Source organism: Falco peregrinus, chromosome 5, assembly GCF_023634155.1.
Source record: "Falco peregrinus isolate bFalPer1 chromosome 5, bFalPer1.pri, whole genome shotgun sequence".
Lineage (NCBI taxonomy): Eukaryota > Metazoa > Chordata > Aves > Falconiformes > Falconidae > Falco > Falco peregrinus.
In genome coordinates this window covers 62,374,444-62,518,622 of record NC_073725.1, presented here as the reverse complement: position 1 = coordinate 62,518,622, position 144,179 = coordinate 62,374,444, and the positions used below count along the sequence as shown (strand labels likewise).

Genomic DNA, 144,179 nt, shown 5'->3' with positions numbered 1-144,179 from the left:
GGTGTGTGCCCTCAGTCTGGCAAACTTTGGTAAGTGAAAGCCATTCACTGAGCCGCTGTGACTCCTGGCTTGGACAGAGTGGGAACAAACCAGGCCCTGAATCTACAAAATCATTATTCCATTCTCTTTAACGCAGTGGAAGGTTTGCTAAATATTAGGATTTGGAGGGACCCCCGCTGAGCTACTCCAAAAGGAGTTGGTCTTCCAAAATACAGTGAATATCTGCCCTCTGAGAAACAGACTTTGTAAAGTCTCTCCTCTTCAGATCCATAAATGACCTGACAGGCCCAAACTTCTGAGCTACATTTTCTGCCTCCTTTTTTTCAAGACCAGTTACCAAACACTGAATTTCCCTTAAAAATACTACTTCTGTAGGTTGTAACGCCCCCTTTTTACCTTCCCATGATGGAATGCGTCCACACAGCTTTTAATTTCTTTTTTTTTCTTTCTTTTTTTTTTTTTTAAAGAAAAGCATATGTCAAGTAAAAGCAGCTGAAATTAGAATAAACCATGCCACAAAACTACCTCTCTCTCTTCACCTCCTGCTTTGTCATAGATTTCATTGCATGGGGTGTTTTCACATTTCATTGCTTGCTTTCTGTATCAGAAGGGAGATGGTTTTTCATAAATCAGTAATTCCAAACAAATGGTAAAATGCTTCTCATCCTGCTCTAGCAAATACTGGTTTCTTCCACAGTATGGAAAAAGGCTGGAAGGGAGGATGAGGTGGATCATAAGTCAAAGGCCTGCTGAACAGCCTGTGGGATCTCCTCTCTGAATTCATTAAGCCACACAAAACAATCCTTTCCTGAAAGCCATCAGGAGTAAAACTCCACCAGTTCCACTGTGGCCAGGCTTCCCCTTTCGATTTCCACAGATAACTCCATTCCTGTGGCTGGTGAGTTCTTCTGAGGAATAACAAATAATGGCTTCATCTGCACTAGTAAACGGAACAGACCTGAGCTCTGGCTCAGGCGTTTCTCTGGCTCTGAAGCCAGCTAAGCATCGTCTGACCACATTTAAGTCATTAAACTTCCATTGTCTGCAAAATGGGGTGTCTGCATCTGAATTGTCTATGGGGAAATGGTCCCTGGGCTGTGCTAAATTCTGAAGCGTGCCTGCTTGGGAGTGTGCTTGTTGGTCTGGGCCAAAACCATGCTGGGGACTGTTGCAGCAATTTATCTGAGGGATTGAATTCTGGGGCCTGGGAAGGCTCCCTGGTGATGGTTTTTAGATTTATTGTTGGCAATATGTATCCAAAATGTCCTTACGGCACACTAATGGGGGAAAAAACTTCTTCTACGCCCAGGTTACACCACTGTGGTTTGTTGTCTCATTGCACAGGTGATCTGTGGATGAACCAAATAGTGAAGCTGTTCTGAGAAAGCAGAAACAACCTGGCTGAGTCCTGTCAGCAGCTCAACGCATCTTCCATGGCCAATGCCAACTGCTCTGAGCAACGACAGCAAACTTCACATGTTAACTAACTGTCTCTGGAGGACAGTCTCTTGGACACGGGCTTCTGGGAGCCATGCAGCTCTCCCAGCTCTCTTCAATGTTGCCTTCTACCTTGGACTGCCTTTTGAGCTGGGGCAAAGTATTTGCAATGCACCTCTGAAGCAGGAAAATGGCTTCTTTTTAAAATAAAAAAATCTTTAATATTTTTATTAAAACTTATAATTTAAAAACTTTATTATTATCATTATTACCATTATTATTATTACTATTATTTTTATTTTTATTTTTATTATTATTATTTTTCCCAGAGGAATGTCTGTGTTTTAGTCAGTTCTGGGTGTCAGGGCCAAGGTTGGGCATTGTTATGTTGGGATCTGGGAGATGGGAAGACTGACTTTGTCTAGTAAAGCTGCCTGTCTAAAATAAGATGGTGCAAGGACAGAGGGAAGATTAAAGAAGAAAAGGGTTTTAATCCCCTCCCTACCCTGTGATTCACATCCACCCAGTGATTCCTTCATCTCTGATTTTTAACTGAAGGACTGATATCAGAGAAACACTTGCTTCTCATTGAATCTGGGTGGAAAACAAAAATAAGATCCCCAAGAACCTCCTCCAGCCCGAGCGCTGGCAGGGCGCCAGGGAATGTGGGGAGGACCAGGCTGTGGGGTTGGAGGAATGCAGGCCTTCCTATCTCTTTTCCCAAACATTCCCTTCTGCAGCAGACTAAATATTTTCACATGCTGCTGCTGGAACACCCAGGTTCATGGTCAAACAGAGACGCAGGGAGCAGAGATGGCTTCGCGCTCCTGGGGTGATGGTCCTCATTACAGCCTGGCCTGGGGCCAGTCGCCTGGCACGGGGTATCACATTGCAGTTTGCCTTCCTACATCCAGTGTTTTTCATCTCCTTTTTGTTTTATTTCCATTGCCCTCTTCTATTTTCACTTTGTATTGCTCTGTAGGAATGGACTTCACCCCACTGTTCAGCGGGTTTTGTTGTCCTCAGTGCATCTGCTAGGGAAGGAGCCGCTAGGAAAGTTGTGTGACCTTAGAAAAACCTGCGTCCCATGTACATCAGGCTCCTTTGTCCTTAACATGTGGCTGGCCATGATTATTGCAGCTTCAGGAGTTCAAGGTGGGTCACTGTCTGGGAATGGGTAAAATGAAGTTCCTATTGCAGTCCCCTGCCAAAGACCCCTTGACATGGTCCTGGGCAAGTCAATTAACTCTCACCCACCTTGTGAAATTGAGATGAAAGAGGTTTCCTTGCTTTATACAGGGTATTGTAGGGCATGTTTATTTACGATTCTGAAGTACTTCAGTGTTGAATAGAAAGAGGCAGTAAGAAGATGTAGATAAATTTCTTGGTAAGGAAGATGCTGGGGGAAGCCTGATTTCAGTTTCTCTTCAGGCATGTAAAATAATGAACAGGACTGACCTTTGGTGATGATCTTCCCCTCCTCGTGTGGAATTCAGCTGGTGCATTCATCCACATAAAGGTAGCTAGTTACATGTGAGCTGGGTATCTCTGACCTCGTTATAATTGAGGGACATCTAGTTAATAAGGTAAAGCTATAAATCTCTCCCTAAAGACCTGCATTTTGTCAGCTGAATTTGTTTCTAGATCCTGTTGAATAAAACGACTAGCTTTCCACCATCCATCTAAGATCCATAAGGAGTTTTGGTCGCTAGTGTGAGATTCAGTTGCCCAGACACAGATGCTTGGGACCATTTGCAATACGTTGGGCTGGTCTGTCTGGTCTCCCCCAGAGGGGAGGAGGTTTCCTATAGATCCTCTGTTGTATCTCCAAGCCCCATATAGATGATTTGGCTAATATAAGATATTTCAAATTACTTTAGGCACCAAGTATAGGAAACAGAGTCCCATTGCTAGGACATATGCAGACACTTTCCTGTGAACACACGTAGGTGGATGTGTCTGCACAGTAACTGCAAGGCAGTGTTAATAACAGAACAATAACTGTCTGGATCTTTTTGGACAATGTATGCTCAGTAAGAGCATGGACAAACTGTTAAACTTCATTATGTGCAATTCACCCCACACTCATTTTTCTTTCCACATTCACATTTTTTGCATTTTTCCCCCCTCCTATTTTCAATCTGTTTGCCATTTCCTCCATGTTCCCATTGTCAGAGTTGAGCTCTGGAAAAGGGGAACATTTCCCACTGGTTCTTCCTTACTTGCTCAGGACAGAAGCGTTCTGGCTTTGACTTCTCTTGGGAGGACATTTTATCTTAAGCAAATATTGAATTTCTGGGATTAATATACCGGCTGGTTAGGAAACAAAACAAGCCAGTTCCAAGAAGCATTTGCTTACTGATAGCAAGCAAGATAGACTGTGTTGATTGCGTGTTGATGACTTCTAGTTATAGAAGGCCAAATTATAAACATTGGTAATCTGCAAATTTGAAATAAGTACCTTAGCTGGTCCACTAAGCCAATACAAGTACAGTGATTTGTATTAGTAAATGTCCTAGGCTTAGTCTACGGGGCTATTTAGGATCTTACTCCAGGCTAACTGCATGGATTATTGAGCATGAGAATTAAAGTCAGATATAGGTACAGGTACAATTCCATGGCTCTGAATGTGCCATCAAGTTGAACTTAAATGAAATCCTAATGTAAAGGTAAAGTTACTAGACTAAGAATAGAAATTCTATTCATACAAGCTGAGGTTTTGTTCCTTGTTGCCACAGAGCTTTTTCTAGACTCTTACAAAAACTGTTTCATCTTTTTGAGATGGTCTGCCCCATCTATGAAAAGAAGTAAGAAACATCTTCCTACCTTATATATTCATGCCATGAATAGGTTTATTATGACAGTGAACGTTGTATTCTTATTGCTGGTTTTGACCACCTGAATTTTCCTGGCTTCTAGCAGGAGTTAAGCCTGTAAAATTCTCTGGATTTAACAGACAGCAGCCACAATTCCTCTCGAGTTGCCTAATTAAAGTCAATAGAGCTGGTAGAGTGTTTTCCTCTACAACCGTAATCTTTCTCACATTTTGTTCTGCTTTGGTTGTATTGGACACAAGTGGCCTGTGAAAGTCTGTTCTGGGTCACATGACAGGCGACAGGCTTTGGCTATGGCTGTGGCTAGGGAGTGAACATACCTCACAGCAAACTCCACAGAGGTCAAAACATGTTGCAAAGTCCTCTGCTCCCTTGCTTCAGTAAACCCTGCCTGTAACATTCAGGGAGCAGCTGGAGGGATCTCATCAAGCAGTTTTGAAGCACTGAAGTCCATCAAGGTAGGACAACATCCCATGATAATCTGATGTATGAGAGGAGTCATCATACTCCTCTGCACATCACGGCAGAGGTGGGAAGCACAGGTTCAGTTGAGTTGGGTCATAAAGAGGGACCATTCTGAGATTCTCATATGTATCATACAAGTTTTGATGATATTTCTGTACTGAACTGAAAAAAAGGTATCTTGCCACAGAAAATCCTAAGCACTCAGAGTCAGGGGTGATAGTAAGCTCTGTGCAGAACTAGACCATTTGCAAGGCTCAGAGAAGTTCAGGAATTTTGCTTTAACTTCCCCAATTATTTTTCAGCTTTTCACACAGCCTCTACAAAGTGACTGACCTCTTGTGAATTTTAACCAGGTAGTCACAAATAGAGTAACACAGAGGAAAATAATGACTGGACCCCTCTCTATTTTATTACTTCAATTAATTAAAGCAATATCTCTGCTTCTTTTTTTTTTTTTTAATGAGGAAGCATTTAAATATTTGGAGGAATAGGATGTGAAACTGGAAACTAAAGTATCAGCTGAATATGTGGAGCTTTGTTATAAGACTTGATAGTCAGTTTATCTTATCTCATGAATTTGTTTGTTAGGACCCTCTCAATTGTATTTAATTTGAGAGTAGAAATCAGCTTTTGGCACACTGCAGCATCTAGACCATGTGGCAGGCTTGATGTGTTCTGAAAATCATTGGCACAAGAAATTCCTCTAAAATCATAGAATCATTTAGGTTGGAAAAGATTTTTGAGATCATCAAGTCCAACCACTAACCCAGCACTGCCAAGTCCATCACTAAACCAAGTTCCTCAACTGATAAACAGAGTTTCCCAGGCAGTATAAAACCCTGTAGCCATACCATAATACTTCTTCATTACGCTAATTGTCACCTGTTAAGGTTTTACTTCAAAGTTTTGCAGTGCACTTTGGAGAACAGCTTCTTTTTGAACTAAAGGCCCTACATAACACAGCAAAGTTGTCATGCCGTCATGGAGCAATTGCTCTTACTGGCTGAACGGCTATAATTCCTTCCATGAGCTGTAAAGCTACACATATGGCTTTACTGCTTCAGAGTTATTTTAATAAGGATTCCCCTTAGGGCTGTCCAGACAGCAGATGGCATCGTACGTGAAAATTAAACTCCTGAACTGAGGCTCCAAACCTATTATGAGGCTTATAAAGTACACCTGGAGGCTTTAGGTGAAGTGGGAAAGCGAGGAGGTTCTCAGTGCAAGCAGAGATTGCTGAATGCACAGATAGAAAAGGTCCCTTTTTATTTTCCAGCACTAGCCCAATGACTGACTTGTCTTTGACTTCTTTTCATGAGTCCCAGGACAGAGCTAAACGCTCTCTCATTTCTTGAGCTGCCGGTGCTTTGTGCCATATAAATTTCAAGACAAACCACTCATTTTTTGTTGTTGCTGCTTCAGTTCTATTTCAGTTGCTGGAGGGCAGATGTGGAGCTGGTTAATAAACAAAAATCCTGTAGTGATATTGCAAGTTTGCCCTTCCACACAAAACCTAAAGAGTCTGGGAATAAGCAAATAAATACGGCTCTGCCTTTATGGCTGAAGCAGAAGAGGGCAGGTGGTAACCGAACCCATCGGCAGCAGAAAGTTTGCCGGTGCCCTGCAGCATTTTCTCATCCAGGATTGCTTTTCTACTAACCTCTGTGCCCTTCCACTTTGTTGCAGCTTTCTCAGTTACAGTTTTTGGGTTAAGTTAGTGGTTAAGTGCAAAGAATGGGAGGTGGACAGGAGCAGACATCAGATTATTTGCCCAGGCCTTCAAGACTCAAGGCAGTTTGCAGGGATGGTGACAGTAGGTTTATGGAAGGATCCACAATCGTTGGTCACATATGCAGGGATTAGCCATAATATAAACAAAGGAGATGCTCCAGAGTGCTGTGCATCGCAGTGAAACCCCTATGGAAACTGTGAAAAAGAAAAAAAAGAAAAGAAAGAAATAAAAAAATAGGGAAGAAAATGCTGAATCCACCTATTTCTTAGCCTACCTCCAGCCATCTCCCATGCAAACCAACAAAACATTCATATGATGATGGAGATGCAGAACTTAATTTTCCTACCATTGCTTTTACAGCCCACTCTGGTCCCAAATCCTGTTACAAATGGGGTTGGAACTAGGTGATGTTTAAGGTCCCTTCCAACCCAACCCATTCTATGATTTTATGATCCCTATCAAAATATCTCCTGGAAACATGTGAAATGAGAATTATTGTCTCAGAGACTGAATGTCAATTTTTGAAGTGCATTGGAGTACATTGGAAGAAACAATGTTATATAAAGAACAGGATGACCCCCATCCACAAAATTTTATACTGATCCTGAGCTGTCAAGACCTGTGCCCACCGTTGAACAGAAGATGTGCTTTTAAAATGTTCCTGCCTAGTCTTGCAGGCATGTAAACATTCCCACTTACCAACAAGTAACTCTCCAAGTATTGAGATAGCATCCCTGCCACAGGTTTGTGTATGCAATGTGCAGCACAGTGAGTCTTTGTGATGGATGTGTTTTTCATGGAAGGTATTTTTTTTCTTCCTGCAAGAGACATTATTTCCAAAGATAGCTTCAAGGTGAAGGATAGCCCGTTAGAAACAGCTAAATGAAACTATGTAAGGTTCTCTTCCTCTCACCTAGCTTTGGGTAGCTACAACATAGTCACCTCCTGCCGAGCCAGGCTCTCTGGGCTCCATTTATAGTCAACAAAGAGAAGTAGCCACTTTTAGATGTGATTCATCAGATCTGTTTTAGACTTCTAATTTAGGAGAGAATGAATCATAACCTCAACTCTATTGACCAGCTCCTCATTGAATCCAAAGGGAACAAAGCTCAGCTTTAGTGGCTAGGTCAGCTGCAAAAGTCTTTATATTCGGTTAAACCAGTCCCATTTCCAATGTAGCAGCTCGGTCAGAACAGTCCCACAGTGTAGATGCTTTTCCCAACATCCCAACAAAAATCTTCGGGACAGAGATTTATCCACTTTTTTGGTGTTTTTGGGAGTGTGTGTGTGTGTTTTTGTCCACAAATGATTTCCTCGCATGTGACTCCAGGTGGATGTCAGTCTAGGAGGGTGTTATAGATGCCTTTACTGTTTCCATAGATAAATTGGGAGCTGCAAGAGCCACCTGGTGCACAGTATGGATAATAGCTACAGTACATGTATCATTGTTGCAATCACCGTGACTCAGTTGGATGCATTTGAACAAACTGGAGCTCCATGTGCTTGGCACCAGCTATCCTTACATTATCCTCAGAAACTTATATAGCTGTCATGCCCGTGTCAAAGAAAACTTACTGTCAGTATCAATGAGGTCTTAGATGCTGACAGGTCGTCTTCTAGCCATAAATCCCACAGCTCAAGGACATACCTGTCTTTCAGGCTGGGCCTGATGGATCAGAAGAAGCGTTGGGACAGGGTAATTACAGCAACCAGTATGCAGGGGGATGTGAGGGCAGGAAGAGGAGAGCATTTCTTTTCATGGGTAATGGCTATTTTCAGTAACGCAGTGGTACGGACCTCAGAAAAGAGTTTTACAGAAAAAGGAAAACCACAAATCCATCCTTTCCTCACCATTCCTTCACTGCACAGAGAAATTTTTATTCCATCTTTTAATTACGTCCAGCACAACTCTCCCAAGTGTATGGCAGTGCATTTGGGGATTCTTCAGTGAATAAGCTGAAGTGGCACACAGAGAACAGATAAGGTAATGAAATCTGAGGGCATAAGATTGCAGTGCAGATATTTCAAAGGATGTGGTTTGCACAGAGGCATTCACTTTGTTTTGCTTGGCGACTTTTTGCATGTCTTCTCCATCCTTATTACAGCTTACTCTTTATCTTTCATCCTTTAAATATGCCCAGGTTTGATGAGGTAGAGGAGAGGGCATGACAAAACTGTGGATTCCTACTTAAGCACGATTCTGAACAGTAAGTCTCCCAGGTGAAATAACCATATTCTCCCTGTGTGTGTGTGTGTGTCTGTATGTATATTGATTGACTGATAAACTGACACTGATATGAGCAGGTTCATGCTCTAACTCCAAAGAGGCTGCGATGATCTTACATGGTCTGCATGTATCTGAAACTTTAACTGAGGCTAGTCAGTGTCTCCACTGATGTCAATCAAATAACATATTCATAAGGGTTATATTTGCTGATGGGCTTAGTGGGAGTGTGCAAATGAGGCCTTGAAATGCAACCGAAGAAAAATGTTTATTAAAAAAAAAAGGGTTTTTCTCCCTGTTCTTTCCTTCTCCAAGACAGACTGCAGGCTGGAGTTAAACTGGTGCCTGCACTGTGTTCCTGGGCCAGCTACGGGAGCTGCTGGTGGTTTGACATTCCCTCTCCTGGAGAAGATAGGCCATAAACAAAAGTGTGATGAAAGAAATCTTCCCCACTTCACATTTGCCTCACTCACATTTGGGGGTTAATGACTCTAGATAGGCTGAAACAGTTCCTGCAGTGAAAGTAAAGCCATGGTGGGTATCTTCTCCCCTTTACAAACTGGCCCACAAGGTCTTTGTATTGGAAATACTGTCATTTCCTCAGACTTAGATAGACAGTATATATATAACAATTTCCATCTTAGAAATATCATCTTTGTGTTCCTCCAGTGCCACAAACTTACCTTATCTGAAAGGATTGGCTGGACAGTTACAAGGTGATGGTGCAGGATGGAGACTGGATTTTCTCATAGACCCCTGGTACAAGGAGGAGGATATGTCCTGGGAATATGTGATATCTGAGAAGATCAGGGGGAAGGTCTGTGCTACAGTACTGCTGCTCTGTGATGCTCGGTTGCCAACCTTTGCCTTTCTTCCCCCTGTCTCTCTTTGGTTCTGAATGTTAATAGCAGGTCATCACGGAATTATATTTAAAATGTTTTAACAGGAAATAGTGAACATTACACAAACCACAAAATCTTATAGCTGGAAACGGGAAAAAGAGAATTGTCTGTCTAGAATGGAAATCAGGTAAAAGAAATCCTCTGAGAGGTCACTCGCATTTTCACTTAAAACAAACCTCCATTTCAGTTATAACCATCATCAACAGCATCTCAAATGCTGCAAGTACATTTTACCATGTTTTTTCTGCTCCTGTGTACTAGTGAAAATCTGCTGTCACTTTTGTGATGTTATAGGTCATCCAGCCTATAGAGAGCAGCCCTGTGGAGAAGGACTTGGGGGTACTGTTGGACAAGAAGCTGGACATGACCCGGGGAGACCTTATGGCAGCCTTTCAGTACTTAAAGAGGGTTTATAAGAAAGATGGGAACAGGCTTTTTAGTAGGGGTTGTTGTGATAGGACAAGGGGGAATGGTTTTAAATTAAAAGACAGTAGATTCAGACTAGATATAAGGAAGAAATTTTTTACAATGAGGGTGCTGAAACACTGGAAGAGGCTGCCCAGAGAGGTGGTGGATGCCCCAGCCCTGGCAGTGCCCAAGGCCAGGCTGGACGGGGCTGGGAGCCACCGGGGCTGGGGGAAGGGGGCCCTGCACGTGGCAGGGCTGGGACTGGGGGGTCTTTAAGGTCCCTTCCAACCAAAACTATTCTATGATTCCATGATTCTATGCATCGTGTGTAATGACATACTCACATTTGCTTTAAAGCCATGTGCCTTTACACCAGTTAAAGGAGAAGAACTGATATGAACCAATGCAAGATCATGAACCAATGCAAAATTGCGGACAAGCCTCACACCCTGGCACTCACGCTGCTGGCTTCTGCTTTACAGTCTCCCCTGAGTAAGGCCATGCTGTGTGCATTTGTAGACCCACACCATGGCCTTGGACAACCAAGTTAGTTGGGGAATTATGGTATGGGAGAAACCCAAGTGTTTGCCTGTAAGCTGGGAGCAAGTTGCATCACAGCTTCCCACACTCAAGGATGAATTACCAAAAGTTGCCTGCCTTCAGCTTGCTGTGCCCTTAGTGTACAAAGTCCTAAAGAAATCAGGCTGGAAGACACCCACACAGGTGATGGAGTCCCTACTTCTCATAACTGCTGAAATATTTTTATGTGTACTTTATTTCCTGACACTTTCAAATGTGCTCTTCATGGTCTACCAGCACCAGCCAACTGGCTAAGCCCTCAGCAGCTCAATACCTGGCTCTAACGCACTGTAATTTTTAATGAGGACAATTTTTAAAGGTACAAATCCCCACTAATTTAGAGTAAAACAAATATAAGCAAAACATCCGTGTCACTTAAAAAAATTATATAATTCCTTAATCTTTTCACCTCAGTTTCTCTTCTGTTAAATACGAATGATGACCTTTCCCTAGGTAACAAGGGAATTTCAAAAGGAAGCATACTGATGACTTAGGAGGTCCTGTGCTGATGAGAGTCAAGGAAGAACCTTAGAAGACAACGTGATTTCTACTTTTCTGCTGGGTTTTACTGTCATGTGCAAGCTGTACAATGCCAATTCACTGGAGATATTTTCTCGAGGGCAAATAATGCAAGCACAGTCTATTTTGACTTCCCACTGGCAGAATTCAGAACAGAGATTTTTCCTTGACACATTTGCAGGACTTGCCAGGAGAAATTCCAATCCCCGGCATACTTTATGCAGCTAAATAAATACCATAACATGAATAAACATCATTAGCAATTGCTGATTGAGTTCAAGCCCCTCCGGTTTTGTAGGGGAAATGTTTTATTATAAACTTCTGTGAAGTCTAACCTCAGACTTGGTGGCTGATTTGAAAAAAAAGAGAATATTTTTTGGCAATGAAAGGTGCTAGCAAATGAATACTTTTCCATCTTCTTTCCTATGTATAACAAGACTTTACCATTAAAACGTGGTTGCTGCTGGAGTGAGGGAACAGTAGCTACCAAGTAGCAGTTCTCTGCATTTTTACAGTGCCAACCACCTAACAGACCCAACGTGAACAGAGCACAGTTCTGTGCATCGTTCACCCTGCTGGAAAGGTTTTGCCATCGTAGTTGTGCTGTAAAAAAATTCCCTGTCCTGTATAAATTTGAGACAGAAGAAATGTCTCCAGTCCACATGAAATGAAGGTCTTCTAAAGTCTTCCTCTTAAAAAAATAAAGGGTAAGTAAGAGCTCAACATAGAGTAACCCAATAGTTAACAATAAGAAGTCGAACTATGAGACCTCAGGGCCTTCCTCTGTTTTTACTGTTTTGAAAACTGAAACGATGTCTTCCACATTTCAGATATGTGCTATAACCAGCACACTTCTAGCTGCTTTTTAATGTGTCTGTACCCTTTGTTTTTGATTATAAATTCCAGCCCAGAGCAGCGTGACCTTTCCCAAGAAAGGCTCTGGTGAAACTGCCACATTAGAATCGTAAAGAGCTGTTTGGGGTTGTGTTAAGTGGTGGGACATTGCCTTTCCAGAATTTATTAATCTGAATATTAAAACAGAAAGTGGCTCTTCCACTAGTGTAAACATTATGAAAATTGGAAATTGAATTTCCATCCTATGGGAAATTTGGATAATTTAATACTTATAGCCCTTTAAAACAGGAATGAAAAATCCAAAGGATCAAAGCTTTAATAGAACACAGTTCTAAAAATTCAGGCTGATGATTTTTAGGCCAGATGAGCAGGGACTTGTCATGTCCCCAAACTGCAGCAGTGCCTCATGGGAGCTGAGATTTCCTTTTCTCCATTGCAAGCAGCAACCTCTCTAATTTCCAAAATGCACCTTAGCTGTTGTTTGCCGTTTTATTTCACGTCAGCTTGAGCTATAGCAAAGATTTATTTCTGAGAAAATAATTCTGAACTAGAGCCTTTCCTCCTCCCTTTTTTTTTTTTGTGAAAAAAAAAAAAAAACAAACAAAAAACCAACAAAGCAAACCAAAACAAGAGGCAAACAAAATGTTACAACCAAATACATTTCTGTAGTCATGATTTCTTTGGGAACATTTAGCTTTCCTTATAAATCCCTTATATATTCATGTGGCCATGGACTCAGTTATCTACATATATAAGCACCAGTTTTCAACTGGTATATTTTGCTTGTCTCGGCCATTTCTTACTGTTTCCTTTGTCTTTTGTATTTAATTTTCTGTGGTGTAAGAGGCAACATCGTCTTGTCACATGAACAGATCCTGGTTTTACCCACACACACAACCTAACCACAGATAACTTATGCTATGGTATAAAAGCTGCTGAAGATCCATTCAAAGTCAGCCTTGGAGAAGAGGTGCAATCAAAATTCTTCATCAGCCATCTTGGTACTTAAGTTCACATTCTTATGTTCTGTATGGAAAAAAAGTAGTTATTTATAGGGAGGTGGAAGAAACTACCTCATTGTAAACTCCACTACTATCATCCATGAGGCTAGGCTGGAAAACTGCAGAATGAGGAGTGGTATTTAGAGGGTTCCTCTTTACTCTCCTGAACCTGTCTGCCCGGTGCCTGTTGCCAAAGCACCTTTGTCCCACAAATGCTCACACATGAGAAACACAGTGTCTGTTCCCACAATGCTCTTTGGATGCTGCAACCGTCACCACCTAGGTAAGAGCAGCCGAAAGTATAGAGTTCAGCACACTGACCTTTGGGTAGAAGACAAGAAGAAGCAAGGACCATCCTCATCTTTCAATTCCAGAAGTCCCTGCCACCTCCAGGACCACTGGCAGAAGACATACCTGCTGGACTGCAGCAGGCTTGCCCACCTGCAGTCCCACCGTTAGGGAGTGACTGCTCAAAGCCCTCAGAGAAAAATCTCTCTGTGTCACCTTCCACCTTGCTCTGTGACCATTATAAATTCTGTGTCCCTGCTCATTGCCCCTCCACTTTGGGAGGCTCAGTAATTCCCAACGTAAAGAGGCATTTCAAAACTAATAGTGCAACTGCTTTTCTTGACAGACCTTGCTGGCAGCAGTTGGTAAGCCTGCCAGTGCTGGACTAGCGACTGAACAAGAACAACACTCTTCCGTGTTCAGAAATGAATACGATGTGACATCCAGACTTGTTTTTCTTCTAGGGGTAGCATGACAAATTATTCTGATCTTGTTTATCTCAGCAGAGACTGCAAAGCCATCAAGATTATTCAGGTCACTCTGGATTTGCTGTGGGACAAAGAACGCAGGATGTGGCTAGATCCAGTGAACATATTTTTCAATCACATTTCCATAAAATATCCTCCCCGCCCCCCCCCAATGCACACAAAGAAAATAATCATAATATTGAAATAGAGCTGATTGTGAAACTTCCTTTTGTCCTGTGAGAACTTCAGATTTCAGAAGTTCTCCTATCAAAACTTGACAATTTTTGCAGCTTGGTAATCTGTGAAAAATTCAGGATGGGTCATTTGAGACATTTTTGTTCTTCTAGGTCCCTTAAAAAAATTACATGAGAGCAGAGTAATGAGAAAGTTAAAGGAAAAGTCATTTCAAAGCAAAATGAAAATATTTACTTCAAAGAAGCTGAAAGCTGTATGCAACTTCAAAAAACCTTTCCCCCCCTTTTTTTTTCTTTTTTAGTGACCATTTTTTTAACAACCTGAAGGAAATGGCTGCAGCTTGGTGAATCGGGGCTCTTTCTAGGAAAAAAAGTGTTAGCACAAAATTCTCAGCCAGTTCTAATCCACAAATTCCGTAGTTCCTCATTTCCTGAATAAGCAAATGTGAGGAGGAGGAAAGAGAGAGAAAAATACACCAAGGGTTGCCAATGAAATGAAAAATGCCAGTTTTAGGCTCTTTCTTTTTTTCTCCAGTGACCTAGTCTGCTCCTGAGAGTCTCTCACCCCACACTCAGCTCCTCTGCAAGGGAAGGGGATGGGGAGCTGCATGCCCTGACATGTGGGGCAGAAGTAGGTCTCCTTGGACATCTTTTCAAGAAGGACTGGTGGAACACATAATTAGGAACTTGCCCTGGTCTACAAGAATTTAACGGTGACTTCAACTTCACCTGGCATCCGGATTAATGATGAGAGCACGAAAGCAGCCATCCCGCTCAATAAATGGTCATGTTTCTGGGATAGCATTATTTATATTGGAAACTGGTTGCCTCCTCTTTCCCCTCTGTGTTTTTATGTTTGTCCTATTCCTAGACCGAACTATTCAAAATGCTGCCCCAAAATGGAGTAGAAGCTTGGTTATTTAACAGTTTTTGAGAAAAGGTGAGACGTGTTGAAAAATCCTGTTTCAGTAAATTTTCTCTAAAATGCAAGTAGCATGCCAGCTATTAATCAGGCCAGATTCCTTCATAAAACTGTTTGGTTTCCACTCCTCAGGATTCCATCATGTGCTCTGTTTCAGAACAGGGAATCCAGGATTTCCAAACCACTTATACGCACTGTGGTGGAGATGGTTGTCTGTGTCCTGGGAACTCAGTCACAGACAGCTTTGTTACTCCAGCCACTGATATTTCTGGACTCTTCTGCAAAATGGAGAGAATCTTCCACAGTTGATCAAAGGGGATTTTTAGGTGTCCGAACCATGTATTCAATGCAGGAGGAGCCTGCCCATCCCTATGGAGGTAGCTCAAGGTGCAACATAAGGAAACAGGAAGGAAATGACTCCATTGGGGGTGGGATGGAACCGGCCAACACACCCTCCAACAGAAAAAGGTTCAAATTTTCCAGGTTTCTTTTCCTGCACATGTCAATTCAGAGGGTATTTGAAAAACAGTGTTGTTTGTATTCATGTTTAGTTTAAACTGGGTTTTTACTGAATGCTGGAAATTTTCTATGCTAGACTAATGTCGTCATAGAGCACATCTTGCTCTTTTGCTCAAATATTTTATCCCATTGAGAAGATGGCAGAAATGATACCAGCAAAGAATAAACCCAGAGACTTCAGCAATTAGTTAACTAAATCCCATTCCCAGCAATTAATATGCCATAGAAATCATTCAGTAACAAATTTGGAAGAAGAAAATGCCTGCATGTTGAATAACATATCTTTTAAAAGTTCACGTCTAACACTAAAGTCCTTGTGTACAGTAAGACAATGACTGAATCTGTCCACATGATATTAATGGAAGGTGAAACCCACATAATTTCACTTGAGTGAAAGTTAGGGATGTGGGTTAATGCCAACAAGAAAAAACCTGCATCTCCAGAGCATGATTCAAACCCTGTTAGATAAAATATTTTCAGGGAGAGGAGGAACTGCTGAGATCTCAGCTGTGCCATTAAGGTCGCGCTCCTCACCTTGGCCCTTCCATCTGGACTGCAGAGACCTTGTCCTGCAGATGTGTATTAATCGGTCTTTTTCCCCCTGACTCGTGACCAAATCAAGGGAAAACACATAGGTTTGAAGGTTTTAATTTCACCTGAATTTTTAAAAAAATATTTTTATCAAATAGTCTTAAGAGTATTTGAATACAGACCCCATGTTTTTCAGTCTCTCTTGTGGATGGAGGGTGCCCACAGCGCTGTAAGTACATTTGATGCGACATAACATACGGAGGGTCTGAATGCAGAAATTGAGTAATTCAAGTTAGCAATTTACCCCAAGTGAGCTACTCTGTGATGCCTGACCTCTGCCACCAGGTAACTGCCAGATTCTTTAAGGCAATGGATCCCATGGTGAGGGAAAGGCTTTGCCTTTTCTGCAGGGCAGGAGCTTCACAAATCCCTTAGCTCATCCTGAGTCAGGACTTCAGCTTGGAAGGAGGCAAAACCTGAGGGCTGTTAGGGCGAGGGAAGCTGGAAACAGCCTTTTGCTGTCAGATTTCAGTCATTCGTGTTAACCCAAGGTTTCCCCAAAGGCTGCCCAACAAATTCCTTCTGTGCAGGAAGAGCTTGGGCTGCAAAGGCAAGTGCTAATCCAGAAGTTCAAAGCCTGTGTGAGGAAATATAATGCTACCTCCAGAGACTTTTCAGGGGAGGGTGGTTGACCACAAGAAAATAAAGGCTCTTGCAGCTGATCGTAAGCCTGTGTGAGAGGGCTTGTTGAGGAGGCACCTAGGAATGACTGACATTCCAGTTTATGAATCAGCAGGGAGGGAGCAGCCTGGGCCAGCTTTTGGGAGATGCCTGGGCCGTCTGCCGCCTCTCAGACCACGGGAATCCTGCAGGGATACGAAGGGGAGACAAAGGAGCCTGAGGACTGTGGGAATGGAAAGCGCTACAGATCATGATGGCTGGGTTGACACGAGTGCTGTGTAGGCGTGATGATGCCTGCTGTGAGCAGGGAGCCAAGCTCGCGTCCAGCAGTGCTATGGCATGTAAAGGTAAGGCACTTGCGTCTTCTCCCTCTTCTTGGTCCTTATGGACAGAAAGATCTTGTGGCATAAATTTTCCTGCTCTATCTCTGTACAAAGTCTATCTCAGTGACTCTGAATTTCCTCTGGATTTTCCCACATGAGTGGGGAGTCATGTGGCCCCAAAACTACAGCTCGTCCCATTAAGAGAACTTCAGGGTTCGTAGCTCCACAGCTTCAGAGGGATTTCCTCTAAGCACCACCACCCTTCCCAGCAGAGACTGAGCTCAGAACTGAGAATTCAAATGTTGCTCAAGTTCCTCAAAGCCAAAACACTGTAACTCACCTATACGTGTTCACTTGATTTGGGATCTTTCCTGAACTGAGATGTTTCTTGGGTATCTGGTACCATGTTAGAGTGCTGTTGTGTCTGAAAGCATTGAAAAATATAAAACATCCAAATGAAATCATAATAAAAAGTGTCAGGATGAGACTTTGAGAAATAACCTGCCTCATCATTTTTTCCTCCTTCCAGAGCAAGATCAACCCTACCTACTATGTGCTGGATGTGTGTTTTCTAACCTGCTAAAACCTTCTGTTCATAGAAGTTTCCCAAAAAACTTTGACATGTCTAGATTGGACAGATGAATCCAGCCCTTGGCTCTACGAGAAGTATGGCAATACTGTTTAGGAATGTTTTGACTTCACTTTTTTGTCCTGAAAAAGGTGGATGTGTTGAGGCGGAACATTTTCTTAGGAATGTAAAGGTCCTGGTGAAGCTTTCTTCATAGAAGGTTTTTCCAGCAGAATTTCTGAGCACAGTGGAAGTACAAGATTTCCCCCCATCACTGACATTTCCTGCCTGTCAGGGATCTCACTCACTTTCTGTGTCAGTCATCCCTACTCAGGCTCTTCATCTGCCTGATTCAGATGAATTACTTGAAGCTGAATCTCTCGGGACATGGGTGAATATTTGATCTGACAACCTGTTGCCCCCTTTTTGGTCAATTCTCCTGTGTTGTTTTGTACTGTTTCTTCTGGTTTAGCTTTCCTAAATAGAGTCTTGGTTTAAACAACTCGGTATGGACTGAACTTCAAAGGAATACCCTTCCTTTTCCTAAATAATGTATTTAGCTTTAAAACAACATGAGCAAGTCTGATAGCATGTAGCTTTTGGAACATGAGTCACAACACCTCCAAAACAATTTGTGATGTCCCCTTTGGGGTTACACAGGTTGGTCATTGGCTTGAAGTCTGGGCTGAAATGGTTTCAGCTCAATTGAAATCAACTTTCCAAATGTATTTACTCAGAGTGAGATCCGTGAAGTGCAAACACCCCAGGCCTAATGGTGCATGGGAAATAGAAAACACAACTCCTACTTGTTTGCTGTGATAAATGATCACCTCAGAATCCTAATGGCCATGGCAGTCTATCAATGTGTTCAGCTCCTACCCAGCACCAGGTGAATGGTGGTGGTGGGTGAGTGTGGAGCTCAAATTATATTGCTGATCTTGGCAGTGCCTGGATAATTTAACAAGCCTGATTAGATACTAAATAAATATTGGCTTTGCAATATGTTCACCAGTGTTTAACTTGGATAAAAGAGGCCGCAAATACTGTTGCACTGGGTGATCTGGCAACAGGCACAAACACTTTAAAAGATTCATTCAGACTGTGACAAAAGTGTTTAAGAAGGAAATTTTGGTGGAATCATGTTTTGCTCTAATGAAAACCCTCTGTTCTGCAGTAACTGAAGAAAATCAGCTAGCTCTTTGCCTCATAACTTCAATGTGCATATTACTGTAATTTGAAGGTACGTTGTTTTTTTGAAAAAATGAAGTCCCCCAACAGACCCTGGATGACCAGGTTAACAGCTATGGACAATTTCACGATGATGCAGAGAATGTAATGATCCCACTTATATTGCAGAGTGCGCTGGAGCAGGGAAGTGTAAAAAGTAAGTTATCATCAGAAATGAGACTTAGGCTTGTCAACTGCAGTCCTTTTGTACAAGTCCCAGCATCCTGCAGGTGAGCTCACTTATTTTCATGCCATATTCATTGGCTTTGGTAAAGTTTTCAAAGCTGAAGATGAGACTTGTCACATCTGGCTGCGTGCATACAGTCATTTCATATCATCTGAGGTGCCTGTAAGTTCTCTCAGATGCAGGAGTGGCAGATAGGATAGAAAATGTAAGGCAGAACTAACACTTCTCGGAGCAGCAAATAGAAGAAAGTCACTTTAAGGTATTAAAGATACCTTAATGCATTTAAAATGTCCCATCTATTTTGGCAACTGAATCCTCCTCTGTGTGTCTCCACTTGAGCTGGGTGATTATAACAGTCTACCAACATCTAGCCAATATTGCACCAAAACTTAAAAGCACTTTGTGAGAGCCACATTTAGGTAAACTCAGGACCAACTGGAGAAAGTCTGGGAAGGAATTACTGGAACAGTCAGAAGTTAAGAAAAAATTATGAGATCAGACCAAAGGAGACAGGTCTTTTCATCTAGAGAGTCTGAGGCAAAAGGTTTTTTGCACAGAAGAAAATAATTAGCTTTCCAGATCCATAGGTAGATCAGACGTGAAGTCCTGAATATCAAATTCAGCCATTGTAAGTGGGATTAGAAATAATAATAATAAATATTATTGTTATTGTTATCATTATTGTTACTGTTATTGTTATTTTGTTATTGTTACTGGTATTGTTATAGTTATCATTATTGTTATTGTTATTTTGTTATTGTAATAAAATGCCCACTACACCCACACCTCCACACCACAGTAAAGGTAAGGAAGGAGCTGACCTCCTGGGGAAAAGGAGGCAGTGTCTCTTTGGTACATGTAGAAGCTGCTGGGCAATCATGGAACGCATCATTGGAGACGTTTCTGCCTTTAGTCCTGTAAGGACTTCTCCAGCTCTGTCAATATCTGATTCTCTGTCTCCTGGAAGATGACACAGGACTGTTCTTCGCAAGTATAAATCAGCGTTGTTCAGTCATGTCAAGGTTGTGCTTATAGACTTCCACCATCATTTTGTTCTCAGGATTATCTGTACAATGACAGCCAAGCCAAGCCAGCTGGTGTGCATTTTTTAATATATATACATTCATATATATATGAATATATATATAATTTAATATATATATTTTAACTATACGTAGATGCTTTCATTTACAAGTTTTTATTTCCTTACTCAGCGAAGAGGTGTTGTCTTATCTTCCCATTTTCTCAAAGGCCCACAAAGAGTGAGCAAACCTGATCTTCCACTGGCATCAACCAGCGCGGCCATCCTGCCTAACAGAAAAGAGTTTGGACCTTTCTTAGAAGAAGCAGTTGCTCACCAAGACTTTAACATGATGAGGATTTTTATTTAAACCACCTTTTCCCTATTCTCCATTTTCAATTTGTTACAATGCTTTTTTGCAGCTTCTCTGAGCCATCCCCCCATGCCAGTATAAATCACGATGAATCTGAGTGGGCCTGCATCCAGTTAGACCAGCAAAACTTTTAGCACACTACCCTGCTCCATCAATTTTAATTCCAGCTATCCACTAGGGGAATGTCAATCAACAAACCTGTGCATCAAAGTACTTGTTGTTTCAAACCTCCCCCAAATTTATGGTCCCACAGGGCTGTGCAACGTAGCGCTTTAGCCCTGCTCCCAGCAGTGAGCAAACCAGACCCACAGCACCCTGGGTGCTTGTCAGCATTTAATCCTGCCAAACTAAAATCTCACTCTGGTTAATTAGGTGCTGCTCCAGGTGTTTGGTAACCATTTTCTTAAGCTAGCCCCTCCAAGATCAAGAAATGAAGGGGGAGGCTTCTCCCCTCCCTCATCTCATCTCCAAGCTCCTCTAGTTTATTAGTTCTGGTCCACAAGGAGCGGCCGAGTACGAGCTGAAGAGATGTGTATGCTTCCACTCCCCATGGCATCATAAATTATATGGGGTAAAGCATTACCTAATTCATTTAACTTGTCATGTTATTCTCCCCTCAGAGGAAAACTCAATGATTTTAAGAGCAAATGTTTGAGGCTGTGATGGTGGAGGTTTTGTGTTAAACTGGGAAAAAAACTGAGATTGAAGGGAGAGCTGGCCATCAGGTAGGTCTCAGAAACTTAAGGTTTGGGGGTCTCTGTCTTGCCCTGGAGAAGACCTACATGGATGTCATGGCTGACAGTGCCAGATTTATGCCAAATGGGGTCACATACAGTGTTGATGTTCATCCACTGGATACTTGTAAGAAATTGTATATACAACTCTGTGGCTGTGTCCACATTCTCACCCAAGCATTAGGAATTCTTTAGCATTTTTCCCTTTTAATCATTCAATAAAAGGTGTTATTTTGTCATATTCAGCTTTGTAAAAGTCAAAGTTGATAAAGCCAGTGAGCTAGCACCTTTCTTAGTTTAATTAATGTAGTTATGTTGACTTCCTATTTTTGCAAATGAGGGACTTTTCTTCTAGTCCTCGCTTCCTTTGTTGTCACTATATGCATATGTGTATTTCTGTAGTCAAATGTATGTATGCACATAGAGTGGTGTGAGTGGAAGCCTAGCTCAAGACTGAGCTAAGGTGCCCTTCAAATATTTTTGACTGAAGCAGAGACAACCTCAGATAAGATACCTTCCACTCTGTCTTGTGCAAATATGAGTGGTAGATTATAGAAAATTTGCTTCTGTAACCCAACAGCTATCATATGGTGCAAAGTCCCCATCCACAGTGGGTGCAGATGGCAGCTCCAAAAGCCGATACGTGAGTATGTGGTGAAGGGACTCACACCTTTATTTCTGCAGCCTGGCTCAGCATCACACTGGTAGTCCTCATGCTGCACTCTACCACAGGCACCAGTCAACCCTTGGCTAGATAGAAACTGTTGTTTACATCAAATACAATAGACTTGAACTTCTGCTGGAGTAATATGGTATAAATTAACTTCTGTGGAGTTATACCAAATGGTGCCAGCTTCTGAAATGTCTCCCTACCAGTCAAGACTGATGGGCTATTGGTTCACACTCAGAGGTATCATGGAGGCCTCCAGATGTAAGCGTTGCCTTCTTGACAAGGCATGTAGGAATGCTCAGAGTGGAAATTTGGCTTGTCAGCTTTGGAGACAGGGACTGAACTCTTCAGAGGATTTTACATTTCTCATTTTCCCATGTTTACAATTTTTTTCTTCTTTAAGAAGAAACAAAATATAAGTGGTGTCACGCTTGTGTCAAAAATGTAAGAAATGATGTTGGAAGATTGTGTGTGTAAAAGCAAGTATTGGTGTTGAAGATGATGCTATTAAAAGTGATGCTGCAGTAAAAGAAAGCAATCTGTAGCAAGCCTCTGTATCTTGGAGAACCATGAGTAACAAATGCATCTGCAGCTCATCATTCAGAAGCATGAAGCCTTTCTCTGCAATGACCTGCTTCGCAGCCCTTCAGCAGCTGTCACACATCTGACAGGCATTCTGTAAAACTCTCCAAACAGAAACTCAGACACAGACCCTAGATTTTCCAGCATCTAGCTGTGGGCAGACCCCTCTCCCTCCAGCGCCTCAGTTGCACACAACCTCACTTGTGCCTGACCCTCTTTCTGGGATGCCCAGGGGAAAAGCCGTGAAAAAGAAAGGCCCAAAGGGTGCAGTGTGTTTTTATTTGTGCGTAGTTCATGACGCTGTTCCCATGGGCTCTGCTACAGTATGCAATACGCCTTTCCCACTGACAGTGAAAATCCTGCAGAAATCTTAAAACCAGTTACAAGAGACCAGGCTTTCGGGGCACTCTCCTACACTTGATGGCAGCTCTGCACTGAGGTGGAAAGAACCATCCTACTTGAGATAACTCCCTGGGTGAGGTTGGAGTAACTCAGAGCCTGTATTTCCTCATCTGTCATGATGGAACTCCCCTCAATCCCCTATCTTGCATTCAACACTTGATTTTTATTGCAGGACTGGTTGTCATGGAAACAACCTAAAAAGAGGTAAGGTAATGTTGCAAGGCTAAATATAAGCAAAGCATTGAAAGAAGTTAGGCTGAGGGGTCCCCCGTGGCTGCCCTCGGAGCTCGTATAGCACTGCTGCTGAAACGGGACCCAGGCAGGGTGTTCAGCTGCAGGAGCCCACCCTGACGTGCTGTTATGGGGGCAAACAAGTAGAAAAGGGCTGACCTGGTTTTAGAGAACTTCCAGTCTGATAAGCACAAGCTGGGTGGCAAGGTCCCATGGAAAGGAAGAATTTGTTATTTTGTATTTGTTTGCTACAGGTGAAAGTAAAGGCCATGTTCACTGTTCAGTGGGACCATCGCTCAGGATGGGTCACAGCACTGCCTTGTCCCTTCCAGCACCCATCACATCCCTGCCCTTCCTAATGCTACGGAGTAAGTGAAAGACCTTTGCAACAGAAAATTGAAATATGATCAGAAAAACGAAAAATTAAAATAGGCACCTTGGGAAAAGAGTAGGAAGGAGAGTCGATGGGACTTTTGTCCCAGTGAATATGTGAAGAATTGTCCTGATGGTCCTGTGGGCTTTTCCTTTGCCCTCTGGGTGACCACTGTCAGCCAAACTGGATGCCGAGTGTCCTAAATAAAAATAAACATGAGGGATTAAGATGATAATGATGCAAAAAGTCTTTCCCTGGAAGGTTTTAAGCAGCAGATGAGGGTGAGACTTTAGCTCATGGCAAAGGGGTGTGACAGCGGTTAGGATGAAGGTGCTGATGCTCTCAGGCGCTCGGCAGAGGTGACCTGTTCTGATGCCCCAGGAGAGGGCGGCCATGTACACACAATCCGGCACAAGGCAGCCCTCACTTCTGCTCGGGCTGTTTACCATCTTGAAGAACTGCACAGTTTCCAAGACATTCAGTTGAAATCTCCTTTTGGCTCTGAAATGTCGCTGTTTGAGTGAGACCATAGCTGGTGCTGCTGGTGGCCACTTCAGAAGGTAAAGTTATAAGGTTTTTTTAGACCTTTAACAAATACGGACCAAGACTCACATCATGTCATGTCGGTTCTCCTGGTGAGCTCATCTTACATACTAGTGATGCTCAGTGTAGTATCTGCCTTGCCTAGCGGGGCTGATATTTAAACCTTGCCTTGGAGGGGGCCACAGACAGCACCACCAGCCACGTGCGCAGGAAGAAGCCTAAGTCCTGGAAAAAACAAGTATCTTGATGCAGGGCAGGTGCCACACTTGTGATTTCAAGATTCCCTAAGGTTATGTCTACACTGATGTGTAGCATAGGCCAGATGTGTCCAGCTGTTCCACTTTGTTCAAGAAGTTCTCTGGGCTCACTTGTGTAACACAAAGTATTAAGATCACAAGCCTGACTATTGGGGGATGAAGGTTAATTTGTTCTGTCTCTTCCCACGACAGAGGTGTTAGGTTGCCAGCAGCCACAAATCTGGGTGAAGGAAATACAGGACAGTTGGCAAAGGTTTTCTTTCCTCGGACGGTTGGCAAAGGTTTTCTTTCCTCGAGGGCTGTTCCTCAAGGAGAACAAGGTGGAACAGGGTTTATCTCTTTACCTGGTAACTCTGCAGAGCTACCAGGTTTGCAGGGTGTGTGTGCTTGTGTGTGCATGTGTGTGTCTGCAGTACAGACATTTGTCCCATGCTGTCCTAATTTCAACATTAGTTTCCAGGTGGATGGGTCTTTGCATCTCATAAGTCTTTCAGGTGAAGAAGACATCTTAAAAATTGGGCTCCAGAAATATGTTTTCTGAGAGACTTCATATATCTTGGTGCTAAGGTGATGGGTGTCCTTTGCATGTCCTGGGGATCTTCTCTAGCATCACAGCAAAAGACTCACCAGGCAGCACCTGGCTCAACAAATTAATCCCCTTCTCAAGTAGCAGAGCTGTTGCCCTGGAGCACATGTGCTAGGAAGAGAGTGAGTTTACATCCTCTGTTTTTCCAGCACTTCATGCTCCAGTCTGGACTCCCTGGGGTCAAACCTTCATCGGCATTGCAACACCTAGCAGTTAGGTATTGTTTCATGATGTAATCAAATCCCTGTTGGAACAGAAGCTTTAAACCCACATTTCAGGGAGTGTGGATCTTCACATGTCTGCTTCATTGTAGGAATTACATACTATGAGGCCATGGAGGTCACTGGTTGGCATCCTCCCTGGAGAGATGAATTCATGACGCTACCACTGTTTTTCTCTTGAGAGTGGGTGTTTACACCAGCCATACCTCCTAGCAGCCTGCTGGGTTTTGGTTTATGCACACTATTGTGTGGGAAGAAATGGACCATACGACAGAGAAAGGCATCCTTGACTGTTCTGAGCACCATAACTTTGTCAAGTTGCAACCAGCCCTCCGAGCAGTCTGTGGACAGCACTGGGTTCCAGCAGTGGAATGAAATGCAGCAGCCCACCATGTGAGAAGCTGAGAAGGAGCCCTGAGGTGTTAATGGTGTCTCGGTGGATTGAGACACCTGAAAAGCAGCAGGGCCATCGCCCATAGCAGCAACAAGCCAAGCATTCTTCAGGGCTGCATTCACCGGGGCTGTAACCAGCCGTCCTTGGTTTGGAGCTGGATCTCAGGGGTCAGCTCTTCTGGTCAGAGCCACACACAGTGTCGAGAGTATTATTTTCCCCCCAGTTCAGCAAGCTGCCCAGACTGTGCCCTCATTTATCCCATAACAACCTCGCAACATTAGCAAGTGTCTCCACGGGGATCTGAGGACATTTAGCACCTCTCGGAGGGCACTGAGATTTTGCCAGGCCTGGCCCTAAAGTTTTTATTTTTCTACCAGAAACCCATTTTTGCAAACAGTTTGTGGAAGCTGTCAGTAACCCTGATGGGTCGAAGGTTGTTAGCAATTTGGTTTAACAGCTCCTTGTGGTTATTTTTTTCCTTTGCCCCTTAACTGAAGTGGAAAACAGAAATTCCTGTCAGCATGTGTGCATCTGCTTCTGAAATCTGCCAGCAGCATCACATGGCATTCATCATGCCTTACAGACCAGTGGAACCCTGAAGCCTTTCCCAGCAGCTCTTTCTGGTGAAGGATGGTACAGGCACTTCTGCAACTCCCCTCCTTCCAAAGATCTACAGGAGACTGTGGTAGCAATTAGGAAAGAAATGGTGGGAAGAAAGATCTTCTGAGGTCACAGCAGGATTTATAAGGGCATTTTTTTTCCCCAGGCTCAAAATAGATAATTTCTATAAACTGCAAAACAACTAATGTGAGGTCTTGTGACTATTGGATAGCTCTCAGGAGATGTCTGTCTCTGCCACGAACCTGCTGAATGGTCTTCAGTGGCTCATTTTGCATCCCTGCGCCTCCGTTTCATCATCTATAAATTAAGGGTAATGGTAACGATTTCCTTTCCAGCGTTTTGAGAAGTATTTACAATACAGTTCAATACACAAGGCCATTGGCAACTGCTGTGATTCTCTCCCCTCTCCAAATGCATAACTGTGTGCTTTTCATTTAATGCGCCTGCACTGCAATGTGGAAAACAATATGGTCTGTGTAGTGCTTTTCAGAGGGGAAAAAGGGGGGAAAAAAAAGAAAAAGAAAGAGAGCTCCAAGAGATGATATTTGTAGTTGCTCAGCTGTGTTCCTAATGTTGTGTCTCAGATGCTGGTCAGGTTCCAGAGGCAGACGTTCCTTCCAACCCTATCTGGAAGGGAAAAAAGCCGCTGTCAATAAACACACTTGGGGTACTTTTCTCTTAATGGATTTGGAGAGAATCTTTTATTTATTTTTTAAAAAAAGTTTTGAAGCAACCCAGCTACAGGCTGCAGCTGGGGTCGGGTGTGTGCATGCCAGAGATCTAAAGGAAAATCTTTCTCTGGGAGCTTTGTGTAAGCTGGAAGAGCTATTCTATACCTGGTGTGTGGATCCAACTATTGCATCCTCTGAGTTAGGAGAGCACAACATGGTCAAACGGTGGGTGAGAGGCTGGCACAAGAGGTTATATGCTCAAGGAATGGCCATGCTCTGAGGCTGCAGAGGTGAGTCATGCCATCTATGAAGAAGACGACTTCTCTGGGAAGGCAGCCGGGGTCTATGTCCATCTTTGTGAACACGCTTGTCAAGCGCAATGGGTGGCATCCCAAAAAGTGACAGAAGATGATGCGTGGTACAAGGGCGCACAATGCAAACGTGACTGAGGGAGCTTGGACTGGGGAGCTGATGTCAGCAAGGCTTACACAGGTGCAATTATCTCATACACTTACCAGATTTTAATTATCCCAGTTCAGACCATCTTAGGGCTGCTCCAGTTTATGGACTGTCACTGTGACCTAGAGGAGAGTCATCCAAACCTTTGAAAAAACAGTGTCACCGGAGTTTTCCCTGGCATTGACTTTAATTTAGGGCTTAGATCTTGGCTGTGCTAAAGCAAATGAAGGATTTTGCTGTTGGATTCAGAGTGGTTAGACCATAGGATTTCTCCTTGAGGAAGTTTCCAAGCTAGAACACAAAACAGAACACTAATGCAAAGGAGCTGCTGTTTTCTATAATTGCCTTCCTTGCTGACGTTCTATTTTTCTTCAGTCAATCAACTCCTGCCTTAATTACACTTTAGAGAGCCTGTGGACACCAGTGTTTTCAGGGCTAATTCCCAGAAGCATTTACAAACCTGCCTTGTTTTTAAATGGACTGAATTGTGTTGCCTGCTAAAATAAATGCACTTGTCAAATCCCTTTCTTCAACAGCCTTGCCTTACACCTTGCCTTGACAGTGCAATAATGTCTGTTAAAACAACGTGAAGGCCACTTTCTACCTACAGCCACTCCTCAGTCCTCAAATGAATAGCAAGAAGGGGGTTGGGGAGAGAGAAATACTAAGCCTGCACTCTGGGATAGCATCCGAGGGCTCAGACCCTTTGGCATCGCTCACAAAGACTGGGGGAACTGCATGCATTTGAGAAAATGCTGGGGAAAGAGAACCTAAGAGGAACTGATGGAAATATTCTACACAGATTATTAAGGGGAGGGAGAAACTGTGTGCTGTGTTGCTGTTGTGAAGTTCAGGGCTCTGGGATGGACAGGCTGCTTGGCACCTGACGGATCCCCCGAGTGATGTGCTCTGCCTAGAAGTGGGATGTGTCTGTCAGGTCCAGCAGATATGGTTTAATGGATTCTCAGCACAGCAACTCAGGCAATGCTGGGCTTTCATGTGCCTGGGCTTTCATGTGCTGGGCTGAGGGGAGGGGACCAGGCAGCTTCTGACATGGGTAAGGAGAGTTTGCAAACGAAGGTTGAACAGAGCTGGCAGGAGAGTCCAAGCATCTCAGCCTTTCTACTCTTGCAGAGAGAGGTCCCTGGAGAGTCCTGCCCACACTCGCCAGTTGCTCCATCCATGGTAGCAACAACCCGGCTGCTTCCAAGGGCTTGCATACAGGCTAAAGTGGCAGTGGAGCACAGCTGTTTTGCAGTTCTGCTGCCGCCCACTACCAGTTTAGCAATAGCCTCACTCTGCATGTCAGGAAAGCGTGGATATACAGGGAACATGATCTTGGCTCGTACTTGTAGATAGGGCCAGCCAGAAATCAAGCTAGAGTATGGCTACCCCAAGCATAAATGAGCAAGTTATGCAAAGAGGCAGAGGAACCATCCCTTGGACTGGTGTTAAAAACTTATTTTCCCAGACTCTTGGGAGCTGTTGATTTTCCAGATTGCTGATTCTTTTCTCTGTCTTGCTGTTTCTTTGTATTAGCTCTGTAGGAGAGAAAGGTAGGTGTCTAGATGTCATAATGAACACCTCACAGTGAGTCCCACTGTGACTTTGTGTCAGCATACGTAGGGTCCACATGCTTTGGGATGGGGGTCTCCACTCCTTCTTCCATGGACGTGCGTCGTATTGGTTGTAAGAGTCTGTGGAGCTCTCCAGTGTCATCAGGGCTTCATGCAGTAGGTGCCATACAAGACGAGAGGAGGAGGGATCACTGTCTTCATGTGTAGGGAGGCTTAACACAGGAGGAAAGTGATGACAACTACAGAAAGCAGAGTGAGGGATTTAACTTCCAGAGCCTTTGGGGACATTTATGGCACAGCCATGCTTTGAACTTGCATGACTGTGTGTAAGCAACCAGTTTAAGCACAAGACTTGAAACAGAGAAGTTGGGAGGTTGGAAAGTGCATTGCCAGACCATACTAAAAGAGTATCTTATGCATTAAAGCGCTAACATGGGGGATTTTTACTCTGGTAATTTTCTGGAATCACCAGTGCAGCTGTGCCTTGGGGGGTGCCTTGGTTCACAGCACACTTAAGAGACACAAGGCTGTGCTACACATCCTTCTGTGCCGCATCCATGCAGTGCATGAGTTACTACAGACTCTCTCCTTCCCCCTTCCCCCTTTACTCCTGGCCTTGCAGAGGAGGTCAGACTGCAGCAGGATCTTACCCATACAGGGTTCATGCCAAGGACAAGCCTGCCAGAGACCTCAGAAGCATGGGATGATCAGTGGATACCTCAGCCCTGCTGTGGCTGTAGATATTTTCCATATCCCTTGCTATCCCATCAACAGAGGACAGGAGGGATCACTTGCAGGGAGGTCTGCTCGCTGGATGGTCTGTGCATCAGGACTGTCCCATGCTCATGCTGCCTATACACTGCTGCACGTTAGCCTCATTTTTCCCCATGGCCTCATTTCAACCTTGCTTCAGAGCCACCCGCTGCTGAAGGACCCCTCAGGAGGTCCAAGACTGTGCTCTGGGGCAGGGTAGCAATAGCAGTGACCAGTTGCCCTGTAGCCCTCTCCTCCCATCAGTCCCCAAGAGTTTTAAATGGCAGAACTGAGTCTTACCTTCACAACAGTGGTGGAAAAAACATGGAAGAGAAAGGCGATGCGAGTCGTCCAAGTTAATTCAGCAAACTGGTAGCAAAGACAAGGGAAAAAAGTCTATTTTCTGCATCCTAATCAGACAGAGCCGAGTGCTTAAATCCCATGTTGTCATCTGCATTCGAATGCAGCTGTAATGTAAAGGTAGGACAGAGCTCTGAGGAGCCAACATGAATTATACCCCCCCCCCCCCCCCCCCCCAGGATCTGATTTACTCTGGGACCTCCCCAGCTATCAGCTTCTGGATTTGAAGCCTTCTTTTGTACCCCTTGGAGAAAGAGGCCCAAAGGATTGCCACTCGCACACCTCCTGGTGCAGCCAAAGAGTTAAATCATTCCCATCACTGAGTGGGATACAGAAACAACTTTTCCTACTGCATCAGCAGCTGCCAACAGAACTCGGTGACAGCTTTATAAATCACACCTGAAGCAAATAAAAATGCTGTGTTCAAAATGAGCCCTTATCTCTTCTTGTTTGCGTTTGCCTATTTTGTTTCTAAAGGTCACGGGTGGAAGCAGAAGGAGCCATCACGGGGTGATGTATGTTGCCTTTGGCACCAGGTGACTAATTTGCTGTTAGGGCACAGTAACACGAAAGTCAATGGCAGAAGTGGGGGGGGCGTGGATGAAGGGAAGAGGCGAGAAAAGTTATGAAGAAAGCACACATGTTAAAGAAAAATGAAAGGGAAAAAAAAAAAAAAAAAAAAAAAAAAGAGATGCATCTGCCTACCCTCCAAAACCCATGCAGCTGTTGAGGAAAAATGGGAAGGACAGATGAAAAACAGGGATTTCAGCCAGCTCATGTCTTATTTTTCAGTAAACAATGGAGAATCACTTTCTTTTGTGTCCAGGAGATAGTTTCCCTGTTACCTGGTTCCTCTCAGATACCATCTTAATCTAGTTTGGAATCTGGTTTGGATGCTCACTGCGCACCATATCAGGGGTCATCATAATAAAAATGCCATATTTACTCATGTAATCAATAACCTTTCAGCCTGGAAAGGAGGTGGGAAGTGGGAAGGGAGCTCTTACAGGGCAGCAACCATTACACTTGTTAATGAGGTGATAAGAGAGTGCAGAGAATTTCCCTCAACTTTTTTTCTGGGCTGGGTCATCACTTTTGGAAGGGCATTGGATAATGCAAAACCCACTGCTGCCTGGGCAAATTGTTTCAGTGGTTAATACCCCAGATGCTAAAAAAAAATCAGGGATTTAGTTGATCCTGAATATGCTGAACTTTAGCTCTGTGTCACTGGATCTCTTTATATCTCCTCCTGATAAACTGCAGCATTTGCCTGTGGTTGGACAACAGCAGTGCGGGGTAAAACCTCAGCAACCAGGTCCCTCCTAACCTGTTTGAAGTGGAAACTGTTATATTTACCGTTCTTAGCAATGATTTGTCTAAAAATAGGTTTACTTCATTAAAAATAAATAAGTCTCTGGGCATATCAGTGAAAATGGATTTTATTCTGGTGCAAACAAACTGTTCCTCTCTGAGCCAGGTATCTTACAAACACACACTGGGAGAGCACATCAGTTGCCCTGAACTGCAAAAAAGGCATAACAGACAGAAATTTATATTTTTTTGAGATCCATGCCCTTGGTGACAAAAATCCTTTTCCCTATTCGAAGAAAAAACACAAACCATTTGCCTAAGGTCCCCTGTCAAGTCCTGGTGCTGAAGCAATGAAGCAAGCACAAGCAAGCCCATTTTAATGTATGTCAAACTGGGCACCACAAACCTTAGTCACCTGAGAAAATTTAAGCCAATTCTTGTCCAGCTCAGGAACTCAAAGCACTTTGAAAACATGAAGTAATTAAACCACATGTCCTGTCTGAGGTAGGTGAAGTATTTTTATCCCCATTTTACGGCTGGGTAAACTCAGACAGTGTGAGGTTAAGTGACTTGTTCAGCGTCACGGTCAGTTGGGGAATGGAAGAGGTGAAGCAACAGGCAGAGGCTGACCTGGAGCGTGTGCGTGTGTGTGTGTGTGCAGGTGTGTTTATGCACACTTGCTCAACAGTTTCTTTCCCTATAAAGCACATCATTTCACTGACTGCTCGTTCCAAGCGCATGCCTTGTGCAGGGGGTGGGAACAGAGCCTGTGGATGAAAGAATCGAGATGAGGTCAAACAGGAACACAAGGACAAGTTGGCACAGTTGGAGCTGGATAACAGGATTAAGGAGTCGGCTGGGTTGTAGAAACAGGAAGCACTGTCTCTTGCCGAAGCGATTGGAACTAGTTCAAAGTGCCCTGCATGGGATGTAAAAGCCCTGGGCTTTGAGGGGAGCGGGCAGGCCCAGCATCCATGTTTGGATGTGAACCAGCGGAGATAGAAGCAGGATAGATCAGTAGTTTGGGCCAAGACTCTGAAACTAAGGAACTGAAATTCGGTTCCTTGCTTCTTTGGATGCCTTCTTGGGTGACTGGATCAAGCAACTGCCAGCAGGAATCATCTGCATTCTGTTAGAAGTCTAAAATGGATGTAAATCAGCTGCCTACCCATGGGCAAAGGTCACTGGAGGTGCCAAAAAGCATGAGTTTGATACGGGTCTGGCAGATACGACACCGGATTTGCAGGGAAAGTCATGTAAGCCCTCTGGAGCAGTAGTTGGAGGCCATGCTGACACTCCACGGCTTACCACATGGTACTAGCTGCCTATTTAGGCACCTGAGTCTTCCCTTTTACCATATGAAGACCACACAGGTCAGTGTCTGCATGTGAAGCAGAGCTGTCCATGTGTGTATGGCCAATTGCATTTGAGACGTCCTGGCTTCCAGATGCTGATCCACAGGGTCATGGGTCCTTTGCCGTTTCTGCCAGCTCCATGTCAATGTGTGGACAGTATATTTCCACAATAGGCACCTCTAGCTAGACAACTGAATTAAACCTTCAATTGGTAGAGCCAAGGTGTCCCAAATAATGGTTCAGATCACCCTATAGGTCAACCTACACACCTACATTTGGTCTATAGTGACTTTTGACTGACTCTTCGACAAGTATATGGGGAATGTAGCAACACAGAGGGACCTACATCTAGCTGTCTAAATTTGCATGCTAAATGGCACTGACAAAATCAGATGAGTTCAACCACTTTACAGTTTAGTGCTCAATTAGCATTTTCAAACTTTGAGAAGGGCTTGTGGTGAATACAGCACAAAACAGAAGTGACTTGCATTCTCCATTCAGTGTCTGAGTGGCTGCAGGTGCTCCAGCACTTGCTTCAGGAAGATGGACTATCTCAGATAACAATTAAAACAAGTCAGTGAAGCAAGATCATTGCCTGGGCTTGGAAAAGGGTTGAAGAGGGGATGGCCATTAGCCTGGACAGATAGCCCAGTACCCTGGTACAGGAGGACGTGGAAAGCCTACTCCGTCTACAGTGATTTACTATTTAAGTCTCATACCATGCTGAAATGTTGACCAAAATAAGCTGTCCCCATTAAAATACATTCAGTCAGTGGAACAAAAGCTATTTAAATATCTCCTACACCAGAAAGGAAACTAAATTATTAAATGCTTTCAATCAGACAAAGCAAACAGAATAAATATGTATTTTAGGAGCAGCGCTGAATAGCCCCTTGTTAACATGTCGGGAGAAAACTGCCCCTGGTGAGGGTGGAGATTTACAAAGGGGGCTGCAGGGAAAGAGGCCCAAAGGTGATGTTGGTTCTCTTCCATCTCTTGTTCCTCCTGCTCACCTTTCTCCCTGTCAGCACCGTGAGGCCAGAAATAGCAAAGAGAGCACTAAACGGGGTTTGGGAGAAGAGACTGGAACTCCTTTTCAGGGCTGCTGGGACCAGTGTGCCTTTGGAGATAACTGGTGTTTGTGCATTGCTGGGCGGCTGGGATGAACCTGATGTGCCTGGAGCTATGGCAAGGTGGGTGCTCACCTGCTGTGGCTCCAGAGAGGAGCCTCACACCTCTCTGTACATCACAATATACAGAAAGTATCTTCTGAAGGTAACTTACATGAATGAAGGGGAAAATCTGAAATAATTCTGGGGGTGTTTTAGGTATCAAGAATTTAAAATTTTTGTTTTAAATAAGATTTTGACACCTAACTAAAATTTAAAACCCCACCAGCTGGCTTAGGTATGAAATAAAATAATTTCCTTAATTTTCAACCTAAGAATTATTTTTAGGGTAGTGCTTCTTTATTCAGCAAGGAATAAAAATTATCAAACCATTTTGAAGTCAACTTTAAATTGCACTTCCTTTGCCCCACATCCCATCACTCCAGTTCTATAAGCTTTGTTTTGTGCTTGAAAAATAGACACTAGTCACACAGACACCCCCCACTGCCCACCTCCAAACCAGCACAGAGATAACTAGAGGAACAACAAATATCAGAAAACAGGAAACAAAGATCAAACAGGGCATCCGTACCAGACCGAATCTCAGTTTCAGCTCCAAGATCACTGGTGATATTTAAGCAAAACTGGGATTATTGTGATCATGGAACTTGGTATGGAAGTAAACAGATGCTTGGAAACCCCTTCAACAACCCAAAAGATAACCAAGGAACACTAGAATGGAAAGCAGGAACCACAATGAAATGAATACACTAAAGATTTAGATTTTACCTGAGGCATTGTGTTTTGGAATTAAGATCTTTACTGGATATTTAAGAGCAGAAGGGAAGATACTACTGCACCATACTGAGTTTCTACAGTCCCATACCCAGATCCTGCCCCTGCCCTAGAGGCTGTGATGTGTTCAGCATCCTGTCTGGAAAAGGGATATGCTGATTTCAGTTCTCTTTTTCCACACTTAACTTTATACTGCGCACTCATCCTAGGCAGAAATAATTTTAACATAACATCCAAGATGCACATTCACTTGGGACTTTAATTTAGATGAACCATGAATCATACTGCACGTAGGTATCATTTGACTTATGATCTGTGTTTTTCACACCTCTCTTCTGTTTGATTGCTTTTTGAAAGCTATTACCTACATGAACTTGCGAATCCCAAACCTGACTTCAGCCACCATCCTCCCACAGTGATGTCAGTTTGCTGCTATGGAGACAGTGACGTCATGAGGATGTCTGACAGATGAAAAATTTCAGGCGATGAAAAAGCAATGGGCATCAGACACACTTCTTCGAAACGCAGATCCTGTTTGATTTTCCATGCTTGTTCTGAACTGAGCAGAAATTGTGCATTGTAGAAGAAATAGCCCATTTCAGATAGAAAGGGGTGATTTGGGTTTGTGTGTTTTCTGCACACCTGCCAGCCCAGCCACAGGGCAGGGCAATTTCTTCTTAAACCAGCAGTCCAGGGACAGCAAGAGACAGCTTCAACAGGTGATGGAGTATGTGGAGAGCAATGCTTACTGGAAATACCATCTCCCCTTGGCTGTAGAAGGATCTTAGGAGCTTGTTTCAGTTGACAGGGTGTGGATAGCAGCAGCCAGTTGAGTGTCTTCAACATGCACATATCTCTGGCAGACCTGACACAGGGCCAGTGGGAGACCTTCAGGATCTGGTGACCAGCCAAGCTATCCGAGGATGTCTCAGATGGCCCTGTGTGTGCCCAACTGAATCAGGCCCCCAAGAAACTAATATCCTACCAGAGGACTGTGGCAGTAAGCCCTGGTGTCTGCTCTGTTAGATGTGAAACATCATCCCTGCTCATGGCTCTGCAATTCCTGTCAGCCGTGGAGGAGTACCGCTGAACCTGCCCCTCGGGCAGAGCCCACAGCCTCACCTGCAGGAAGGTGCTGCAGAAAACCACCTGAAAGAAGTCTCAAAGACCATAAGCCATACCTCAACCAAGCGCAGCATCAAATACAGAAATGTATGTAACTTGTATTTAAATCTCTAACAACAAAGGCTCTGTGCCTTCCCCAAAGCGACCTATCCTTCCACTGCATTACAGGTGTCACCAGACAGTTTTCCCAAAGTTAATATTCATGTTGCTTCTCTGTAAACTTGTGCTGTTTAAACATGTACAGATAAACTTGTCTACGCTGGGCTCCCTTGTAGTCCATCATGACAAACAGGCATTTCTGAAGAAAGGTTCACTGGACCCATTCTAAACGTTCATGTCAAGATAACATACTTTATTTTTGGCTCCATTGCTTCTGTGATTATCTTCAGTAGCACAAAATAATCCTGACCCATTTTTTTTATTATTTCTGAAGGATTCTTCTGCTTTCCCACCCAGTGTACATGGTTTTTGCAGAAGTCTCTCACATGCTAGAGATAGTTCTTTGATTTTCCCTCCACCTTTTTACTTCCAGAACAAGGAATTATTTCCTTTTGTCTTTGATCATGTCATTTTTTCAAGTCTCTGATCATTTTTGCTACACTCCACTCCCACCTGATATCAAAATTGTTTTAGAAACAAAAATAATCATAAAAATTACACAAAAAAGTTGGGTTAGAGAGCCAGAAGAAGGATATATCATCTAATAACAAGGCCACATAATAATGAATTTTGTAGATTTAGCCAAAATCTTGTGGGCTGAGCTTTTCCATGTGGGCTACCTTCAGATATGAAAGGTTTTGCTTTCCTCAGAAACACATTTAACCCTTGACTTTTCCACAGAGGCTGCCAAAGAGATGACTAGTAGCTCCAAAAGAGCAGCAGTGCTTTGGACATGACAGGCATCCATCTAGGAAGGACCACCAGCTTCTCTTTGTGGAAGCCATCACTTCCAGACACCTCTGGGAACCAACCTTCTGATGCTGTTGGCCTTTGCCACCTTGGAACCACTGACCCAGAAGAGAGGATGGGACTTAAAACCCATTTGCTAAACCTTGAGTTTGTAGTGTTTTTGCCTGATCTTCCCCATTGGGATTCTTAATTGATTTACTTGTGCCGTGTGCAGCATTGAGGCAGTAATTACAGAAGATCTTGCATTCGGCTGTGCTTCTGCTGAGGCTGAGCAAATAGGATTAGAATTCTTCCTCTGAAATCGGCAGTGCAAATTAAATGTTTATTCTTTCATGTAGGGAAAATGTCAGCTGTTTCAAATGACCTGCGAAAGATCTCAAATGATTGGGAATCATGAAAGATAAAAGTCTGACTTCTGATTGAAAATGTTCGGCAAGTTTGAGATCTTTTTCCACCCTTTTTCTCTCTTTGGACTGAGATCAATGCATTAACTGAATACGTTTATGCTATTCTGTTTGGGTTTTTCTTTTTCTTCTTTCTTTTTTTTCTTTGTTAAAGTCAGTAAGGTGTTCTAGTCAGAACTGATCATTTAACTTTTATAGCCTGTAAAATTCCAGGCTTAAAAGGATACTGTCAAGTCAAATTTGACTCCAAATTAAGTTTTGGGCTGGGAGTCAAGAGACATGAATTCTAATCCCAGTGACCTGCTGTGTGACCTGCTTCACCTCTTTGTAGCTCCATGTGCCTCTAGGTAAAACGGAGATACAATGCTCCTTTCCGCAATGACCTGTATCTCCCGTGATGGTCTCACACCTCCAGGCACCACAAGGCAGCGTTGCCTCCTTAAGGAAGAATGACATGGAAGGAAAGGTTATTTAGTAGTCAGAGAAAGAGGCTGCGGAGCCACTTTCAGCATTACAGGGCCAAAGCTGTCCCTGTTGCAACTCTGCTGACACCAAATGGTGCTGAATGTGGTCCAACGTGTACATTCCACTTCCTGAGGGATGTCAGCGGTGAAACACAGCCAGTTAGAAAATGCAGCCCAAAGAAAATCAATCTCTGTGCTCCACCTGTGCAGGCAAGCTCACTCACATCCTTATCAACGCTAGTCCCAGCTCTGACCTCACACAATTTTGGAAGTCACTGGCGAGGCTAGGGGAAGGAAGAGAGCTTCCTGAACCCTGCAAAATGTAACCTCTTTTTCTGTACCATCCTGCCTCCTATCTTGCTCTCAAGGATTATTCCAGAAGGGATGCATGGAGAATATCTTATTGCACGATGGTGGCAAAGCAACTAGAGCAACCCCTTTGCATTCAGGGCTTTGCCAAAGCAAACACTTCTCCCCTTCTCCTCCCATACATGCAGCCTTTCTCCCGCTCTGTAAATCCCCTCATGTGCAATAAGGCCAATTGTAAAAAAAAAGGACCATCTGTGAGTGATGTGTGGAGTATGGAGCAGAGGCCACAGCCCTACCTGAAGTTGGTGTCTGGCTGCAGGGGCTGTGGGAATCAATAGCACATCTGATCTAAGCTTGACCAGTGCCAGGCTGTGTCCTTCCAGATGGGAATGGCCCTATGTGAATGAACTCCTGCTCACTCAAGCAACAGAAATGCCCACCTTGTATCTACCTGTAGACTGAGGAAATTTTGAACAAAACAGTGTTTATCTCACACTTGAACGTGGCTTCTCAAGACACCCTTACTTGGCCAGGGATAGTGGATGGTATACTTGGCCGAGGGATGCTAAATAGAACAAGGTAGAAAAGGGTCTCCCCCCTTTTCCAGTCAGAGCCACTCAGGTGATGGACCTTGCAAGATGGCCAAACAGACATGCTCTAGTGCTAGTGACAGAAGGTGACTCACTCCCTCTACTCAAACAGAGCATTGCTTTGCCCATCTGTGGAAAGGGGAAGAATTCACACACCCCCACACACCCCCCATTGCTGAAGCCGTCACCTTTGCTCTGTTTCAGATGGAAGTAACAGACCATTTATCTTGGGGTGGAAGAGATGAATGTGGCTATGGGGATCGGGGGTGGCAGCTTTCTGACAGACAGCTTGTTTCTGCACCTTCCTTCGTGTTCCTTTTCAATGCAGTCCATGATGACGTTTAACCCCCTGCGACATCTCGCCCACCCAAACCCACTGTGGGCTGCCCACCCCAAGGGGAAATCCAGGTTTTGCATCTAATGGGCAGTTCTGCTGAGCCCTGCTGCACCCTGATGCTCTGCCCCCCCCCGACAGGTATGGCCTGGGTCCAAGCAACGGCTTGAATGGTGGTGATTTTACAAGCCCTTCCTTGTGTGGCTATTTTCATGCCCCCTTCCTCACTCTGGGAAACACTAGGGGACAGCCATAAATTTGTGATACATCATCGCTCGCACTCTTAGGCTGAACGCAATATTCCCTCAGCGAGGCTTCATTAAGAGGAAATTCATGCCTTAAACACCTTGCAGCCTGCATTTTTGACAAGTCATCACATTTTTGTGTGCCCTGCTTTATTTTAAAGCCCCTCTAGTAATGACATTCCTGAACAGGGGCTGCTTTGCAGCTTACAGAGGGGGAGCCTTTGTCATCTGGGAGCAGCACAGAAGGAAAAATGGGATGTAGAATGTGTATTACGATGCAGACGGACAACCTGTTGTGTAATTTTGTCTTCTTGGATATTGCTGTCCCTTTTCGGGGGGCAGGGCAGGACAGAGAAAAACTTGATGTCTTAAATCAGTAAGGAAATTGTCACACATGAGCAGGGCGTGCTGAGACTTTTATCGAGCACAGAGTATCACTTTATCTATACAAGACCCTGTGGGGAAGCTGTCTACAAACTCCAGAGCCCACTCTGTACTGCTATCTTTTTCACTGCAGTGCTGTCCCTGCCCAACCAGCTTTGCTTATAGATGCCAGAGGTGAATCCCTCCAGTCTTGCACTCTTCAAGATCACCTGGGAGAGCTGGAGAGCTTTTCATGGCTGATGTGCTTTTGTTTTTCTTTTTTTTTTTTTTTTTCTGGTCTATTTGCAAGTGTCTAGCTCTCAGCCCTTGGCCCACAGCAAAGTTGTGGCACAGTGTGATAAATAGCTTTAATCATTGGCTCCAGAGGTCATCTTCAGAATTAAAACAGCACAAACCAGGACAGAATGAGAAATCTTTTTTTAAAAAAAACACTTTTCTTTGAGAAACTAAGTAAACAGGGCAACGTTTTCCAGCTTGGATGACTAAGAATTACCCAAGGCCATATGCAGACAGCGGAACAGAATGGTCTGTACTTGTGGAGATCCTAGGGATCTTCACTGGCTGTTGGATTGGTAAGTAATATATAAGTAATTTTGATTTTGGTTTTACCTCTATTGAACACCCACACCAATAAAAATGAAACAAAGACAAGGCCTCCTAATCCCCAGATAACCACCATCCCCTACCAATGCTTTTACTGATACATCAGCAGGACTCTGGGGAAAAAAGCCTAAAGACCTTACATTTCTACCACCTCTGAAAGCAGATAAGTCTCTTGTGTCCTGAAGGCTTAGATGAGCTGTAATGATTTAAGATGACCATCTAATGCATTTAACCAATATATCTCTTACAGTGATAACCTAGCGGGCTATGTGAGTGTGAAGTCAAGCAGATTTGTTTAAACTAGTTTCATCAGTAACGTAAAATAATCCCGTTGATGCCAGACTGAAGAAAACTGCAATGTGCTGATACCCCTGATGTAGCTGTGCTATGACTTAGGAACAAAGAGCTGGAGACCTGTAATGGAAATCTGCAGGCTGTCACCTCTTGAGCTGTAATTGCTAACTTCAGAAATCATCGACCTAACACTCTGCAGCTGCTTGACACCCTCTTCCTGTTGAATTCCCTCTGTAAAATCCTTTAATAACAGTATTGTACAGTACAGATGCAACAGTTGTATGGTATGTTATGAAGTCTGCCATGCCAGTGCTTGAGTGAACCAAGTTTAGGTGAACCTTCATCTCCAGACCATCCTCTGTCCAACCTGAGCCAAAAAGGGCTGTGAACCAGGCTAACCAGGATGTACTCAGCGTACAGAACATCACAAGTTGAGAAAAAATAGTTTTCATGGTTATGCATTGTCCCTAGGGAGCTCACTGCTACGCAGGGCAGATTCACTGCGACTCAGGTCACAAGCTCCGTGAGATTCACTCTGGGTAAGAGGTTTCCTGACATTCAGCTTGAAACCAGCAAATGGTCTGATGGGCAGGTAAGGCTGATGTACAGCCTGAGCCCAGCTTGGGCCTGGGAGAACGGCAGGCGGTACACAGAAACTCAGAGAACCAAGGATGAAGCCTGTGAGTCTTAATTAGGACAATAGGTGGCCTCAGTAACCTACTATCTACTACCTACCTATGTATCTATCTGTCTATCTGTCTATCTGTCTGTCTGCCTATCTGTCAACTTTTTGCAAGCTGCCTGTTTTACAAACACTGCAGGTTCCAGCCACAAATCAAAAAACTACTTCCATTGCAACCATTGCCAAGGACGGACATTGCAGCAAAGTCGCAGTAGGTCACTTATAACTCTTTGGTTTGTACCACCAGTGAAGGTCTTGCAACTGGGACCTTGTTAATGATGTGCAAGAAGGAACCAATTGTGTTTCCACAGAATGGAAAGGGGTGAGGCTAGTGTGCTCTCTGGGGTGGTCATGTATTCCCATGGCCAGTATGTCAACTGAACTGAAACAAGACTGAAATCCTCCAGATTTAGTGACTCATCACCAAAAATGGTTTTGTTTTCCCGCCTTCTCAGACCAGGATGACAGTGTGTAACCAAGTAGTGAGTTTTACCATCAGAAGGTAGAGCTCAAACACACAGTCAAGACAATGTGGCTTAAACCTGTCATATCTTACACGGTTGTGTAAGCATGTCTATGGCCACCCCAGCTGAAGGTCAAAGCTCACCTCTTTCCCATTATGGGTTAACTAAGCCAGAAGACATCATACATCTGAAGACTATGCACACGGACAAGTACTATATATAGCTGAGCCGTTAGCTGTGAACTCATTAGGCCACTGGGCTTAATCATGGGTTCTTGCCCTGACCAAAGCAAATAAATATACTTCTATTCTTCATGAGTTTATATCTGTCCATATATTACTATTACTGCTACTATTACTAAGATAATTGCTACTATAAGTAACCTGCTATCTAAATTGTAAATGCTACCTTTCCCTGGTGGTTTATCATTCATTTGACTGTGAAAGCTGGGCTGAAAGTTTGCAGTTGCCCAAGGTGGATTACACTCTGAAAACATCTTGCTGCAGAAATGGTCCTTTCTTTTTCTTCTGTGAAATGCAAGATGAGTATTCACCTTGATTTTGCAGCTGGAAAAAGTTCAACTAAAATTTAGCTAAGTACATTTTCCAAGAAGACTTTGCTTTGATATGTGATCACTGAAATGAGAGAATCTGGAATTCAGACCTACTAATTTGAAGTGTAGGTAGTGCACCACTGCTGCCTACGCAATCTCTGCAGCATCCTTTCTTTGAGCCTGAGCTAGGGCGGAAATCATGGAAAAAGTAAATACTCTGGGGTTCAAGTCCCAGAGTGCACGTGGGGTAAAAGACAGGAAGGATTCAGTGATCCAGCTGCACATCCTCAGACTTGGAAGCCCCCATGGAGCTGTCAGGCCCAGGCTCTGAGGAGCACCAAGGTCTCCTAGGGGCCCCATGGAGCTGAGTTTCTTAAAAAATTTGGTCTTTGGTCTCACTCCTGTCCTGTGATAATTTCTTGCAAAAGCTAGCAGTCTCAAGACAACTGTTTATTAATTATAAATAAAAAGGATTGACAATTATTAGAAAAAAACCCAAACCAACAACCCAACAGTTCAGTCAGGAGCAAGAATATATCTTGTTACTGTAGTTTGAACTACAAAGGGGGAAAGCAACCCACCTGAAAACACTGGCTTCAAACTAAATGGGATTACAGAAAGGTTTTCCCTAAGGGAGCTTTTGCAGTGGTCAGAGTCTCTGCTAAAATACATGGAAGACATCTCTGCAAAAGGCTGGACAGCATCAGGAGGTGACAAAGGCATAGGCTAGAGTAGGTGACATGTCTAAGCTTTGCAGGGAAGGCCAGCAGGCTCGAAGGCTGACTCCATACCTTCTGACCCCTCCAGCTGTGCCCAAATTGATAACCTCCCTCCCTTTCAATCTTGCTGCACTTTCCCCTGAAGACCTGTTTGGGGGTAAATATTTAAAGGCTGCTTGAAATAGCTTATCTTCCCTTTGAAGACATTTTAATGTTTGCTGTTCTTCCACTCCATGGATTTCTTCATTTTCTGTCCCTTCACTTTGCCTTCAGTCAAGAGGATGGAATAAATTAGCAAGCAGCATGTGAACCTCTGTTCGTTAGTTACACCTAAATACTACTAAGCCTATTAAGTTTATTCCTGGAACTGTCCTGTGCTACCACCCCCAATAACTTTTCTGTTCAGTAGATTTCATTTCCTTTGTTCTTACTTAATTTACTTGCAGCCAGGGGCTCCAGCAACCAAGCCATTAGCTTGCTGCTAATTAGCTGGCACTAACAGCCTCTCGTTATTCAGGAGGCTTGGAGAATGTTTGCTCGGAGTCACATGGTGGGACAGCCTTTTAATAACAGCCATCCTGTCTAATTCTGCCTTTCCCCTGGTTCCTCATATGGGTATCCAAGCTGAGTCCACCGGCACTGCCAGCAGGTATTTTTATAGCAGATGGAAAAGGAGAGGAGGCTATTTTGTGACACTCTTTTCTCTGGAGATTGTTCCTCCTCTGGTGTATCTCTGAAGAGTCAGGGATAACACGTGATGTGACTGTAGCACCTGTCACGGCAGAAGGAAAGGAGACGGGATTGCCTCCCTCTGCCAGCCCCTGCTTGCGGCAGGAGGTCCGTGATGCCCCCCGTGCCGAGCATAGCACTCATCCTGTTATCTGCCACCATATGCTCCCCACCGAGGTCCTCGGTTTGGGTGTGCATGTCATGGTGCTGCTCTCTTCTGCTCTAGGACATTAACTGTAATAGCCAGAGGGCCAGCAGACGGGAGTCCCAGCGCTGGGTTGGATTACGCACCTCTGGCTGGCGGGTTTCCCAGTCACCTCCTCCCATCACCGTATGGGTCGGGAGGGGGGGTCCAGGGTGCCACCCCAGCCCATGGTGTGACAGATGTTATCCTATCGCACAACCTGGACCATGAACCTTGGGTATCAGGCGTCCAGGAACCACAGAGGTTAGGACACACGCCACACTCTGAGCATCTGCCCCACTTGCCAGTAGGTCAGGTGGTATTTTTTCTGGCAAGGGGAGAGGTCTGGTGATCCAGGGAACCCAGTAACCCTCCCCACAGCCTCCCCCAAACCCCAAGATGCAACTTTTGGCACTTGCTGGTCACCAGGTGCCTCTTTTCCATCTGAGCAAAACAGGAAATGAGTCAAGCAGGGAAACACACGCTCACATGAGGAATTGCCCTCATAGGGCTTGGGAAGAGACTGCCTAGGAGGTGTTTGTTATTCCTGGGCAAGGAGGATGCATCTGGACACCATTCCCTGAGGTGGCATGGCTGTGGGCTGTCAGCAAAGGGTGGGGACAGGTGGAAAAAGCTGGTGTCTTCTGACACCTTGTTTACTCAAACCCTTCTGGCTCAGGATGATTTCTCTGAATCCATTTCTCAATCACCTAGAATGAATACCCAGTGCCTGGGGTGCTCTGCACTTCTCAGAGACCCAAAAGAGGGTGTCAGAGGTGCAGCTTTTCAATGGAAGCACTGGTGCCTTCTCTATGAGGTGCCAGGAACCTTCTGGAAGATACCAGTCTCTCTCCAAGGAGGAACAGTGGAGCATTTTTTAAGATTTGTTAAGGTCCCCTCTTCAGTGCAATGCACAGAGAAAGGCAGCGCCTCTGGGCTCTGGCTGGCACCACACCAGCATGTTCCTTGCACCAGGACTTGACTCTGGCATGTTTCACATCTCTCCCCCTGCTGCTAACCTCTGGGGAGGCAAGCTGCATGCAGAGGGAGGAACATCACCTACTCCAGTGTCACCTTGGGTTTGCCATGAAACTCAGCTCACAGTCAATCAGCCTCATAAATCCTACACTCTTGAGCCAAGGGACTTCCACAGCCCCCTGAAGGGGAGAAGCAGCAGACACTCCATGCTTGAGCAGAGCCCTGAGCTACGGTGTTTAGGGGTTGCACCAGTGACCGGAGCAGAAGACTGCAGTGTTGTGTGTTTTCAAGCATGCCCTTCCTCTCCCACCTTCATGTCCCTCTCCTTTTGGAGAAGTTAAAGTGTTTTGCTGTGTTTCTGGCTCTGCCCCAGCCTCTCTGCAGGATCCAGATCCAAGTGGGAGGCTGCTTGGTGTGCCTATTTATCATTGTGCTGGTGGCTGCACCCCAGAGCTCCCAAGAAGGGAGGAAAAGGCAAAGTGTGGCTGTGTTTCCTGCGATACAGCCATTATCATCTCCCCATGACCTTGATCAGGAAGGCATAGGAAAGGAGGGGGAGCACAGCTGCAGGACAGTGACATAAGCTTTGCTGCCTGGCAGACCCTGTGCTGTGGCATCCACTGCAGCAGTAGGTGGGGAGGAACCAGCCTGGAAGCCTCTGCAGTGGGCAGCAGCCCACAGAGCCCCCCTGTGCTGCTCAGTGCAATGCAGAGGGGGCCGGTGTCCAAAGCCACCTTTGCTGACTTGCACGAAGGATGCAGCCGAGCACCTCTGGCTCCCAGCGAGGGCTGCAAGAGCAGAGCAGCCCAGCTGGGGGGCAGCGTGCCCAGCCAGCACCGCTCCGGAGCCCGGGGGGGTCGGTTTGGCACTGTATGCTCCCGTCCATCGAAGGTGGCTGCTCCGTCCGTGCCATGCAGGCAGGCTTAGTTCCAAATCATCTGCCTCCCCCATTGTGACTTTTCATCCATAAGTTTTGTTGGGTTTGGTTTATTTATTTTTTAACAGACCAGGGACATTTTTTTGCTTCCTCCACAGACAAAAAATGTGTTTAGTTATAGACAGACTGTACTACTGCTTCAAAGAATATTTGTGCCTGAGATCTAGCTATTAGGTAAAGCGTCAAAGTTTTTTGTCAGCATGTGTTTGTGCATTATATGTGTGTGTATACATACATATATATTATATGTATAAGCACATATGTATACATATACACATATATAGACATATGTATATACATGTGTGTGCATGTATACTGTTGTATGTGTGTGCACCTAGTTGCCACAGAACGGTTTATATTTGTGGTTCTATTTAATATGTAGGTAGTTACATATGGAAATACATACTTGTATGTGTGTGTGCTTGTAAATAAACGAACATATATAAGGAGAAAGAGGGGGCCATGCATGACCAAGTGGAATGGTACCATATCCCATTACACAGTTCACGGTCCCCCCGCTTCCCTCATGCCCTCTGACTCCCCCTGTGTTAATGAGGCAGTCATGGACCACGTCTGGATCTGGGTCCCTGGCACAGTGTTGGCTGGGGCCAGCAAACACTTGCCCTTACAGGACCCAGCCCCAGCAGGGTCTCTCTGTGATGGGCACAGCTGTTCTTTTTGTGGGGCAAGGAGGAGAGCTCAGTTCTGCTGGTGTGAACCGTTGAAGCCCAGCTGATCCTTTGCCTGCTGGGAGCAGATGGCAATCCTGGTTACTAGCCCCTTCCTGAGATTTTGGGTTTAGTTAGCGACCTGAGCTCTGCAAAAGACAGAAACATAGCTAACTATAATTTGCAGTGCACTCAAGCAATATTATATGTTAAATGTATCCTGTAACTTACATACATCTTCAGTGTAGCACCTGGGATGCTCTGGAGAGGACTACGTATCAAGACGTAGCATAATAAACTGCCTAAACTGCATAAGCTAGAATTTTTCATGAGTCTTATATTTCAACACAAGCCTGAAAAGGACAGACAACTTTCTACAACCGAAGACCTACTTCAGGCTAAATCTCCAAGTCCATGTTCGGAGAACACAAGCAGCCTGAATTCCATCTAAGCTGAAACCAACACAAGCTGCTAGTCTGGTCCTGCACCGGCCCTAAATCTTGGTCTTTATTCGGATGTAGGACCTCACGTTGAAGAGGTATTTTTGTTTCTTATTTTTTTAACAGATGGCAAGAAAGACTAAAATCAATGAACAGCAAAGGGATGCTTTAGCATTGGTTTGCCCAGTATTTAAGAGCGTGCAGGAGCTAGTAGCGTGATGGGAGATGCCTGCAGTGTGTTGAGGCATGAGAGCAGAGAGAGACTAGGGGTAAAGGCTGGGGAAGGTGCTGCAGCTTGGTATGTGCTCTGTGACCCCATGAAGCCAGCTGGGATGACTGACAGTTCATAGCCTTGCATGGACATGGACACCTGAGTCTGGCTGTGGAGAAAGACAAGGCGATGATATCTGCTAAGTATACTCCACAGGACCAGTATTTCAAGACCACTCATGCAGCCCACCTTAGAGCACTAATCTGGGCTCAGGAAGAGCTACTGCTGAGGGACTGCAGAGTTAAGTGTTTCAGGGCCCATTTTCCTTTCTAATGAAATGGGGTTAATGCTAATTCTTGCACTGGAAAAGCATGAGGACGATGGAGACAACTCCTCTAAGGAGGAGTCGGCATGAGCGGGAAACTTCACCCTGAACTACAGGCAGGGCAGGGTTTCCAGCTTGTAAATGATTGACTGGAGTCCAGATGAGGATGTTTATCCAATAATTAGCATGTGTAAATCTCCTCAACTCCTGTTTATCTGCCCTTCTTTGCTCAAAGCCATGTGTTCTTCCTGCTTGTCAAACAGCCCAGGGGCTGCTGGGATCTCACAGACGAGGCTCATGCAGACATGGGTGGCAGGAGCGGAAAGACCAGAAGTGCCAGCTGAATTTACACTGTGCTGGTGCATATGTAGCCTGATCCCCTGCTTCTGTCCAGTAGAGAAGGTCAAACAGTAGATGTAGATTTGAAAAGCAAAACTTTCATTTTATTAATTAATAATTAACTTTATTTATCCCCTTCTCATAAAACCTTAACCAAACACAGCTGCTTTCCTACAACACTCCATGATTTTCTTTTCTGGTTTATTTGCGGGGTCTTTTGTTATCATGCAACTGCAAGGAAATCTTAGTCATCATTGCCTGGAAATATCTGTGATAGGACTGACTCAGATTTTAAACATCTTAACCTGAGCCAATCACCCTGGATTAGGTTCATGATTAAAGGATGGAAGAAGGCATTTTAAGGAAGAATTGTCTCCCCTTCTTTAGAAGAAAATGAGGACAGCAAGCCCTAGACCCTGCTGTCTCTTGTGTCAGTGAACACCTCAGACAGGGATGTCTGCAGTGGAGATGGTTGTATCTGCTGACATGAATAACTTCCACATGGTTGCTGATTTTTTGTGTATTTAAGATTTCAAATCCTGCAAGAAGTCTCTGAAGTCTTCTAATGACATCAAAATCCCCAAGGAATTAAAGTTATTTGTTAACAATCTGAATAGAGAGGAAGAACACCTACAGTTAAGTTCTACAGAGAGCAGGGAATACGTAATTAAGATGTCGGCTCCTCACCATGGGATGTTTTGGATATTCAAAGCTGACCTGGGCTCAGGGCTGAAATGGATGAGCCCATAGAAGTAGCATCCATGGGGAGTTGCAAAGGAGAAAGACAGCCCCTGCGTTTCAGGAAGTACTTGAGCTGTAAATTCTTGGAGATTGGGAGAATATTCAGAGAATTATCACTACGTGCTTTGTCTATCCTTACACTTCTTCAGAGGCATCTGCATTGGGAAATTATATTGGTCATTTATGGAAACAAAATACTGGGCTGGATGGGCCTGTGGTTGGAACCCCTACAGCTGTTCTGACGTCCCTGGCTACTAGCAGCCCATGGGCTTACGGAAAAGAACAGGCTGCAGTTTTAATAAGTCCCTGACAAACTCAGAGTCCATAAAGGGAGTGAGTTTAACATTAAACAAGTTCAATAGAACTGAGATGAGTACAAGGTGGAATTGTTAACTTGTGGGTTGGTTTGCTTTTTTTCTTTTTTTTCTCCAGTTATCAGTTTCACACATGAGTATTGCTTCCAAACATTGGATATTTCCCAAAGCAAGAGGATCACACCTCTCCTTTGGGAGAATGCTGGGTGAGGAATGTAAAAGCATATTTTGAATAATCCCAGATCAATGGAAGATGATGAAGGTAGGGCTTGGAGTATCTTCTGTCACTCAGAAAAGGCTACAGAGTGAGCTCAGCCATCATTAGCCATCAGAGAGCCCACACATTACCTCCCTAAGGCTTCATCAGTTCCTCTGCTGAAAGCTCCTTATCAGCCCTGCAAGGTCTTCTGCTGTCAGGTTTTCCTGACAGACTGTACAGTCATAAAAAACACTTCCCACCCAAACCAGATGGATGTGTGTGTGAGATGGACCTTAAGGATTCCTGGATGTGCTTCTCCCAGGCAGATGTTCAGTTGGTGCAAGTTGGTGCAAGTTGGCACAGCTGCCTCCAGTTATCTCCGAATCATAGAATCACTTAGGTTGGAAAAGATCTTTGAGATTATCAGGTCCAACTGTTAATCCAGGACTGCCAAGCCCACCATTAAACCATGGTCCCTCAGCACTACATTGGCCCTTGTCTGAGAGACCAAGGAGCTCCTGCTCCTCCTTGCACACCAGAAGATAAGGCAGAAGAGATAGGTATGTAGTTACTCTCTATATTTTATTAATGACTGTACTGTTTGGGAATGAGAACGTGCAGAGGCAGGACGGAGGTACCATTTATACATGGTTCCTAAACCTCATCTGTTTTTTCACATTTATCCCCAAATGTTCTTCCATGTTTAACCCCAAACAAGGCAGATAGCACTTAAAAAACTGGCTGTGGTTCAGCAGCCACTTCTCTTTAGAATGAATCGCTTTACATCCTGCAGACAGCTTGTGTCACACAGTCCATATGCCTCAGGTCCTCAGCTCAGATACTCTGTTTGACTCTTGCATCACCTTGCTCTGCAAAGCAAGCGTATGTCCCAGAAGCAGCTCAGTCCGTTCAGTGATGGGGCAATCCAGCGTCAACAGTTGGGGTTAGTAATTGCAAAAGTTTCTCTCAACAGGCAGAAAGAACTGAGCTGCTCTTTGTGATTACAGCCATGACCAAGGTACACCAAAGGATATTTATATTCAACGTACAACGTGGACACATTTGAAACAGGCATCGTATTCAATAGAGAAATAATCAATAGGTAGAGTCTGATGATTAATTTATTTTATCCAAATAGAAGAAACCTGATACTTTCTACCCTACCTATCTCTGTGGACTGTGAAGTACACCAAAGGTGTCTAGCTCATTTGTAGCTATCTACATCGTAGCCACCTAAACTTAGAACACATCCCAGCCTTGTACCCAGCCGTTACAGTCACTTCTCATTCCCATATCCCGGAGGAGATGACTTTCTGCAATATAATCTAAGAAACTGTGAGAAAGGTGTTAGTACTCCATATTCATCTTTGAACCTTTCCATGATCTTCATGGGCACGGTGCTGCAATGATTTAAGCTGTCTGTTAGCTGCATATCTCAGCTGATAAGCAAATGAAATTGATACAAAATCTAATGGACTTCCAAATGTAAACCATTAATTTCTGGGGAAAATGGCAAATACAGAGGGAGAAGCAAAACTAGAAACATTCCCCAGTAAGGCACTGGTAAAGAACAAGCCTTTCTACATGCCTCAGTTTTTATGATGCATGTATTGTGTGCGCTCATGTCTTTGCCAACTCAAATGGACAGAACTAGGCAGCATTTCAATGGTATTTCAAAGCTGGATTTAAGTCATATTTTGTTAAACTCCTGTAACAAGTTTTGACCTTTCCAAGAATATCTTGGATGTCAGTCTATGGCTCATAATTTCAAGGTGGCAGCAGGAAAAGAACCCAGATCCTGTTGTTTACAAACTGCTTCGACATAAGCTAGGAAAAGCCTTCATTAGATGGTTTCAAGAAAGATTCATGACATACATTTGGACTGTGTTTATTCAACATACTAGAGGTTGAACTGACACACAAAACTAATGGCCAATGAATGAAAATATCATTTTAGTGGAAGTTTATTCCAGATACTGGCTGCCTGATTAAAGGACAGGCTCTGTCCTCAATGGACGCATGTGCTTAACAAATCACAGAAGCACGCCCACTGAGTAGGTCATGTCTGACTATATTGTGAATTCAAATCCTTTTCCTGGCTCCAACCAAAACACTGCCTTCAAATGACCCCAATGTATCTGAAGACCCAGTCCTTCAAACAAGGGAACCAGTGTTGTCTGACATGACTTGTAGCCATAGGGCTCCCTGGATTGAGAGTTGGTGGAGTGTCTTAGTGCCAGCAGCTTCCTGTGTCACCTGCTTTGGAAAGGACTTCAGACTTGGGTTCTCATTGACTTAATAGGAAGTTATTACTTGAGGAGAGACAGGAGGCAGTCTTGAGCTTTCTTTGGGAAATCATTTGTGTCGGTACCATTTAGATACTGATCCTGAAGTGTGGAAAAGTGCCAGAAGAAAAGCCATCTCAGTGAACGTGTGTAGGCCAGGGAAATTAATTTTATTAGGTAAGAAGATAGCCAAGCTCCCCAGGAGTTATCTCAAAGGCATTTCCTCCAATTGTTTAGACCTTTGCTTTTAGCATCATGCATTCTCGTTCCCCTCCTACCAGACTGTTTGCTGGGAACAGTCCAAAGGCTGGAGCCATTTGTCATGGAAGAGGCACATAAAAGGCAGCATGCCACAGTATCCATTGCATGTCAACAGATATCTCTTTCAAATACTTTGTAAACAGCTTGCCTTGGTGGCTTCCAGGTCAGTGACAGGGGTTTTTTTTGTTGTTTTTCGAAGTATTTAGTATCTTGTCCATTTCCTTTTCCATGTCTCATGATGCTTCATATCACTTTGACATTTATTAGCCATGTGAAGCACAATTTGGAGGAATCGTTTAATCATTTCTGACTTCTTCTTCTTCCTTTCTGGGGGATATCCTGCACATCTACTGCTTCTCGTTGCTGTCTGTAGTCATGCTAGACTCCTGGCCAAAGTACACTTGTTGTTCAGCTTTGCTTCTAATCAGAAAAGGACCACATCCTTACTCATAAAACAATCCCAGCTGAGAATCAGGGCACTATAGGACACATGAAAATAGATAGTCTGTGAGCTAAACCCCTCAGCATTCAAACAGACTAAGGACGTGTTTTTACAGTTATTGAGTGAAGCTAAGATGCAAATTGTTCAATGGTGTCATCTCATGGTTGAAAGATTGCCACAATTACAGAAACAGACTTTGTGTGTGCTCCTAGACTTGCCTCTGGTGGTGGTGGCTTCTGTTAGAACATCATGCTTGACAAGATTATTTGGACAGAAAATGCAGTCGAGGGCTGTTACCGTGACTCCTGATAAAAATCAAATTATTAAGTTGAATTTAGTAGCTGATTTGATCCTCTGGCCATTTTCAAATTGTGGGAAACATTTCATTTACTTCCACCTACCAGAAGTTACAGCTGTATCTGAACAGTGTGTTGAGGAAAAATAATCGTATATGGCAAAGCTCTGTTTGTCTGGACTGTTTTAAATGTCCATTTAAAAGCAAGATGAATTATGCCCTGCTTGTCTCTTTGACTGTACAGAGGTTGGGATGACCATCATGAGTGAAGACATCAGGGAGCAGCAAAGCCAGGCTTCTCCGTGAGGACAGAACAAGCTGAGGAAAACCACAGTCCAGGCTGGGCTATGCTCCCTGTGCATTTCAACAGAGCTCCTGGACCAGTGAACAGAGGATGGATGTCCCAGGTGAGGCTGGACAGTGCAATCCAGGCCTGTTAGTGCATTCAGAGCCCTGACAGAGGTGGAAATCTTAGATATGCAAGGTCCCCCACCACATATGAATTGTCATGCTGGAAAATGCTAGCAAAACTGAGACTATAACCTAGATCTGCAGTTTATTGTGAAATCTCAGCTATCAGCTCTGTCAACCATGATATCTGCTGAATGACTTCCACAAAGGCTCTCTGGTTTCCATTTTAATCCAAAAATTTAGTGGTCACTATGTTTATTTGGTATCTTGAAAAACTACACCACTCTAATGGATACCATTAAACAAAAAATCGCCTGGGAACAATTTCCTTTTCACCCAGTTAAATCTCTTTTGAGCTGCTATGCACAAAGCCACCAGTGAAACCCTAGGAGAGATACATTACAATGTTATATTGCCTACTCATGTTAAGCCACAATTATTAATGCGCTTTTACTTTCCAAGATATTGCCCATTTTCAAGAAAAATGTTGATAAATGGAGGTATTTTAATGTAGTTCTTAGTGTGTTTAGTTTCTAAGGAGAAAATAAAGGGATAGAGTAGTTATGGTTTTTAAGTGCATGCAAATACCTGCAAAGAAGTCAGCCAGGCTGGACCCTGCATATGTAAAAGGTGTAAGTCACCATGGTCGGTACTATTGAAGAGATACGAGTGAAGATCACTTCTTCCTAACATAAATATCTAAATCAGGTCAGACAAATTGCTACCTAAACCAGCCCCCATAAATATGGGAAATGAAAGCCTGGGCTGGGGTGTTGCTGAAGGTAGAAGGTTATTATCCTACACTGATAATGTTATATGGTTAAAGAGCTGCTTTTTTTGACAGATAGGCTTACCATTAGCCCCATTCAAATTAATACAAAAATGACACTGTTACTGAAACGGAAATCAAGGAGCAAGGTTAGCGTTCTCTGTTAATCAAAGGAAAGAAGCACTTACACAAGTGAAAACTTTGCTGGGAGTCTGCCATCCCTTTCAGACTTCCCACCTTCCTGGCCTGCAAAACAAGGTAACCTACTCAAAATGTCATAAAAGTACACAAACTATATCCTTTTAATACCTAAACTATGGCTTTTATGTATTCACTGACAGCAGTTAAGAGATGTCTATCTCACAACAGCCATTTTCATTAGCTGAACAGCAACTCATATGTATTTACATCACTTCCACATTAACATCACCGTTTAGGTCACCGTGACCTTAAAAATCATCAAAATCCTCCTTGTCAGAACAGCTTTGGCTAAGAAATTACGTAGGAAGTTTTCCTCCTCGCACAGTGCCAGGACATCCTCTGTACCCCACCTCAACACACGCCAGACCAACAAATTAGCACATCCAACAGCTTTCCTGCCTTGTTACCCAATTAACGAAAAACAGATGCCTTCTCCTGTGTTAAACGCAAATTGTTCCCCACATCCCAGTATGCCAACAAACATCACTCCCAAGTCTCTGGGCTCCCAGGGGCCCAATTCCTTTTATTTGTACTAATACAGTTGCCCAAAGCCTTGGAGGGGTTGGGCAGAGAAGCTGGTTGCTTGACAGGCTGGTCCTGAATAAGATGGTGAGGTTGATGCTGACTGTCATGGTGAGCCATGATGTCATGAAGATATTGCCTTCCTTATCAGCCAGGGAGCTTTGCTGAGCCTCAGTTTCAAGGCACAAAAACCCAAGAAAAAGCAAAATTAAAGGAAAACCCTGACTCCTTGGCTATGCTTCAGCACCTGACTTGCCCATTCCGTGAGTTCTTCCTTTAAAATCTGATTCCTGTGAAGACTTTTTATCCAGTTCATTTCAGAAGGTGGCTTTCAGCTCTTTGTCCAGCTCCTTTTTGGTGTTGTTTGTTTTCTTTTAATTTTTGATGTAGAGCAGCAGAGCCTACTGTTTCCATCCTAATCAGTGTTTCTTCAGAGTTTTCTATTAGAATTGTTGTACACATGAAAAATAATTAAAAAATAAAAATAAAAGATCCATTCTTTTAAACTACCATTTCTTTATGCCATCTTTTAGCTTAGTAAGTCCTGCAAAGATGGTTTCTTAGATGGCGAGGAGAATGACGTGCAACTAATCTCTACTTCAGGCATCTCGATCTCTTAAAGAACCCAGAACTAAGCCTTAATTCCAATGACACATACACTAGACACACCGAGAATTTATACATACACTTAAAATCCCTCTATCCCAAACGTAATCATCTAAGACATCATCTGCGGTACCTTTAATAACTTGTATTTTAAGCACCTCTTTAGGAAAATCTGGTAATGGCCACACCTTTCCTTTTCCCAAACCATTTCCTTACACAACCCCCTAGTTGTGTTTAGGAAGTAGTTAGCAGGAGCCAAAAATTTCAATGGAGTGGAAAAGAAGTGACTACTTTCATGGCTTGGATGTGTTTAAGATTGTGGATATGCATTTTTACTTAAAATACACCTTTGGGATATATCAGTCTAAACAGAAAAAATAACAATATCAGGAGAGTCAGAAAAAAAAAATAATTAAGGCAGACTGGGAATCTGGAAGACATTTCAAGAGATCACAGAAAGGGAGGGCTGGAAAGAAACTCAAGAAGTCTCCTAGTTTAAGGCTGGATTAAACATTCCTGATGTGGTTTTTTTTTAAGTCTTCTACAACTGCCAATAACAAATACTCTGCCCTTCCCCACTGCCAACCAATTCTTCTCCTGCTCTACCAGTAAGATAATGAGTCCCATATCTCATCTGAGTTTTCAGAAGTGCCTTCCACACCTGTGACCTCACCTGTCCTTATCAAATAGAGAAATTTGTCCCTCTCCTTTCCATCGGAGCAACTGCCATCATTGCAGACTGTTGTCATCATTCCTTTTTTCCAGACTGTTCCTTTAGGTTCTGTTAACTAGGCCATTTTGGGGATTATGGCAGACAGAGATAGATGTAGTGCTCCACATCAGTGCTCAACAGTGTCTTGAGGAGTACTCAGGTTTGCTTCTGAGCTTTATACCCTTCTATCACACACACATGATTTGTGCTGTGCCCAAATAATATCTAAAATCAAGGAGTAACATATATGTAATAATCTGGTTTTAAAACTGTCTTTGGGCACAAGGTAGGACTCTTTGGATGAAGTTGCAGGGTGTCTGCTAGTTGAGTTAATAGGAACATCTGGGAATTAGAAGTCTCAGCCTGAGGCAGACCCCCATGGCTCGCTCTATGGCCCCCCGAGAGGGTCAGGAACTGAGAGCCATGCATATGACTTATTTTAGATGTCTGCTTTAGGGTGATACTAATTGCCCTCTAGATTTTCCTTCAGAAACCCCAAAGCCCATCTCGTACACCTAGAGACTTCCTCATCTGATATTCTTTCCTTTTGCCTTTTATCTTATTTGCTGGAATCAAGGTTTTGAGCTACAGTTGTCTGTTACTTTAGCAGAACACAGACCTGATTTTCCTTGATACTGTGCCAAGGATGATAGTCAATAGCAGCCAAGGTTTGTAGTTACAGATAGCATAATGCATTTTGGAGATTGGATCTAATTATAGTTCCAGTGTCCACTGGCTAAGAACTCTTCATTAGATAATGTTAATAACACTGCTGTTGGTTCGAACTAATAGATGAACACAGCACTGCAAACTGCAAGGTTAGGGTTCCAGCTGGGAGGCTTCTTCTCAGCTTGGATACGAGCCTTGCGTTTGGAGGGGCTATCTGTGTTTCTCTACCAGAAATGCCATCTTGCCTGATGTAATATGCAGAGGTAACTTTCCTAACTTCAGGAACTTAACAGATTAAGACACTTAATTCAGTGCAAGGCTTGGCTTCTATCATCCTTCCACGTACTCTCATGTACCCCACTTAGCTCCCATCCCCTGGTCCAGAAAGGCACAAAGCTTCCTGTAGATCCTGTGTCCCCTCTGCCACCCCCACCTGGGTACCACAAATACTATAGGGTATCTCAGTTTTCAGTAAACCTTACGCTTATAACTGAATCCCGCCTAATACTTCTTAAAATGCCAGCTGAATTATGCCCTGTCAAAAATATCAGTGCCTATGCATAACCTAGGCTTCTAGCTCCTGGTACACCTGATGGAGATCTAATCAGTTGGTGGAATGTAGAGGGTGATTGATCTCGCACAACAGCGGACAGCCACTGGCTTAGCTATATCTCTCCATAGGTTCCATTACTGTACTGGTTGGTTTCCCAAAAAACCTTTCCCAAGGCACTGGCTTTACCTTACCCAGCATTAAGCATCTCCAGTACGGCTGCCTATAGACAAGCTAAGTGCCCTACCTTCCTTTACAGGTAAAAAAGAGAAATAGGCACTTTTAAAGACACAAACTGTCCGTCTATTTTAGATTTCTACTTTGGGCTGAAGAGTCCCTGGCCACACGGTGACTCTAATGGGACACTCGATGGCTGGCTCATATGGATGTGTCTGCACTAAGATGCAGATGCATGGAGTGAGGGGAGGTAGCCGCAGCTCTGGCTGCATCACACCCCTCAGCATCACTGCTGGGTCTCAGGGCATGTGCTGATGCTCAGGAGCAGCTGACGGCTACCATTTCAGTTCCTAACCATGAAACTGGTGTGCAGAACCTGTAACCCTGGGAAGATCCCACGTCACCCCACATTTGTAATCGCTTGTAACCTACTACATGTCTTTGTGCAGAAATGTCCATGTGGTGGAATAGCACTGCTCTCTAAGAAAGTCTTTGGCTGGTAATGTTGAAAGATGTTTGGGTTTTGCAATGGTGCTGAAAGGCTGCCAAGAGGATGATTTGAGCCTGGAGAAATTTTCCTTTGCTTTTTTGGTTCTTCTTTGCTTGCTTAAGGTGGTTGGTTTTGGAAATTGTAGGCTTTGAGGAAAAAACCCAACTGCCTGGAATTCAGTTGCAAACAGGAAAACCGGAGCGGGGAAAGTGAGAAGTTGTTCACATGAATGTTAGAAATGCTGCCATCAGAGACCATTCCTCGGGAATTAAAAATTACCACAAGTCATGGGAGCCAGTTTAGCTTGGGAAGTTAACACTCCATTCAAAGCCTTTCAAACATGAAAACAGAGCCTTAAACCCAAGAGTGCTCCAGTGTTGGTGGAAAACCTGCCTCGGAGGAGCAGCATGGCCATGGGATGGTGCAATGTGGCAGGGCTCAGGAAGCCAGGTCTGTACTCCCTGAGGTGTGGCTGGGCAGCAGCAGCCCGGGAGCCATGTGTGCTCTGATTTCCCCTCCTGGAAGGCAAGGATAATGGAATAATGTCCCATCTAAAAGACACAAATTGCAGCAAACTTCTGCTCTAAACTGCATGGCTTTGAGTGCCTCAGCCCCATCCTGAGAACCTCTTGCAGGTTTGACCCACACTACAAGTCCCTGAAGGCAAAAATGGTTTTGTCACCAAACTGATGTCACTTTTCTTGGTGCCAACACCACAAAAGCTTCAGGGTGGCCAAGGAGATAATGACAGAGGTGAAGGAGAAAGAGGTCTGCCATGGAGCATGCATGGAGTGCACACAGGTCACACGATGCACAGCTGGGCTCCATCCCATACATCTGCAGGACAGTTTCAGGACTTGTCTCCCAGTTTTTACCCCCTGTGCTAGGGGCAGCTGGTTGGCCTGGGCAACCTAAATGGGGGTCTCTTGTGACAGAGGGAGGGCCAGTGGATTAGGCTGACTGCTGGCAGCTCTCTAAAAGCTTACTTGCACTTTCCATTTCAGCATCACCCACAGCATCTCCGTGCCACTGATGTCTCTGTTTCGCTTGTCTGAGTCATAAGAAGGGAGGGAAGAAGGGTTCATCCCAGTGTGCAAGAGTACAGTGTCTCGCTCACAGCTGAAAGCACTAAGGTCTAATCTTGATTTATGCTCCAGTGTAATAGGGATAAATTAGTAGGATGCAATTCTTTTTTTAGGAAGGATGCCTGAAGTTTGCAAGTCTGATGAAGACAGCTAATAGCAAAGCTGAGGCTCCTGATCCTCTCTTTCTCTGCTTTTTAAGCCAGGAGCAAGCTGATGAGCAAAGCAGAAATGAAAATGATAAATGATCAGGCACTGGTGCATGGTGAGTCCTGAGCTGTGAAGGAAGACCACATCAGGATCCCAAGCCAGGAAAGGCATTTATCTTCTGCTTGCTCCTCCAGCCTGCTTTCACTGCAGTTGTAAGCCGATGATGATGAATGTGCAGGAGGACAAACTGTCGTGCTAAACAGATTCCCACAGTGAGTGACAGGATTTGGCCTGTGAGGAGAATGAAGGGCTGAACCAGTGTCAAGAGATAAACTTGTCAACTTTGTTGCTGATATGCCAGAAGGTCACCTCACCCAAGGGAAGTTTAAATAAACAAGTGTGGCCAGGGCTACAGCAAGATCAACAGTTACTCGTAGACTGTTCTTCCAAAAAGAGCATCATAAAGGCAGATTCAGCTGAGCCAGAGTCACCAGACAGCAAAAAATAAGAGATCCCTTCAGATGTGTAAAGACTCGTAGGTTCTCTGAAAGTGTTCACAACCAGCTTCTGCATCTCCTGCAATCAGAGGGCAGCCACCCTTCCGATGCACCAGGTCACCCCTCATCCTGACCCACTGATGGACCACATCTAGTGGGGCAGGGTGACAGCACTATGCTGCAGGAAGAACTTCTTGGGGACCTCCTGCTCAGCAGACACCCATGGCTCTCCAGCCCCCTAACTGTGCTGCTGCCCCATCAGAGGAGCTGCTGGGGGCCCTCCCTCATCACATCCCCCAAAGTGCAGCTTGTCACGTGTTTCTCCATACCCTGGGAGAAGATAGAGCTGCATCTGCTGAGCCTCCCGTTGTCAGCCCAGCACCGAGGCATGGGGAGAGGCAGCCTGGAGCAGTGCTGCTGAGCCATGAGCTGTAACAAAAGCTGACAAAGTCCTTCAAGAGAGGCTAGGACAGCTGACATTGATGATAAAGAGATATGTTCTCAACCTGGAACTGGGAAAAAAACCCATTCCAACAAACTCATAGATTAATGTGATTTATTTTTTTTTTAAGCACCTGGGAGTGGTGGATCTCAGTGTTGTGTATTTGAAAACTACATCAAAACACATAAAATTAATCATGATGGAAAATGTCTCTTGGTACATAAAACATGTCCTAGGCAGGCTGTGGGGAGTCAGTGTGACTCAGGGACCATTTGTAGGAGGTAGCTGACATCTGGCTACCCTGTTTTGGGAGACAAGTTGTTCCACACCAGGTAGTTTCTGGACCACAAAATGGTCACAAGCATTGCCCAGATCTGTGGAAAAGGGATGTTCTCAGAGCACTTAGTGCAGTGTAAGATGCCTTGAGCATGACAGAAAGGAGGGAAAATTGACTTTAAGAAGGCTCTCGACACTGTTTCAAAAGCAAGAGAGGAAAACAGGACCCAGATAAAGTTAGTAAGCAGGAACAGAGATAAAATTGTACTTGAAGGTAGCTACTAAGGGTTTGCTGTCCAAACGGAAGGATGCATCAAGCTGAGATGAGGCATCTCTGCTGGCTCTAGCGGTATTCACACTTTCAGTCAGGACAGGGGTGGTGGAAGAAGGAAGGATCTTATTATATTTAAAGATGACACAAAGCTGTTCTGGACTGCAAGGTATGTTCCAAAACAGGATTAAAATTCAAATGACCTTGGTACATTGGAGACTGGCCTGTAAAAAAAAACAACAAAAAAACCCCCAACCAACCAACAAAAAACCAACACCAAAACCTCAAAACAAAACACCATAGTGGTTTGTAATTCAGAGGAACTTTTTTTTCCTTTCTGATTCCATCTGAAGTAAAGGGAAACACTCAGTTCATTGTAAAATCCAGAAATTTAAAGGCAGGTGGCAAGTTCAAAACCAACAAAATAAGGTGGTTTCTCATAGCTGGGTATGACTGTGGGTTCACCGTCAGGGTAGTGTGAGTGTGTAACTCCCTGACACTGGGTATTTTAGACACAGAAAGTTTTCATGAGTTCTTGAGGAAAGTAAACAAATCAGGGGAAGAGAAAACCATTAAAAGGTACAAAATGCACAGAAATCATGTCCAGCTTAGGAATTCCCAAAGGCAGAAACAGTTATAAACTGTGAGAGTATTTGATGGAAGCATTGCCATACGCTCACCGCATTCTTACACTCATTTGGTATTTGCAACTTTATGAAATAGTATATTGCGTTAGGTGGATGTTTGGTTTGACCCATTTGGCTGTTTTTATGTCCTAAGCCCCCAACAGGCTCTGAGCCTTGGAGTAAGATCTTCAGCTTGTCAGTTCATTTAGCCCAGCTCACCTGCAGCCCACGGCACCCAGCAGGAGACAGGTCCATTTATAAGCTGACAAGTTTCAAACGGGAATTTTTTAGCAGCTGTTAACTCAGCTGATAGGAAATGCTCGCGTAGATGATTTTAGCAATGAATAGAGACAATTTTTGTAAAGAACCTGGAGTTCATCTGCCTGCATCTGTTTCTCCCTCTTTACTTCTGGCAGCTCAGCACCTTGTCTCCAACCCAGGACATTTGATGGGTAGGCTGGATGCAGCCCTCACCCACATATATTAGGGAATTATATGTTCTTCCACATCCACCTGTGGGGAAATAGCATATAAACCCCCACAATGAACACTTGCCATTCTACACCTCAAATTTGTTTCAAGAGGAGGACAAGCAAATATTGGGGAAATTCGACACTGAGAGCAGTGCTTTGCAGAGTCCTACGACCATTGTCCAGCTCAGGTTTCTGGCCTTATAGAGGGAGGGTAAAACACGTTGCTCAGAGTTCCTTTTGCTAGGCAGAATCCTGGTAGTGAATGCAGTAAACCAAGGACCGAACAACCCTTTCTTTCTGTCACATCTGCTGCAGGAATGGAAAGGGCTGTGCGGAGATTGTAAACTAGCACAGGAAGGAAAATCAGGTAAATACTGATTGTGCCCTGTAGGGATGGAAATCATAATTCCTTTTCTCTCCATGGGTACAGCACCCAGCAGTGACCTCTCTTTCCAAAGACAAAGTAAGATGACCTGTGCACAGTCACGTGGTGGCAGTGCCAATGGTGGCAGCTGGCTCTCCAGGAGAGGATGTCTGTGCAGCTACAGAACCATCAGTAAAAATTTACCTTTGTCCCATTCCGTCCACTTTTCTTATGCTCTTTTTCCTCACTCTGTCCCTGCTGTCATTTCCTTCCTTCTTCTGAGAAGAGGATGAGCATCGACTCAAGAGGAAGGGCTTTGGGAAGTCACAATAAAAGGCAAGTGAGCCTTCTTACACACACTTGACCAGAAAGCAGAGGCTTCCCTCGCCTTTTAAGCAAGCTTTCCACTGGCTTCGCTTTCAGGATTAGCTTTGGCAGCTGCAATGCTTTTGTTCTTCATAAATCAGGCAGCGAGCTGTGGCAGACCTAGGCTGGCCATGTGTCCCCAGCCATCAGCTGAATGCACTAAGCACCACTGGGAACACAAATTCTGACCTTCAGATGCCATTGATAGCTATTCAGGGAGGGGAGGGGGGGAATAAAAAAAAAGCAAGAAGGGAGATGTATCAGGAGAAAAAATAATTTTCTTAGCACTTCTGGCCCATGTAACACTGCACTGCAGCTGAAATCAATACCTCGCCACCAGTTTGTGGTGGATGGGGATCTGACAGTACCAAACACATCTTGCCTATTATGTCTGGTTTGAGGCTCGGATAGAGAACTTGTAGTTGCTCCAGGAAAGTGGGAAAGAAACTGTGTACCCTCCTACCCTCAGAGGCAGGCTGAGCTCCTTGGTGGTGTTAATCTTGGCTGGCAATGAATCTGTCAGTAGCATATAACTTACCAGCGGTGTAAAATAGCAACAGTGTGAGCCAGGAGGGCTGAGAGGAGCTGGGCACCAGCCCCTCTGGGTTTTCTTTTCTTTCTTTCCTTGCCTTTCAGGCAGCTGGTTCTGGGGATGATGGGTTCATGTGTCCTAGCACACTAGGATGTCTTTGTAATAAGGGGTTATAATAAATAATAATGTCAGTGCAAGTGTTAGCATGAAAGGTCTTTGATAAAAGGATTCCACTAAGGCCGCTGGAATGAATCAGAGATGCACTGAGATTTCACACCTAACAAAAGAGCTTCCTCATGATGTGGGCTGGCCACGATGTTCTGCATCTCCTACCTTGTTTTGTCCAGTACAGCTGGAGCTATTGCCCCCTGGACTTGGCTACATATTTGAAGAGGTTAAAGAGAATATTCTCATTTTCTTCTAAATATTCTGGGTATGAAAGATTATGACTAAATGCCATGAATATAAGTAATAAATACTACCTTCAGTATAACTGTGATATAATGGGTTTTTTTGTATGGGAGAAGGAGGAGAGAAATAAGCTCCCCAAACCAGACTTTCTGTCTGGTTGCTCCTGAGAAACCAGAAAACACCATCCGGTTTTCCAGAGCTGGAGGCCAGGACCCAGGTGTGATGCTGTTTGCCCAGCAGAAGGAACTCTAGACTGTCAGAAGGGCATCCAGCTCCGGCAGCACTGCATGAGCTGCTTCACCTGGTGCTGGCATTTCAGCCTGCTGCATCCTACAGGAGCAGCTTTGAGATCCATTGGGTTGCTACAATCAAAGAAGGCATGTGTACTTGTGGAAACTGTAGGTCACTTGCTCAGATGCTCAGGTTATTGTATCCTGTCAGATGTGGATGGAAAAGCAGAAGGTTGCCTAAAAATAAAAGAGTAAAAGTGGCTTGAGACCAGCATCTTCTATGGATGTGAAGTGAGCCCATATGGGGCTCTGGGGCTCAGTACAAGTGCACAGGGTGGCATGTAGACCTTAAAGTCCAATTCTTGATGCTTGCTCCACCAGAGCCCAAATAATGTCTTGCACATATCCGTACATCCTCAATGCAAGGATTTCTGCCAAGATCCAGGGCCTGCAGGAGCTAAAATCCAGTGCGGCGTGTCCAGAGAAGAGAGCAGAAGAGAATGAAAGTGTCACCTATGTCTGAGGGTCCTGCTGGAAGCAGCAGTTCGTCAGTTAGAAGGTCCAAGATCAGCTCAAGAGATTCATACCAGGGAGAATCACTGCTAAAGGTGACCGAAGACCTGCAAGAGCCAGGGGGAAGCTGATGGGAAATGAGAGATGCTGCAGTTTCTGCAAGTGTGAGAAAAATGATGTGAGAGAAACCATGAGAAGAATCACAGGTTCTGAATTTCAGCCTGTAATCAACTCTGTGCAAAAATCCCATTCCTTTCGCAGTAAGTTTTACACGCTCAGGTGCTGGCTTGTGTATTTGTCATTCCATAGTCACTGCACAGTTCAGCTAGACTGAAAGAAGAACAGGCTTCTTGTTTTCTATCAAGTGAAATGATTTAAGCAATCACACTTGCTGCTGGAGACTATTGGATGGCTTAGGAATGCCTGATGGGCTTCACGCTTCTTTCTCTCTTTTTAGGCTCTTTTCTATAACATCTTAAATGGGAAAACTTATCTGAGAGAATAAAAAAAAATTACCATTTTCCTTCTTCTTGTAAATTAAATGAAATCTTGGAAATGTGTCCCATTTATTTAATTGGAAAAATTGTTACAATTTTCAGCTCAATCTTGGGACGTAATATTATAATGAAATCCTGGTATTTTTGTAAAAAATACTACTGACCTTGTAGCAAAATTCACAAATTATGAAAAAATAAAGGAATACAGAGGATCATAAAAAATGAAGAATTTTGAGATTTAATTTTTCAGTTCCCTCTTGAAGTAGTATTTCTGGTGTGTGACCAGCTGTTTGTTTTCTTTCTGTTCATACAGTCACAGAGCTCCTGAGCATCCTGCCAGTCTAGAGCCCTGTTGTCCTAGATGCTCTGGTAGCGTCATTTAAAAACACGCTTGTTTCCCCAAACACCATTTTGCCTGTGTGAAGCAACAGGGACTTTCTTTGCATTGTTTCACGTATGCAGGCTTTATACAGGGGAGGGCTCTGTTTCTCCAAAATGGTAAGAGAACCAGAGATATTAAAACAATAAAATCATTAAAAATAGTAGTGTTCCCCATCTCCCTAGTTCTCTACAGGCATGAATTTCCTACACTGCTTCCTACCACGTGGTAGAAAGCCACTTGCATAAAGGGAGCAAAACAGCCAGAATTTGTTCTAGCTGGGATCCATTCTAGCATCCTTTAAACAAATATTTTGACTTGGTGTAGGGGTGGGTTGCAAATCTGCCTTTACAAGGGCTCGGTTGCTCCAGCTTTAGTTTTATGATACTGAAGTAGAAGCTGAAGGTATAACATGGCCAAAACATGTTCCTCTAGATTGCTCGTTGCAATGCCGTAAGAATTAAAATCCCCTAAAGAGCACATACCTCACCTGTGATGTATGCCAGAGAGAAGTTTCAGGAGCCTTCTGTGACTTGAACTTGAGTAAATTAAATTCATTGGGTACCTTTGCCCTTAGGAGACAGCACGTTGCTTTTTTAAGCTTAATGTGGTAGCAGAGACAGGGGATCTCTGCATCTCTCCCCAAAAGTGGCCGTTCTGCAGTGGAAGTCATCATACCTGCTAGCAGTGTTATAAAGCCTCTTACCCATGAGTGAAAGATATGACCGTGCCTGGTGGCTAGATGTGCATTTGAAAAGACATGCATTTGCCGAGTCTGGTTTTGTCAAAATCTGAGGGGAAAAATAGTGAAATCAGAAAAACTGGAGCAAATGGCCTGATGAGGCTCTGCCCAGAGCAGTTCATGCCTGCCCTTCAGTCCCCCAAAGAGCCAAACCCAACCCAACCAGTAGGCCAGTACTGAAAGTCCCCAATCCCAACCATTAATTTAAAAAATTCCAAAACAGGCATAGTCAACAAACTGTAATAATTAGTAAACTTCTGATCTGGTCTAGAAGACTTTGGATTTTAACTTTGTAGCACCTATTATTCTCCTTTTGGAAACTGGGAAGCTGAATAATATTTCCTAAAAACCAGTTCTGGAGCTCAGCCGCAGGGGCTGAGCCCTTTTTGGACAGTGCTAGTTTCTTGTTTTGTCTGTACAGTGCACTGAGCGGTTCACGACTGGGGCTCCGAAGAAATAATACGATATATATATTTTTCTTTTTACTGTTATGTGCGTTATTGGCATTATGATCCGGCTGAACTCATTCTTTTTTGAAGAAGCCTTTGAAAACCTCCGGCAAAAGGTTCCACCGGGACCTGCTGACATTCAAGTGTTTTGCGTCAAATTCCAAAATGGCAAAAGGTTGTTATGAGCTGAAAGGGAGAGAGGGGCTCCCCGAAGGAGCCTGCAGACCCTGCTGACTCACCATCTACGTAAGTCAGGGAATTGAGTGATAAAACAAACATCTCAGGTTATGGGGGTGTGAAGTTTGCTGAGTGGAACAGCCGCGCGTGGTAGCACCCCCGGGCGAGGGGGGAACGCCTGTGAGTTGCTTTCCAAGCAGGGGAATACTTGGGAGGTACGGGAGCTGGCAGGCGACCAGCTGATCCGTGTGGGCTGCCCTCTGATTTCCCTTTCTCCTGGGCCAACTCTTTCCTGGCTGGCTGCAGGACGTCTCGCCGCAATCCCGCTTTTTTTATCTGGCCTCAGCTAAGCAAGGACAGTCTGAATGAGGAGTTTCATTGGAGACCTCCAAGGAACACCTATCTACCAGAGAAAACTATTCTGGTGATGCAAGAAATGGCAGATTTCCCTCTGAGTCAGAGCTGGGTTGGTCCAGCTGGCCAGGAGGAGGGAGGCTGGAGCTACGGAGCAGATAGCAACAGAGACACTAGGGCATTTCTTATCCAGCCGGGTTTCAGATTCAGGAAGGGGTGCCAATGCCTTGTCCAACCCACATCCCAAAATGTACATCTGATGTCAGTGTAATATCCAACTATCACCATGCATGTCTCCTGCTGTGTCATCTCAGCAGGGTGGTGTATATAAAACCCAGAGTAATTTCACCCCGAGCAACTGGTAGGACAGAATATCTAAGGTCAGATTCTTCTCGCCTCACTTCAGACTCTTAATTAAGGCAGTTAAATCTCTCTCCCCAGAAACAGGAAAAAGAGGGAGAAAACAGAACTCCGGATTGCAATGGCAGTCTGAGAACTTTGTTGACTGTAGGAGCCTGTATAGCCCTGTTCGATAAGATAATTTTCTCTACTTCAAGTCTAAGGTTAGGAGACATGAGATAAGACACTTAAATCCCTACAATCTCAATTCTGTGATTGATTGACCCTACTGATTCAGAGAAAGCACTTGCGTTTAACTTCAGTGATATTACCCTCTTCGCTATTTTCTGAGAAACCATGTGTATGTCTTTTGTGCTAAGCCATGTTTTTGGGAGGGTGCAAAAAACTGTACTGTTTGAAGCTGTCAACACTGGATAATCTGTATATCCTGGATTAAACTGTGCCACCGTCATGTGTGACTGCAGGGGACCAGAGCAGAAAATCCATTGGAGTCACAAGTAGGGCACAGAAGCCTCCTGGATATGATTCTTCTGCAAGAAAATGTTTAACGTTTTTGCAGAACCATGGCCTCAGAGTGCTGTGCTCTATCACTTGAAAGGGATGCATTTCTGCAGTAGATAAAATTAACCTGACCTGGTTCATCTTCCCTGACCTCCGTGGATGCCACATCAGTAGGAACATTGACTAATGCAAGCCAGCAACAAACCTCAGGGCTTGGAGCAGCATCTCTAGCCTCTTCATAGAGCATTAGTTGATTTGCCAAGTATTGTGGATTTTACTAAAAGGCCTGGGGGTGTTGGAATAAATGGTTGTGATAGGGAACAGATATGGGGTGGAAAGGCAAATTTAGGACGACTTCTGCTGGTCTAGACTGAGAATCACTGGTTGGACTGTAGTGAGATTTACACTGAAGGTTTAATTCAGTTTATGAGGCTTTGCAGACTCAACTTGAAGGATGCACCACTAAACCAAATAAGCAGCAACATCATCACAAATGCAACCAAGAGAGCTCCACAGCTATTTGTGAAGCTACACACATCTATCCAGCTGAACAGTAACTCCAGAGGACTGAAAACCTGAGGTACCACTACTTTCTAATGTCTCGTCCTTACAGGTGCTGCACAGCAAGAATTCCACCAAACACCATATATAGGAGCTTAAAATAGGTCATATTTGAGGCTGCTCTGTTGAGCAGAAATCTAATCTGTCAATCCCCAAGCAAGCTCCAGCTCCACAGCAGTCTCCTGCATGTCCCAGGCACAACCCTTCCACTTTTGCTGGCAATTTCTATTCCCAGATTGCCTCAAGAAAGCTGGGTTAAAAGAACCAGGTTCTTCCTCTGATGTAACATAGATGCAACCAATGCAACCACCAAGCTGGGTTCCCACTAGGGTTGTAGTTGAAGTTTTTTTGGAATTACTCAATAAGGTTCTTACATTGGAAGATCTCTCTGTCTTATAACCCATTTTACGCAACACACATCTCAAGGATGTAGCTGAAAAAAAGTCAGATTATTTAACGATGATGTCCAGAATATAAAACATAGAATATATTTTCCTTTCTGCTTCATGATGAAAGTCTGTTGTTAAATAGATTCATGTAATAATTGCTTGTATAATGATGTAGAAAATGAGGTGCTGGCCATTCAGTCTCTTCTTTCAGATTCCTATGGACTTTGACAAAATAATTCATTTCACATGATTCTAAATTTTAATGTTCATGGAATGGTGCTCAGCCGGAGGCAGGGGGAAATTGCTTTTTCATAACAGGTTGAGAACACATTTGTTAAGTTGGGACTGGTGTTGCTCCAAACCAAAGCCTGACGGATGAGCAGAGCGGTGGGAACCATGTGGATGCAGGGGGGGGTGTTCAGAGCTCACTGGCTTTGAAGGAATCTGAGGGAAACCTGATCTTCAGCCCTTGAAGTGCGTTGATCTGGAAGACCTGATGGGGAAGAGTTTGTGCTTGAAAGAATGAAGGAGGCTTGTAAAGACTTATTATATCGGAGTCTAGAAGTAGAAAAGGGATCTAGCCCAAGCTACAGGATATTTCAGCTTCTTTGTAGAGGTTTACCAAGGCTTCTAAAGCTGAGGGGAGAAAGACAGGGAGGAATCAACACACATAATCTGTGGGAAATTCCCAACCCACTACAAAGGTCATGTAATTTCCACCATGTGTGAAAAAATACCTACTTGTTTTCCCCACATATATCCTTTCTCTTCTTATTTACTTACTTTACTCCTTATTTTACTTACCTTAAGCTGTTCTTATTCCAGCAAGCCAAATACTTTGTCACATGAGAAGAGCAGCGGGAAGGTTCCTAGATGATTTGGGGAAGCTAACACTTCTCAGGCGAGCTCAGATGCACAGTGGTGTCCTTCTCTGACCCAACAGGGACTGGCCACCTGGCTCCCATGTGTTAAATGGTCCTGGGGAGCAACGGTCCATGTCCCCCGAGGATGCTACATTCATTAGGAGTCTCTTCACTGTTTGGAAACAACGTCCAACAGAGAAAATGAAAGATTATTTTGACAACAGCACATGGTTTCCTCAGTATTGTGGAACAAAGGAGAGCAAGTCTGGGGGATCATTCCTTTAGACAGCATGACACATCACTTGGCCTCCAAAGCTCTCCCAGTCCAAGAATTTCCAAGCTACAGAATCAGGACGGGTTTCCAGAGGGCAGGACCAGTAAAATCTTTTCTCTACGGCTGCTGTTCCCAAATTCTACTGTGTGTAACAGGGACCCTAGAAGCTCGAAGTCTCCAGGGGATGCAAGTTCAAAATCAGAAAGCTACCCAGAGGACTGGTACACAGTATATCCATCTCCCATTCCCATTGCTTTTCCTGAGCCTGGTTATTGCATCCCAGGGTGAGGTGTGTGCTGGGGGTGGGGGGTGGGGAAAGCATTGCAAAGGGAGAACCCAGCTGGGCATCCATTTCCTTAGGGCACTCTTAATGAGTCAAGTAAGGGAGTGAATAACTGCTTTAAAACACAAGGGATGCTCAGCTTGGAGAAAAGGGAAGAAAAACCTCAGAACATGGGCAAGGCAGATTATTTCAAACAAAAATTCCCCAGACAATCCCCAATTTGCTTTAAATTCCAATTAAAACTGGAGAAGGGGTAGAGGGGGAGGAAGAAAGATTAAAAAAAAAAAAAAAAAAAAAAAAAGAGGAATGTTGCTGACGTCTGTTTTCCAGTTTGGTATTGACCAGAGGGGCGCGGGGGGTGGGGGTGGGGGAAGAAAAAGCCACCACCCAGATCCTTCTTCTGATTAATAAAAATGTGATGGAAATTTCATATGTTGTCTCGGCTCCTAAACACTTCTCAGCTACATCTGGCACTGCGAGCTCCTTCCAGACTGTTTATGTTCACAATGAGAACATTTTTTCCAGCCCTGTCAACAATTATTGGTTCCCTTATGGGGAGGTCAGAGGTTGTCCCTCACTTCAGTCATTAAAAGCGCCTTGGCTTTGAAGTGCCTCCCTGGTCATCACTTCTTGGTGCGTGTCTGAGCTGCAGAACAGAATGAGGACAAACACAAAGGAGACCTGGATCTTGGTTGCTTCTCTTCCAGCAGCAGACAAGAAGAGGTGCTGTATGGAAAAAGGTAGCTGCTGGGGTGGAGTCGACTGAGGGTGAGCAGGACGGTGGGTGTACATCTCACCTCGGGGGGCCACGGTGGCTTGTGGTCCTCCTGGCAGTACAGAGGGTGCAGCAGAAGTGAGTCAGTGCCTTTGATGATGAGATTTTGGCTCCCCTTCACACCTCCCTTTGATGTCGGGGTTTGTTTGCAGAGAGGAGGCGTTTTTATGGGCTCTCTTCAAATTTGTATGACTTCCCACTGGAGGCCAGGGGATGGGGGGGAGGAGGGAGAACAAAACCCAACCAACCCCCCGAGGCGCCAACCGCACAAGCCGCAGGTGAGCCAGATAAGGTGTTCCCAGAAACCAAAGGGAAATCAGCCACATTCTTTCTTTAGGCAATAAAAAGCAGCTTCAGCGGCACCGCCAGCCCCTGTCCAAGCTCCCCCCAACTTTGTGGGGCAAGCGGCAGCTCCAGGAGCTGGTTGTCCCCCTGATCTGACATAGCGTTGCTGGCGAGGTCCCTGCAGCCCTGTGTGAGATGGGGCTTTGGGTACCTGAGCAATGCGTTTTGGCTCAGCTTCCTGCCCCCATCACAGTCAGTTGTGAGCTCTCACCCTGGCCTGGCAGAGGCAGTTTTCCTGAGCCAGTCCTTGCCCCAGTTTTAGAGAGGAACGAAGGAAGGCGCAGTGACACAACCAAGGCCGCAGTGAAGATCAGTGTCAAGCCAACAACCACCAACAAACTCACCTGCTTCCCCATCTGCTGCATTAGCTCAGCAGCCGTCTTCTCTCCATCTATCCCCCTACCCTCTTCTAACCCCTTGTCATTTCCACCTCCTCTTTTTCCCCTTCTCTTCATGCTTGGCCAAGGTGTGACTGCTGGCTGCTTCCCCCACTGCTAGCCTGCTGAAATCCCTAGGATTTCCGAATTAACACTGCCTATTCCTCACCCATTCACAGCACAACTGCTCCTAAGGAGAAGAAATGCTCTTTCTTTAGCTCTACCCAGATATTCCTCATTTTTATGCCTTATCCAGGGGCATTTGCAGGGAAAGAGGATCCAGGAAGTTTGGCAAGAGGGAGCTCTGCCACTGATCCCATAGGAGAACTTGAGCACATTACTTCTGCAGCACAGTGCCTCAGTTTCCTTCCTATGTGAGAATGGGCATAACACCACCGTGTATCACATGGCTGTCAAATAACTTCAAGCACCATCATGAAAGAGGTCAGCAGGTGATTCCTGAACAAGGGGCATGTTCTGTGCTCACACATCACCAAGGTGCCGAGGCTGGAGGGGGCCTCTGGAGACTGTACAGTCTGGTCCCTTGCTCAGAAGGAGCTGGAGTAGTCTCCTCAAGATCTTCTCCAGTCAATATTTGAATGTCTCCAGGGATAGAGACTCCATAACCTCTCTGCTCCAGTGTTTGACCACACAGACAGTGAACAAGCTTTTTCTCATGCTTAAATGGAATTTCCTGTGTTTCAGTTTGCATCCATTGCCTCTTGTAATAAACCAAATCAAAGTTTAGGAAAACTCTATGTTGATGTCAAAAATAAGTTAATTCTGTATCAGCATTAATTTTAAGATCTATAATATTTCCAACCTCTGATGCTCCTTATGAATTTGATTTCAAAATACATTAATTTCTTGTTGGGGAGATGAAATCTTAATTTTTTTTTAAACCAAAATTCAGATAACAATTATTCATTTTCTCCAGTCAATCTGACACATTAAAAAAAACCCACTGAAGTACCTTAGGTGTACCTTAGCCTTAAGTATCCGCTTTGTGAAACACAAGGGCTCTTTACCTTTAGAACTGGTCTTCAAAAACTGACAATCCACCCTCTTCCTCCCAAAGCTTTCTGCCCTGCAGATGCTGCACTGAGCCCTACGCCCAGCAGTGCATTCCCTCTCCATCTTTCATGCTCTTGCAGAGTCAAAAAAAAGAAAGTCTTTGTCATTGCTATCCTGTAAACACTTCATTTGGTATTTTTCTTTCTTTAGACTAGTTCCAAAAAGGGATATTAAAGAGCTCCAAAAAGAAACCAGTATCACTGTTGGAGTGATTAAAAGAAAATATTTATAATGAGTTTGATTTTTGCACACGGTGTGCCAGAGCAGTGCGAAGTAGCTGTTTGGCATCAGCGACTCTATTTTGCTCCATTTCCACTGAACTTGACATTCAAAGCTGTCCGCAAAAACATAGGACGAGTAAAGAAGGGGAAATCCTGAGTAAGTTAGGAGGCAACTCCTGTTTCAGAGTGAGTTTAAGGAGGCAGGGAGGCTTTGCTTCTCATTTATGACTTCATTCCTTCCTTCCCACCAGCCAGCCACACACCTACCCAAGGGGGGAAACCTTCTTGTGTGACAATCTCAGACAGATGGAGACTGCCACATGGAAAGAGCTCTGCCAGAATCCCTTCTGAAGACTGCCACACCACAGGAGAAACACTATGAGCCCTTCTAACCCTTTAATCAGCGCTAACTAAACACACTGCACCCCAGCCCCTCTCCTTTTAAGATCTGCAGCATGTATTCATTTCTCTTGCTCATCCAGCTGTCATTTTAAGCTCAAAGTCTTGTATGAAGCTCTTTATATTAGATGGGCTGTTTTCTCACAGCACCTACAAGGCAGCTTTGCTTAGATTACAAGCAATCTTTGTAGATCTTTGTGCAGCATGGCACATAGTGGAGACCCAGGAATTACTGCAACAGAAATATCTGCTCTGTGGCATGCCTGCCTGAGTGGCTGCCCTTGTTTTACTTTCCCACTCTCTTGTGACATGAAAAACAAGAACACTGTGAAAACTAGAAGCAGAATTATATTAGAAAGAAAAACCTGGCAGGTTTACGGAAGGTTGGTGTTGCAGCACAAACAAACTAGTAGGCTGTAACAAGGCTTTTACCATCAGTCAGAGTCTACTGTCTACGCCATTTCTTCTTCCTCCAGCAATCAGACCACACTACTCCTCCCCCATCCAACCCCCTCTCCCATGCTCCTCAGAGCTATTTAACTACTTATTGGGAATGAGCTACAGCTGCCCATCATCCATGTCAATGAACCCACTGCCTCTGAGGCAAGGCCACAGCTGCATGTTATCAATGCTAATCAACCCACTGCCTGCATTCCTCTTACAGGTTGCTCATCTCAGTGGAAGGAGCATAGGGAAGAGCTATTTTGTGCTCAGCAGGTGCTTCCATCCCTGAGTACTGATGGTGATGAGACACTGACCTCCTTTGCTCTGATCCTGTGCATTCCTGAGTTCACCCAGATGCTACGCTGCACCCAGCGTGTCAGCCCATCAGCCAGGCAGCCAGCGGGGAAGGCCAGGTGTGTTCTCACTGCACTGCTGGGACTGGTGTTGAAGATGCTGCATGCACCAGCAGCAGCCCGTGATGGAGCCAGGGTGGAGTTCACCTAAGTTAACACATCTATCCGGAGTGGTGCAGGCTCTGCTGAAGTTAATCACCCCAGCTCCCCTTGCCAGTTCCTGGGTACGTAGCGAGCACAGTCTAGGACAGGTCTATTGGCCGCCGGGCAGGTGCTTGAACAAGGTCAGAAGACGTGTGCCTTGGAAGTGCCTGTTTCTCCCCAGCGACTGTACAGAGGAGTCTGGGGTGGGGGTGGCTGGCTCAGCTGGAGTGTTCTGTGGTATACACAGGAGATGAAATGAAATCCCAGAATGAAAAGGGATCCCTGAACCTAAAATGCACCTCGATCTTGCAGTTTTTAACTTATTTTTTTAATAATCAGATAAAAGCGCATCACCATTCACTGTTGGAAGAGCCATGCCCTCATATCCTAATTGATAACGAAAGACATCCTTCTGCTGACTCTCCTCCAACCCCAGACAAAACATCATGGTGCAGATATAAGCAACCATAGACAGCTATACCCATGCTCTGCCAACCTCAGCCAGATGGAGATGCTCTGGTTCCTAGAAGGGAGCTGGAAAGCCCTTATCAGAGGTGCACCTGGCTACATGAAGAGAGCAGTGTGTGAGAGCAAATTCCACCGATCAGAAAGCAAAAGGGCTCATGTTCCTTGACAGTGCCCAGGAGATGAGCAGGGGAAGGAAGCCAAAGCTAACTTGACCTTCGAGTATGCAAAGGAATGAAAACAAATGCAAATTTGGCACTAGGTGAAACTGCTCAGTCATACCTATTGGAGGGCACAGCTGTGCACCCAGCACGTTAGAAGTTAACAGCAAGGGAAGATTTTCCCCAGAGGTCAATGCTTTGTCTGTTCTCTTTTCATTTTTTTTGTAGCAGCTCAAAGATAAGCCCTATTTGCTGCAGTATTCTCCTTCCTTCCTTCTCTCCAAGTTACCTGTACACATGACAGTTACTCCTTAGTAACAAATGTAAAATCAGTTGCAGGTTATTCCAATTTTTAAATTAACATGGAGTCCAGACCAGCCTATTGCAAAGATCACGGTGACTGTTTATTCAGATGAGGTATTTCGCTTTTCATTGCTCAGACTTCTACTAGATTAAATGAGTGGTTTGGGTTTAGGGCATTTCAGAGGTTCTCACTGCCCTTAAATCCCTGGATGGGAAGAGATGGCTTTTTTTTTTTTTTTTTAAGAAGGAAAAGAATGTGTGGACCAGCAGGGTGTTACTGTGAGAGTTGCTGTTTTATACAGAACAGCCAGGGAATGAGAAGTTAATTAGTGCTATCTCCATCCTGTTCCCAACTCCAGGCAGCCAAGCAACCCTGGCATCTTTTTACCTTCCTATATGTAATCCAGGTAGGAGCATGGATGTTATCAGTCTGAGAAATGATACTCTAATGATAATACACTGTGTTTCCTTACCTGTCTGTTGGTCTACCTACCCACCTACTTTTCCACCCCTGAATATCCCACAGCAACTAATGATTTTTCATGGCTCCATTTTTAACTCTGTCATTGACTGTGTCCATTCTGCTAATTAAATAGGAGCAGGGAGCAAAGTTTGGCCATGTGGCTAGGAGGCACAGACTGGCCACGTCTACATTACATAGCACTCGGTTATGGGTCTCCCTGGTTCACATTTTGCTTGTGAACTTAAGTCATCCTTCTTGTTCTGCAAGTGTTTTGTTGGTTCAGAGTGTCTGATACAGTTTGAAGGTGTTGCTAAGTCCCAAAGTAGAGTTGTCACAGAGAAGAAAATGAACAAACCTGTTTCCCTTCATGTGGGGTGTGACAAGAGCCCAAAGGAGGGTGTTTGGCCACGCAAAGCGCTCTAGGCTAGCACTGGAGGACTGCAGGATGGAGGTCATTCTGCTCTGTCCCCAGAGCTTGATGTCCAGAGCTGAGCTGTGTCAGGGAGAGGGCTATGGACCAAATCAGCATGAGGCAGGTGCTTGAGCTTGTTTTCTAAATCTTTTATCAGCGCAGACATAGTCATCAGGGCCCTAATTTTCTGAAGATGGGCATGTAGTATTGCATTAAAACCTGATTCCCTTGGAAACATCTTTTAGGCTCCAAATAGAGAAGGCTGCTTCCCCCTAAGCCCCTGACTAGACCTGTCATTAAGCACAAGTGTGAGGCAGAAACAAAAGGTCCCTTGAGCTCCTTTGAGCAACCTTTTCTTTTTGCAACACAAAATCCCTCCTACTCAGCATAACAGGCAAGTAAAGTAGATTCTTCTAGTTAGCGCCAAAGATACTGAGCCTTGACAGTTCTTGCATTTACGTGTTTGAAGTGTCTCTGAGCACTCCTCTGTGCTCCTCCGATCTCTCACAGCCCTCTGGGAACAGATGGTCTCAAGCAAATGCTTGAGCCTTCGCAGATCGCTTTGCTCCCAGCTTGAGCAGTACCCAGGACAGCTGGCTCCTCATGTCTGCCCTTAAAGCAGGTGTTTACTTCTGCACAGTTAAAGCTGATGCACAGCTAGCAGAGCAAAGGGAAGTTTGCTTATCACCTTCAGCTATGATATCAACTAACCCCTTTCCCCTGGGACTGAACATGGTCCTATTTCATCCTTAGTTTTTATGTGAGGAGCGCTTGAACAGATCGCTCTTTAATCATAGATGGAATTGGCTCTTGCAACATGGGATACAGGGAAGGGAGTATATTTGTCTGTCTAGATTGCATGTCATGGTTTTTGGCAAGGAAGAGTAGCAAATGGCTTGTTGATATCATCCTGCACTGTACCTAGTTTACACCACCTGCCATGCACTACCCTAAAGCCATCTTCATTTCAGCACAGGGTAAACATTTCATTCGTAGAAAATCTTGTTTTTTCAGCATAGGTTGCCAGCAGGTGAGTTCAAATAGGCGATGTCACCCTTCAGAAGCTGAGCATCTGGAAGAGTTTCAAGCTCCTTCTATCCCACAGATAGGTATGGGGGAAGGAAGGGAAAAAGGGCCTTGCAGAAGGGGATGGATCCCTTTAATGTGCTAGTTTTGCCCTTAACCATCTTGTTCACTGAAAATCCTTGACAGATGGGAAATTAGGAGACGGGAGAAACTAATGGAATTCGCCTTCATTGGATTCCACATAACATGCTACTCTAATTAGCAGAGATAGGGATTAAAGTCATCATTTGATAAGATCATGTCATTGGGCTCTGGTGGAATTTTCTGCCTTATCTGGCATGTAATCTTATCCAGCTTGATTTTAGCAAGAGATCAGGAATTAAGAAACATAATGAGATTGTATAGTCTAGACTAAAAAAGCCAGACACCACGGGCAGATACAAGGGAGGGGAGGAGCGAGTGGGGCAAGCAGTGCTCAGTATGTCCTGCATCTCCGCTTGCAGCATCTGCAAAACTGGTATTGCTCGCAGCATGGTTCTCATAACCTAGTTCAGGTCCTGGAGCTGCAGACTCTATTTATCCCTCTTGAGCAGAGGACTGAGCTAAAATTCAGTTTCTGCTCTGCCATTGTCCAAAGTCAAGGCTGAGATTCGGGGCTTTGGTTCAAAGTATCCCCTGGGACAATTCAGAGCCTGAACGCTGTTCCCCACTTTGTAGTTTGAATCCGTTGAGGGAGAGGTGTTTCTCATTTAATGCCTTACCCTCTGCCAGAGCCCTTTTGATTTTTAAGGGGCTTGATTCATGGTTTTGGCATTCCTGTGTTGTGCTGAAGTCATCCTCCTGGTTTCCCTGGCACCAAAATAAGTTAAACCGGTGTCTAATTATATGGCCCTGTTTCTTTCCCTTCCTTTGCCTATATATCGCACCCTATAGGTTGGTGTAATACTTCTGCTAGCGTAATGCCAGCAATATGTAAGCTAGGGGCACTTATACACCGGGTGAGCCTTGCCCCATGGATTATACAAGACAGAAGGTGGGGGTCTGAAGGTAACTCACTAACCACCACGCTCCCCCCAGGATGCCCTCCACATACGATTCCACCTACAAACTTCACATGCTCCATTATCCGTTCCCTAAGTGCTTGGGTCTTCCTTTCCAACTCCTTTTTTTTCCATGCCAGAATGATCATATGACTCTGGTAACTCATTTTGTTCCCTGAAGTTCAGCCACAGAATTTCTCCTTGCTGCTTTTCCTACACTAGGCTGAACAAGCCAAAGCTCCATGAGTTTTCTTTGGTAGGAGCAGCGCTCCAATCCCTCGATTACAGCACGAGCTCTTCTCTCCAGCCAATCCTGCCGCAAGGCAGCTTTGCCCAACCTGAGCCTCTCCATTCCATAAGTCATGGGCAGTCCCGATGTGACTCCAGAGCTGTTGCAGTTTCAAACCCAGGATTGCCCATTGCTCTTGAATTTCCTGACAGCTGCAGGGACCTTGAAGACTAATTTTTCTTCCTGGGACAGGACATATGAGAAAGGACTAGCTCTCAGGTCATTATGCCAGCATAACAAGATTAGATGAGTTGGCCAAGGCCATACGATGAATCACTGGCAAGGTCAGTCATGGAACACCAGAGTCCTGATTTGCTGGTGGTGTATTTTTGGGGAGGTGGCTGGGGTTTTTGTTTTGGTTTGGTTTGGATTTTTTCCCTTCAGTGTTTTACATACTTTTATGGCTCATCAACACTGTGCTTGGAGCCATTCAGAATTCCCAAGGGGATGCCTGTCGAGTCAAAACATGCGATTCCTCTGCCCATGTTCCAAACCAGTTGGCCATGAACTCCACAGGATCTGTGCTAAAAAGCCAGAGGATACTTAAAAAAACCTGTTGAAGTGTCTACACAGTCTGCCTGCATGGGATCTGGAGGTGGGATGGAGCCTGCTCACACCTGTTTTCAAAACACTGTGCCAACATAACCTACATTTGCAACCAAACCAGAACTGAATCCCCAATACTTGCCACTGGTCTCCTGTCTTGGCTGTTAGCAATTACCTTGGACCTGTTCCTATGTAAGTCTCATAGCTCTCTCCCTGTCTTTTCTTTTTCCTTGATGCTTAATGAATAATTTTTACCCAGCTTAGTGTGTGTTGAAATTAATGTTTTATAGGAAACCAGATTGTTTTCTGTTCTCAGTTGCAAATAGACATCCGAAGAGTTTCTGCAGTTCACAGGCTGGTTTGTATGACAAATAATGAGGGTTTTTTTCCCTTCCTTGCTTCTTTTTCTCCCCCCTTTCTGCTCATCTTGGCAAAACCTGTGAAATCTGGGGAAGATAGGAGGGTCCTCCAGGAGGAAGCTCTCCTGCCAGCAGCTGGCCTTATTTCAAGGAGAGCTTGCATGTTGGAGGAATTAAGGAGGGATCAAAACATCTGGTGATGGATTTATGGCATCAGCATCTCCCCAACACAGTAAGACAAGTAGCTGCAGCTCATCCACCCAAGTGAGGTGATCCCAAGGACATTCTGGGGGTACTTACTGGGGAGACACTGTGAAGAATGTTTTTCCCAGCTTGTTTGAAATCATCATCCAGACAAAAATCTTGCCCTTTCTTTCAGAAGGAAAGATCTGTGTCTCTTGTGATTTCTAGTGCTCATGCCTTTTTCTAGCAGTCATCAAGGTCCAGGCTTACCACAATGACAGCTGAGAGCTACTGGGTAGAGGTGAATAGCCTGAAACTTTGGGACTAATTTGTTCGGGTTTTTATTTTATGATTTTTTAATGTGTGAACATGCATATCTATACATACATACATATATGTTTAGTGAGAGGTCCACCTGCAAGGCTACATCCTGGCACTGCTCCAGACTACCTTGCAATTGCTTCTCTTCTGCCTAAGAAAGGCACCTGGGAGTAAGAAGTGAGAACATGAGGGGCAGGAAGAGTTTTCAGGTAGTTGCTCAGGACACCAGAGTTACCAGGTAGGATACCCCCATGCCTCAGCTCTTTTCCTGACTGCTTAGCAGAAGAAGAAAGCCTAAAGAGGGCACCTGTTCTGCAGACCTTGGCAGTCAGGTAAAATCTTCTGTTCAGGAGCAAAACTCTTGTGAACCTCTGTTCAGCTCACAGCAATTCATTAACTCTATGCTAAGAAGGAGAAAGAAAATAAAAAACAACTTTTTTTTTTCCTTGAAGGTGAGATTGCTTACCTTTGGGTAATATCTTCAGTCCATGTACAAACACAAGAAGAAAGGAAGGATAAGACACAAGTCCAAGCTTTGATCTAGACCTCCCAAGGGCCTTGGCCATACATTTCCTATCTGACCTTAAACAAGAAATTTAATCTCCATGCACTAATTTCTCACAGTAGAATATTGCTTTAAAATGATTTTCCACTCCTCTTCCTTGTTGTGTCTAATTTAGTTGGGGTGGGTGAAAAATACTCATCCCAGGCAAGTCAAAATATTTCACTAATTCCAGCTCCACTGCCAAATTATCATTTGCTCAAGAAGCTCTGAACCAACAATCTGGAGGTTTTAAAGAATATTTTCAACACACATCTGTCACGGTTGATTTAATTTCAGTAGATGTTCTCTCTATCAGAAGGACCGGCTGCTGTCTCCTCAGGACATTTCTAACCCTCTCCAAATCAAATGGATATTTTGGAACAGGTTAAAATATTTCCATGACATGACATATGGGTGAAAGTTTCCATTATTTCAAAGAGATTGTATAAATTTGACATTTTCTTCTGTTTCATTGTACAAATCATTGTACATAAAAGCATGAATTAAAAGAGAGAAAAATAATAAAAAAGCCTTTAGGGTTTAATCTGGATTCTGTTGGTTCAACTTTTTATCTTGCTAGAATCACATGTATTTGTGTCCACCAAAATATTTTCCTCTGCATTTTTACGAAATTCATAATAAAGTACAAGATTTGTCACATGTCACCCAGCTCTGCTAAGGGCAATTCAGTTGTACATGCAGTGCAACGTAAGAAAGTCTGAATCCAGCAGCTGGCTCTTAATATATGGTGGCTACAGGCTTTCTGACGTGTGGGTCCACGAGGGTACCATATCAACCATTTCTTTTTGATGGGAGTACTGTGGGATTTAGGGAGGACAGCTCTGAAACATTTTAGATGACAAATTGCTGCTCAACTAATTACAAAAAAATATTTTTTCCACAAACCCATTTATTTTCATATATAAGAAAATGCAGCATCTATTTTCTTTGACAGATACTGATGAAAATCACCACTCTGAAAATATCTTCTATCACCATACGTCAGTTTTACTAGGTTTTGCTAACTAGTAAATTTAAATTTCAAATATTTATTGTAGCTTTAATTCAAATTTTGATTTCATTCAGAGCAAAGACAAATATTTCTTTTTTAGGCTGTTTTGCTTTAAAATAATATAAAAACCCTGGAAGTTTTTCTTAAGCTGTTAGCACTATTCTTCTTGCTGCTGCATTAGCTTGTTTCTTCATGTTATTTCTTCATGTATTTTCCACACAGATCACCTCTGAAATAAGGACTCAAGTTTTGTTTTTAACAGTGTGACAACATGAGAACAGCATCGGACTTGATGATCTTAAAGGTCTTTTCCAACCTAAATGATTCTATGACTATGGAAAATATCTTAACGACTCAACCAAAACTCATCTGTCAGAATTTTCGAAGTGCAGAGCTGCCCCAAACTGTATGCAATAATATTTGTACTCCTTGTCCAGGCAGGTGGTAAGCAATATATCTTTTGGGATATGCTTGCCTTCAGCTATCATCACATAGTGCATTAGTTGCCTTAAATCATGTATAATTTGGCAAAAGCTATTGATATGTGTCAGCAAGCAATTCATTCTGCTTCAGTGTTGCCTGATTAGGAAAGATGCTTTCCTACAGCTAAAAAACTGCGTTTTGAAGCATGGAGGTCACCGTCCCCTCAGACCTGAGAGCAACATGCTGGAAAATTTAGTAGACAAACTGTTACTCGTTATTGCTTCTTTTAAGAACGTTTCCCTTGCACTGGAGAGTGTCCGAGCCAGTTGCAATTTTGCTTAGTTCCCAATTCAGTCCAGTTTGAAATGGCTAGCGTGAAGGAGATCTTACAGTCATCAGTGAAGACTGTGAATCCACTGGCAGGGAGAGGCTGTCACTGAAGTGTGTGATCTTGTGAGGCCTGGCAGAAAAAAAACCAAACCACACAACAAAAAAAAAAAACACCCTAAACCCGTATGTGAAATATCAGTAGAATGCCTTGCAACCCACGCTAAAGGCACAGGCATGCTGCAGAGGCTGTGACACAGGGGAAGGCAGCTGCAGAAATGGTGATCCTCACCTAACTCATCAGCGGAACATGGGAAAGCAGCATGAACAAATCCTATATTTTATATGACCGCTCTCATATGAAAAATCTTCTGGCCTAGAAGTTCTATGAAGTTCAGTTCATTTTATACGGGAATATGAAGAGCTACATGGAGCTCAGGAGAGATTAGCTTATGGATCCAAGGATGCTTCAGAAACCTACATCACAAGGTGACTCCCGGAACTGAACGGTGACCGAGTGAAAATTCAAGCTTATCGTATTATTATGATTTCCTATACTTTATTCATCACAGTATCAAGGTCCTGGCTGTGATGAAAACATCAGTCTGCTGAAGGCAGGCACAGCTCATTTCTGCCATCAGGCATTAGCAGTCAGAAGGTCCAGAGGAGAAGGTAGAAGGCATGGAATCAATAACCACCTGCTTCAGAGAAAATAATGTTTAAAAAAATCCTCCTGGAGTGAAGGACAGAGAGGAGAGGGGACAATTCATTGATCTTTCCTGAAAGTCAAGCTTAATTTCTTTTTCAACACTCTTAAAGCTGACATGAAAGGTGTTATTTTTTTCACTCAGACTTTTTTTTTTTTTCTCGGTACTGTTATTTCCCCTGTGAAAAGCCATCTCTGTGCTCTAGCAAGTCAAGGCAGGAAAGAAAAGGAGAACCCAGTGGGCAGACTGGGCAGCCCCTTGAGCACCTGAAGATTACAGCCCGTTATGACTACCAGTTCACAATACTTGTCCTTCAGCTCAAGAGCTGGCAGCCCCTATTTCTGCTGCTGACATTCCTCCCACCACTTCTTGGCCACCTGTAGACACTGGTGGAGAGCTCTCTGTATTACAAGAAGGAAAATCAGATCAAGCCAACCTGGGATATTCTGCCTGAGAGCTAAAGTTTCACAGGGGAGAGGGAATGCTCAGAGCCCCAGTTGCTCTCCATCAAGGCTCTCTGCAAACCCTGGTAGTCACCTGATTCACCTTTCAAGGCATTTGTGAAGCTATAGAGGTGAAAAGAACTGGCTTTTCCCCCTTTGTCTTCAATAATGGCTGAGAATTCAGCCTGCCCTGTGTCTCTGGGAACGAGGACTGCAAGAACAGGGTTGGGTTACCTTAATGTGACCCTTTAATATGGAGAAATTTCTCCCCTTCTAGCTGAGCGCCAGTTCCCAGCGGAACAGACCTCTCCCGCCTGTACATCTGCACGGAGGGAAATGACAAAATGTTCCAATTTTTCTAAAATGTCAACTTAAAAAAACACACGCGTGCAAGCCCAAATAGAAAACAGATGCACTGTGGTAGCCTGGGAGATGTAAATTTAAGGCTTGGAGCTGTCTTCACATCCCTCACTACCACTTTTAGTCCTGCTTTCACTGGAGCACACCTGAGGCCTGCTGGCAAGACACTTCTTTCAAGGGTGGGTGACTCCCCAGTTGAAAACAAGCCATGAAAAAGCCTACTATATTTGATGAAAAAAAGGTAAACATAAAAAGAGACACTCCCTGCAGTTGAATAAGATCCTGCCAACTTCATTCCACTTTGGCTCGTGTTCACCTACGGAAGCCCTGACCCATTATCTCTAAAAGCAAGAGCGTATAGAAAACGTATCTCCTGTAGTTTCTGGTTGCACTGCTGTTCAGTCTTCCCACTCTGTAATGGGAAGAGCAGATTAGGCATGGACCACTCCAAGTGTCCTACTAACAGAGGCTCACCCGTTATCTGTGCTGTTTATTAAAGTCTGTTCTTACCCATCCTCACTTTATTTTCTTTCCATTTCTTTCCTTTCCCATTACACATTTCCTCATAGATCAAAGACAAAACTCACTGGTGGAAAGGAACTTGAGTTCAGGTCAACATATCTGGTGCATTCATTCATAAGAATTCATTATTTGGTTACATTTTTCAATAATGAATGGCTTGGATCAAAATTGAGGACCATGATACAAGACCTTCCTTGTCTCCAAAGTTTATTGAGTCATGGAAGTGTTTTGTTTCAATTCTGCTGATGGATTTTTAAAAAGTTAGTGGCAGGGAACGATATTAAAAAATCAAAAGCATCAAGAAAAAAGAAAATGGGGATAGAAATTAAACATCAATAGGCTCTGAGATACCTAAAGAGAGGTAGGGTGCCAAAATACTCCTTGGAGACAGATCCCATGCACCTGGAAGCCCTGCATGTCCAAGCACCCATGTCTCTTAAGTCCCCAGCCTTCCTGAAGACACATCACACATTAACCCAGCAAAGCTCCAAGACTTGGTCACCAATAATCCTCTCAGTAATCCCTCAGAGAGCCACTGAGTGATAATGCTGGAGCCTCCGGCAGGCTGCTCTGCAGTTTTTGAATCTGAGTGTGGTGTCCACCAAAAGCAAAGCGAGAATAAGCTTTTGCTCATCTTCCACCACTGCTTTCGGAAAGTCATGGTCACAGAGGAACCTCTAGATGCAGAGCCTATCAGGACTCAGGAAAGGACTGGAAAGTTTGTCTTGGCAGTAAAGTTATCCTGAGCTCTGATAAACAGGGCTCATAAATACTACAAGAATTTAAAAAATAAATCAGTACAAACTATAAATATGTTGTATCAGTCAGTCTTTCCATGTGCTCCATGTGTGATGCTTGAAGGAAAAGGGCAGGTTAAAATACTGTTTTTTCTCTCCTCTCAAGCTCCAAGTTTCCTAATATATCCTTTACCATAATGCCTCGGATATGAAGTGCAAACTGAGAGGTGGTGAATATTACTTCAATCCTCCTTCCCTTTATTTTTGTTTTTCTCTTTCCCCATTATTCTTTCTCTCCACAGCTCCCAATCCCACCCTGACTTCCCTTTTGCTGGCCTCTTTTTTTGCTGATAAAACCCTTATTGGGATTTCTAGAGATACTTTTCACTCCCTTCTAGTAACCGAACCTCTCATTAATCGCTGAGGGCCGTGCCCCCCCAGGTGCATGGCACGCTGCCACGTGTTCCTGAGCTCCCATGCAAGCACCAAAGGCCAGGGCAGTGAAGCCGGAGGCTGTACAGCTTGTGCTATGCGTTGGCTGCCCCGATAGCACACGAAAAACAAATGACAGGTCACCAACAGGGCTCTGGCTCCATCCCAGCTGGGAGTAAAGGTGCCGCATTAATTCTTGTAATTCAAATATTTAATTATTCATAAGACACATGAGTGATTTCCTCCAAAGTTTTTCTTTATTCCATTTTCCAGTCCACTTAGGATTTCCACCAGCTGCTGGAGCAGCAAAATCCCAGACACTACTAATGTCTCACCTTGTACCTGTCCATTCCTCATCATCTCCATCCCATCTCATGCATGAGTTTCACATTTATGTTGAAAACTCTGTTCCCTGTTCAAAGTCTGCAGTTACAGAAGATAGAAAATTTCCCAAACAAATACTTCTTCAGCATCCCCCTTTAAATGAAGCAGCTAAAACTATCCCATGGGAGGCATCGGTACCCACCAAAAGTCACTACCTCTAAAACAACTGAATTGAGGACACAAATCCAGATTTTTGCTCTGAAATGTCAGCTAATTTGTTTGTTTGTTTATAGCAAGCGAAAAAGAGGAAAACACTGTCCTTAAAATGAAATATTCAGAGTGAAAGGAATAATTGTGGATAAAAGATAGGCACTGCCAGCAAAGTGCCAAAAGGACCGAACCTGTGAGCTGTACTTTTCAGTATGTTACTAAATAATCTGGGGAAGGAGGTAAGAAATAAAGCAATGGACTTCTCCAGTGATAAAAGAAACACTTGAAGGAAACACTAAAAGTGATTGCAAAGAATAATAAAAAAAACCCAAGCAAACATACAAAAAACCAGGGGTGGGCAGGAAAAAAAAAAGAAACAAAAGCCTAAACCTTCTGTTTTAAATATCCATGCAGGCTGGTGGACTAGTAGCTTTTACCATAGAGGACACCAGTCCTGGAACCCCTGTGGAGAAATCTACAACGAAAATTCTGCTCACAGGTCAGTGACTGTCAAAAAAGGCAACGAGGTTTTAGGAATAGTTAGGAAAAGACTAGATAACAAAACAGAACAACTTGGTTATGCTCCTGTAAGGATGGAGAGCATCTCTGTGTCTTGAATACATCTTTTCCTCCACTCTCAGGTGTGAAAATGGATGTAAAAATGCTATGGGGTCACAGGGATAATCAAAGGTATAGAATAGTTTCTGTATGAGAAGAGAATAAATAGATTAGTTGCCTTTTGCCTGGAAAAGAGGTGTGAATGAGATCACAGAGATTTCAGAGATCACAGAATCACACTATTTTAGAAAAAATGACTGTGGAATTAGTAATTTTTCTCACAGCAGAAGTGCTGCAGGTCAGTAAATCAAGAAAACCTTAAATGAAGAAAAGGATATATTGCTGCAACAAACTTTGACATCCAAAAATATCTGTGGATTCAAAATTCTATCAGATACATTTATGGAAGCAAAATTCATCACAAAACCCTTGGGTGTGAAGATACAGCTACAGAGGGTGGCTCGTGTAGCTCCAGCAACAGATTCACAGAAGCTGTTAAGTGCATGTGAGTCTGCAGCCATGTGTGTCAGGGAGGGGTGTCCTGGGGGAAGTGCCCATCCATGTGTGTCCTGTTCTTTATACTCTTTCCTAAACCAGTTGCAGCGTGTCACGGATGGGAACAGGATGACAGGCTACATGAATTTGGTCTGACTCAGAATGGCCACTCTTATTTTTCAATATATAGACTGATGTCATTTTTCTAGATTTTTTGCATACACTTTATTTTAATTTTAGCTTTCTGTCCATGCGTATTCATGTTCAGTAGCTCATATATTTCCATGCCAGAGGTAAATAAGCTTCCTACCCATGCATGCTTACATAAAATAACAGAGGCATGGCACGAACCATCACAATGATCTTTCATCTGTCTTCATACCTGCAGAAGACCCAGTGACCTGCAACCAAGTTCCTCTCTCCATTGGTCTTCTGGGCAGTGTGACCTAATCAGGACTAACTTGTCATCATTCAGCTGGAATTTCTACTGGACACAGAGCCTGGATATCTCCCACAACACATATCACAACTCCCACACTCATCAGCCTTCTTCTGCAGGTGAGAATCGGCCCAGAATCATGGTAGAACATTATCTCAGGTTCTGACTGGGACCCACTGAAACACCCATAATGGGACAAACAAGCACTTTTTTTAAGAAATAAAAATTAAGAAACCCCTGTGTCTCTTGATACGTCTCAAGCTATTTATGTGCTATTTGGCTTCAGCATGGAAAAATAAAGGTTGATTTTATAGAGGGCTTTTGTGGCCTTATAAAATGAAATAAGAATGTTATAGAATTCATTGCATCTGGACTGCTGGATATATTACGGTTGCCATCTGTTCTTTTAACACTGTTGATTATTTTTGTGTGCCTGGCAGATTACTATACAAAAGAAACTGGAAAGTTTATTGTTCTTATTACTGTCTTAGTTAAAAAATGCATAAACTGGACAAATTTTTGATTACTTCATTGCTGATGCCCAGCATCCTCCCAGGCTTCTAGTGATGTGTTGCAGCTCAGGTTAGTGAGAGGAAAAAGCAGATAATAAAGGAAATAAAAGAAAGGATGGTCAGCAGCATCTAGATTAGCTGTCAGGGTGAATGTTGCGTTCCACCTGTCTCTTAATTGTGTAGCATGTGCTTTAGGTATTTTTATTAACAGACATTTATGTCAGTATACAGGGAGGGCTTCTATGAGGTAAAGTATCCCTCTGTTCTTCTTGGAAATAGCACCAAACTGCTCCTCACCCAAGCTCTAAGAACAGCTGAAAGAGATCAGTATGTCAAGGTGGAGGTCCTCAGAGCTGGTGGTGGAGTACAGTCGAGGGCACATCTATTCCTGCTATCTTCCTGACTGCCTCTTCCCTCAAACTAGAGTTCATACACACACACACACACACCAACTACCTGAATGTCTGAAAACCACCTTTTCCTGCTCTGAGCGGAGATTTTTGTATGTTGGTAGTCTCTCTCAACTCATGGCTAATCACTCCCATCTTGTGCTTTCCTTCCTGTCCCAGCCTGCTTCCTTAGGCAGGTTTTTTTAGTTTCTGGGTCTGTTTTGACCATTGCATTCTGACTTCTTGGCTGATTATTTCCTTTTTGTCTCCTTCAGGGTACAGTCTCTTCTCCAGCTCAGCTGAAAGAGAAGCAGAAGAAAGGGAATGGTGGAAGGTGAAATGCTTTCAGTGCATATTTTTGCTATTTTTTTTTCTAGAGGAAAAATCTCATCCTCAATTCTTCTGCAACAGGACGCTTCTGGATCTGGTATTATTACAGTCACCCCTCAGCTAGAAGAACTTCGACTGACCTATGGATGTCTGGTGCTGAAAACTTCATCTACAGGGTTTTAGTAAGTTCTGGAACAGCAACGACTGGGAATACACTTTTAACCAGTATATATATGGACCACTTGAGGCTACCCTAATTCAGACACAAATTCTTCTTAGGAACGTTAGTGGATGCAAATTTTTCTTGGGAGCATTAGTGGAATACCATGAAATAAAATTTTCTTTGTTCTTAACTGCCTAAGCAGAAATTTTTGTCCAGAAGGATGAACAGACCAGAATTTTTATATTATTACATCTTAGGGTTTTTTTCCTGAGCCATTGACAGAAATAACTTATATTCCAAACATTGCACAGGGGAGAATTTTGGCTCTATTGTTGCAGTTCTCTTGGTATTCCTGTTTATGACCTGCTTGTTTACCTTACCGCTGCTTAATTTCCTTATTCTTCTGGACTATTTCTGCTCCCATACCTGAACTGATTCTTTCCTCTATGTTCTTGTCTTTTTTGTTTCTGTCTTCTGCTCATCTCTCTGTTCTCTTGATCACACAGTGGAGAGGCCCTTTATGTCACCAAAGCATATTCCTACCTCCAGTTCTTGCATTTTACAAGAGTTATGAAGAAAGAAGTGAAGACTACAGAAAATAATTTATTCACTTAGAGCCTAATCTTCTCAGTCTATGAAAGAAGATTGACAGCTGACTTGATTACAACGCCTCTGCACATTTACAGGCACACGGTATTGGCTAACGATGCCTGCTAGAGTCTAGATGGAAAAAAAAGACAAAATGAAAACCATTTGTAGAAGCTGAAGCCAGACAAGTTCAAACGGGAAACAAACTACACATTTTCAAGGGAAGCTTGCCAACAGAGAAAACCCCTGAAAGAGGGAGTAAATTTTCCATCATTTGTCATGTGATTCAAATTGCAGATTAAGGCACATTGAGATGTCAGTCTCTACGCGAGTTGTATCTATATGTGGGTCGAGATTCCCACTATAGTGAATGCAGATTTTTGGCAAGATTCGGTTGCTTATACATAGATATATCTCATGTCATTTTAGGTGCTGTGAGGTATTCTACCTGCTTTCCAGATGCCTCCTTGAGAAAGGCATTCAGATCCTTGAACCTCCTGTGTCAGAGCTGCCAGGTCTTGTGGTTGTCTGTGATACTCAGGGCTTTCTCATACAACTTTAGACCGTTAGACAGTAACTGGAGTCGAAAAGTCATTGTTTTGGCCAAATCATTCTCCTTTAGATGAGAAGAAATACTTTCTAAACTCCACTGATTATATTGATTAGGGACTTGACTCATTTGCACCCTGGCCCATCTAAGATGCTCTGAGATAACCCTCCTGGCTCCCAGCTGCATCTTCCTCAGGGCATGGCTCTCCCGTGAATCACCCATTAAAGGCAGGTCTGTGCACATGCCTTGGCTGTGCTAGGTTACCTCAAACGGGATAAAGCATCTGTGTTTAGGCAATAAATTACATCTGTAGCCAAGACGGGTGACTGAGCCTAGAGAGCTATTCACCTAACCTACACGTGACCCACTCCTTTCTGGATCAGCATCTGGAAACCAGGCAAGATACCCCACAGTGACTAAAATAAAACTAGACACCTCTATTTATTTTCCTACAGTTACAGGAAGTTGTGGGATGGGAACAGTGACTTTTTACTAAGGGAACACTGAAAAAACTCACCTGATTGAAATACACGCAGACTTCTTATTAAGGTTTTGTAGGAAAGGGCCCAAGAAAAGAATTATTCAAGTATCAAAAAATTCCAAGTGAGAGAATAAATTCCTGGCACATGAGGAGGCTGTAACTGTTTACACCTGTAGGTGGTCTTAATTTCAAGTCCCAAAGGTGGCATTAGATCACTTTGTCTTTCTCAGGTCATCAGGTTTCACCTGGTCACCCTTTAACAAGCCCGAAGAGTTTTGTTGGACTAAAGGATTTCAGTCCTCAGCAAACAAAGCCACATTTCAAGGCAGGGACAGGAAAGTTCAGACTTCAGGGAACCCATAGGTGAATTATGCACTGTTATGCCAGCAGGTAAAATATGGCTCATATATAAGAGGAAGCTGAAATCACCCTGACAAAGGGGAAAATAATTTCCAGACCAAGGTCAATGGTGTCATTGTGAACACCAGTGCATACGATGCCAAAGCTGTCTGCTTCTAGCCCTTGTGAAGTTTAATGCTTCATTGGAAAGAAGAAACGGAAACTCAAACACCTACACAATGCTTGTACACCCTCGGTTTCAGAAGGCGATGTCTTGTTATAACCAAACGTTGCAGAACATTTTATCTGGCTTCTAGAGGAAAAAAAGGCATTGCCAATTAATGGAGAAAAAAGGTCAACAACTAACTTAATGCTGATGAGATATGCCAGTGACTACCTATCAAAATGGCATGAATTATGTGAGTGAGTTTGATCCATTACTGTTCCTGGTCCAACAGTCAAATCTTCTGTTTCCAGTTGCTCAGCAAGAAAACCAACTGATCACAATGATGTGAAAAAATAAATCGTGGCCTTTGAAACCTGACCTTATCCATTTTCTTTTGCTATCTACTATATCTTTTCCTTCTTTGCTAATAATGGGAAACTACTGAAGTTAATTTTAATCTAGGGAAAATAACGTTACTGTGATCTCAGCAAGACAAATTGTTCTAGGCAACAATTCACATCAAGATCTGCACTAATGGTCAGTGTGTTAGTCCCACTAAGTCACCGTCGGGAGGGGCAAATGTCTCCAACCGCAGAAGAAGCCTACAGATGATAGTTCCAAATGACAGTGGAGCATGGCTCTCCATGTTTTTTGTAAGCAGATGGGAGAAGTCTGTGTTCTGATCTGAAAGCAACGTCACTGGGTTTTCCATGATGCTGTGCTTAAGTTAATAACCCCTCATGAGAAGGACTTGGCTTTACATCAATCCTGTGCTACTTAGTTGAGAGCTGGCCCCTTTTCCAGAGCGTGTGAAGTTCAGGTAGAAAAAGCACATGACTCCCCGCAAAAGACTGTGGCGTAATGCCCCATACTCCTGTGCTCCCCAAAGGCTGAGGAGAAAAGAGGTGGACTTCATCTCACCTAGCTTTAACCGTCTCAGAGTTAGACATCTACTCTGAGCAAATCATCAAGCCTCCTACAATCAGTGGGCAGCGAGGGATACTTCCAGGTTCTGAGTCATCCTGTCCTGGCAGAGGTGTCCAAAATAGCTGGAATGAGATGCCTCTCTCTCACTTCATTGACTATTAAGGAAACCTAGATGACTGCTTTGGACCACAGGCATACATTTCTGGTGGTTAAAATTACACAGGATAAATCCCTTTCTCACTTCAAAGCTTTCAATAAATTTGTCTTTATTTTCATCACATTAGAGAACCAATTAGGAACTTCTCCACAAAATTTGGCTTAGAAAATATGTAACTGTTATTTAAGTATATCTCCTAATGAGAAACAAACAAGCAAGAAATGGAATAGAGAATCTCTTTAGCTCTGAAGATATTTGAAAACATATCAAGCAGGAATAAGTTGCAAAGATTTTTGTTTTGTTTCGCTTTGTTTTGTTTTTCTTAAGAGTTGGATTATATCATGACATTATATATTTGTTAAATGAGTTTGGTGCTTTGCATTAGCTACTGTATTGCAGACGTACAATACTGCAAACGTATACACATGCAGAAAGTCTGTTTCCATTGTGTACATCAAATGGTTTGATTATTGTGTTCTTATCACCCTTCTCCACCTGGATCTGAAAGAACCAAATGCCTAGATGGTGGTAGCAAATTTCCCCTTCAAAAGATCTTGTTATTTTAACAGAAAAAACCCCAAACCCAGCTGCTCTCAAAAAAGGAAAGTGCATGAGATCTTCATGATTTACCACATCTATTCTGTGCTCTTTACTTTGGCATAGGACATTTCTTTCCAAAAACCAGAATATTTTAATACATCTCTTGTATTCTGCACCCCTGCCATGACAGGAACAGGTGCCTTCCCTTACTTAGCTTCAAGGATTCTGCATATTCATTGCATCTTAGGTCCTATGGGTGTTGCCATGACAAAGCCACACTGGTGAGGGACAGGCCAGGACTCTATTCCTTATTACTCAGCTTTAACCCGAGACAGAATTTAACTTGCAGTTTAAAATAACTAAGTTTGTCTTGTAGGAAAGATTCACTTGTTTAAACGTAGACTTTTAATGGCAGTTGACGCATCCTGACATATTCTGTTTGATGCTACTGAACGTTCAAAATGTCTTGTAGGTCCTGCATCAGATCTTTAAGCCCCGTGTGGACCTCTTGGAAAGGCATGTGTCTCAAACTTTGTAAGCACGTTAGACAAGTTAGGTAACTGAATGGCATCACAGCAACTCACATGAACAAGGAGCCTCAGGTCATGTTATAATCACTACGGATCTAGTCAGTAGGATCAACAAAATTGAAAGAACCTTTTAGCACACAAAATGCAGGTGTTCCATTTTTCATGAGCTGAATGACTCTAAATAACTATCTGAGGTTTATGTCTATTCTCATCCTTGTTTGGGGAAGTAAGTACCTGTATTTTAGGTCTCATACCCTGGAGTTGAGTATCTAAATTGGATGGTTTGAATATCACCTTCATATTATCTGGGCAGGCAGAAGAGGACAATGCATGTGCTCCTTCTGACCTGCTCTTTGGGTCCCAGGTGCACTGCCTCCATATGGATTGGTGTCCACATCCTTTCTTCAAGGTCTGAGCACGTCTTGCATTTTTCTAGGGATAAGTGTTTCCTTCTGTGTCATGTGGACCTTGGGATGTTTCCTAGGATCCCCTATGAATGCTACTTAAGTTATATTATTTTTAATACTATTGGCTCTTATTGTTCACCCCATCTCTCCTCATAAAGCATCTTACTACTTTGAGCTTGGGATGTTCACTACTACATCTAAATAATATTACAGGGTCATGTTGCCAGTTATCAGTGGATCACATGAAGTAATTGCCTTTTTGACCACTGATTTTTTGACACTTTTTGACCACTTGATTCTATGGCTAAGGGGACTCTTCTTGAAGATGCAGAGAATTCCTTCTTGTGCTATTTTCTGTTCTATTTACAACTACTAAGTTTTAAACTACTAGTGTGACAGGGAAGTCTAATTGGAAAACCAAGAGCCAAACAGAGGCTGTATCTCATTCTTCTGCTTCTAATGGTTCAAATATACTGCACTGCCCTTCCAGCAAGATCATAGACCAGGATAAGGCCTCTTCATCACGGAAAGCAGTCTTCCTGCTACTATGAGTGCTTAGTCATGTAATCTGCTATAGCAGCCCCGTGTGACATAACTGTTGCATAATTAAGTTAATCAACCCTTCTTTCAGGTTTGGATTTCTTCTAATAGCAACAGCCATGGAAAAGCAGAAGTGTCCCAGACATGAGGCTGTAGCTTGAGGATTAAATGAAACCATTACACTGTATTGAATAAATACGTTGTGAAGAGCCTAGATCAGGCATACAGTCGTACAGCTTAAAGAAGGAAAAAAACTTCTATATATTACCCACAACTCACTGCAAAATAAATTTGCATCATATGCCACCTAAATGCAATTTCTACTTCCACCCGCTAGATGGCAGCAAACATTAATTTATGTGACCGTGGCAGCTGTGCACGGTGTCCCTGAAGTCTGAATGCCAACGTGTGTGGTCTTGCGGGTTTGACTTACCTTTTTAGTACTGTTTAATGAAGGAAATGCATAACTTTGAGCAAATCAATTCTCGGACATCATAAAAGGTGTAGATTGGCTAAGGACCAAGGGATTGCTTCAGTACAAAAAGGGATGGAGTGGAAGCCTGCAGTATCTTTTCCTATAGACTAAATCAAATGTACATGTTTGTTCAAGGAGTGTTTTATTTTTAAGCCTTGACTAAGCATCTAATGTTGGTTTTTTTTGAATATGCAGTGAAAATATTTGGATCTCTAGATGTTCACTCACTAACACATTGCCTTCATTTCTGGCCAGAAGGCCAAGAATAAAATCATGTGTCGTGGAAGGCTGTGGCATCAAAGAGAAACAATTTCAAGAGTTTTATTGGGTATTTATGTGTCAGCTTTCCAAGAACTGTCCATCAAGTGAAATACATTTTCTGTTGCATCGGGGAGAAATACAAATCTTGCTCGTCACTGTTTACTGGAAATGGTCAATAAATGAAAGTGTCAACATAGTGGTTCCTGAGTCACTATGGCATCCAAGAAATTCAAGAGAGCTCCCTTGTGGGTCATGTATCATGTGGTAGATAATGAGGTGATGCTTGCATAAGGTCTTCTTCATAATCCAAACGACCAATGCAGGGAGTTGATGGGCAGAGGCAGCTGAAACCCTGAGATATTTTCTTGGAATCCAGCTTCTCAGCCAGCCCAGCCCCATCCTGCAGTGGAGGGGATCCCTACGGAATCTTTAGAGTTTGTCACTGTGATCAACATTTTTAGGTGTCTCTCCCTCAGCTCGTAGGAGTACATAGCATGTTATGGCTCTCCTGGCCTCAGAATTTGCAGGTGCCTTAGAGTACTGGTAAATCCCTGTGGAAGGTGTGTATTTCCCCTGCTGGTTGTAAGGTAGCCCAGGATGGCTAAGTTTAGACATAGGCATTGAAGTATGTAAACTTAGGAGATTTATGTGCCATGGCTGTTTACTGTCTTATCACCAACATATAGGAAGCAAATTAAATTTTGCTATTTCAATTTGCTTTGATTGTTTTGGTAATAAAGTAGGAGCTTCACAGGTACCGATCCATTACAGTGATGATCTAATGACTTATCAGCACTATATTAGCGATTTTAACCTACATACAGTGAACTGGAAATAAGAGATCCTATTTACTCCTATTTTACATTTGCTTTTTGGGTTTATTTTATTTCCGGATTAGTTTGACAGAGGTTGACAGTTGCCTTAAATCATTGGCAAATTAGTGATTTCAGATTCAGATGCAAAGTCCTGTGCTGTAACACACAAAGAATATGGATGACAAAAACTGGGCAAGCAGAAAAGGAGGGAAGGATGGAGGGATGGAAGGCTGAAAGGATGGAGGGATGGAAGGAAGGAAAGGTGGATCTCTGATAGTAATTTCCATCTCATAATATGTAAAAGCTTTATGGAGGCAATCATTGTTTGATGACCCTTGTTTTACAGGTAGGAAAAATGAAGCACAGTTTATGTGCCTGCTCAGGGGACATCTAGCATCCAGCAGGCTAGAAGTAGAGCAGGAAGTAAAACATAAGGCTATTTGAGTTCCTTTCAAGATCTTTATAAACTGCAATCATCTTGGTGGGTTGATTGCAGACTGCTTTGTGCTCTTTGCACAGAAGGAATAAACTCATGGTTTCTCCCTGGTCATGCTATATTTCACTGAAAAAGAATGTGACTAACCTGCAGGTTTGTTTTTTTTTTTTTAATAACTCCTCACCAATGCAAAATTTTGGGAGAAGAAGAGGCAGAAAGCTGCATTCACCAGCACAAAATAGAAAACACCTACCAGAAAACTTAAAAATCTAGGATCTCGGCACAGTATCCGGGAGATAAAATCAGTCCCATGCCCTAACATTTAACTGCTGAAGTGATTTCACTTGCCTTCTAATAATGAAACTATGCCTATAGCCGGAGAGGTTTCATTAGCTAGAAAGGGAAAAAAAAAAATTTGTCCTTGCCTATCTGAACTCACAAAACAAATAAAGGCATGTAACAATACATGATTGAAAATACATGGCATATGGCGTAAAAGGAGAACTTGGCAAGAATAATCATCCATCCAAGACTGGTCTGGTATTTAAAAAAAACTATTGCAAAGAACAAAACTGTTTGCAGTGCAGCAAAGAAGCTCTGTTTGTTGCAAGATGGCTTTGTGAGCAGGCAGAGCAATGATCTGGAGTTTACGATGGCAATTGCACGGTGATTTGGTGACTTTAGATTCTTGTATACCTGGTTTCCTCCTCCTCCTCCTCACTGCTTTACAATACCTAAAATTATCTCTCTTCTGCCTATTAGAAGGGCAATTATCACAATTTATTGCTGTATGGGGCTCCTGAATGTTACAGAACTTCCCTGTCCCTGCCTTCCTCTCCCTGCAGCGGCACGGACTGATGTATCGGACAGAATGACCTCAAGCTCTTACTGGGCAAAGTTGCGAGTAGCCCGGAAAACTGGAGATGCTACTTCCCAGGCAATGGTGAAGGAGGTAATGATGAAAGAACTGAATGATTCACATTCGACTATGACAGGCAGGTCAGATGTCTTAGATTGTTCAAAGATAAAATTTTGCAGGTGCAGAAGAGGGTTTTCATTTCAAATAAAAATACTAAAAATACTAAATGCCAATCTGGCACATTTTTAATGAAGGTTTAGGATCTGTGAAGTGAGACAGGATGAAGTCTTGTTTCAGCTTTGGAAATGTCTGTTGGCTTGGTTGTTTTGGTTTGGTTTTATTCCCTGCGCCCCCCCCCCCCCCCCGATTATATTTTTCTAGAGGTTCATTCTGGAGCAGGAAAAAAAGAGTAGAAATCACAGAATGGCTATTGAGCCTACAGGACATAAGCTGCCTGCTCCAGAGAGCTAACAAAGCTGCTCAGACAGGTATCAGTTATGAAGTCTTGGGTTCGGGGCTTAGCTTTGTTGCAGCGTCTTTAGAATGGACCATAAACCAGGGATGCCTTCAGGTACTTGAACCCATCTAGAAGTTCTGGGACATCACCTTGGTGCCCTGCAGCCAACTGTTCTATACAGTGTGCAGTTACACTGGACTAAATGCATCTTTGCATGTGTTTCTAATTTTGATGATTTAATTGCAATTTTTCATGAGTTCAACAAGTGTTCAGTTCTTGAACATATTTGACAGTGGGAAAGTTTGTTTTTTAAAAAAACAGAAGAAATTTAGGTCCCATAATCTAAAGACTGCTGCGGTGTTTTCAGTGCAGCAAGGAGCAGATCTAACAGGGAAGTGAGAAGAAAACTCCTAGTGGGTGGTAACCACTCAGCATTCACAGCACCCAACATGTTACATCAAATACTGACCCAGCTCCATAGTTCTCCCCTCTCATTCACATGGCAGTGTCAAACATGTCCTAAAAGCACAGGGAGTTGAAAGGCATATTATTTTCACCTTTACTTTACAGTTCCCTGACATTGAAAACCTCAACATTGCTAGTCTTCTTGTCAGTGACACTGGTTTCCAGCCATGTCATCATAAAAATAAAACCAAAACCAAAAAAACACCCCAACATTTCTTCATCGCAGGCATCCCTTACTTTAATGAGAAGAGCAATGCAAAGGGCACCTAATGTAAACCAAAGAAACAAGACCACTTCTTTTTAATTAGAACTGCGCAAACCCCAGAGCAGCTTTGCCCAGGGCATGTAAATGACAGCAGAGGGTGGTCATTAGTCCTAACGAAAGAGCTGCCAGGAAGCACACAGACCCCTAAGTGAGCGAGCTTTCGCTTGTCACAGTGAAAGCACATTTATTACAGCTAACGACTCTTGGCCAGGATCTCTAAAACAGTGGTATCTGCCTGAAGAAGCCCCAGCTGCCTTCTCCAGCAGTAACCTTGTCATGTGCTTTGACAGAGGCCAGAGCAGCTCTGCAGGACTCTCGGGAGGTTACAGGGTCTCTGGGCTGCTCCTTTAATTAGCCCTCAGATAGCTCAGGAGAATTCCTGCTGCGGTTCATGGTGGGACAGGGCAAAGGCCTCTGAAACAGCCCTGCGAAGAGGAGGTGATGTTTATGCAAAGAGCTGACCCCCATAATCGCTGTGTTGACTTTGGTACATGGGCTGGGAGCCCAAAAGGAACACAGCCGTGCCCATGGCTATTTATAGGTGAGAGCAGGGGGTGGGAGAAGGGACAGGAGGGGATGGGGGAAGCAATGTCGTGAGTGTGGACACAGAGTGTATGCTATGAGGCTGGTAGAGGGGTTTTTTTCTTTCTTTTTTCCTTTTGGTGCTTTCTTCAAAATGCAGAGGAATGGCTGAACGTGCCTTCTGCAGGGTGATGCAGGACCCGTGTTTGTCCCTGCATCCCTTTCCAGCCTGCTCGCTGCTCACCTGCACCGCAGTGTATCTGCACATCTCTCAGTGCTGTTGCCCTCTTGCTATTCCTGCCAAAGTGGAATAACTGCTCAGGGGGTTTTGCATCCAACCACCACACTTCAGAAGAGCCCTGCCAGCAACTTTGGTTTAAGCTGGAGGCTGCAGAAACTCCAGAATGACTGGAAGATCCAAGAAGAGCAAATTTAAGCTGAAAGGCTTTCATTTGCTTCTTTCTCCACGGAGTCCATGCTTTCCCCTCACACAGGCTCAGAGCCTCTTCCTGAGGCTCTGAGGCTCCTGAGGGGGCCTCTCAGCAGGCCATCAGAGCTAAGGTACTGTGATGCTCAGGGCTGCAAGAAGAACTGACATGGCATCTGCCTTACTGCAGCCAGAGCTGGGACAGACCTGACAGACGTAGCAAGCATCTGTAGACCCTTTTCACAGACCTTAATGTGAGAGGCACAGGAGATAAAGGGATCTATCAAAATCGTGCTTAGAGTCTATCACAGATTTGTGAACTTTATTTTCTGGTAACTTGGCAACGCAGAGTATTCATTGAAGAATCATAAACTTTATTAGCTCTGTGGATCATCTTAAGGGCTCTCCTGCCAAGTCAACAGCATTTAAAATCTAAAGAGAGCTGGTATTTGCTTTATACACGTTTTCCAATGAGAAAGCCTTTACAGTTGCTTCCAAATGACTAAGAAAACTGATAAAGTCCCCCTTGTGCAGAAAGATCAACAAAAAGGAGTAAGATGCTATTTGTGCCCTGCTTTGAGAGGTTGGAGAGGACAGCACCAGAGTTCAGTAAATTTGACTAGTTTGACTAGTTTGAGGGTGGGTTGCATTCTCTGTGAAGCTGAGAGCACTCCTCATCCTCTGGGAAGTGGTAGCTACCTAGAAATAGGACTTACATCAATTTGTTTTACCTTGCATCTGCACTGTTCTGGGAATATATCCCTTGTGGCAGCCCCTCAGACTTTCCAGAGTCTTCTAACTCAATCGTTTGCAATGGACTAACCACAGCCTTCATGTATGTTGGTCTCCATCTCCACAGACTTACTGAGATTATGGGCTCTCTTTCCCCAGAAGCTGAGGAAAGGGAAAAAGATCATCCTCTCGACAGACAGGATGCTGGGCTGAGCTGACCTTTCCTCTGACCCAGGGCAGCTGGTCCTCCATTCATTAGCAGAACCAGGGGGTTTTAACAGCTGCTGTAGCAGCTACTGGTTTTCACTTTGGAGGTTTCCAAGTGTAATTTCTGCAGTTTGGGATGACAAGGTAGTTCTCATCCCAGCCTGTCCTGGGATACATTTAAGCCCAAGAGTACCCTTCAGGCAGACAGATCAATGACACTGCAGGAATTCTTGCCCCTCCTAAGAATTTAATCAGATAATTCAGTGTCTGATCAAGTGTCCTGTGTGTAAATGGTGAACTGGAAATGTGGGGATTTTTTTGGCAGATCTTTACAGAAGGCACCCCAACTTTTGGGGTAATGAGATTGTATCTTATAATCTCTGAGGGAAAATGCATTTTAAAAATTCTTGATAGTATTTTACAATATTTTATTCTTGGAAGGGAAGGATGAGAAAATAGAATACAGCACTTTCTGCAGTTCTCATTTAGTTTCTCTCATAGCATAATGCCTCAGGCTTGTTCCAGTGATTTTACTTGTAGCCATGGGACTTTGGAGAAGGTGTTTACAGATGCTGCAGAAATCCATCGAGGATTGCTTGTGAGCTATGGTCCCCTCTCTCACTACTGTTCTGGTGTCTGCTCTCCGTGGAGAAAATTCTGCAGCCACCACAAGGACATTACATATATCACATTTACTCAGTCATTGCCATATGCAGCCAGTGATATCTATCCTGAACAGCAGCATCGTCTAATAAACAATGCACATCCTGGGGTTTCAGGAGAATTGTAGCCTTTTTCCAGCTCTGTCTCAAACCTTTTCGATAATCTTAGGTTGACTACCCTTCTGCACATCCATTTAATGCCTCTAAAAGAGGAAGACACATTAGTCATCTCTTTTGCAACACATTTTTTATGGATTGAAGTGACTAAATACTATTAGAACTGGAGTAACTGCTTATTTCGTGAAAACATCATCTTTTGACTTAGATTGTAGGTCATAGCTTGGAATTTAAATGATGAGAAGGATCATCTCTTGGTCCTACCATTTACTACCTAACTCTGTCTATACAACCAATTAAGTGTGATACTGGAGGCAACTTCAAGATTTGTAACACCTTCCATAATGAAGGCCAAGCATGTCTGGACTGTGCTGTCAATATTACCTGGTGTCCTACGAGCGCACCTATTCCCAGACAGGCTGTGAAGGGAGGCACTTGGATGGTGGATGGGTGAGGCATGGGATGGGCTGTGCTGAAAGCTGCTGTAGAGCCTGTTGCTTCACAAAAGTGTAAACACAGACCCCTTTTTTTTTTTTTTTTTTTTTTTTTTTTCCTGCCAGCAAATACAGTATCTCAAACAACCTTTGTGGCTAACAAGTAAAGTGCTGGGCAGAAAGGGGAAGGGATATAGAGGTAGGTGCTTAGCAAAGCATTTTTTTTGTGTTTTTACTGAAACACAAATCCACAACTATGATCTTAGGTGAAAGACTCTTATGGTGGGTTTTCATATGGTCAGAGAACCGGTATTGCCACTGAGGAAGAGCAGAATGGGTATGGTGGACTTCCAGAACATACTTTTTTAGTTTCACAAACAATTTTTTTTTTACAGTGAGAACAATCATTTACTGGAAAAACCTTCCCAGGGAAGGTGTAGAGCTCTCAACACTGGGGGTTTTCAAGATGTGATTGGACAGGTTTCTAGATAATCTTATCTACGCTCTCTTTCCCTTGAAAGGTTGGACCAGATGATCATTCAAAATACCTTCCAGCCTGGGCTGTTCTGTGAATCTATACCTCACTGAGCTATTGAAATAGCATTTAAGAATCAATGTTAGGCAATGCAGAGGGACAACTTCTCTCTTTCTCTCCCCACCTCAATGAATCATAGAATCACAGAACGGTTTGGGTTGGAAGGGACTTTAAAGACCCCCCAGTCCCACCCCTGCCATGCGCAGGGCCCCCTTCCCCCAGCCCCGGTGGCTCCCAGCCCCGTCCAGCCTGGCCTTGGGCACTGCCAGGGCTGGGGCACCCACAGCTGCTCTGGGCAGCCCGTGCCGGCGCCTCGCTACCATCAAAGTGAAGAATTTCTTCCTCATATCTTAACCTACATCTCCCCTCTTAGTTTAAAGCCATTCCCCCTTGTTCTATTGCTGTAGGCCCTACTAAAAAATCTGTCCTCAACTTTCTTACAACCCCCCTTTAATACTGAAAGTCTCCCCAGAGACTCCTTATCGCCAGGCTAAACAGCCCCAGCTCTCTCAGCCTGTCTGCACAGGCGAGATGCTCCAGCCCTCTGAGCATCTTCGTGGCCCTCTCCACATTCCCCTTGTTTTTACACTCAGACCGTAGGCTTTTTGTAGCAGGGACTACATTTTTATGATGTGCAAAATGCTGTAAAGTAAGACCATTGTTTTCTTGGTGATGCACGCAAACAGTGATGAGAACATTTAAGCATCAGTAGGCAAACCGATAGCTCTGCTAACCACTGCGAGAGCATACCGCTGCGTGCATGGGGGGTGCGTGTGGAGGTGTGCAATGTGGGTGTCTGCACGTGCGTCTGTCCCTTCTTGCTGTGTGTGTGCCTGGCCAAGCTCCATTGACATCATGCACCTAACAAAGCCCACCAGCCTGCTCCCTGACACACTATTCCCGGCTTTCATGAGTAAGTGCGCTATGTGTGGTCCAACAAATTCTAAAATAGCATAAAACAATACCTTGAGGGAACAGTAACAATGCTGCTGATGTCAGAACACCGAATGGTTCTGCAACGGGGATTTCTCCGGCCACATCCCTGTGATCCACAGGTGAAACGTCAGGGTTAACGCTTTGAGAGGGCCACTGTGTTTTGGTAAAGCAAAATGGGGGTTGTGACACATAAAACCACCACTTCATTAGTTCTTTCATTTTAAAAGCTTAGATCCCATTTTCATGTCTTTGGATTTATATCGACCTACTATTGAATTTGGAATTCCCCAGACCCATTTTAAAGGCTTGCTTTGCCTCTATAAACCCACATCTGTTTTGGCTGGAAGTTCTCTGGTCTTGGCATGGGCCTCAGTTACCAACCTGCCACCTATATAGTCTGCACGCATAAAGCTTTGAGGTTGTTGCTGCTGGAGGGAGGATGATTTTTTTCTTTTTTTCTTTTTTTTGGCTGTTCATTTTCATGGGGTAACCCAGCATTCTCTTAACATTTTTCCTTTTCCTACTTCCCCATCTCTTACAAAACCGTGCCCCCCCCCCCAGCGATCCGACATGCCCCTAATCCCTTTTTGGATTGGCTGTGCTGCTGTTGCCGTGTTAACAAAACCAGAATTTCCTCTCTCAGGCCTTCCAGTTTGTAACACCAGCTATCATAATTTCCAACCGATTTCAAGGTCTAATTGACAGCCAAGTGCTGGTTTATGTTGCCAGTAACACACGTCAATCACAAGGAAGCAAATGAATTTGCCTGTGCAGACAGCCTCAGATGATGAAGAGACTAAGCTTTCAATATTTCATACAGACTAACAGCTTCAGTTGTTTTGATTTCACTTGTAACAATTACAGAAAGTGCTGCTGTGCGAAAGAGCGATGTTCTCCCAATTTTTTTGGTGAGCTAGAGCAATGAGCAAAGAGCAACGGGGTTTCACTAAACCCAGTAACAACTCGGAGGGAGGAAGGAGGGAAACATGATCAATCTGACTTAGGGCACATGTTTGAATGAGTGGGGCGATCTTCATAACATCTAAAAAATAACTCTGTACTTCCAATGGTCAAGAAGCAGCATGGTGAGCATGTATTTGTCTTCTGAATTCCTTCTGCTATCACTCCTGGAACAAAATGCCTGCTGCCAGTGCATGAGAACATCACTTACAGCAATAGACATCGCCGATCTTTCAAACACTTAAGTACATGGATGGTTTTATAAACATGATAGACTATCTTAATTTTTGTGGAACTGTTTGTTCTTCGTATGCTTAAGTATTTCCTGTTTCATGGCCTAATGGCTGGTTATTTGGTGGAATATGTCAGTGATGAATTAGGTAATCTGCCTTTGTTTCTTAATTCTGACATTTATTTCCTGAATAATATCTCTGGGTCACCTACACACTGATCATAAAATATTTAGGCAGCTAATTCCCTCGGAAATAATTGATGACTGGGTGTCTATAAACTTCTGATAAATTGGAGACTTACTTGTTTGGTGAAATATGGGCCTGAGTGGGAAAAGCATTGTGCTCATCTTCCACCAGCTGTTCATCTGCACATCTGGCAGTAGAATAACAGGTGACTGAACAGCATTTTAAAGGCAACTTGCATTAAACCATCCTACCTACAGTTTTGACTCGCTTGCTGATTTTGCAACAGATCATTCTAGCAAGGACCTGAACCCGGTGTATGTGCCAAATGTCAACGGCACAGCACTGCTGCTCCTCGGAGCGGGGGTCAGGCGGCCCTGCCTCCTGCGGTGAGCCTACAGCTTGCTGAACGTCTGCATGGGCCTGAGTCTGGACATGTGGAGAATATGGGTACAAATGTGGAACAGGGTCTCCCCTCCAACGCTAATCTAATGTTTCTTCCATGGTTCAGGACCTTTTCCCCACACACTACAGGGCATGATCTGCCTTTTCCTATCTGCACAGACATGAAGCTTAGTGAGTAGGGTCCTAACCTCACGCAAGGCCCCCAGATGCTAATATATTGCTGTTCAATAAAAAAGCCAGGTTTTGTCAATCCATGAATCAATGGTTTTGTGGTTTGTTGCGTTTTGGTGGTTTTTTTTTTTTAGATTATATAAAATTTTGCCAGCCACAACATCACATCCTAGGGACTTCAGTGGCTTAAATGCATGCTGTGTGGAGCTCTGTTTCCATGTGTTTGTTTTGAAACACCCAGTCATTTTATTACACTACAATTCTTCTCTTGGAAGAAACTACCATTACTTGCTCATTTCCTCCCTTCACCTTATGATTTTATATCCTTTGATCATATCCATCATCAATCCTATCTCTTCCTTTCTGATTTCCTAATATGTTCTTCATTCTTCGTAAAAAGTATTCCATTGGTTTAATCATCATATGACACTTCTTTATGTTTTTTCTCTCTCACAGAAAGGGGAACCACAATAGAAGTGTAACCCAGGAACACTCTGGAAAAACCATGTTCTCCCCCTTCTTCCCTGAGGAATCCCCAAAGTCTTTTTCTCCTAGTTTTGTTCTTTTTTTTTTTTTTTTTTTTTTATTTCACCATAATGCACTTCAAATATCTTTATTAGGCAACATAAGCTTCTCACAAACTGTGCTGTGACATATTCTTCTCAATGAAGCAACAGGAAGCACTGATGTGGCCAGTGCCTTCGAGTTGGGTTCTCAAGTTCATTTACTCCAGAATCAGTTCAATGTCACACCCCTGCCACCAGTGATGATCTGCATCGCTCCAGATTGACATAACTCAGTTCAGAACTTGGACCCTTGCACAACTGTTCTGACAAGCCAGGTAGTAATACTTCAGTTTTTCATCTGACAAGTGGATGAAGTCCAAGGTAGACTTGGTTTAATTGCCATTCTCTGTCCTTTTTAGGTATTTCAAGGTATAAAACACATGGCGTTCTTTTTGGTTTAGTATTGCCCTCAGCTACATCAAATATAGCTGGTTGAAACTGAGTAGATGTGTTTTCCGTCAAATCCTTCACATGTTGATTCACCAAAGCAAATTCCTTCTGCCAAATAATGTCGTGCTCATCAGTGTCCTCAGGTTCCCATGTGTTGATTGAATGGACTATCCCAGAATGCAGTAAGTTACATGGATTTCTATTATGATGCTTCTTATTTCATCCCTTCATGGTGGGATGGGGACTGGGAGGATATGGGCATCTGGACAGGAGTCCTACACTACCAGGGTCTGCATTTCTAACAGTTCAAGCACGGAGAATAGTATATAGAGTTAAGCTCCTGGTATGGACTATGCATCTAGAAGAAATTCAAGGAGGGGAAGAGAGCTCTGATTAGAGAGGGATTTATGGTAGGCAGGTGGAGAAGACAGGGATCATAGCATGGAAGTCCTGCTTTGGGTGGGTATAGTAAGCATTATGGAGTAAGTGCCCTACTTCAGAGGGTGGGCTGGGAGGCAGAAAAGGAGAGGAGGTGAGAGGCGTGGGGAGATAGGGTCTGGCCAGCCAGGCAGTGAGTCCAGCAAGAGTTAACGACCCAGCCGGTCCCTGGTACAGCACTGGTGCCTCGCTGCCCTCTTAGATCACCGCCTTCCACACTCTACAAACTCCAGTCTGCATCTTCATTATCAGCTTCTGGTGATGACAGTTTGCACAGCAATGTTTTCCACTGCTGGGCTGTGTAGTTTGAGGTATATCAGTGGTGCTGCTTCCCTTCACAAGGGCTCCTATCTTCCTGCCTTTTCTCAGAAGCTCTCCATCAGGGCAAGGGCAAGGCCCAGACAACAAGCCTTTCAGCTTGGTTTGGAAAACAAAACACACACACACCATGAAAAACTAACCCACCCATTTTTACAAGCCTCTTGTTTTGCAGGTATTGCCAGAAAATATCCAAAAAAGATTTGTATGCTGTAATTAGAAATGTAATTGTCATAAGATAAAATGTGTGTGCATGTGGATATTTATATATAAAACAACCCAAAACTTAGCCAAAGATAAATGGAACATTCTTACTTTTGCTTTTCTTTGAAGAAAGCTATGCTAACAGGAAAAACTGTCTGCAATTGCCATTTCTGCCTGGAACCGGAGTGCTCAGAGAGAACCACTGGCTGGATGTTGATGTCTACAGCTCGGACCCACCTTACTCCACCTGCCAAGAGCTGACTTCAGGCCTCTGTGCTCCCCACGCCGTAGCAGCTGATGACCTCGCTGATACCTACAGTGAGTCAATACCCCTCCCTGCTCTGCATGAGGTGTGAGTGATGCTATGGGGCTGCAGGGGAACATGCAACATGACTGTGAGCTTAAGCCTTAGCAACTGGAGTATCATTCCTAATACAGAAAATAAAAGCAAAATCAAAGGAAAAAAACCCAACCAAACACCAAACAGACCACACTTGTGCCTTTCTTCTCCTTACAGTCCTAGGATGTTGAAGCATGAAGGCAGGAATGATGTATAGGTTCCTGAAAAAAAAGTGTATTTTTTTCACAGCTTTTACTCTTGAAAACCAGATGCATCTTATGTTGGAGACATTCTTAGGGAAAAAAAAACAAACCAACACAACCTCTTTCAGAAGGGCTCACTGACCTCCAGAAAACAGGGCTAGGGAGCTAACATGGTGTCTGAGTTGCAGTTAGGGAACTGTGCTACATATCAAAGCACAGGTCTGCCAAGATCTTCAGACATCTACCTTCTGTTATCACATTAAATATTTCGCAAGGTTGCGGGCTTCATGTGATTTCAAGACATACAATGAGTATGCAAGAGAAAAGCTTTTAAGAATCCTGGGAGGGAAAAAAGCAATCACTGCTGTTCTTGGTGTAGTTGTGAGCCTCCTAGATTGCTGATCATAGGTGCTCTTAGTAAGAAACACCCCAAATATGCTGCTGCCTTGCCCTTGTTTTGGGCTGAGGTGTGAGGGCTCTTCTAACTGGATGGATTGGCTGCTGTCTTTTATGCCCTTCCAAAGAAGATAAAATATCATCGAATACCTCAAAGGGCAGAAGCCTGCATGCCCTGTGAAAGGATGAGCAGCAGCAAGCGTCAATCAAGATAGGTGAACGAAAACAGCTGGAGTCACTTCTGCTGTGTGTGTTAGCACGGCCAGAGCAAACCCAGCTTCTCACTGGGGATAAATCTTTACAACTCCATTTCAATAAAGAGGGTAGATGATCATTTGAGGAAGTATGTAGAGCTTTGTTAGAGGGAATAGGGCAGTTTTTCTGGCAATGTAACTCAGCTGCAGTAAGGGTCAGCTGTCAGACTCCCAGTTGTGGTAAATTGACACTGTCTAGCTGATGTTTGGAGCTGCCCAGTCACCCAAGATGTTGATTTGACTCTGTATCATGGCTATTTTTGTACTCTTATTAACTGAAGAAAATAATAAAGTTTACTATTTAGATCCCTTTCACCACAAGACCCAAAGTGATAAATCACAAGCTCTTCCCCATCTGGTTCTAACACCATCCTTCCTTCATGGTCGTGAGGCCATTGCCTTCTTGCCGATCTCCCACAGCTGTTCCTCCTGTGCCCTTGACCACTCACGCTGGCTGCTGTAGTGCATGCCCAGACATTTATTTACTCTTTGCTTCCTCCCATGATCACATCTGAGGCCCCTGTTCCCCTGCTCACTCCCTTCTGTGCAGCCCAACCATCTGCCAAGTGTGTTGACAGACCTGCCTTCACGCGTGGCATCAGTTCTCCAGGTTGACTAGCTTTCAGCTGGAAAAGCTGGTGTCTCAATGAGCTGATTGACATTCTTCCTTGGCATCTTCCCTCTGTGTGACAGAAAGAAAACCTGTAGCATTAAACAATTATGTTAAACATGGCAGTTTTCATAGCCCATTCTCTTTCCATCCCCATGGTTGACCATTGCTTCAGACACCTACTTGGTGCTGGAAGCCCTTAGGCAAGAGTGGTGAATGCTTTCAGGGTTCACTGTCACAAATACTCAGAGCTCCAGAGAGCCAAAGTTTGCTGGCTAGATTTATGAGGTAAAGACAAGAAAATGTTTCAGTAAAAATGACAGATTGACTATGTCTTCACACCTAGCTGAAATGTAAGCATCTGAGTGGCTTTAAGCACACCAAGCCTCTTGACCTGCGAGCTGGCTGTCAGCCCAGATACATCTTGGGCTCAGAGGCTGCGTCTACAATATATAGGAGTGCCTGTACAGCACTGCCAAGGGCCTTCTTAAGGTCACATTCCTTGATCCACCACACAAAATGACCCCTGCAGGGCCCTCCAAGAAGTCTGGAGATCACTCATGCTGCCATGCTAGACTTTTTATGTTTAAGTACACAAAACACACCTCAGGAGTGCTATCACATGTAATCTGGAGCACAATCAACACCGAGTGACTCTGTCCTGTCAGTATCCTGAATCTGCCAACACCAATGTCCTCCTAACCCTTCCCTGAGGTGTCCATCAGACCATGGGCTGAGCCTGAATCTTCCCACGTGTGTCTTTGTATGGACCAGTGGGTGGAAGGGGCTCGTCGTTCATTGTGGTGAAGATGGGAAGATGATACGTCTGGATGAGGGAAATGCTCAGCACATTCACACAGGTAGAAAACTTCTTGTATTACTGTTCCTAAGGGGAAGCTTCTGAGAAGATGACACCAGGCTCTTTACTGAGGCACACAATGGAAGAAATGGAGACAACTGTTATAAATAGAAACAGTGAAGGTTATGTCTCATTATAAGGGGGGAAAAAAAAGCCAACTACAATATAATTAAGCATTGAAATAAGTCGCCTACATGTGTGTTGAGATTTCCATCCTCAGAGGTTTTGAAGACCTGACTGGACAAAGCCCTGAACAACTGGCTCTGACTTTGGTATTGACCCTGCTCTGAGCAGGAGTTTGGACTAAAGACCCTCCCTGAGGTGATCTCCAGCACAGATGAGTCTACAATCTGAGACACTTCACCAGCCAAGAGGCATCCAACAGTGCCTAACACAGCAGCCACATCCTACCCTAAATCCCTGTAGACTGCAGAGGGAACTCAGACACCAAGTTCATGCACATACTTACTCCTCTGCATTGCATTTAGGTCTGCGACTTTGCAGCTAAATCCCTCCCTTTGCTTCTAACTATCCTGCTTTGATGAGATTGCTCCAGAGGCTGGAGTTCAGCTTCAGTGTATCAAACCTGACAAGGTGTTTTACCTGCAGTGCTACGCAGCCTTCGACTCAAGGATCCTGCTTCCAGGACCAGGAGAAGCATCTTTCCCACTATCACACTAGACTCACCAAACTTTTTTAAACTCTCCAACCCAAATTAACATAAATGGAGAAAACTGTGGGCGTAATTGGGACCAAGGAGAATGGAGGTTAAATGCTTATTATTATTCTGGAGTGTATATAATTGCAAAAATATGCTCATTTATATATGCTAATTTGCATGTGCATTTATTTCTTTCAGATGTATACAGAGATCAAGAACAACCCGGGTAAGTATAAGCATTAATTTAAACGAACAGACTGAAGGATGTATTTCCATACCCCATTTTATAGAACATTTTAATAAACTGCTAGTGGATTAAGGAGATCTATAATGAATGGCTACTGGCTAGTTAGATTAAGCACAGAATTTTAGAACTGTAGATTATTAATTTTTTATTTTTTAAATAATATTTATTTTTGTATGAAAACTGCATGAAACTTTCAGTGAGTGGTAGATACTAAACAAAAATTAAACATAATTTTCAATTGGATAAGATTGGCTAGAGTTGAGAAGTGCCTTTCTTAACTTTGTTTAGGTAACCTGCTACTTTGGGCACATTATTATTTCTGGAGTAAGATGGTGTGCTTAAGTCTCCCAAGAAAGTATTAGTAAGAAAATGGAGTAGTCATCCTTGTTTCCAGAGAGCTGATGTGGGAAATGCCATCACTTGGTACAGTTAAAGCAACCTCACATTAAGCAAGCTAGGGCAGTTCAAGCCCCTCTACGTAGTGTCTGCTCTGCAGATATTCCTAGGGCTGTCTCAGCTGGATGTATTCTGCCAACCCCTGCTCTTGTGCTGTAAATAGACGGCTCACTCAGGTGAGGACTTGCATGAGTTTGGGAAGTATCAGACAGAACTAGATCCTGAGTAGAAAGCACTGCAAAACCTGCCAACTGGTTTGCTTGCAGATGTATTCCCAGTGATCCTAAGTGATAGCACAGTTAAGGCCAGCAGCTGTAAACAGCTAAGATCAGAGCTTTCTAGGAGGATCAATGGAGTCAGAAACTATAAAAGATTTGCTTCAGTCTGGATTGCAGGCGTTTGAGCAAGATCTAGCAATCACAGGCAGGGATTCTCTGGTCTAAGTTACACTAGCAGTCGGATGTGTGACCACAATTGCCCCTTCCAATCCTAGTAAAATAAACAACAACTAATTATAATATTCAAGGAAGTCTTAACAAAAGGAAACTGAATCAAAGCATTTTTTTTTCTCTTGCTTTTGCTCCCCCCCCCCCTCCTCCCCCTTCTTCCCCCCAGTCATTTTCCTTAACCCCAAATTGGTAATGAGAGACCGGCAGCCGGGGAACGCACATTATGTTCAGTGCAAACAGAAGTTAGAAAAGGCACTAATCAACTCCGGAGAGGAAGCCAACCACTTCAGAGGGCTTCTTCAGACAGCCACCTTCTGCAAATGAAGGGGCTGCTCTGTTTCTCATTCAGTGAATTGCAGCTTTGACACTTCAATGGATTCCTGCTTGAGATCCTTCCAAAAGCTTTTATAGCCTCTTTAGTCTGCCACTATAACTTTCTTGAGGGGTTGAATGTGGGGAGATTAATAGATTTAGTTTTCAGTGCCCCCATTTTGCCCTCATTGAAATCAGTAACGCAAGTCCCTGGTAATTTAAACAAATCATGGGCAGCAACTGGAGCCTTTCTGAAGAATCAAGGCTTAATACTTTTCAGCAAGTGAGCTAAAATGACAAGATGCTAATGCAAAGCAACCTTTTTGACAGACCCAGTAATTTCCAAAGCTAAAAGCAAACGTTGCTGCAGCTTGGGGTTATGCTTTTAAAGCAGTGTATATAACTCAGCTGCTTGGTATGTCAGCATGCAGACCTGTAATACAATCGCAGTATATATGGAGAGAGTTCGTCGACCATAGCACCAAAGGCTTCGCCCCATGTTCTTAAACTGAGTGCAAGAGTCAGAGGAAATGGAACATTTTTATTGATAATTTGAGTGTCACTAACCCAGTTATTATTAGACTAAAAATCCAGTTGTTCAAGTCAGGGTCATTAGTCCTGGAAATGAAAGCGTGAAATTCAGAGGTCAGAAACCTCACCAGACAGAGCATCGACAGCAAAAATAAGCAGAATGGTTTGATATGACCAGTTGTTAGTGAAGATTTTTGTAGAAATGGGGACCTGATCCAAAAGCATTTGCTTGGCTGAACTCAGGAAGGTGATGTGGTGGGTGCAGGGTCTGGGCACAGCTCTGACCTTGTTTTGTAGTCACCTGCTTTCAAAAATGAGTCAGATGCTCAAAAACCTAAAGACAAATAGAAAAATCATAAAATCACTAGTAACAATAGCATGTCTTGTAATGGACTTCTGATTTCAGAGCCTTTAGCTTGGTGATTTAGGAAATCACATTTTCAAGTGTTTCTTTACTCCTGCAAAGAAGAAATACAATCTTGGGGGAAAAAAAAAACCCAAAACCCAAAACCCCAACAGTCTGAGCGTCTCACACAATCACATGACTCTTGTAGCTGGGAGTTCATGAAATAAAACACTAAATATAGGACCCTGTACCAGAAAAAATACAGGAGTTACCACAACCACTGGACTCACACTGACATGTGTGTTGTGATAGCAGAATATTTTACAACTCCTAACCAAAGGAAAAAGCAAAACAAAATAATGAAAAAAGCTTTGTTCTTCTGGGCAGTTCTGGTTCACCAAAAGGTAGAACTTTAGTTAACCTCTTCTATTTAAAAAGCATAGTTACTTCCCTTGTATGCCTATGAAAACTCCTTTCACTTGTAACCCAAGGAGTAAGCTATCATTTGCACATAACCTTTGCATTGTAATTTACAGCAAAGACCTTGGTTGGCTGCCAGTCTAATAATCCCAAACCCTGCAGAATGAAATGAAGACATTAATATTATTTTTATTAAGCTGGTAATAAGGCAGAATGAAGCAACGTTTAAAGCAAATGCAGGTGGAGGAGATTGTATGCCAAAGCATTAAGCACATTGCTTGAGCATGGCCAATCCCAGCTCCAGGCAAGACACTTGGGAAGTGCAAGCAAAATTCCTTCCTTTTAGGTGTTAGTCTTGAGATATACACAGCCCTTCCTTTTTCACTGCAGTCAATGGGAGTTAGGTCCAGCTGCGCTGTGAAAAGATTAATTTTCATGAGTCTTATTACCTATAAGCTCACCCCATGCTCTATGCTGTTCCTGAGGAAACTCCCTGAATTTTAATGCTTTTGACTTCATGATGCTCATCAGAAAAAAGCCAACACTGAGAGAAATACCAGACCCAACAAATTATGGCATGCCTGTGTGGTGATGCTGGTGTTTAGCCATCAGCTTTTGAGACAGCCTAGCTATCTCATCCATGTTTCACCTGGCCTTCCAAAGCTGTACTGCTTGCATGGTCTTCTGTTATATCTGTCATTTCTTTTCAGATATCTTTAATACACCAGGACAGCTCAAAGGTTACTAAATTCTTCTTCTGGGCACCTGAATCCCACCTTTTTGTTGTTGTTGTCCAGGCATGAATTGCTGTGGAACTCTTCTAGTTCAGACTGCACATTAAGGCATCTTAATTTAGAAATCCAGGTGTAGGAGATTTCTACTTCTGCAATGGATGTCTGGACTCAGAACTAGTAGGTAGCAGCCCAGCACATGAACATAGCTAGTGCCATTTGAGATGGCAAAATACAGGTGTCCCTCAGATCCCTTACATAGTGTGCCAGACCCGTGTGGATGTCCGGGATATCCCTACAGTACTTCTGATGGCACCTGGTACCTGTTTTTGTGCAAATGAATCCTGACACTACTCAGTATGATCAGAGGAGTCAACTCACCCTAAAGCTCACACTTGCATGAGTGAGTTGTTCTCTTGTGATTTCTGAGACATTTATACAGTTGCACAACTTGACGTGACATAGGACCTAGGGAAGACACATATCCTTTCTGACGCAGCAGCTGGAGACCAGGTGGGATACCCTACCCTGCCAGAAAGGGAACCAGCTGCCTATGCTAAGGCACCTACATCAAGATACCCACTGATCATAACATGAGCTCAGACACCCAGAGAACAGCGACACATGCACACGCCTGAATAATGACCTGAGACCCATTTCTGAAATTATCAGGGAGGAACATCTCACACCATATGTCTACATCCTTTATGATTCAAGACAAAGAATAGGATTCATTCTAGATGTCTACATCTGGACCAGTCACCCATAGTCCTTCCTGTAGTCAGTGCAGATATACCTGTTAGAGTCAACTGAGTCTACAGTGTAATTCGTCTCATCCTAAAGTAAATTAAAACTGGTCAGATGAAACCAGTTCCTCAAAAGCACTCCCGTTTCTTTTAATTTAACATAGAGGGAACCCAGGCTGCCCAGTTCAGCTGAAAAGGTCTTTGCTGTGTAAAGCTATTGAAGGAGTTTGATCTAGAGATAACAACGTTTAGATTTCTACAGAAAAATTAGGAAATCAAATACTGACTTATTTTGAGGCTGTAGGCTCCATATTACCAGTAGGAACATAATATTTCACATATGTCATAAACAATAGACCGACTTTCTACACCTGTAGCTCTGTCACCATCCCTACTCCGCAGAAAAGCCTGGAACACACAAGATTTTACCCACTTTTGGACTTTAAATCAAAGATCTAATCTAAAATGAAATGCCTCTTGGGGTTAGCAGGGGCACGGCATTTCAGCTGCTGTGGACTGTGGTCCACAAAAGAGTGAAATGCCAGCAGCATGTGCAGATACTTGAATCCTGAAGGACCATCAGCTTCTCAACACGTGGGTAAATCAGAAGCAGTTTTCAGCCCATCTGCAGAGTGAGTCCTCAGCTCACATCTCTCAAGCAGCAGAGTTTAAACTGCTCATTGGGGACAGTTTAAGGGCTTTCTGGTCTGTTACCTGGCAAGTGAAACCATAAGCAATATGCACCTCTCTTCTGCCATGGGTAATTCATATATTTTTCATGGTATTCACATAACCACTGTCTCCAGGAACAGCCCATAAGCCTTGATTCACTTTCCAGTGCCCTCCCTCTGTTTTAGGGGGCACAAGGAGTTAGGATGGCAGAGCAGTTCCCTGAGCTGCCCCACGGAGCTCCTTGGTGTACTTGCTTAGAAAATCAAATGCTCCCCTATCTGTGCATGCCCTGACATGCTGACGCCTCCTTTTGGGTTATCTGCAGGTCATGGGAACCATAACATATATTTTAAACCCAGCAGGTCTGCTGAAAAGCTCAGGGTAAAGAGTTAGCCAAGGGAAATTGTCACAGTCCCCTAATCTCCACTTACAATGTTGATTTGAGCTACTATTTCCACTGCTCCAGAAGTGCAATTGTCAGTGTGGTACCAGGTCATGGTATTTATATCACATGCCACACTCTTCATGTGCCTTTTCCCTCCTCCCCCTTCTCCCCCTCCGTCCCCCCGTCCCCCCTTTCCCTTTCTCCTTCTGCTTTCCCTCGACTCCTTTTAGCTCAGAACAGTTTAAAATAGAACCAGCCTCAGTATAGCACATCACTTTGCTATGATAAACTGTTTCAGAGGTCGGCGAAGGAGCTTGCCGAATCAATGGCCATTTTTCGCAGGGAATGCTTCAGGCCAAAGCAGGACGCCTATGGCTGTGAGCAGACTGACCACACTTAATTTGGAAATTTCATTCTAGGAAGTGTCTGAGGCAGCACCGTTGGGCAGGCGGTAGTGGCAAGCCACAAGAGAAGGCTGTAGGCTCCCAGGCTGAGGGATTACGTACCCATGGCTACTTCTGTTAGCTCAGAACAACCAACGGTCCATTGTGCTTGGTGCGCAAGAGAAACTACGCCCTGAGCTATAAAACAAGAAATGAAGAACCAGAAGATTCACTCAGACAGGCAATGGGATTTTCTTTAAACCTAACCTTGTTACACAAAAAAATAACTTTGCAACCATTTAACCACACACTTTGGTCAATTAAGAATTGAATGCAGCAGAAATAACTGAGGGATTGAAAAGTGGTTGCAAAGTCAGCATCTCCAAGACATCTTAGGATAAAGCACAGAGGGGGTGTCCTTTTATAGTCCCTTCACCCCATTCACAGTGAACCTATCTAAACCAAAATAAAACTTAAAAACATAGTAATAATTAAAAAAACAAACCCAGAACCCTTCAAACATCTCAAAAAATGCTGCTGAAAATTTTGAAATTTATGTGGGCAAGAAGTGACAGACCAATTCATAGTACTAAGCTGCAAGCATTTGATTAGGTAACCCTCTAATTTCTTGCTATATAGAAAGGGTCAGGTTCATCCAGATGGCACAGTAGAAGATGATGACAAATTAGATGTGTATCTGAATACTTCACAGGAGCTCATCTTTGAACAGAAAAGGAGATTATGACCTTAATTTTATAGACATTCATATTAGAGGGGCACCTAGACACTCACATGAATGCTCACAATGCCTGTACCTATCAAGTGACTTTTTCTTATTTTGCAGCATTTCATGTTTTCTGACTGGAAGAGAAAGAAGAGTAGAAATCACTGCTCCTTTCACAGCATGCTCATTTGAATGATCGACATTTTCAGCAGTTGTAATAAAACTTTTTGACTATTTTCAACTACTAACATCTTTCACCGAGTTCTCTTTGAGTGTATTTCTACATGACTATATATAGATGTATATATTTTCCTGGCTTGATTAAAGCCAGAAAGAAAACTGCTTGGGGGGAAAAAAAACCACAGATCACCAGCAACCTCATTTCTGACCAATAATTAAAAAAATATTAATGTTTTATTTAGTCATTTTAAATTTGGTGAGGATATTGTATTTTAGTGAAATGTCCTAACTATTTCTTGCTTTGAATGAGACTAAATGCAGAAATAAATGCTGGCATTGATGCAGAATAATCCTGTTAATACCCATCTCTTAACAAAGAAGAGATGCTACTTGAAATTCAATGAGATTTTGTCCCCATGAAATTTCCAGCTTGGTTTTCCAGGCTCCAACAAATCCAGGTATGCTTAATCAGGTATCCTGGCTCAGGGATCCTTGTTTTAAGTGAACACAGGAGGTTCTGTTTGTAGATGCTATTATATTGCTCCAGGAAGTATGCAAGATGATGATAAATGCAGCTTGAATGTCTCACTTCAAAATTGCCTCAAATTTGCCCATTCTCGCAATGACTATGCAAAAATCAGCTGATAGCTGCAGTTCTGTAATGCACTGAGTGCTAGCTGGAAAAAGAAGTGCCTGAGCTTCTAGTCTTGGTTTTGCCAATGACCTCTCCTGATAGTTGGGGAAGTTGTATCAGTGCCATGTTCTTATTTCATGCACACACACACACACACACACATGCCTGTACATATATATATATGATAGCCCCCCCTTTTTTTTAATACATCTCTTAGCTAAAACTTCTCATACCCCTGCTGTATGTTTTACTTATTTTAAAAAGTAGTCGCTCTTTCTGGTGCCCAGCATGTTTTGTTAACCTCTCTCTAAGGATTCTTCTTAGAAAGAATCATTATTTGTCCTGTGGTTGTATCCTGGCTTGGGACCTACCTCCTTCAAAGAAGTTAAAAATCCTAAGACCTTTTGCCAGGCAGAAAATACATGCAAGGGACAGATAAAATTTTATGTGGCAAAGCATAAATAAACTTTTCCCTTTCTGCCTTAACAAGAGCTACAACACATGGATTCATGCTCTTGCTGGACTTTTGCTACAGCAGGTAGTGAGGCTGCGTGAGTTTCTGCATGCTCCAGGAAAGCTTGATTGTAGATGATCTGCTATGAACATTTAGATGTTTATTGTCACTGTCTTTTCACTAGTTTTTTCACTCTCTTTTCCACTTAATTCTCCTTTGCAAAAGAAGAAAAACAAACAAAAACAAACAAACAAACAAAAAAAACAAACAAAAAAATGAAAGCCATAAGGATTAAAACTCTTCTTGTCTCCTGGTTTCATCACTTCTTTTTGTTGTTCCTGTCATTTTGGAAACATCATAGTCATGGCTAGCAGAGAATCACAGCACTCTGTTGATTTTCACACAACAACGCAAAGGAGACCAGTCTGGAGTGGAGAGAGGAGGAAAGGGATGGCAGGGGAAGTGATGGTGCTGTAAAACTCTGCCCTGAGCTGTGCAGTAGCATGGGAGGTATCAAAATAACCTGCAAGGTACTGAAATATAGAGAAAGGTAAGAAGGATCCAGAACAGGCAAGAAGGGGAGCTTCCAGCTGGAAAAGCCTCTGATCTGACTCTGTGGACTTGGAGCGCTAGCTGGAGGCATCGTATCTGAAATTCCTTTTTTTTCTTTCCTGTGTAGTGTTCTATTTACTTTGAAGTGAATCCCAAAACCTACTTGTTTGGTAGGCTGAATATCGTTGGAAATACCCAGTGAGGCAACAAACAGCTCCACAAAGAGAGGAGGGAAAAAAAAAAAAAAAGCCCAAAGCAAAGAAAGAAAGACAAAACAGAGAAAGTCTGAGCTATGTTTGGATTCACTTGGTTTATTCTCTTTCTGTTTCTGTGTTTTCCTTCTTTGTGCCTATTAGCTGGGCTCTATTTGTATTCCAGACTTTGCATGGTTACCATGTTTTGTAAGCTTTCTGTATTGAATTTTCTGAAGCAACTGAGTTCAAAGTGAAACAATTCCTGATGTGCTTCACTGGGCTAAATTTGGTATACCATGATACAGAAAGCACTCTCTCCTCCCTCCGCTTGGTAGTAAGGAGACAGTAGGCTTTTACCTGTGCATTTTGAACCAGTTTCTGTGTTGTTCCAGTAACATTAAAGACCCTTTGCTAATCTTGAGCACAAGCAAATCAAAATTAAATACTTCAGAGACTAAATTGACACTGCATGTCATGAAGTGATCAGTTTGCCTCCAGTATTCTCATTAGGGTCTTCCTTCTCTCTAGGTAATACCTGTTCCTTGAATATCCTAAGATCGAGCTATGCAGTTTGATGCTGTGAACCTTGAATTGGGCTAAGAGAATATTAAACCGACAAGGTGATGCAGATATAAACAGACCATGATCCCTAGCAGAGTGCCAGTAGTAGTCCTGGGTTTACCATAAGCAGCTTGCAGCCATATATTTGATGATAGTCACAGAATAAGGATGAGTGACAAATGGTCTGTGTGATGGCTTCACTCTCCTGAAATCTGGAAAAAAAAAAGAAAAGAAAAGAAAAAAGGAACACAAATAAAAATGCTGCCTTTTGAGAGTAGTTTCCTTTGACCCTAACTGGGCAGAACCCAGATTTCCAATGCTCTCTGTGCCGGTCTTGCACTGAAGCTGCCACTCAACTGCAGCCAACTGTGCAGTATCAGACCCAGTAATATTTGGTTTGGATATCATGGATAATATTCAAGCAATCTGGACATAAATGAAACGGTCCAGAGTCAGGGTGTCCTGGCATTGATGTCCTTATGGTTCTGGAAGGGTCTGTCACTTCGGGAAAAGCATCATGGAAGGCAGTGTATGCCCAGAGCAGTCTTGTCCATAGTTTCCTGCATCTTTTAAATTTGTGAGCCAAACCCAGTGCACATATTTGTGTGGCAGTACCCTGGGCCAGATCAGGGAGCCAATCTGGGTCAACGCTATTTTATTTTTTTTTTGGGGGGGGGTGGGGGTGGGGGTTAGTTTCAGCATTTTCCCTCATTCCACCTCACAGATACATAAATGTTTGGGCTGGCAGTAGGGAACGGGAGCAGCCGTTGGTGGGGGGAGACAGAATGACTTCTTTCTGTGGTAGAATGCCAACTTGCAGCGGGTTACAGAGTGTGTAAAGCTACACTGCGCATTAAAACGTCTTGCCAAAGCTAAGCTGGTCTGCTCAGGGCCAGTCAGGTGTTGCCATAGCCAGGGTACGGTTTATTCACAAAAAAATAAAAAAATGTGGAGGCTTGAGTGTATACTTAAAACCTTTCTCCAAACATCCGGCATTAGAAAAGTATGTATGAGTCCTGCCCACAGCGATTCAGCAAACCATATTTTCCACAAATGCATTTGATCGCAAATATGAGAAACGTATGGGGATCTGATGCTTCTATTTTCCTAGTATGAGGGGAGAAAGCACAGAACGCATATAACAAATAATCAGAATAATTACAAAATAAATACAAAACAGCCAGCTGGCAAGCACAGTCATTCAAGAGATATTTCCAACTAATACTATCCAGGACCACTAGCTTAATGTTGTGTATTAAAATAAACAAAACAAAACAAAAAAGTACAAACACTCATGTGACCTACTGTGGTTGTCTTGCTGAAAAGAATGGCTTCACATTTGCTTTGAATTATTCTGTGCATAGTCTGAAAGGTCAGGGTTGTGGCGCTTTTTTTTTTTTTTTTTTCCTTTTCCTCTTTTTTTTTTTTTCCATTTCCATTTGTTTTCTATGTGTTTCATATTGATTTATGTTTCTGTCTTAGAATGCTTAATCCTTCTCTGTATCCTCTGGTCCTATTACAGCATTACAGTAATGGGCCACTGAATGCACCTCTTTTTGTTCAATTTATAGCTACTCAACAAATGTTTCTCTCCCCACCATTTATAATAAAGCAGCATGCTGTGTAGCAGGGAATAACGGATGAAATCCAGTGTTATATGCCTCACAGCTGAAGGGGGCACACCTGTCCTCAAAGACTTATACTCCTCAAGAGCTCTCACATCTCCTCATTTAAATTTAATCTAAGAAGCAGTTAACAAAATACAGTACATTTATGCTTTATGTACATTAATAAAATTCCGATATTATACAGCCTATGCTGTATAATAAATAAAAGATGCTATTAGCTGCAGTGTGCTGAATTTCAGACATGCATCATCGTGTTCCTACTATTCTCTAGATGTTAAAGATGATAAGGTTTGGGTACTTCATGGAACTGACTTCGTTTGTACCACTAGGGCAGACTGTGGCATAAATCCCAGTTGTGGAGCTTTCCAGACCCTTCTGCTATTCACTGAGCCATGTGGCTTCCTTCCTAATTCTTTCCCTATTAGTCAAAGTGCTTAAGAACATAAGGATGGGAATAATTATCCTTTGTAGTCCACTGTCCTTCTTCCCACAGTGTGCTGCAATAAGCTATTCCAGGGAAAGTGTATAAAAAAAAAGGAGAGCAGAGAGCTAACTAATTTCTTTCAGTCTCTACAGGTCAACAGTGATATTTTCCTTGCTATTTACTGTCTTTCCTAAAACTATGCAACACCTCAACCCCAAGACAAGGACTTAATGCAAAAAATTTGGGGTAAAACTCCAAGGTTACCTTCTGACAGTTGGCTGTGGTTTTATACTTCATGAATACAAAAGTAGGCTGCTGCTTGTAACTGTACTAGTCCCCTATCTTGACTTCTCTCAGAAAACATTTGCCAACCACGGACAATAATCTGGACTGAAAATAACAAAAGCAGCTATTCATTAATTACTTCAGGTTTTGAACCCTCGGTCCCATCTCAGAAAGCTCTACTGGGTGTGATCCAGGTCCAGATGCAGAAGTCTACATATGGGTGTCTACCTATGTACTAGAAGCTCAGCTCAGTTGCTCAGACATGCATCTAGTGCCACTTTGGATGCCAGCTCCAGAAGGGCACAGGACCTTGTGTCTTATCTACCAACTGCACACAGACATGTTATAGAGTATTCAAATGGCTCTAGGCAACCAAGTTTAAGAATGAAATTGTGACTTTAGTAATATCAGCAAACTTAGGGTTCATAGTGTCCAGATAATCCGTTTTGGTTATGTTCCTTGTTGAATCAAGTTGTTCTTCCAGCATGAAGAGCTCAGCTTAGAAGTAACTGCTCAGCCATTAAAGCTAGTTTTAAGGAACCGGTATCTGAACACAAAATATTTAACTGTTTTGAGGTTATTCTGTGTGAGGTTTTTTTATGTTTGAATAAAGGAAATATTGCTGCTCAGAACTTCTGATCTCCATCCTTCTTCAGAAGCATAATGGTGCAGACTGACATACAGAGGTTTGGCTGGCCCAGCAATTACAATATTTCGTTATGGATACAAGGGTACTTGTTCTAGTCTCTCAGAGAACTTGTTCCAAAGATTTCCCCAACGAACTCAGCTCAAAATGAGGTGCTGACCTCTGGAATTAGGTAGTCAAAGGTGGCCAGAAACTCCCAGAGACACTGAAAAGCACTGAGACCACTTCATATGCTTTCTCCCTGCTAATGCAACCTGGTAGCTAGGCATGGGTGGTGGGATTTTGTCTAACCGCATATGATGAAAGTCAAATCTCCAGTTACACAGTGAAAATTAAACTGTGGTAGGCCATGGTATAAGTTAAGAGAAAGAAACAAGCCACCCTATTTCTTCTACCACGTCCAAGATTTCAGTAGGTCCTTAGGGAGGTTAAAAGTATGCTTTTGGGGAGGGAAATTTCTGAGAAATTTGATGGTATTAGAATCAGAGAATCACGGAAAAGCTGTTTGAAAGAGACAACCAGAGGCCTCCTAGTCCAAACTCCCAGCTGGAGACGGACTACAGCCAATGATGGATCAGGTCCTTGCAAACCTCCAAGGACGTGTATGCCAGAGCTTCTCTCCATAGCTTGCTCTAGGGCTATATCACACTGAAAAGACGTTTTTCTAAATGTCTAGACTAAACCTCTCAAACCAAGACCATTGCCCCTTGTATCACATAGCGTGACAAAGAAAAGTTTTTATTTGTCTTTTTTTTTTCCTAGCTGCTACTGAAATAGCTGTCATCTCCAGCCAACATGCAGGCCTAGCTCCCTTGAGGTCTTTTCACAGGACATGTGCCTATCGGCAGGGCTGTAATGCACCCTTCCAAATCCATCCTGAGTGCAGTACTACAGATGCAGCCTCGACAGCATGCAGTAGAGAGTAATTGCTTCTTTTGGTAGACTGGGCATGTGCTTTCTAAAGTGCTACACCATTATGTGGTTTGCCTTCTTTACAGCGGGAGTGAGCTGGTGGCACTCAGATTTATTCCTACTTTGTACTCAATTTGGCACTCACCATTGCCCCCAGGTCCTTCTTCTCCAGGTTAATATTCAGCCTGCCACTTTACAGTCTATAACTATGCGTAGGAGTAATTCAGTTGGAGATTTCCAAAATCTGGACTGTTTCTAATTGAATGTGAAGCTAGACTCTGAGATTACATTTATTCCTATCTCTTTCTTACAACACCAGGGAGCTCAGCTGCTTCTTGGCCCTCCAGGCCCCCATGGATTTCACTATGGAAAGTCAATACTCACAAGGAATATTTGTTGCATAAAAATGTGGACTAGGCCAATGTGTCTCACTGCTGCTGAGAATCCCACTGCATCTTTTTGGTTTTGCCTTGCAATGGCATTTAAAAAAACCAAACAAACCAAAAGAAAACCCCAACAGAAAAAAAGAGTCGTCTTCCTTCCCAAATGCCTCAGTCTTTTATGACGGAAGTCTGGCTTAAGTGTTTTTGAAAATTTGATCCCAGCTTCATATAAACCTGAGATCAGCCCTGAAGTAATTCCAAGGCAGAGGGAAGGAACAAATAATAGGACTTTGCTGTTCAAAAGGAAGGGGGTGGGAGAAGAGGACAATTAAATGGGAATTATTTTGCGCTGTGGTTAGTCACAAGGGACTGATCTGATTACGTAACCTAACTTAAATGTTGACCTTTATGTTGTCAGTGTAAAAACCAAACATATTAAACATGGCCTTGGGTTCCTGTACAAGATACAACAAATTGAGGAAGAGAGGGAGAGAGACTGAATATTCTGGGGCCAAGGGAGAGACCTGATTGATAGATGAGGCTCTGGGGAGGGCAGTGTTAAGATTTCCTGTCTTTTCTGAAGACCTCAGTGTTTCTATGTTTAAAAAAAAAACAAAAAAAAAAAAAAAAAGGAGATTTCCCATAGATGTGTGGTTGATGCATACAGGTTTCTCTTTTCCCCACTTTTTGCTTTAGGGGGCGGGGGGGGGGGGGGGGGGGAATCCCCTCAGATTTTTATCAGGCATCTTGCCAGACTTCTGTCATCACCAGGAAAATGGTTCCTTCAGCAGACACATCTGGGCAACTTCACACCCATTCCTGATGTAAGCCGTCAAATCCTGTCCCAGATAGCAATGAGAATGGCTCAATGTTCCTAGAGGAAAAAGGCTAAGATTTACTTTTATTTAATTGGAAAGTGGGTGTATTAGGAGGAGAACAGATAATTTCTTAGAAACAACATCTTCAATGGCACATCTGTTTGTAAGCTCTGGTTTCTCTTCTTGTCCCACCTTCTACCACAACTTCCTTTTCCTGTTTTGTTCTTAAATATATATACTTTACAGATTTCTTGAACTCTTTACATTATTAAAGGCTCTGTGCCTAGATTAAGAAGCAAGGACACACACATATGTATAAAAAAAAAATATATAATGTGTATGTATATGTATACAAACATATGTGTTGCATGTATACTGCAGTGTATAGCTTAATAATACGTGTGCGCACTGTGTGTAAACTGTTTGTGTAGCTAAAAGAGATGAGATATAATGACTACAAGTGTGCATGGGTGTGCATTGGTTTATTTACAGATAGATAGCTCCAGCCTGCTTGAAGAAGGGTTGTCTCCTAACCTCACAGCTTCTGGCCAGGAGATTTAATATGACACAGATGGCCCTGGTTTGCCTCTTCAGTCCATGGGAAGCGATCCATCTCAGCACACCAGCCCTCCTTCCCATCCCTGCTTACCCCAACCACAAGATACAGGAGTCACAGCCCCCCTGGTCCCTGCCCTGCCCCTCTGGCCCCTGCAGGGAGGGTCAGGAGGAGCTCTCACCACCTGCTTGGCCAGGCATGTTGTGATGTCCCTTCATCTCTCCCGTCCTGCTCAGTGTGTGTCCAGAACTTGCTGCGAGCTACATCCCATCAGCTAGACATTTGGCAAGGCTTGCCTTGAGCAGCACTGTAGGCCCTAATTGAAAATGCATGTTGCTTTATAATCCCTTTTATTGGCATTTACTTTCCCTGTGGAATAGCAGAATAGTATAATATTGAGTGTATTACTATTATACGGCAAAATGGATTTCCACTTACCATTTATTTCTTTTTTTAAAAAGAAAAGCAAAGAAATTACAGCATGTTTAAAATGTATATTAAAACAATACATTTCATGTTTGTAACCAAACTACCCGAGGTGCACACGCTGCTTTCAAACAGCTAACATTAAGTACCAGATCTCTATGAAAAATCCCGTTGACAAGGGCCATAGCTCCAGCTGCTGCGAACTAGCAAAGCTCTGTTGAAGTCAGTAAGCCATAGCAGCTTATACCACTTAAAAATTTGGCTTTTGGACTTCCCTTTGCTGGTTCCATATTGATTAACGGGAAAAGAAGGGAGATCTCCATAATCCTGAAATGGTCCCCATACATATAAGGGCTGGACCTGTGATCCTCCCCATCACAACATCAGGCAGAGGCACACAAACCGACAACGGATATCTGGCTATTACAGATCCAGAAGTCTCTTGGCCAAATCAGAGATCAGAACCCTAAGATAATTTTTTGAAAGGACCTGTGGAGATTGTCTGGTCTGGTCCCTAGCTCAAAACCTGGCCAACTAAAATCAGGGTGCTCAGGACTGTGCTCAGTTAGGTTTGGAATGAGATTTTTTTTTATCTCCTCTGTGCCATCTGGTGCTTACATGGTTAAAACTGAATTGGCTTCATTGTCTTCACCTGCACCCACAGAGGAGCCAAGCCCTCCGGCTCCTGCAGCTTCCTCCTCATTTACAAGTAAAAGAGAATCACACAGGATTTTGCTATTGGGGTGGCAATAGGTTGAGTGATGGAGATGCAGCACAGGGCTGTAGCTAAGGAAGGCAGCTTGCAGGAGAGCTCTGCCGAGCAGCATCCACACAGCATCGTGGAGCTACAGCCTTCTGCAGGTCTGCTGTAAGCAGGTTTAGTTAAGGGAGGTGTGTGAAGCAGGATTGACTCTTACCCCATGCATCCTAAATTCCACCCAACAGACCTGACTGTGATGATTTTCAGCAGCTGAACATCCCATCCCACTTAATTTACTAGAAAGACGTCATAATTGCCTTCAGGTTTCACCTGACTGCTGGCAGTTTTTGTGCTAATTAACATGAAGCAGAAGCCTACCTATTACCTTCAGTAAGGACACATCAACCTCCACCAAGTGAGTAGCCCACCCATTTCAGTGGCTTTGAGCTGAAAAGAAAAACAAGCACTGACTTCTCTGACCCCAGCACCTCCTCTTGATGCTATCAAAGACACCATTGTTTATAATGTATTCTTTATTTTTTAATTGGAAGGTGTTAAATAATGCAATTTACAACCATTAAGTAAAATCTCCAGCTCTTCCCTTAAAAGTCCTTAGCATCGGAGTAACAGCTTTGTCTTGCAGCATCCTTCTGAGTGAGGAATACTGTAGTTTGGCATGGTGCCTATGTTTTTATAAAGGCCATCCAGACTCTCCCCATGTCACAAACTACATCCAGTTGCAGATGTCTACCTCAGACCTTTCTCCTGAGGAGGAGGGAATGTGAGCTGGAGGAGATGTTTAAGACAAAATGGTGCAGTTGCCTTGGAAGAGGTTAGTAAAATGCATTATTTACAAAGATAACGTGGATATTATATATCCATCCTAATAGCATGCGTAGCATAAAACACATGTAGGTATGGCATAAACATTTTGTAAAATATGTGTGTGTGGAAAGCACAGAAAATGTCAAAAACTTCTGGAAATGTTTAGTTGCAAAAATCTAGAAATCTTTCTTTGGAGATACACTTGAAATCCAGTAGAAATTATTTTTGATGTAGCACTTAGTAGAGTAGAAGGTTTTTAGGCACACATGTGCTGAAATCCAGTCAGCTGAAGGCAGCGTGCATGAAGACATGTCACTTCTTCTCTTGACTTAGCATGTCTCATCCTCTTATTTCTACCCCTGCTTCCAAGGCACAGTGAGTGGTACCAGGAAAAGCAGAGCTTTTAGCTGCATTTAGCTTTTTCTGTATCACACAGCTCTGAAAAACTGCCTCTGTCTAGGAAATGTGTGCTTTTAATCTGAAACCTCCAAAGTATCGTTTTTTCCACGGCATGAATCTTCAATTTCTCTTAGTCCTTTGCAATGACAGTACATCTCCCTGGGTTATGTGTAACTCTGCCCACAGGAGACCGGATGATGGGTCTGGCCTGGGTGTGTGACCTGGGGCAGGTCTCTGTCCCCACCACTCCATTTATCTCTCTTAAGTCACAAGCAATTTGGTAAAAGTGGTTGATTTCTGACAGTGACTGGGGCTGTAAGTGCTCTAGTGCTGTTCTTGGGGAAAATGAGGATTCCCCACTGAGGGAATAGGATACATCTTCCAGGATCCTTCTGGAGCACATGGAAAAGGCTACAAATCCTTCCCACGGGGCAGCCTTTCCCCTGTTTTTATTGAAACATAACTGGAAGCCAAGATGAACCAAACTAACCCAGGTCTTCATCAGGTTTGGAGGAATAACTGTACGTTTCCCGAATGCAAGCAGGGACAAGCAGGCATGGTAGATGCTTGTTCTCTCCTCTTCGCTCACCTGGAAATCTCTCCTGACGGAAGCCTAAGGGAGGCAATGAGACACTGGCTTTCATGAGTTACAGGTTTTTACTGTTCCCTCAAACCCAAAGCAAGAAAAGAGACCTTGGAACGACCATGTCTATGCATCATGATTTTCCAGTGTGCCTCACTCCAGGCTGAGCTCGAAGGATTAATTGAGCCCTAGATAATTTTGAAGGGGCTTCCTGACAAAATCCATGCTGAGACTTCCTCCTCACATCATTTTAAGAACTGCTGCCTCCTTATACATTAAATTGAGGTGACTCATATGGGACAGTTTGAAAGCCCACTGAAGCCTGTGGGAGTGTCTGTATGGGTCTTTGGATTGAACCATAATCCTTTCCTGGACAGAGCTTTGTCATGAAGCACTAGACTGGGAATTAACATGCATTTTTGAAGCGTTTCAGAATATCACCAATAAAAAAGACATATTACAGCAGCCTTTCAGATAAGCTGTACCACTGTGTCCCAGGCTGATGGTGCTTCTAAAAGCCCTGCTTGAATATTTTTTAGCAGTCATAACAGGAACTATTGCCCTTGTAAGTTATTTTCCCCATCATCATTACAGTGCACTTGGGGTCCATAAAGCTATATTGCACTAAAAAATGTATGTAGTACTATGGCAAAATAAAATAACAAAAATACTGTCCAAAAACCTAGGACATAAAAAATACAGGAGGAAGAAAAGAATTCCACCATTGAAAAATAAAACAAGTTTGAAATGAGATGCAAGTAAGTTTAAAAAACCATTATATGAAAAGAGTTTCTTAAACTTGACTATTAGGTGTATCTGTAATATGGATGGACAAATGGATGGATGGATGAACAGGTCATCTTCTATTTGCTTAGAAATATGGACTGGGACTCCCAAATCCAAGCACTTAGTAAATCTTCCATCATCCAATTTGTTGTCAGTGTGCAGGTCTCAATAAGCAGTTCCTAGCAATTGAAAGCACAATTTAAAAGAGAGTAACTCAACATCCAGAAGTCTGAGCACAAAGGACATAGATCACTGCTGAGAGACAAAAAATCCTAAAAATGGTCTCAAAAGCCATCAAAATGGTACATTAAAAAATAATTTTCTGATTCCTTCTTCTAAGGTACAAGAAGGGGCATGAGAAGTTAATACTTCCTCTCTCAGACTCAGAGATTTCAAACAACAATGTTGTGCGAAATAACTGTGTGACTTTAAAAAACTTGTCCACTAGTTTCCAGATATAGAGGGAGCCTCTTAGGAAGTTTTACTTCACCATCCCATTACTAAATTTATGTATACTACTTTCATTTTTTGTAAATATATACTTTCTTTGAGTATCACTTGACATTGGAGGCGGATGAGCAAACTTCCAAAGAAAGTGAATGGAGATTTTTCTGTGTTTAGGAAAGTTTGTATAAATGGCTTTTTAAGTTAAAGGAAGTTACAGAGACAGTATATGATGTAAGGGAGAAATAATTTCTGCAGTTGGCAGAACAAATATAAAGTAGGACAATTTTAACTTAGCTGACAAGTATCTGAGGCTAGAGCTGAGAAATTTTGTACATGCTGAGGTCTTCTGAAGTCTTTTGAATGAGAATGGAGGATGCTTTTGCAGGCACTAATCAAGATTTAGTGTCTATATACTGGGTTTCAAAAATTTGAAAACAAGAAAGTCTGGCAGTTAATCAGAGGCCAAAGTCAGTAGGAGTCAGTTCATGGAAGATCTATTACTGCTTTTTCATACAGACCTCTAAGGGTAGAATTATTTCATACTTTTGTGAAGCTATGCTCCACCTTACTAAATAAGGTTCAGTTCAGGAAGAAGAGTTGGGGTGTATGCATACATGTCATCCAAAAGGACTTCAGTGCACCCTTCAGGAAATTAATTAGAAAGTTTAAGTGTTATGCAAGGCCTTGAGTGGGAAAGCTGCAATTTTGATTTGATGCCTAGTCTAAGGCAATGATTTATTTACGTTACTCCAAGTTAAATAGAAAAAGATAAGCACCTTGAAAGCATGGGTTTCATCTCCCCCTTCTTAACTACCTAGCTCTGGATATGATGATACCTCCTTTAAAAGTCTTGATCCTCTTCACTGCCTCCAGCCTATACAAATGCCCAAGTCTACCTTTAGGCAGTAAGGGCCAAACTGAGTGAATCCAGTCCTCTGTTTTGCTTGTCTTTATTTTGGTGCTTTTCACCTGTGTATAAACTCTTGTTGATTCCGATCTAGCTACCCTAGCAAGCACTTAAATTCACTTACAGTGTTTGAAAAACCAAAGCTTTGGCTCAATTAATGCTGAAAAACTCTGTGGGTGGTAGATACCAGCATAAAAAGAGGGAGGAGATGAGAAGGGGCTTTCATTAAAAAAAAAAAAAAAAAAAAAAAAAGTTTAGAGATTGATTGCCACCTCCTCATTTACAGGTCACAGCAAACCCAGTGATCCCTCAGTGTCCAAAGATCACAGACATTTCAATTTCATCATGAGGGAGATGTTACCAGACATTATAAATCAAGGACCTGGGCTGCAAGGTAACATCACGCGTCCAGGTGTGCAGAATGCACGTAAGTGCAGCGGGTAACAGAGCGAGGCAGCCAGGCCAATGGAGTCCATGTGCCTTGTAAATATTATTACTACATAGCATGGAGCCTCAGTGGGTGTAAAGCTTAAAGTCAGACTTAAAGTCTGTTTTCATAATTTGCAAGCCCATGGCCTTTACGCAGGAATGTGTTTTTCTGCGTGTGTGTGCGTGGTGGTGGACACGCCAGATGACTGTCAGGAGTGTCACCATGAAATACTTGGGAGGCCAGGTCATGGGATTGAGTAGATTAATGAAGCTGTGGTGCAAAGTCAGGATTTGAGTGTTTCTAAAGATGAACCATAGCACAGGTACTCTGGACTTTTCCCCAAGTTGTTTACTAATGCCTCCTGGCTGTCTGTAAATCTGATTGTCATGGGTCTGGTAACTGATGGAGAGAAGATACCTGGACATTGATTCTGCTGCCCTTGTTGGTATTCAATTGCATCTAGAAGTGGCTAGGCTTCCCCCCTGCCCCACTTGAATGATACTTTGCTGGAAAATAATGCATTGCTCCCCCCAAAAAGAACCAACCAACAAATAAAAAGAAGTAAAAAACTTCTTCATGGGATTGTACCCATTTTTCAGTGCAATATTTCAGCAGATGCTTTCATCAAAATGAGAAGACCTGAAATAAGTGACAACCTGGGAGAACTCAGTGGTGGCCGAAGAAGTCATTAAAGATGAATCTCTCTCAGAGTTCAGGAGAATAACTAGCCACTTTAGTTGATCGCTCTTAAGTTTCCTGTGAAGAAAACAAAAACCTTCTAACAGACTTCAACATTGTCTCCCTATTAAAAAATAAATAGCATTTTTTGTGTTCTCAGAAGTTTCTCTGGGAATGGTAAAAATGTTTCTAACCTGAGTTTTTAGAAACTGGACTGAGAGTCAGCCTGCACTGTAGAAAACTGAATAATTGCTGTTGGACACCAAATTAGAAGAACAGTGATTTTGAAGTGTACATGACAGATATTGACTAGTCAGGGCAGCAAAGGACAGCTGTCTATTCCTATCAACACAGATAGCATTCTGCTTCCATTTGTAACAATCTTGGTGATTATTTCATTTCTTCTACAATGAGTTCCTCCAACCAACTTTATGTTTAGGGAGGAAGCTCTGTACACGTAGTTGTAAGCTTATTATCTTACCACTCATATAGGATGATCCAGTTTAATTGCAAATTTTCACCAGCATAGTTTATGTAGAATCTAGGCAAAGGCCTGTAGGAAAGCCTGTGTGTGCCAGAGAAGTCTTCTCTTTATACAGCTTTTGTCATAAACATTTGTGAGTAGACACCCCCTCAAGTCAAATGTTTTATTTTTAGCAGTGGACACTTTTGGACCAGATGATTTTTAGGAGGCACATATTTCATACTAATGGGTCTTTTATGAGCTCCAGGCCAGATAACTTAAAATTTTTGGAAGTTCTCAAGCAGTTTCACCCTGAAATGGTGAACAGCTAATCACAGTGAAGTTTTTACTGTTAGGAGCCAGCTGGTAAGAACTATTCAAAAGGTTTAACTATCATTGAATTTGAACTCAGATCATATCCTTGTTTTAGCCTCCAATGGTAAAACGAAATTCTTTGATCATAATTCATATTAAAATTACTCCAAATGTATTTGAATCATCTGCTGTTTCATCCAGTTATGCGTATAACGCCTGGTTCTGACTTACACCAAGACATCTTTCTGTGAAGAAAGGGAGCCTATGAGCAGCACAGTTATCATGTTCAGATTAGGATTAGGTCTGAAAATCCCTAAACTGAAAAACCGAAATTGTCATTATGTCTTTAGCTGTCATAGATGTCTTGAGCTGTCACTTGGGCTCATCAGTGTCACTGCAACATGAAGTTTCATGTGATTTTTTTTTTTCTCCAAGAGGTTGAGTTTAGAGAATATACAAATTTACTAGGTACTTGCCTGTCTTATTGTTGAAATTAATTTGTTACACGGCACAAAGATGTCTGAACTGAGATTTGAAGCCACTAGGCAAAACAGAAACACACAGCTAATCTCAGTGTTTGCAGGTTACAAAAATAGGGCAAGCCACCGGTGAAACTGCTGGTTGTTTTGTTGTTGGGTTTTTTCCCCATAATTTCAAAATTTTAGCACCAAGGGATTAATTCAAAGCCTGCTGGATGGAAAGCAATGGGAAGCTTTGTATTGAGATCAGTGGGGTTTAGATCAAGCCTCAGGAGCAACTGACAGCTGCAATGACCCTTCATGCTCTGGTTGAAACATCCACACTTGTCAAGACTGCCTGCCTATTGCATCTTGTCTTTGCTCAGCCTTGGTTCTCCTACACTGAATTCCTGCTGCCAGCAGGTCAGGCTGAGAAGTGTGTGGTTTTCCAATTGCTATAGGCTGCTGCCCAGCCATCAGTTTAACCTTTTGAGAGCCCGGTGCTGCAAAATTCATAGCCACTGAATCACACCCATGACCTCAGCTCCTGTACCAAAGACATAATGACTGTGGAATTCCTCTGCCTAGGGAAGGAAATAGTGGAGTTTCCATAGTTTTCATCCCTTATAACTGGAGAGTGATAGGGCTGTTATTCCACCTGATGGACAGTCCTAGCAAAGGAAACAGTGAGGCGTCTGCTCTTCTCCCAAATAACAGCCATACTATTCTGCAGAGGCAATTTTCCATTTTCTGTTCTCAAAGAGCTATGAAAATATCAATTGATGAAATTTTAAAAAAGTTATACTTTCATATGCACCAATACTTATTTCCATACATGATAATAACTTGCTAAACAATACCTAATTAGCAATCCAATTACTTGGTCAAAATACAAACAATAACTTCTGGAAAGCAGGAGTTATCTGCTCAGTGGACTGAGTGTCTAGGGGATACATGGACACTAAATCTTGCAAGTTGTTTAGCTCTTTTACTACCCTTTTTCTTCTAATACTACCTGTTTCTCATGAAAACTTGCACTCCATATAGACTAGTGACAGTATGTATTCATTTATACTTCTGATTATTTGTTTGGAAAAAACTACTTGCAAACATAGCATTTATCTAAGAAGGGAAGCACTGAAGTAGATGCTGGATATTGCAATATGAGGACCTGGCCAAAGCCCACTGTAGTGAAAGGAAGGAATCCCATCATCTTCAGTAATCTGGAGAAGCCATCAAAGCTTCAACATATTCTTCTGAGATTGCCCTAAATTGCCTTAGCTCACAGTTATCTTGTCTGAACTTGCTGCTGGTCCAAAAGTGTCCACACTGTCTCGTTATTGTGAAGAAGAGACCTTCCAGGTAAGTATCTGCAGATGGCTCATTTCCCCCTCTTTATGTACTTCATTTATAACCCCCAGAAAGAAGAGCTCATAAGTCCAGGAACAAAATTCTTTGGCATTAATGCTGTAGGACTTTTAATACTGAAGCTCTGAGGGTGACCTTAAAACTCACCTTAACTACCATTACCATTCAACCCTTAAAACCCAGGAAGAACTGTCCAGAAATAGACCCTTTAATAAACTGGGCTTTTGAATCATTGACTCGGGAGTCATGACAAAAACTGGAAAAAAATACATATCCAAGGGAGTTATGGGGTTATTTGTGTAATAATTACGATAACTAAAACCTAACCTTAAATGCAGAAGGAGAATGCTTTTTGTGCACAACGCTTTAAACCCATGGTCAGAAATATGGCCATGTTGGTCCTGCCTTGAGTGGAAGGTGAACCAGATACCCTTTGTAGGTCTCTTCCAGCTTGTATCATGCTATGAGTAGCCACAAGCTTTCTGTATGTTTGCAACTCATTTGTTCAGCCATCCATAATCAATTTCACTGCTGGTAGAGTGGAAGAGATATCTATCTCCTTACTGAAGGGTAAACATCCAAGAGTTCTCAGGAGGTAATTTTAAGAAAGGGATACTGAGAACACTCCTTCAATTGAACTGTACAAGAGAATCTTCCTTTTGATTTGTTCTTGGCATCATTCATTTAGACAGAAGAATGTTTTAAAATCAGATGCATTTTAGTCTTTAAGGATTGTTGACCTCAAAAAACTCAGAATAAACTGTCCTCATGCTCAAATATACCCTGTTAAGGATATTGTGCTTTCGTGCCACCTGAGCTGTCTCTAAAATACCTGCAGTGTCTACAACAGGGCATTTAGAGCTGACACAGAGCCTACAGCAGGTCTGTGTTTTACTAGAGAGGCAGCTAGAAGTGAGGTGAGGTCCCAGTGAGACCTCATGTGGCACTAGACTTTGTGATCCAAGCAAAGCCCCACATCCCTGTGTAACCTCTTTATCTTACTCTCTCCTTCGCTCACAGTCCTTGGAAATCTGAGGCTGTTTTAGTACTAGGCAATTAGTTTTGAAGTATTTTAGTGTACCCTGTAGGTCCTCCAGCTCCACTTCAGAAAGACGCAGGTCTCCCAGAGGTCCCGCATCATGTTTGTGAGCCCTGTGCAGATGTCTTGGTTCCTCCATAATCTCCACACCATACGTGTATTTGGAGAATGACACCTTGCCTGTAGTCAGTTTAATTGCTGCAGTCTGAGGACAAAATTCAGGTCATCAGCTGGTAGATGTCTATTTTAGGGTCATCTGTATGACTCTCCAGGATCCACCTGCCTGTACTGTGTAGTTCTCCAATGACTATAAATGGAACTTGCACACCTGGCTCACATGAACACACCAGCGCGGAAGACAGCTGGTGTTAGGGCTCCAAACCAGCGTCTAAATCCCTGCCCAGTCCATTCCCAATTCATTTAACTTCCCTCTCAACAGCCGTACTTCACACTTGACAGCTATATCTAGCCAATAAATATTAAAACAGATCAGCCAACTTGCCCTTTGGATGTGTGTGTCTCTTTTTATTGACTAAAAAGAAGTCCAGAAAACTAGTCTAGACTTAAAATTTTCCTTTTTAGTGGGCAACCATTACCTGAAACGAAATCCCACCTTAAATACATAGGGATGTTATCATCATTAGTTCATATTTTATCAATAATAATCTGTAGCTTAGCTCTAGGGAAAATTTAAATGGAGGAAGTTAGAGATTTATAGATATCTAGGCGAAGGATTATAAAATACATATGTGTGTGTAGGCTGTGGGTGTGCATACTTTTATATGTATGTGCACATGTTTATCTACACCTGTATATTTATATAGGCAAAGAAGAATGAATACTTTCCATATAGTGCATTCTATGAAATGAGCAGATTTTAGAGCCAGAAGGATTTGTTATGCCCACCTAGTCTGGTGTTAAACACAAGATCAGATGTAGATACAAGGGAACATAAGCAAAAATTTTGTCCGTTTCACCATTTCTGTCTTCTGTGGAGAAGCGCTGGCTCCCCAGCTTGATCTGTAGTGACGACGCCTGTGCAGCTGCAGACAGCAAGGAGGGGAGGGGTGTGATAAATGAGGAACTGAGAGGTGGGGAGCTTTGGCTCCTCACACTTGGAGTGAGTTACCCAGCATAGAAGAGCCATCATTCTCCCAGCATAGAGGCAGGAAGCCTTCCACAAAAACATGAGCTGCAGTAGAGTCTGGCTGGGATCAGCCCAGGACTTCAGGCTGCTGCTGTTTTCTTTGGTGCTTCTCATGTGTATGCGTGCTTCGTTGTTGCTGGATGGCTATAAATACATGCCAGATGTGTTGCATGTGCTTCTTGCATCAAACTGAATATTTTGCAGCCTGGTGTTTCTCATTATTCAAACATATTATTTTTTGTATATGTCCTACCTATAAGTAGTCACACAACTAAAGCCTGTTGAAGGTCAACCTAGTGTTGAATGCATCTCTGAAGGAGAACTGAGGTCTACCACAGTGACCTTGAGTGAGTCGGGCTGGTTTAGGAATCCAGCAATTCAAAGAGGTGCTGGGAAGGATTATCTAAAGCAGGTATTTTGGCTTTGTTCACTCACAGCTGCTGAGACACTTTTCCAAATGTAGCCCTTAATCTCTCTGAGCCTCTGTTCATCTCATCTGTAAAACAGGATAAAACTAATGCTCTTTTTCCCCTATATAAAATATAAGGTGATCAAAGCAGTAGCTGTCTCTCAAATGTCTGTGCATGTTCGTTTGCATGGAGCCATGTGTGTGCATGTGTGAGTGTTTGTGACATGCCCTTCGCATGTATTTTTATAAAGCAGTATGTGTGTGGCCTCTTAGGAACCAACGCCTATGACAAACAAGCATGATTTATCTGACTTTTTAAAACTTGCTGTCTCATATATGAAGCACTGGGACATGTGCTCAGCCTTCCAGCACCTTGGGAAGATCGATATATGTATCTCAGATGATTTCTAGATGGGAAAAAGAGGTGTGTTGAACACATATATGTTCATAACAGCCTAGAGGCAAGCAGGGAAGGTAATTTGGGGAGCTGTGATTTCTGTCGCAGGGACAGCTGCTTCTTCTCAGGACTGTCAGGACGGAGAGTGACAAGCTGAGGACCCACCGGGTCAGCTGCTATCTCCCCCCAGTGAAGCCAGTGTGGCTCCACACAGAGTCCATGGGAGCCAGTATCAGAGCCCACAGCGGAAGCAGATGGGCAGCTTGATCCTCGTGTCAAGAGCAGGGAGCGAAAACATGCCATTCAGCCACCTGCCTGGGACCCACAGGGCCAGGCACAGAGCTGACCATCGCAGTGCATCCCTCCACGCTGACAGCATCCTCAAGACTTGGCTTTCACCCTTCTGTCTGTAAGGTTTGGTGTAACGTATCACCTGCCAAAAGATGGAGTGGAAGGCCTTGCCGCTTCTGGAAAAACACTCAGCGAGCAAAAGTGCTTGGGACAGGGTGTTCCTGCCATCAGTAACTCCTGGACAGATTGTGAATCCTCCCCGACTGATTTAGGTGTTGCCTTGCTGAGGAAAGGGTAGAAAGGTTAGGCAAAACAATTTCCACCTAAAATCTCAGAGCCCGACCCCCCTGCAAAACTGCAGCAGATTGCATCTGAGTAGATAGTTTGCTGGTTGTCTTTTTTTTTTTTTTTTTTTTTTTTTTAAATACAAAATAGTGTTAGAGCTTCATTAAAAAAAAAGGAAAAATGAAAAGAAAAAGCTTTGAAAACTTTAAAAATTGAAACCTACATATTATTATTATTTTATTATAGAAAAAATAATGTAGAATAACCCCCCTTTTTGTTAAAAGTAGAAAAATGTCACAATAAATGCCAAGAAGTACCATAAACTGAGGACAGTGGGGAGGAAGGGTGCCAGCAAGCAAGCTGTGACAAGTGGAAAAGTGATTGCACAGTGAATAAGTTGTTTCAGAGCTTCATGGAGCTCAGGTCAGAGGTGGTGGTTCAATGCTCAAGTGCCTCTCCTGGGATAAGATCGGCTGTCACATTTCATCAAATACCCTGTACTAAACCCAAAGCGTTTCAGTTATCAGGGCTGAGGCTCATGCCCCTTAATTGCCCACACACAAACAACGGTGCTTCAGCAGAATCAGCCTCTGGAGGTGTTTGCTTTGCCCTCCTGACTGCTGGGAGAGCTGCAGGTGACTATAATCCTCATTTGGACATTTCTTTTTCGTGCCCAAGATAGAAAAGACAAATCTGGGCTCAGAAAAATTAATGACAAACACAGCCGAGGAACAAGAAACCAAGAGAAATAAGGTGGGCATAACACCTATTTGTAAGACGGATTTGGCTCAGCAAGTCCTTTGCAAGGGCACCATCGTCCAGATCTCAGAGGAAGGCACCACCCTTTCCCTACTCTTGTTTCTCTCCTTCCCATGTACCAGTTTAACCAGCAGAAAAGTTCTTCTAGTCTCAAATCAAGCTATGAATGAGCAAGGCATCCAAAACTGGTGATATGCATACAAGCTGCACAGTAAAAAGCTAATTTGGCATATTGAACCCCATAGTACTTCTTTTTTTACCTGAGAAACAAAAGAGAACAGGAATAAGAAAAAGGCAGTATTTACACTTCTGATTTATTCTAGACCAGAATACATACTCCCTCTTCTTTTCATAAAATTCAATACTTCAGCAACTGTTTATTTAGCAGGTGGGTGCACAACTATGGTGGTAATTTAGCCTAATCCAGAAGAAAAAGGTTTGAGGCTGGACGAAGCATAAGTATCAACCAGGAAACAAAGAGCAACTGTGAGTGGAAAGACATCTCAGTAGGAAACAGAGGGAAGTGTGGTTAGACATAATGCAATACCCTGTGGAACCATGGTCTGTCAGACTCTGAGAACTTCAAGTACTCGGATGTTAGTGAGCCCTGTGCTTTGTTGGGGTCTAGGGCACACGCTCTTATCCATTAGCATTCAAAATAAAGCCATAATTTTTGGCTCATTTGCATGGAAAAAAAAAACTTTAATGATCCTACAGCTGTTCTCACCCCAGTATTTGTAATTTTATTACTCAAATATCAACTTTTGTTCACTGTCCAAGTGCAATGAAAACATAATATTTAAATGTAAGCCCCATTTACCTTTCAAGTATTTTTCCTGTCCAAAAAATTCCTAGTAATTTGTGTCTAATTCAGGCCCCAAACTCATTATTCATCTCTTCTGTGTGCCTATTCATATTAATAGGTGCTAATTCTACCCTTGTGACATCATCACTGTTCCTAAGGCAACTGACTGTGATGTCAGAAACACAAGACAATAGCCTCTGGTTATGAATAAGCAAGTGGGGAAAATGAGTAATGAATTAATTGAAAGGCTCATAGACTGTAGCAAAATATCTCAGGATCCAAACTTCCCACAAATGTTTTAACATACATTACCAGCTTAATTTTCAACAGATTAGGTATTGGCTGGGTGCACTGGGTGTGGGCCATTTGTGTGTGTGTGTGTTGGATTCTTGATGGATAATGTTATGTTAGGTGAATAGTATTTAGTCATGCTGTGCTCTAATGGCTGTCATCTCATGAGCTTTAGAGTATTTAATTTCATAACTGAATAAAACATTCTCTTACCCAAGTCTGGGGGAAAGATAGCAGTGTAGCCTTGTTTAAAAAGAGAGAGAGCGAGAGAGAGAGAAGAAAAAAAGCAGATCTACTTGGCTGTCTAGTCCAATGTCCTTGGTAATGTAAATAGTGTGTTATGGGGCAGCTAACAGGGAAGATGTTTTCTTCTTCTTGCCTTCCATGGAGATTACTAGCTAAATTTTCCTTCTTCCTTTCTTTTGCTTAAGTTTGCTTCATCCCATGCATTCATTTTAGCACTTAGCACTTCACCAGGTAATTCCCTGTGCAATCTTTGCTTCTTTTTCACTAAACACAACAGACTAGAGCCACAAAATTATTCAGGACCTTAGCTGAAATTTTATGGTTTTAAGTTTAAACTGTAGGTTCCTGATACACAACCCTTCCTCCTTATCTTGTATTTCTTAACTCACATCATCTCTACTGCACCTATTTCTGGGTCCTTACCCATAGAGACCAGCTAGAAGGACTCCTAGTCACTATTTTCAGGTGTAGAGGTCTATGAGGTCTCTGCCACCTGAAACAAAGCCCGAAGTATTGCAGAGGAAGGCTAGCCCCATCTCTAGGTCCAGATTGCTGTGCATGCTTTGAAAAACTGGCTGCGAAATGAAACCCTCGGTTTCCCTCCCAGGCTTTGTTTTCCACAGGAGAACCAGCTTCACAATGCTGTCTACTTCGCAAGGTCTTGAAACAGATAGAAAAGAAACCCTAGGCAGCAAATGAAACATCAGCTCATGGTTGCTTTGGACATCTGTTAAAAAAAAAAAAAACAAACAAAAACAACACCCCCCCCCCCCCCCCCAAAACTTCCATAACTGCCAACAAGCTAAGTTTTACAATACTTAGACATGCCAGAAAAAGGGTTGAAGGTCTGTCGGAATCCAGATGGCCTACTGGGCTAGCATGGTTAAAGCATGCCAGTTTCTGTAGCCAACAGCACAGAAGGGAGTGATTTGGCTAGCGTTATGGCCATCTGCCTCTAGCTCCTCAGCCCAAATGACCGGATACCCACCGCAGCTGAATCAACAGTGCAAGTGCACAGCAAAGCTCAAATTTACAATGCTGGATCTATATCAAGATGCTTCAAAATGGCGATTTGGGCTGGGAAGTCAAAGATGGATGGGCCAGATGGTGGTGAGATCCCTGAAGTGCTCTACAGATAGTTGCCTTCCCTGCATGTCTCTACCCACCCACTGGGAATATTTTCCAGTATGTTTACAACAATCCTCTGTTGATATGTGCGTTCACACTCAAAACAAATAATAATAAAAAAAAAAGAAACACCAAACCCCAAAGCAAAATTCAGTGTAAAGTGGAGATTGAGTCCAAGCTTAGAAAGGATGTTATAGTGATTCAAAACAGTGATTCAATATGTTATTCTTGTGGTACATCTCCTGGTTTGCTTTGGTTTGCTATGCTTTTATTTGGTTATTGTAGAAGATCCTGATATGTAGTTTATCCCAGCTTTGAGTAAGGTATCTATAGATAGTTAGTTTTGGAGGCATCTGCATGAACATAGAACTACGAGGTGGAGTTTCGCACCTCTGAAATAACCAATCTGTCCTCTGTGGTCCCTTAAGGCCTTAGTAAAGTCCAGAGGTCTTTTAATTTTCCTGTAAAGCCCATTCTTCTGCTTTTATAATGGAAGAGTATGGAGTGGCTACCTTCTTTGGGGACACTTACACCCCTAAAGTTTAAAGTTAAGGGGCAAAAAACCACAAACCACCTTCCTCTAAAAAAGTTTATCACACTTTGGTATAGCAGTTACTAGAGAGGAAAGATGTGGGAGGCCAGGCTGTGAGCCGGCTGCCTCAGAGCCTGCTGACACCCCGACCGGGCTCGGTGCGGGGCTCCCGGCGCTGCTACCGGGCTCGGCAGCCACGGGCCGGCCCGGAGCAAACAGCCGCCCCACAGCAGAGGCCGGCCGGGCCCGGGCACCGCCAGGTTGTTTCGGGGCCGCGTCCGGGCACGACCGCCCGCCTCAGCCCGCCGAGGCAGCGCCGCGCGCCCCCTCAGAACCCGCGCGCCCGCGGCGGCACGTGCCGTTGTCAGGGCAACGGGCTCCCCCCTCCCTCGCGGGCCGCGCCACAGGGCGGGGCGGGGCGATCCGGAGACCGCCGCCCCCTCAGCCCTCCCCGCGCTCTCCCGCCGCCTCAGCCCTTCCCGCCGCCTCAGCCCTCCCCGCGCTCTCCCGCCGCCTCAGCCCTTCCCGCCCCCTCAGCCCTCCCCGCGCTCTCCCGCCGCCTCAGCCCTTCCCGCCGCCTCAGCCCTCCCCGCGCTCTCCCGCTCCCTCAGCCCTTCCCGCCGCCTCAGCCCTTCCCGCGCTCTCCCGCTCCCTCAGCCCTTCCCGCCCCCTCAGCCCTTCCCGCGCTCTCCCGCCGCCTCAGCCCTTCCCGCCGCCTCAGCCCTTCCCGCCCCCTCAGCCCTTCCCGCCCCCTCAGCCCTTCCCGCCCCCTCAGCCCTTCCCGCGCTCTCCCGCCCCCTCAGCCCTTCCCGCCCCCTCAGCCCTTCCCGCGCTCTCCCGCCGCCTCAGCCCTTCCCGCCGCCTCGGCCCTTCCCGCGCTCTCCCGCTCCCTCAGCCCTTCCCGCCCCCTCAGCCCTTCCCGCGCTCTCCTGCCCCCTCAGCCCTTCCCGCCGCCTCAGCCCTTCTCGCCCCCTCAGCCCTTCCCGCGCTCTCCCACCGCCGCTCTGCGCCGGGAAACGTTCCCGACTGCCGGCGTTTGGCCCCGCTTGCGGCCGCATCCCTCTCCAGGTGTCACACCGAGCCCCCGGCCCGGGCCGGCTCAGTGAGACGGATCGCTCAGCCGTCCTGTGGTTATTGCTGACATTTTTTCAAATGTCCCCAAATCTGTCCAAAATAATCTTGGAGCAACTTATTTCAATAAGAATGTATTTGTAGATGTACCAGCTCAGACCAAAAAGCTCTTCAGAAGGAGACCCATAGGAGATGCCTAAAATTAAATACAAGGAAAGGGCAATTTCCCCCAAACACCCTCTTTGATCTTCTATGGGGATGGCTGAGGGAATTTCACAAGAACCAGGTCTGCTGACTTTGGACACCTTTAATTTCAAATGTCAAAATATTTGCCCAAAATTTTTTAAATGTTTTAAGAACTCTTTTTCCATTCTCAAAATCTGTCAAAAGTAACAGTGCAGAGCTCCTTTTTTTTAAGGGGAATTTCGCCTTTCAGGAGAAAAGCTATTTGGATGCAATTTCTCAGTTCTAAGAATTACTAGGGAAAAAGTCTTAAACACACAGCATCCCTTTTCACGTTTCTGAATTGATCAGGGTATAGTTTCAACTTCAGCATTTAAAATGCTGAAGTAACAACATGGAGCAATTACCTATAAAGCCTATGCATTAAACCCATTTAACATACTATTTGCCAGTATTGGCCACCTTCCGTTTTGGCGCTGTGTTTGTGCAAGTAGATAACACCAGGGACAACTCAGAAAGTCAGGTGGTGCATGTAATCTGGCTGAACAGCTTTAGAGAAATAAAATTTTGAGATGATTCCCATATCAGTAAATCTCAGCTGAAAGTCTTAGGATGTACGTTTGGAAATTAAGGCCGGAATTTGCTTTGACTTCTTGTCCAATGGAGGACCCAGCAATAAGCACGATGGAGATCAGACCTCATTATGGCATTTCTTCTGCTGGGACACTGCAAGTGCTGCAGTACAGACAGCAATCATGACAATGCAACTGCCGATGATTTTAGGTGAAACTGTAGCTCCTTCTATATTTCAAAAAAAGCATATTCCAAAGAAATGAGAGGGATTGGAGCTCATAGCTAAGATTATAAAATGAAGGAAGCAAAGCTGGTGCACAGCTCTTCCAGGTTCTGTCTTGCATTTGCTCCTCAAAGCAAAAATGAAAAGCAAATGAATTTTTTTCTATATATTTAATTATTTGATGCAAGGGCATGCCTCCGTGGCAGCTGGAGTCACATGGATTTCCTGTAGTGATTTTGGTGGACATCAAATGATGATGGGCTTGAGTGCAGGACGTTTGTGTGCAGCCAGGCTGTGCTGGTGGGGCAGGCGCTTTATAGATGGCACATGACGTACACCTCAGTGTAATAATTTCTGATAGGGTTGTCTTGGATCCAAAGGCCAAAGGAAGCTGCAGTACTTTATCAATTTTCTCATGTGAGGTCTGCTTAAAAAAGAGATTAGGAAGCCCTGTTCTGGGGGGAAATTGGTCTTTCAGTGTCTTTGTTTTTTGTGGTTTTCACTCAGACCTTTAAGCCCAGAGGGAGCAATGCATACCTCTAAATAATCCACTTGTATATTTTGTTCCATGAACACTGATTTTATTTTTTGGAATTACGCGCTTACATCGCTATGTTTTGGGTGCCGCAAAATACCATTAAAAAAGAGGGCTTTGCCGAGTTGGTTTTTTTTATTTTTATTTATTTTTTTCCTTTTTTTTTTTTTTTTTTGTTAATGTAAGACTGTGGTGGGTCTCTGAGGTTCATATTTGGCTCTAAGAGATCAATCCCAGTCAGCTCTGATGGACCCAGCTATTTTGGCCAATGGTTACCTTTCTGCTAATTCACTTGTGGGGAAAAAAAAAGGAAAAAAAAAAGAAAAAACATTGTATGGTGGTTCTAAAGTCCTCCCATCCACTGAATTCATCACACACATACACACTGAGAATGGAATCCATCCATCCTTCAGTATCATGAGTTTGGTTTAAAGTGCTGCATGGATGGGAAAGTTTTATACTCACATTCCCTGGACTGAAGTTATGTGGTAAAGATCAGGTTAACCTGGGTATAACTGGCTGCCAGAAAACACAGAAAATGCCTTAGGAAGCCAACCTTTCTGCTCTGCCTGAGCTTTAAAACACAGTATATGTGTGCATTTGTCTATTTATGCAACGAGAGAGAGAGACACATACACACATATATACGCCTCATTTAAATGGAGACATACATGCACACACACTTACACCAAAATTCATCCCTAGTGGTAATTTTATTGTTGTCAAGGTACTGATATATTGGACAAATTTTGACATTTATCTTAACGAATAAGTGAAATCTGTCACTTCATGTTTGTAGTAAAGAGGGCTCAAAGAGGGCTCTTTTTTTTTTTTTTTTATTTTTTTTAAGGAAATGGATACTCACTCCAGCAAAACTTTGGTTCTTGTCTTAGCTGACTCAGCTGCCACGAGTTCCTGTTGTCAATAAATGTTGAGCTTATACTAGGATTGATTCAGATCAGTAGCCTGGCTAGATGCTGTGAATTGTCTTTCCTCTTGCCTGCTCTTGTTCTCTCCCTATGCATTAATTGTAGTAGAAGTCTAATCAGTGAAAATCTACTTGCTGATTATGCACAGTGTGAAAGATGTCTGATCATACCAAATGGGCAGCCAGATCTAGTACAAAAAGGCAAACCTGATGTCGTAAACAATATCAATATTGGCACCTTATTACCACCTCAAAGTGTTGAAAGTCAATTCCTGTTTTCTAATGAACTCTTTCCTAATACCTTTTCTATTAAAAATCTCATGTCAATTTTTAATTTTTTTCCTTTTTTAATAAACTAGTATCAGTTTTTTTCTCTTTGCTACTGAAAACCATTTTTTCCTACTATTTAAACAGTAGATTTTAAGTAAACCAAAAGTTTTGATAGCTTATGAAATTATTTTGAACAGAAAGTACTTTATGGGGACTTTTTTGCCTGAAAACTAATATTTTTATGTTTGTATAAGAAAAGAAAGCTTCATAGTGATTATGTCCTTTCACTGAATGTGGCATTTTTTGAGTTAATGATATTATTTTTTGCAAAAAAGAAAATATTAAATTAAAATACTATATAAAAATACTAGTATATTATGAAGCAGAAACTCACCACATTAAAGAGCACAGACCACCAGTAATTCATACAGACCATTGTGGTGGTCCACAAAATAAACATTTTGGAAGGAAAGCAGTAGGGGATCCTAATAGTTTTATGAAAAATGGTCCAACAGAAGTTTTCTCTACTGTTCAAGCCTTCATCAAATGGAAAAAGTAAATGAACCGCTGCTTTGTGGCATGGCTGTATGCAGTATTGCGAGATCTGGACTTGCTGAAAGGGTACCAATATCTATGCAGATGCCTCAGAGCAAACTTTGTTATGGAACAACTCCCTGGGAACTTTCTGAGAATACGGTAGGGGTATTTCAGCTTCTTCAGAGATGCAAACTCCAGCAGTTACTTCAGAATTAGCTACTTTCAAATCAGACCTTACAGTGATCAAGAACTTGCAGCAGACTTCAATTTTGGCCTTAAATTCTTGGAACTGCCTGTGTTCACCAAACATACTTAGTCGAGTTCTGTGCTTTACATAAAGGCTATATGTGGTCCCTAGATTCATTATGCATTAAGCAGAAGTAATTCAGAGGTGAGCAGTAGCTGTCAGGTTATGCAGAAACACTGAAAAACCTGAAGATACAGCACAAAGCGATAGCAAGAAATTGAGAGAAATAATAGCTTGAAAATCCATGAAGAATGGGGAACGTGGAAGAGGGGAAGCTGTTAGTGTTATTTGTAAAGGAATAATTTGAATTAATGGGATGAGAAATGGAAAAATTGGATGGAAGACTGTAAGACCTCTAAATGCATGAGAGCCTTAGAAGTTTTCAGCAAGAGTAACGTGTCATCTGGGATCCTGAAAGCTAGAC

At 43.3% G+C, this 144,179-nt stretch overlaps 1 long non-coding RNA gene across 1 annotated transcript in view; it reads left to right on the top strand.

Annotated features, from left to right (window-relative positions):
* Window positions 1-1,624, top strand: part of LOC114012207 (uncharacterized) — a 13,352-nt gene extending 11,728 nt beyond the window's left edge. The window contains exons 4-5 of the long non-coding RNA XR_008747615.1: window positions 1-898; window positions 1,345-1,624. The exon at window positions 1-898 is cut by the window's left edge and continues 167 nt beyond it. This is a non-coding gene — a long non-coding RNA (uncharacterized LOC114012207). The remainder of the gene's footprint in view (window positions 899-1,344) is intronic.
* The last annotated feature ends 142,555 nt before the right edge of the window (window positions 1,625-144,179 follow it).